The following is a 144,179-nucleotide window of genomic DNA, read 5'->3' as shown; positions in this document are numbered from 1 at the left end:
CACAGGGGCAGAGGGAAGAAAAGGTGCTGACGGCCGGGGCACAGGCCGGACACGGCCCTCACAGGAGGGGGCGGGGAAGGAGACGCCCTGCCCACAGAGCAAACATTCCGCTTCAGGTTCTTTCCCAGAGCTTTCTCCTGTTTCTGAATGACTGGGGGGGGGGGGGGGCGGGGGGGCACTCAGAGTCACACTTGGTTATAGCATTACTTTTTTAATTACCAAGGTGGCTTTATTACTGAAATCCAGTGAAATATAAAGAAAACTGTCATGATGTGTCAGTAAAGGGCCCCAATGAAGGAGAATGCGTTCTTAATGAAAGAGAAGTGATGTTTTAGATTAAGGTTTCTCAACACTAAATACTGCCGTTTCTTCATACGCAAGAGAGTTGAGAAGCAAAGGGGGGAATTTGGTATACTGCTTTTAGCTAAACTATGGTTTGAGCACGTGGATGAAAGAGGGGAGCTGAGGTTAATTAGAAATGAAATGCCTTTGGCAGTACCCACTTAAGAGCTGTCGAAAGGCCTGTTCCCTGAGGAGGACATGGAACTCATAGTTCCTAAAACCCTCCCTGCCTCCAAATGGTTAATCCTTAGGAAATACCCTTTGTAGGTATTTTACAGAGGTCATCACTGTCGCATGAGATGGTTATAAAAAAAAGAGTACGCCTGTTTCACAGGCAGTGTGTGCAGGGCAGCACAGCGGCCCTGAGTGCTCCCACCAAGACGTCTTTGAGGGAATTTACCCACCCCGAGCCTGTTTCATGGTTCTCACAGCAGAGGTACTTGGCATACTGTGATCCTCTTTCAGAGTTTCACTGATGTATACTGATGCGGAGAACTTGAGTAAACATGGAAGACTAGACAACAAAGGAAGTGTCTTATACCCTGGCTCTGTAATTATCTAATATTAATTATACTCTATAAAGTGATTCCATCCCTCATTCTACAACACTAGAACTTCTTAAAATTTTTTACAACCATTTCTCTTTTTCTTTTTCTTCACTAACATTGCTTTGCCCTGACTTGCTCCCTGTATTATAAAAAGTCTACTTTTAACACATAGAGCTTAGTTTGAATTGGAAATCCTGACTCATCCATTCTCACTTTTAATAACTACCTAGATTGAAAATTTACCTCTTGACAGGGCTCAGTCTTTGCTATGGGAAAGGAATTGTGACCACATTTTATTTCTAAGGCATTGTTAAAGGCCAAAAATTATTTTGAAAACAATAATATGCTTAGCTTGTAACTCCGAGAACTTTTCCACCACTTGGTATACATTCTCGAATGTAAAATGATAGTAATAACAACCTCTAGTGAGAACTTGCTATGCACCAGATAGTGTAAATTCTTTACATTTGCTGACACATTAATTTTCAGAACAACGCAGAGGGTAAGTCCTATTAGCATCTCTGCAAAGGAAGGGCTGAATGGTTAGCGATCAGGGTTTAATACATGGACCAAGAGTGCAAGGAGGGAAGATTACTTCTGAACACGATGGGATAGATGCCTTTTAGATTCAACTGCCATGGCACAAGGTTGTGTTCTGGGGACAATGGCTAAGCATGTGAGAATTGAAAAATAAGTTTGATTTGCAAGTGTGGGAAAGCACTGTGACCATGACTGATCTGGCCCAGCGTGGACGTCACCTTAGCAGTGGATAGTTGTCTTTTAGACAGTGCAGGAACTCTATAATGATGAACCGAGCTATGGCCCTACTGGACTGATGGACTTTCCTTTCTTTCCTTCTCTTAACAATTGGAAGAATAAAGGACCCTGAATTAATTGTGAAAGCCCCCAAAATTCTTGGACAATTCAGGGTTAGGATGGGATGCCATTTTTAGGAGAGAGATGCTAGACTTCCTGTGAGGGCAGATGCTTAGCAAGCTGGAAAGGAAAAGGAGGTATGATTGAATTGATGCTAGAAGCTGGAAGAATTTTTGATATTTGTTTGTTGGGGTCATGAATATTTGCTTCTAAGGGTCACTACATTGTTCAGAAATCTCCAATGGCTTCCCACTGTATATGGTATCAAGTTTAAATTCCTCACGCCAACTACCAATGTACTTCACTTCTAGTTCTTTCAGGATATAATACAGATGTTCTGTTGGATCCAAGTAGGCTCATTTCTGTTCCCTAAATATGCTGTGTTTCCCACCTTGAAGCTTTGCTCTTGAGTTATTTGGTGGTCTTTGAAAGGGACAACTCCTCCCCTTCCACCATCCAAACTGTACTCTTCTTCCACTAAAACCCCCATGCCCTTCATGAAACTTGTCTTTAGTGCAAACTCATCTCTTCTTCTCTAAATTCTTGTTGCATTTGGTATCTACATTGTCCCTTTGTTTCCATGAGAATAAAATGCCAGTTATTATTAATTACGTATTCTGTATATGTATATCTTTTCTCCTTAACAAAGCCTTAAGAGGATCTAAAGCTTATCCTATCTAAGAGGATAGGATTGCAGGATTTATCATTTCTTTTGTATTTTGCACAGGGCAACTTTGATCAAAGGAAGGAAAGCTGTGTATTGATCAGACCTGAATTTCAATCCTGGCTCTGTCATTTTCTAATTTGGCCCTTAGGTGACTTTATCAAGCCTCAGCTTCTTCATCCTTAAAATGGAATTAATGATAGCTGTCTCACAGATTTACTGTGAAAATAAACCACATTAAGGTATGTGAAAGTAAGTGCACAAGAGCCAAATACATGTAAATCATTAAGAATATTTGTTCATGCAATCTTTTCCCAGTAAATGACTGTCACCACAATCATACTTTCTTAACCACAGGAATTTATGCCATTTGGTTCCTTTATTAGGGATGCCAGACTATCAGAATACTTAAGACTGCATTTTTAACTTCTCTGTTAAAACCATGACCTTCCTTCTGAGCATCATTTGCTATCCTATTCATTGGCCCCTGGACCCTGTTAATTATTTCAGAGATGTACTGTCCGTCATATTCAAGCCTTTTCCCCTACTGATCTACATTTGCAAATTTGCTATGTTTGTTATCAATTGCTGGATAACAAATCACTCTAAAACTTAGTGATTTCAAGTAGTAATAATCATTGTTTATGGGTCAAGAATTTAGAAGCATCTCATGTTATTGTAGTCCTATACTAGCTGCGGCTCCTGACATCTGGAGGTTTAACAGGGGCTTGAAGATCCATTTCCGAAGTGGCTTGCTCTTATAGCTGTTGGCCCAGCACTACAGTCCTCTCCCCACTGGACCCTCCATGGAGCTGTTTGAGTTTCCTTGGGGTATTGTAGGGCAGGAAAAATCTTTTTTTCCTTCTACCCTTCCAGGTTCTATCTAGGGAGGAGCTCCTGTAACAAAAAAAAGGGTAACAAGAGAAAAACAGAAGTTTATTAATGTGTATGTCTCATCTACACATGGGAGAAATTCCGGGATGAGTACTTCAAGGAGGTGGCTAGAATTTGTGTTTAAATAACTTCTTCAGTTACAACAAAAGATTAAGGGTGTAAAAGGAGGTGAATTGAGGGAAGGTGATCAAGGGTAATGTTTGTTATGCAGATTTACATGTCTTCTCCACTGATAAGTCTTTTGTGATTTAGAGTGATCCTTCTCTTCCTGGCACAAATAGGGAGACATTTTAACAAATGGAGATTTCCTTTGTAAATTCCTAATGAAAGGGCAACTTTCATGCTGTTTTCAGAGCTTCTCCTGTCTCTGCTGTTTCTCAAAATAACCCTTATGCCAATAGGCATATTTTTTCGGGTGGCATATTCTGTCTCCCACAGTCATATTTTGGGGTGGCATACTCTAGTCTCCTACAGTTATGACAGCTGGCTTCTCCCAGAGTGAATGGGCAGAGAGACCAGGGCAGAAGTTGAAATGCTTTTTATGACCTAGTTTTAGAAGTCACACACTGTCACTTCTGCCCTATTGTACAAGTCTCACAGGGACAGACCTGGCTCATTATAAAGGGGATCATGCGAGGCAGGAACAGGTAGAGATGAGCATCGTTGGAGGCCATCTTTAAGACTGATCACCATCATCCACCTTCTGATCCTCACTGGTTTTATTGCTGGGCAGTGCCTAGGGAGGTCCGTCCCTGTGCGCAGGGGAAACCTCATCCTGGACATGGGAGGGTTCTTGACTCTGATGGAGAAAGAATTCTTGAACGGGCTGGACAAGTGTAGGTAAGGAAGGAATTCATTAAAGCGAGAGTAGCAGAGAATGGCAGCAGCCGTGCAGGCAGCAGAGAGCAAGAAGAACAGAGGGAGGAAAGGGAAGTTCATTGAACTTCTGGTTGGTACAAGGCAGATCTCTTGCTAGCTTCTGAAGCCAGGTTCATCTGGTGTCCAGTGTCTGTCTGAATCTGCATGGAATGTGAACTAAGCCCCTACCAGCCCAGGGGGAGCCTCAGAGCACTGGGTGGAGTGAGATTATGTTCTGAGAATTTACCAAAGCAAAGGAAGGAGATTTCAGGCTACCAAAGAGCATGATCCTACAGCTGCAGTCCTGTCCAGGTCACCCAGGCTGATGAGAAGGAGTTTGGTTCAGAGTCACAAGGAAGCCAGATAGAGTGAAACCAAAGTTAAGAAAGCAAGTGTAACTCCTGGGGAAAAATCCCTGGGCAAAATACCTTTGAAACCGAAATCACTGAAAGGGAGAAATAAAGTGGGAGAAACCCATTTATTTCTTACAAGCCATTATCTACTTCAGCTCTCCTGTGTCTCCCACAACCTGGCTGCAGAAGAAACAGCCCCACCCAACCTCTCCAGATATGCCCTCCCTTGCCCCTGTAATTACCTATTGATATGGAGATGAACTACTTATCTCCACCCCTTGGAAACACCTATTGTTATGGAGATGCACTAAGGCCAGGCAAGAGATTCCGGAAATACTGCAATTTTACCCACAGCAAGCAAGCAAATTTATTACACTTGTAACAGAGCAGGCCCTGCCCTAATATCTGAGGCTCTGAGTATCTATTGTGAGGCTGCTTTTATGACATTTTTGTCAGGGCAGAGAACTCTGATTGACAGTTCTTGGCCCTTGAGGTCTGATCTGATTGGTGAAATGAGCACATGGGCTGGGCTGCGCCTGTGCTCTGATGGTAGCTGCACCTGCGCTCTCATGTTTCTTTGTCTGAGGCTGTGTCTGCGCTCTGATATTTCTTATCCGGGGAGTCCCTGGACATTCCCTGAGTCACTCCTGGCCCTTGTGGTTTCATCTGATTAACTCTCTGAGTCATTTTTGGCTCTCTGGCTTTATCTGATTAAACTTCTGAGTCATTCTTGGTGGGCTCTACTCTCTTTCCATCCTGCTCATGTCTTTCTGTCTAACTAGGTGATAGGAGCTTGAAAGCTCAAAATCAGAGGTCTCAATAGCCCTTCCCTACTTGTCTGAAGAAGACCAGAGAGAGTGAAGACTTGTGCTTAAGTCTAGAAAGTTGAATGAAATAGCAAAATGACAAAGACATTTACCACCGTAGGTAGAGGTTGGAGAATTCTTGTCTTTATCATGGAAAAGAGTTCAGAGACAAGTGCAATCAGCTTACGCAACAAGAAAGTTTATTTGATATAAGACAGTACACACTCAGATGGGAGTGTGGGCAACCTCAGAGAGGAGGCATGCTTAAGGGCTTAAGATTTTGTCTTTTAAAGCTTTCAAGAATGGGCAAAGGTGGGGGGGGGCAGCAGTGCATAGGCTTGACATGTGTTCTCATGATATCTATCTCCAGTGAGAGACATTATGTCACCATCCATAGTTTGCTCCCTAGATATTCTGTAAGATAAACTTAACACAAGGAATTTCTTGATTCTGTTCTTCTCCAAGACAGTGATTATCCTCAGGCAGTAAAGACATATAATTTAGGACTGCTTGCCCTGCTTTAAGATAGGGTAGGTTATTTGCTGGTTACCATAAATTATGTTAGGAATCTCACCTCCTAACTCCCTGGATTTTAAAATGGAATCCTAGCCTTAAGTGGGAGTTCCTCCTGTATCTTGGCATTTTCATCATAGGCAGGAAAAATTAATCCTGATGCTTGTCCCATGTCCCTGCCCTACCTCAGTTTATTGGGGAGGAAAAATTTTCCTCCACCCTTCAAGGTTCTTGCTGGTCAAAAATCAAATTGATATGAGAAATATTAATAGGAGAAAATAAAATTTACTTTTGTATTATGGGAACCCCGCATACATGAGAGGTTCAAAGACAGAAAGGTAAAATGAGGTATATATGCTGTGAGAATTAATAAAGAGAAAACCTCACTGACATGGTATTGGGAGGCCAGCAAGGGAGGCCCTGGCATCCCATTATTCCTCCTCCTTTGCAGACCCTGCCAGAAGAGGGGCAACTTGCAAGTCCATACTGTTTTAGCTACTTTAACCCTCAGCAGGAGGAAGCAATAGCCAAGCCAATGATACCATCGCAACTTGGCCAATGAGGGGGCATGAGGCGTGGGACTCCCAGCTTCCTCCAGTTGGCTTTTTGTTTCGAACAGTCCTCCTGACTCAGCTCTTTCCTCTATAAAAGAACATCCTCTCTTTTGTTCTCTGGACATCTTATGGTTTTGACGTAGCTTGCTTATCTTGAATTGCAATTCTTTGCTATTCCTAAATAAATCCAGTGTTGCTGGTAAAATACCTATTTTATTTTTAAGGTTTACAATGTCATTTGGAGCTGAGGAATAGGTTAGGAGCCTGGGACTTCAAACAGGAGAAGGGTAATCCCCAGGGCAATAAGAAGAACAGATGTTTGGTAATTAAATGTTTGCCCTGTCATACAAATGAATCACTTGGATATAATTTCTCTGGTATAAACTTTCATTCTGGTAAAAAAAAAAAAAAATTTAGATTCTTATGGGTAGTTAAAGTGGGGGCAAAAGCTTCTCTTGAGCCCTCTGGATCTTGATTGCCTTCAGCTCAAAATAGTCTACATGACAAAATGGCACGTTCTGGGGAGGCTTGTATTGAACCTCTTTAGATTCTTGTCCCTCCCATTTAAATCTACTGATCCTTTCCACAAGACCCTTTAATCTCATGCCATTACAGTATTAGCTCGAAGTCCAAAACTGAATCATCTAAGATACGGGTATATATATATATATATATATATATGAATCAATTTTTAATCCACCCTGTTAGACAAATGCTACGTAAAACACACGTTTTCAAGATAGATTCCTCTTCACCTCGATTTTCCTACAAGGCTGCTGAGAGACAAGGCCCTTAAGAGTCTTAGGGGGATTTTATTTAAAGGTGCAAATTTGTGAGGTTTAGTCTTGGACCTCAGAGGGCCTTTTGTTTGAATAGTTTTCCCAGGTACTGCCTTAGATCTCTCTAAGGTCTTAAGAAAGGTTTTTATAGTTCTCCACTGGATTTGATCTCTTTTCTGAAGGCTTTCTTAATTTGAGAACCTTGGAAGGGCTGAGAATGTGAAAATTTCTCTTCAGAACTCAGCAAATCTTGGCATCTTTATATTTAAATGTTTTTCTTCAGCTTATTTCTCCGCTCACATTTTACAACAAGGAGAAAAAAGAAGCCAGGTGGCTCTTTTAGCAACCTGGTTGGAAATCTCCTTAGTTTGATCATCTAGTTCATTAGGTCCATTTTGTACTTTGCTTATTATTGCAAGCAACCATACAATTAATCCTCTGCCACTGCAAAACAAGGACACTCTTTCTTCCAGCTTTCAGTAACATTTTCCACATTTTCTTTTCATTTTTTTCCCCTAAAATAGAAAACCCTATTTTCTTGAGGTTTTAAGTTCACAGCAAAATTGTGTGGAAATACAGAGACTTCTGTACCCTCTCCCCGCACAGGCACAGCCTCCTCACTATCAACATCCCTCACCATGGTGCTACATTTGGTACAATTGATGAACCTACATTGACATATTATTGCCCAAAGTTTATTGTTCACACTAGGGTTCACTTTGGTGTTGTGTATTCTATAGGTCCTGACATATATATATATATATATATGCATGGGACATGTATCCACCATTTTTGTATCATACAGAAGAGTTTCACTGACCTGAAAATCCTGTGCTCTGTCTATTCTTCCCTTCTTTGTCAACCACTATTCTTTTTACTGTCTCCATAGTTTTGCTATTTCCAGAATGTCATACACTTGGAATCGCAGTGTGTTGCCTTTTCAGATTGACATCTTTCACTTAGTAATATGCATTTAAGTTTCCTTCCTGTCTTTTCACAGCTTGATAGCACATTTCTTTTTAGCATGGAAAAATATTTAATTGTCTAGATCTACCACAATTTATTTGTCCATTCACTCACTTTCTATGAAACCCTCACTGAAAGCCTCCTTGAAATACATCAGGCTTTCATTATCATTCTCTGAAGTCTTTTAGGCTCTCACTAATACTCTTCTCAAGGTCCTTCCCATTTCTGCCTGTCACCCCATCTCAACCCTCTCCTCATGTTTTAAGTTTTTGTTACAATAGCATCCCACTTCAGGTGCCTAAATTTGTATCAGTTAGGGTTTGATCAGAGAACCATTATCCATATCTATCTGTCTAATCTATCCTTATATCTAAATCATCTATCCATCATGTTAATCATCTCTATCTACCTCTGTATCCCTTAGTATATAAAAAAATCAGCACACACATGCACAGACACATGCTATAAAACAATTCATATTAGGGATTTGACCTTACACAGTTGTGGGAGCTGATTGCACAGTTTAAATGAGGCTTTTGTTTCTTTTTCTGATATGGAGCCCGAAGTTCACAGGACAGTGGGAAGGGAAGGAAATATGAAATGGTTTTGAAGACAGACTGGCCTGAATCAGTCTTCTTCTGACAATAACTTTTAACTTGGGTGATGGGGAAAAAGCATCTTTGTTATGAACTAAGCATGCACCTTTGTCACAGAACTAAATGTGCACCTGGCCCAGGATTTGCAGGAGTTAAAATAAGAGATTTAGCAGGAGCTGGAAAGTGCTTCATTGCTGTCCTGTATCAGCCAGGGAAGCAACACAGAAACACAATGTCCACGAGCTGCCACAGTGCCTTGAGACTGGCCCTTGTCTTCCCAGCAAGAAAAGGTGACTGCTCCTTCTCTTTCACATTCCAAATGTCTTGCAAACGTGTCTTGTGTGCCGAAGTCACCCAGTCCTGTGTAGGGAAAGGAAATCTGGGAAATTTAGCTAAGCTGACGTAATGCAAATCCATCACCCTTGCCTATGCCTTGTCTTTTCTCCACCCTGTACATTCCTTATTTCTTCTTGACTGCAAGGGTCACAAGATGAAATGCAACTTTTTCTTTTTTTGCAGATTGGATGAACTAAATTCAATGGAAACTTTATTATTATAGGACATTACCCCCCACCCCCCACTTGTTCAACTCCTATTTAATCCTCACTGAATTCTTTACAGCAGCTGTTTTAGACTTTCTCTACTCTCATCAAACCCTTATTGACTCATCCTTCTCTCTCTGATTACCAGGCTAGCATGGTGGTTCTCAAACCTTACTGTGATTGAGACTCAGCTAGAGGCCTTATAAGACAGAGATTGCTGAGTCCCACCCCCAGTGTTTCTGACTCAGTAAGCCTGTGTAGAACACAAAATGTACTTCTAGTAAGTTCTCATGTGATGCTAGATTGCAAAGGTCTTCAATGTTGAAGGAATGGGGCATAGAAACCAAACCAATATGAACTGAGCATGGTACTATGGTAGTAGTGGGGTTTGGGGAAGAGACCCTGTATTTTAGGCATTTGGATGGCTCCCCTGGCCCTGCTGTCACATACCCTGCTGCAGCTAGGGTTAGCTCTATGGGTTTCTAGAAAGATCTCAAAACTGTTCCATGTGTATTGGTTTTAGCAAAAAACCAAAACACGACATACTTGAATGAGTATACATCCAGACCCTGATGAGATGGTGAAGACATGAGGAAAAGAAGAACAAATCTTGCCAATTTGCTGTAGCCATCTGGAAATTACTTTGCTATTCAGCTGTTTCATGTTTGTGGCAAGTGATAGCACCCCCCTGGTTTTACATTCTCTTGAGGTTTAGACACGTGGTGTCCTATAAGTGCTGGAAATAAGTGGGGGAAATTTTCGTACTTTAAAGAAATATTGTTTTCCTAATATTTACTCAAATGTGGCCAAGAATATTTATTCTTATTGTATCTGAGATTCTCATCCATATTTGAGTCTCTTGCTTCACTGACATATTAAGTAATTCTGATACAATTGAGCAAAGGGCAGTTTTGAGCAAAGGACACAGACAGATGTAACAAGCTTAGAGTGGTTTCACTTTCTAATGCAAAGAACACTAGAGCCAGAGTCAGGAGACAAGTTCTAGCTCCAGAACAAATGCTTCAAGATTTGAGCAAGTCACTTATGATCTGGTCTCAGTTTTCTGCAGAATAAAGGGAATAGATGAGATAGTTCCAAAGGCATAAAGTCTAAAATTCAATGACAATTTTAATGAGAAAACAGGGTCATTAAATAACAGGATTGGTGTCTTCATTCCGGGAAGTAATACAGAAACATATTAAAATGAGGAAATTTGCAAAATACACTGAAATAACTGATAGTAGCTTCAGAACTTTGATCAGAGTCTTATAGAACAAACTAATCTTTTAACTGGCTTTAAGTAAATTAAACTTTTTCCAGAAGGTTAAGAGGGCCGGCTCTATGGCTGTGAACCTTAGCATACTGGCCTCTTATTTAACGTAATTTCTTCTCAAGGGCCAATGTCAACAATCAGGCTCACACAAAGAAAGCCATTGAGTCAAAGTTTCAATGTGTAAGTGACTATGGCAGGGTAAGATCTGGCGGTGGAATTTGATAAAGCATCTAAATTGTTTACTTATGACCATCAACTGAAACTCAATTATAAATAGCTCTGAACAAATTTGACATTGAATATCTTCTGTGAAGGCATCTTTCTGGAATTTAGTTACATCATTTGGTGATGATACCAGCATGAAACAATTTTTTAATCTTATTTTCTTTTCAGTTAAAAGACATTGAAAATTTTGATTTTAAATGGAATCAGCCATATTTGTGAGTGTTTTCAGAAATGATGATAAATTCAAAAATAGATAATTTTTTTCCCTAGAAGAAGTAAAATATTTCTAAGCAAAACAGATTAAAAAGCACTCTTCTTACTTCTACTGTCATAAGTAATGAGCAGAGGGAGAAACCCAGAGCCATCAGTCCAAGAGGTAGAGGTATAGGTTATAGGTTTAATGAGACAGTGAGGCCTCACTTAGCTGTTGACTATTGAAAAATTGTCAATAAAGGTTGTTTTTGATACACTTCCCCCATCTCCTTTTATTCATTTCTACACAATTTAATAGGGGTCTGCCAGGTGTAAGAACCTATGTGCTGGAACCTAGTCTCAATCTCTCTGTGTTTTACAGCTAGGATGTAAATACATGTGATGAATTTTTATGGCAACATGGCAAAGTAGAAAAGACCCCTTTAATGAGAAAGTCCGGGCAAGGAGCCTTAAGGAGTCTCTAAAGCCTTAATCACTCAAGGGTGTGTATTTTTATGGAGGGAAGAGTTCCAAAATAATATTGAGTATATAATATATTCTCGTGTATTTTCTTACGACTTTACAAAAATTTTTAGAGAAGTAGCATTATCTCTATTATTTAAATTAAAAAACAAAAACAAAAACAGCCTTGGTGTTTAAATAGTTTGTCCAAGATCAAAAACCTCATCAGAAGTGAAAATGGGATTTGCAACCAGATCTGCTAGTGCCAAATGTCTTCCATCATACCTTGATCGCTTTCAGTCTAGGTCCAGGAACAGGGTGGGATTACTAGATGCAGCCCCTTAAGTCAGAAGCTTCTTCATTAATCTGGCTTATTAGAAAGGTCCATTCTAAATATAAGAACTACAAAGAAGCTTTTTGACTAGAACACCCCTCCCCACTTTTCCCCTGTCCTGCCCTCATCCCTGACAAATAAGGAAAGAGGAATTTATAGAATTGTAGTCTGCAGAACAAGTGGGCTGATTCAGGAGGCTCTAAAAATAGATTCTGTTAGAAGGAAAAAGTATGTATAATTCTACAGAGTACCCTCACAGTGTCTTGATTAGTGATTAAAATATGATCTTGTTAGGCACTGGGTACATAATTTTCAAGGGTCAGTGCAAAATAAAAAGGAAGGCATTCTTGTTCACAAATTATTAAGCATTTCAAGACAGCAGAGCATTAGGCCAAATATGGGGTCTTTGAAAGTATGGAGCGGCTGCACATAGGTTGCACATCTGTGAAGTTGGTTCTGGATTCTGAACTCAGAAGAAATGACCTCTTCCAGTTCTTTTTATTGATCTATATTGAAGACAGCTTGATATAAAGATTGATAGGTTATCCCTATTAATAGGGTTACGGAGTGAAGAGCAAAGGTCACATTACATTAAAAAATTTTTAATCTGCATGATATTTACAGGCACAGACAGGCTCTAGAATGGTTAAGCCTATAATTTTGTCCTTTTGGAGGTGGACAAAGGTAAGAGTGGGAGAAATGTATTTTAATAAATGAAGGAGAATTAGAGTTGAAAAGTAGCTTCGCTGTTCAGAAACTGCATATGACTTCATGGACAGAAGGAGGTATTAGGAATGAGAAAGCACATTTTATTTATATTGATAATCTGCCATTTTTTTCCATCTTCTCTCTTTGAGGGAGAGGACCAAAGGTAGGTTGCACATAATTACATAGTTAAGTAGTTTAAAATGCCTACTTAACGATTTTCTGACTTTTCTGGAGCTATAGGAAAAAGTAAAGATATGAAAGAAACAGTCTTTCCTTTCAAAGAACTGACAATTTAGCTTACATTTCAGCAAACAGACTAAGAAAATACTTCAGAGAGTGTATGACTGAACTTGAAGGAGATTGAGAATGATGCAACAATAACTTCCAAGTATCCCAGGTATAACCTACCTAAATCTAGAGATCAAGGGAAAAGTGCCATCTATGTTATATTAAGCCAAAGAAGGGCTTCACTAATAATTCAAGAGACCATCATTTCATTTTTCTTAAAATTCATAGTCTAGTGCCCTCATATTTGAAAGGCATGATGCTTTAAAGTAGGACAAACAAGTTGTTCATAAATATTTGCAGAATTTTTAATGTGCATTGCAGAGAATTATCATGTTCTTCAGCTGAAATTAGTCTTTCTTTATGAATTAGCTACGTTGGCTACAAATATTCTCAAGACAAACACTACTCTAACATGGTGATTTTTCTATGTAAGTAATGTGACTCTATTCACAGATGATATTGGCTGTATGCTTGAGGTCCTCTAGTCATCAGTCGTGGTAGACATTTTTAGAGCAGCTTTTAACTAGAATAGTTTTTACAATTGTAATAAACTATTAATGTTACAATCTAATTTTATAGCTGAACTGGCTTAAGAATGGTTTTAATTCTGCAGCCTATATTATAACATTTTAAAAGGTCCCTAAAAGACAGTTTGGCAGTTTCGCACAAAGTTAAACGTAGATTTACAATATGACCCAGAAATCACACTCCTAGATATATCCCAACTGAATTGAAACTTATATTCAACACAAACTAAGTTTATAGAAACTTTATTCATCATCGCTAAAAACTGGAAGCAATCAAGATGTCTTTCAGCAAGAAAATGTATAAACGGTGGTATATCTATTCAGTGATACACATTTCAGCAAGAAAAAGGAATGAACAATTGATTTACTCAACAGTAAGTGAATCTTAATGCATTCTACTAAGTGAAAGAAACAAAATCCCAAAGGCTACCTATTGGTTCATTCCACTCTAGAAAAGGCAAAGCTACAGAGACAGAAAACAGATCAGGGTTTCCAGGGGGTAGCAGATGGAGGGTGACTACAAAGAGGATATACGGGAAAATTTTAGAGTAATAGGACTTCTCTGTATGGCACTGAGGTGGTAGATATATAACTATGCATTTGTCAAAATCTATCAAAATGCACATCAGATAGAATGAACTGTAATATATGCAAACTATAAAAAAGTCAATGAGGTTATCAGGCACTCCAAATGTAGACTTTGGATGATGATTCTAACTATGGTATAAATGTACAATATAGCTGCACTAAAGGGTGTGGGAGAAAAAGAGCTGATCTAAGTTGGAAAATGTTTTAGAGACTGTAAGGGTGAAGATAAAAAGAAGTATATACAAACACTGCATTCTAGTTTATAAATTTGTTTCTTGTGGAAGTATGAGTTAACAATTATGGAACAGCTTTACATTTACACTGGGATCGAACAAATAAGTAAATGCATGATGGGTGGTGGTTGCCATGTTTGGAGTGGGAGGTTACAAGAGGGGGAGGCTAGAATGAAATGTGTGGTACTGGATTAGAGTTGAAAACGTCAGTATGTAACCGTGTGTGGCTTAATATGTACACAGATGGCTTAATTCAGAAAATTTTCTTAGATATGTGTATTTATATATGTATATATGTGCATTCTAAGAGTCTAGAAACAGTAACATTCCAGGAAAGACAAACACTCCCAGTGCACAGATCTTGGTTTCTAAATATCTTTTTGCTATTAAATACATCTAGGGGTCTTTGGAGAAATAGTTGCTTCTAGGGCTGAGCAGGGAAAATACAAAATGAGCCTGCATCTTGTAGTGTGAAAAAGTAAGGATATGCTCAAAAAATTAAAAGATGTAACATGTCAAAAGTATAGGAACTAAGCTGAAGGTATGCCCATTGTCCAAAGTAGAATAATCTGAGTAGCAAAATAAATAGCATAATATAGGATTATAAGATGACATATAAAGTAAATATACATACATTTAGTAATACACATAAATGATAGAGTTAAAAAAAGTAGATGAGGGAGAAAAGACAATCTTAGTAACAAAAGAATTCCAAATAATTTATGTACATACTTCACCTCCCCTTTTTGAATGTGGTTGGACTTAATGACTCACTTCCCAAGGATAGAATAGGGAATGGGAAAAATAGTAACTTTATGGTGGAGAAACCCAGCAAACACAACCATAACCACTTGACCAAGGTTAATATCACCAACATTTTCATGTGCATTTCATGTACCCTTGATATGATGTAATGAGAAGAACAGCTCACTTCTATGATATTCCTTCCAAAAACCCAGAATCCCAGTCTAATCATGAGGAAAATATTGGACAAAACCAACTGAAAAGACAGTCTACAAAATACATATTCCTTAAAACTCAAGGTCATGAAAATAAGGACACACTGAGAAACTGTCATGTACCAGAGGACACTAAGGTGACATGACAACTTATATACAAGGCACTATTTGGGGTGGGCTTCTGGAAGAGAAGAGCACCAATGGGAAAACTGATTGAAATCTGAAAAACCTCTGGAATTCACTTCACAGTAATATACTGCAGTAATGTACTGATGTTGGCTTCTTAGTTTTGGGAAAATTACCATGGTAAGCTTATACTATTGGGAGAAACTGGGTAAGGGAGATACCAGGAACCTCTGTCCTATCTTCACAACTTTTGCATCAATCTAAAATTATTGTAAAATAAAGTTTATTTAAAAAACAGTCCTGATGTTAAAATCTTAATTGATCAGTTAGTTGTTTAGTTAATGTATTCAACAAACAGCTACTGCAATTTACAATCTCTAGTCAACTGATATAATAATGATGAACAAGCTGGATGCCATTCCTGTTCTCCCAGGTCTTACAGTTTAGTGGTGGATAAAAACAACAGGGTGGTTCAAAACAATTTGATAAGCATTTTGTTAAGTCCCAGAGATATAAAAAAATACTTTTTTCTCCTATAGTGAAGTTAATAAATATGGTATGTTAACTAGAATTTGGAACATAGATAACTCATTTGTCCAAAAATAATATTCCTATTGAATATTTTTCATATTAGGTATTTCCTAGACTTTGAATGATTTGTCAGGTAACTTTTTTAGATTTTTGTCACAGAAACTTGGGATATTCTTTAGGTTACTGTACTTTGTTCACCAAAGAATTATTCTCTTACCAAGTGGAGAGCTGTCTCCCTTTTTCAAATACAAAATGAAGATTTAGAGTTAATACTCTCTAAACTATCTTTCAATTTCAAAGCCAGTGAACTTTGCAAAACATATGGCATTTTTGACTGTTTATTAGACCAGTGAAGATTTACTTATGGACTACATAAAAATAAACATCATATTTTCCTTTCTTCATCAGGATTCCTCTTTCTTCAGTTTATTTCAAGTAGAAAAATGTGTCTCAAGGAAGGAAAATATTCTCACAGTGAAAAAGGAAAAAGCAACATCTATTCCCAAAGGCTGGAGGATACCTCAAAAGAATGAGAGAACTTGTTGCCTTTAGAAAAAGGCTGGGTCCTGAAATGCAGCCTACTAAATCACAAACTACACTTGCCAAGCCCAACAGCCTAGCTAGGTCTCATAAACCTCGAGAGTGGGTATTTTAAAAGGAAATACTTTTTGTGGATTTTCAATTTCTCACCACAAGCAAATTCATCTCAATTTGAAAGAGCTTATGGGGTTAAAAGTCAAGACTTATTTGAGAATGCTGGATGATAGACACTCTGTGCTCTCTTGCTAAGAAGTAATCTCACAAAGGATTTATAGTCTACGTTGCTCATGGAGGCTGCTTCTCTGAGGCAGCCCAAACTTGTCTGTACTTTGAGAGGAGGGGCTGGAGGGGTGAGCACAAAACGTTGTGGCTGGTCTTGACAAAGACAGAGAAGTTTCAGAAGAGGAGGCAGGCATCTGAAGCAACAATGGTTTATCACAAAGCAGGAGCTTCCCAGAGTGCATTGCAGAAGGAAGAGGGCAGGACAGTGTCTAGATTTCCTGTAAAGCAAAAGAGACAATAGAAAAGGTATTTCTAATGGGGTCGGGGAAACAAAAACCAAATCAAAACAAAACCCAAACCCAAACAAATTTTTGTGGGAGTAAACTTGTCATATAGCACTCCTTTAAAATTACCCCTTGGCTGGATTATTTCATTAGTCTTCTATTTTACCTCCTTGTCACCATTTATTCTACAAACTACTTCCCTGAGACATCTTAGTAGCAATATAAACTTCATAATCAAAAACTTCAATGACTCATCATTGTCCCAGGAGGAAAATTCAAACTCTTTAATTTTGTTTTTCAAGTTTTCAGATCATTAGGTAAATCACAAAATTTTTCTGGGTATTGTTTTCTTCATTTGTAAAATGACATTGACATATAGGAATTTATAGGTAATGTCAGTAGCCTAGGGCAGATATATGCCTAAATAAATTTTTAAATAGTTCAAAAGTGGCATTTTTCTATCATCTATCTATCTATCTATCTATCTATCTATCTATCTATCTATCTATCTATCTATCTACCTATCATCTATATACCTATCTCTATCTATCATCTATCAATCTCCTAGTAACAGTAGTAGTTCATACTTAGAGTGGATATAAATGTGGGGTATGAATTGTTCCAATTTCCAGTGTTACATTGATTTATCTATACCAGGTTTTGGTATTAGTTACTTTGATTAAAACATGCTAAATAAATAAATTAATATCCAAAATAAAAAAATCACACTTCTACTATTCGTTAGAATTTAGGCCAGTCCTGGCAATATTAAAAAATTAGAATGTTTTTTGGTGCCTGGTATATATTTTCAGGAGATTTAACAAATAATTGGCTTAACTTAATCTCCTAATCTTCAAACATCTCTCCAGCAAACCCTGATGGTATCTACTTCCAGTGTGGTTAATTATAAAACAATTAGGTTCTAATGAGGCTTTTGCTTCCTTACTCTGTTTACCAGAACAATTTCAACATCCTTCTATTGATATGAAACTGTGGAAATATCATTTTTTGCCCTCTTCTTTTTATCTTGATTCTGGAAGCCCTGGCGGGATAGTTAAGGAGATTTGTTAACAGTGAACAGGGGATGTCTTTTTCTCTTTTGGTTTTGATGGTACACAAATTAAACTCGTTTCCTCTTGTGAGCTGGAAATTCAGAAAAAAGAACCTGTTGGAAATGTGAACATTCCTGTTCTTTCTGACTGTGAAGTATCATCAGAAAACTTTTTATATTACACGACTTTTATTTACAGAGGAGAATGGAGGCAGGGTTCACCAAGAATGTTTGGTAATGTGGAACTGAGAACAGAATCATTAATCACTTATAGAATGAACAATGTAAACACCTCTGGTTACAGAAATGGTGAAAATCTGGTAGACTTTAAGTTTAACTTAGGTCACCATGAAAAGAAGTATATCAGTATTTGCTAAGCACCTAGTATGTGTCAGACATTATATATATAAGGCATTCCCTGTGCATATTTCATCTCATTCAATTCTGAGTGCCATCCTGAGGCTGAGTAGCTTTTTCAATACAAATTATTAGAGATAAGGAAATTGAGACTTGGGGATTTTAATAACATGTTCAGTGTCACACATCTACTAAGTTGCAGTGTTTAGATTTGAAATCACTTTTGTTTAATGCAAAACTGATGCAATTTCCACTACAGCACCCTGCCTTTATTGGTGTTTTTATACACTTCATAGTCCGGTTTTCTGGTTTATGGGACTAGCCTATAATCTTGATTCATTTTGCAAAAATGAATGGACTAATAAATTACTAATTGTAAAATATTCTGGTACCTGCAGAGGACATGTGATTATCAAAAAGAAAAATCATGACATTTTTTGTTACCCTCTCAGATTTTTTTTTGTTCAAACTCAGGATTAATATAGGACTCTTACCTGTACTCTCTCTTTAATAGCATGAATGAATGGAAAGCAAATGGCCATTGCAAGCATTTCCTAACATGATCCTTCCTTGCTGTTAACTTCTTTTAAACTTTTAGATTCATGGGAACATTGAAGCCAGACTGCTGTCTTATTAAATTCTTTTGATAAGAATATATAAGATGCCAATGAGAAAAATGCTACAGTTTTGTAAGGACCATCTCTGGGTTTCATAGCCTACTTAGGAAGAATGCATCTATGGGCTATAAATAAGGAAAAAGGAGCATGCGAAATTGTGTATGTATTAAAGGCTGCAATTTTGCAATGTATAATAAAAAAATATATGTACATAAAAGAAAGACCTAAAATATAACAAAATGTGAGCCATAGGTCATCTGTGGTTGAACGCCCATAGGGCAGTTCCATTTCATTTACAAAATATATTTCTGCATTTTCTAATTTTTTAAAAAGAAAAATGTGTTCTTTCTATAATCAGAAGAATGCAATGAATTTTGCCCGTATTTTAAAAAGAGTATTCTTTTGAAAGGGTTCTAATGGAGTGTGAGGGTGAAAATATCCTCAGATGGAAACAATTTTGTCTGTAAGGGAATTCAGCTTTAAAATGGAAGCCAGGTATTGTCTCTCTGATGCCATGGCAACCAGAAGAAAACTGCACAGTCCAACACTGGATAAAAATGTGCCTCAAGAGTGGGTAAGAAGGAGGCAACCTTGGACCTCTTTTTTGTTCCCACTTCCCCTAGAACAGAAGGCTGCATTGTGTTTTTCTAGCTGACTCCATCACTTTCCAGCTAGGCTGCTGTAATAGGAAAGTGTAAACAATAATAATAACCTTTTCCTTATTGAAGTTTTAGGCCTCTCCAAAAACTGCATGCTTTCTCTGTGGAGAAAAGCTTAGTTTCTTTTGAGAAAGGGGCTCCTCCGTTTTGTACTTCAAAACAATGCTTTTCAACTAACACAAAGCAAAGGAACTGGGGAGAGAGAGTCATCGAGCCAGCCAGAAAAGTTGAACCAGAAATAGGGAATTGCTGTTGCTTAGAGTGGCAGCCAGAAATGCAGTCTTGGGAGTGGAGGATCCTGTGTGGCAGAGCCTGGCCACGGCCTATTGAGACCCTCTGACATCAGAAATCATAGGAGAATGGTGCAGCTGCCTAGCATTTGATAGGGTTGGGCAGCTGATCATTCTAGGAAACTGATAGCAATGGTGTCATTCCTATGAGCGTGATCCAGCCAAGAAGGATGCAGATTTTGTAGCCAGAAGAAAGCTAGCTATGGAGGATAGAGGGCTTATGTCATTTATCTTCCTTTCTTGAGCACCCATCAGTAAATGTTACTGAAATGCAATGGACTGATTCTTGCTACTGCTCTGAAAAACTTACTGGCTGTGGGGGCTGTAGAAAATCTCTTCATTTCTATAACATTTTTTGGCACCTTTCATAAACTTTTATTTGTACTGAATTGGATTTGGTCAAAAAATTTTACTTTTTACAGTGTAGGCCATAATCATGAACTTTACCAGTCCCTCAACTTTCCATCACTTGGAGTCTAATAGAGAGACATAGAATAGTAACTGAGGTCAAAGCATCATTCAACTCAATAAAAGCTGAGGACCATTTTAGTCCTGAGCCATGATAACTTGGTAGGGGAGTGTCTTATAAGGTTGAACATTTGTATGGGATTGTTTAAAAAGCCTACTCATGTGGACTATCTCATTTGATCCTCATTGGGAGTGAACCAAGGTATCTACACCTAATGATCTGCAAGTGGGCTCAGTTCTTTCCCACTATTCTACTAGCAGCCTGGGACGGTGTAAGCATCTCAGTCCAAACCATATTCTGCAGTCTATGTAAAATGTTACCCACTGGTAAGACTGAGCATGCTGATAAGTGGTAGTTGAGTGTGGGTTTGGGAGGGACACACAATTCAGGTGTGACTGAATAAGTTATGATCCAGATGGAGTCTAGCCCCTTCAAATCTGATGACAATACTTGTGGACTTTCCCAGGTCAGGTGAGTTTGGGTTAATCCAAAGTTTTATCAGAATGGTTTCAGAGTTGATATATAGTAAGAGGAATCATCTAACAAGCCATGTTCTTTTTCTTGTTGCTAAGAGAGAAACAGAGAATGAAGCTATGTGAAGAAATACAGGAAGTGAGTGGTCAGAAGCTGAAATAATTTCATTTGCTGAAATTATCTGGGGATGGGTGTGTCTTTGCCTAATATATGTATGTACTTAGCACAGTGCTGGTACTTAGCAGGTTCTCAGTAAATGTTAATAAGATAAAGTAATAATAAATATTAATTATGCCTGGCCTGTTATTGTTTTTCTTTCCTTTCATTAGGCTTGAGTTCTGATTTCTATACTGCTTTTGGCCACCAGGTTACTTGCTTCTTGACATACTAGATACTCTTTAAAATTTGTTGAACAATGTAGTTCTAGAGGGAAGGGTGTTCCTGGCCCAGGGCAAGTCCCCACCCCCACCACCCCCAGCTATGAAACTGGTGAAACTGAAATAAGTCAAGAGAAAGGATAGATTGGGAGAAAGGCTTTTATTCCATACAGTTGCTAGCCAGGCCCAGCTCCGCCCACCCGGCTGCAGCTCACGCTCCCCTTCCTCTGTGTCCCCCTTCTGGCAGTAACTCCATGGGAGGGTCCTTGGTTACCGGCAAGTGCCATACCGATTACATACCAGGAGCCAAGGGGAGAAGATAATGGCTGTTTTCTCTCCACCCTTTGCCCCAGATCGTCAGGAGGCTCTGCAGTGGTAAGCGCCTACTGATATATAAATGAACTAAGGCTAGGTGGGAGATTCTGGAAATCCTGCCATTTACCCCACAAACGAATAGATGAAAGAAGGAAGAATTCAGTGGTCTATGTATTCACTTCTGAGGCAATGTTAGTATTTTCCATTCCAGAGGAATTAAAAAAGATTATACCCATTAGCATCAAAACTTCCATTTTAAATTTAGTGGTGTTGATGTTAGTCAATCAATTTAGTATTAAAATAAGCAGTATGGCTTTTCTTTTTCTCCTCCTTTTCCTTTTTTTTTTTCTTCCTTCATCATAGATTTTATTGCATAGTGCTTAAAAGGTAGGATACAATTCTGTTTCTTAAGTTGACCATTTCAAAAGTCATTTTATTTTAATATTTAAGTATTGTCAAAGATAAACAAAGCTGGATACCAGTGAAAGTGGTGAAGACAGATTTTAATCAATAATGTACTATTGCAACAGGGAGAAGAGTCCAGCATGAACTGAAGTGACTTTGATAAGTAAAGTGATGAGTGGGTGTTTTAAAGGGAGAAAAAGGGAATAAGAAGGGGGGATAAGAGGGGCTTTGGAAGAGATAGGGAGGTGAATAATTACAAAAAGTGGGAAGGTAGGGTGGTCTGGGTTTTCTAATTGGAACTTACTAAATTAGGTTCTGTGGTATTTAATTTTATGTGTCAAATTGGGCCATGGGATTCCCAGTATCTAATTAAATATTACATCTAGGAGTGTCTGTGAAGTTGTTTCTAGAACTGAGTAAAGCAGATGGCCTTCCCCAAATTAGGTGGGCATGATCCAATCTGTTGAGATCCTAAATAGAACAAAAAGGTGGAGGGAGGTTTGAGAATTTACTCTCTGCCTGATAGGTTGAGGTGTGACATCAACCTTCTGCCCTTGGTACTTCTGATTCTCAGGCCTTCAGATTCAGGCTGGAATCTACACCATCAGCTCTCTGGTTCTCAGATCTTCAAACTACACCACGGGCTTTCCTGTGTCTCCAACTTGCAGGTAGATTATGACTCTTCTCAGCTTCCACAACCATGTGAGCCTTATTCCCTAAAATCAATTATAATAGTAAATGAAAAACACTAAGCATAGCACATAGCACATACTGAAGATTCAATAAATAAATGTTGGCTACTCTAGCAGATTATATGTGTTGGCTGGATCAACGTCTCTTCCAATCTCCAAGCATGCCTCTCTCTAAAGCTGGAAGAACTGCATTACACAGACTTCCTTGCACTAGGGTACATATATGATTTAGAGTCTTTCTATCAGATGCATTTTTTTGAGGCTTGACTTTAAATTGAAGGTACAGGGCATCCATTTCATGGCAGAGTGTAGTGGATTTGTACTCTGTTAATTTAGCTAAACATGAACTGAGTTTTTCAGAATTCCCTTCCCTGTATAATTCTGGGTTAGCATGACTTATGTGATTTTGCATGAGATTTGGAATGTGAAAATGAAGCAGTGGCCATATTCTTCTTACATCTTCTATTCTCAGAAGGTCTGCGCAGGAGCCCAGGCATTGTTGCACTGGGGAAGTATATGTGGTTGCTATCTGCAGGTTTAGTTCTTTGGTGTGGGTCAGTAGCTGAGTCCACAGCTCTGCTAGCTCCTTCTAGATCCCCTTCATCAGCTTATCCAACTCCTGTGCCAGGCTTGTGTGCAAAAGGATGCCAGTTTCTCCTACAGAGCACCCCATTATTGAAGTTGGAGGCTTAGAAGTAGGAAGAGACCAATGTGGGTTTCAATTTTTCTTGTGGGCTCCAGATAATCCTTATAGGTTCCAGGTTACACTTGCTCTCTTCTACTTCACATCCCTCTCTCCTTCTCATCTGCCTGTCCTGCTGACCTGGAGAAGTCAGGCTTCAGCACCAGGTGCAGGAGCAACATACACAAATTGTTGAACCACTCACATAATTGTGTAAGGTCAAATCCCAATAGATCCCATATTCTGTATCATTCCTGGCAGCTCTGTTTCTGTGACCAAGACACCAAGGCAATGTGGTCCTGGGTCAGCAGCTTCCTACAGAGGACAAATGATTCTGAGGGTCTAGGTACTTCCTAGAAGTCTATATTTTGCTGACTTCCAATCACTTTATAAGCTTTTGATACCTGTTAATAAATTCATTTGTTCTTTTACCAGCCAGAGTGCTTTCTGTTGTTTGTAACAGAACTTTATTACCAGTTTACCATGGTTTCTGTCTTCATGGAGTTTATGGTCTAGCAAGAGAGAAAATAATACAAGTGTGATGTTTTTCATTTTCCTTCAATTGAAAAGATTGCCTTTGATTTTTATTGACACTTTTCCCAGTTCCTAGGAGGGAAATAGTCTTTTCCCCTTGTTGCAGCAAAAGGAAGCTGGGGCAGAGGGCATTTTGCTAAAATTCACATGTAAGTTCGGTGTGGGAGCCAAAGCTTCCCTGCGTGCTAGCTTTGGGATTTGGAAGAATGTTGGTTCAGAGTGGCTGGAAGAAGGTGCTGGAAAGTATTTTCTTGCTAAACATGATAGTGAAAGAAAACATCTGGTTTAGAAACTTTCACAAGATAAGAAAGAAAAACAAACAAACAAATAGAAAAAGCTATCAGAAAGCCTATACCTTCTATATCTAAGTAGATGTAGCTTTAAAATCATATAAAGTCAAAACCAAATTCTACCTTATACTTGTGGTTACTGTTTGCCTTTCCAAATGTAGCTAAATGTTATTATTATAGGAGCATTTTGCTGAAGATTTATAAACTGAAATACTTAGACTACATTGTAAATGACTGTTCAGAATTTAAAGTACTGCTGTTTGAAAATTCTAAAAGCTAAAATAACATTTTACATTTTACATGTTTTCATCTGGCAGGATTTTAGGATCTTACCCCATTTTCTAACTAATAGTACAATCAGACCTCTCCTTAGATCTTTCAGTCATGGAAGCTGTTTCTTCTAGTATATGCATCTCCAAGTAATGGTAAATACTGATGAGGATGGGACATAAAGAAGACATCTTTCTCTCTGGAATCTCAGGACTTATGGAATTCTGATTTTAGTCTCTGTATCTTCCTAATGCACCTATGAAATTCCCTGAATCCTTACCCTGGTAGGCATTAATACTTAATACAGACTCTTTACTGCTGAATCTAAGCTGCCAGTTTCTCACTATGGAAATAATGAAGTAATCAGGAAGCCAAGGTCACCAACTCAGGAAAGGGTGGGGCTGACTCACAGGAGAGGGTGTCTGTCTATATGGGGAGGAATAGTCTTTAGCTGATTTGGAGCCTTCAGCATACTGTTTAAGGATGAGAGAATAAGATCCACGGACACTGAGTATTTATTATGTATTATGCCTGTGCTACACATTTGAACACTAGGTCATTTAATCGTCACAATAATCTTGGGAGACTAGCATTGAGACAGGGACCGTGGGTATAGTCAGAGTAGGGTGAGGGCCTTCAGAAAAAGCAAGGCAAGATATTTACAGTCAAAGCAATGTAACAACATAAAGTCCCTATCAAAACTCTGTGTTCAGCATTATGCAAAGTCAAGGTCACACTAATTCTCTAAGGTAAAGTTACCAGACTAAGAATATAGACATCTTCATTGACATCAGTTAAAGGTCAAAAGGCCAGGAGCAACTTGGCCTGGAATGTTTGAGTGTCCTGCAAGGGTAACTCAGCATAACCCGTGACTTCACTGTAAACAGCCCTAGCAAACAGACAACAATCCAGCCCACCTTGAGGGCGGGCAGGTGGTATAAGTCCACACCCTAAGCCCTCAGTTCCCCAAAATCCCAATAAATCCCCTAGATAATGCACCACCCCGGGCTCTTGTCCCCTCCTGGTGTGAGCCAGGAGCTCTTTCCTCTCACTTTATTTCTAAATAAAAGCCTGTTTCTTGCTCTCTTACCTTGAGTGTTTGTGAAGCTCATTTTTCAGCTTCATGAACAAGAACCCCGGCATCAACATCATGATTCATTATTATCTCTATTTTACAGGGCAAGAAAGTAAAGCTCAGAGAGGTAAAAAACTCATTAGATGTTGCATACTGAAAAGAAATGGAGTCAGACTCATGTTAAAATTGCTCCTTTACATTGCCACTGCCTTTGAGAGATGGGAGCAGCTTACCTCTATTTTCCCCTGTCCTTCAGCCCCATGGACATTTTTGAGCAGACTCACAGTTTTGGGGATTTTGAGATGTGAAAAAGGATTTAAAAGAGTGTGTCCCCAATCTGCGTTATTGCAATTAAACAAAACACCAAAACACTCATGGTTATTAGCTGAATAGGCTGAATAAATCAACCAAACCTTTAATGAGGTTGGCCCTTACAAGTTTTCTGTACTTTAAAGTAACAATAACCAAACTGCACTTAAAAGCATGACATACCTATTTATCAGGAGATAACCCTTTAAAAGTGATCTCTTCTTCTTGTTTGGGGAAGGACGCTGAGAAGCATCTAGGAGAATGAATAGGGAATGGGGTGGGGTGGGTGGGGTGGTAGGGGACAAGTACTTTGGAAGGTTTTTCTTTTTTCTTTAACCAATTTGGAACATGGAACGTACCAGATGCTCAAGTATTTTTCTAATAAATAAACTTTAACATGTATTTTTTCACATCTGTCTTCCCCCTAACTACCTCTTCTCAAGAATTCTTCTTTCCAGATGGTGGTTGGACTATAACATTTTTAGCATGTATTTCTTTAGATTAATAAGACATTCTGTGGAATTTGTTCTGCAAATGCTCTGTGCACGCACAAAAAAGTTACCTATTTATGAGGTGCAGGAGTCTATTTATGTCTACTACATTATGTTTGTAAATTATGTTTTACTTTTGTATATCTCAATTTTTTTCCCTGCTTAATCTGTTTCTGATAGAGGTGTTTTAAAAGCTGCCACTATCATTGTTTTGTCTAGATTTCCTTATAATTTTGTTCGTTTTAGCTTTATAAACTTGAGGACAAAATTATTTTATGCATACATGTATATTGTTGTAGCAGGGATTAGTATTTGTTATGTATGTTTTATGTATTATATACATTATGTGTATATTACTGAATGTTCTTTATAATTTAGTACACATCTTTTTCCTTATTATTTTTCTCCCATTTTCTTGCTTGGAACATGAGCTTATTTTGATTAATATTTTCATGATATATCTCTCTCATAATTTCCAAACTTCATATGTACTTTTATTTTAATGTGCTTCTTGTAAGCTGAAAAAAAGTGTTTATAATGTCTGTCATTTAACAGGTGGTTTAATCTATTTACATTTATCATGATTATTGGTACATTTGGACTGTTTTCTGCCATCTTATTTGTATTTTCTAGTTATCATCTTTTCCCTTCATTCTTTCCCCTTCATTTTCCTTCTCTTTCTTTCTTTTGAAGTGATAGAGTCCCCTTCCCTCTTGTTCCTTTCTTGGTTTAGAAGCTAAAATAACAAATGTATATGAAAATTACATATGTATTTATATACACATGTACATGCATATATATGTGTTATACAGGCATACATAATTACATACAATTGTATGTGTAAGGAGATATATATATAAGTAGTATGTGTGTGTGTGTGTATATATATACATATTTGACACACATACTTGTCTCAGTATACTCACAGAGATTCTTGTCTATATAGAGTCTATGGGTATTCTTGTTTAGTCTGAAAATATTTTTATTTTGCTCAACTCTTTTTTTTCATTTAGTGTTTTTTGCTCATACTCTTGAAAGATATTTTTGCTGAATATAGAATTTTAGATTGTGCATTATTCTCCCTAAGGTTTTAGAAGATATCATTGCATTATGTTCTGGCACCTATTGCTACTGATGAGAAATCTACTGACAATGAAAATATTAAGAGAAATGTTGATAGTCATTGCTATTTAGATATTCCTTCTCTTCCTTTGCTAGTTCTTAAGAGTCTTCTTTTTACATGTTGATATTCTGCTGATTTGCTCCAATGTATTTAGATGCAAAATTTATCTTAATTTATCCTGCTTATCCTTAGAGTTTTCTTTCATTGAGTACTCACAGCCTTCTTCATATTTGAAACCATATTTATCCACTCTATCTTTGACTATTTCATGAGCACTATTCCCTGCAACATCCTTCCTGGAACTGCTGTTAGCTGTTGGAGAGTCTTCGTTTGTTCATCATTTCTTTTAACTACTCCTTCATATTTTAAAAAATCTTTTCATTATGCTATTCTGAATTTTGGTGAAATTTTCAGAATTGTACACTAATTTACTGATTTTTATGCTTTGTAGATTTTATCACGTTTGACTTTTTAGATATTGATCTTTTTCATTTCTAAGATCTTAATGCATTCATTTTTTCATTTCTACGAACTTGTTTCAAAATTTCCCATTTTTAAAGATGGATGTTTTTGCTTTGATTACCTCTTTGAGTTCTTCAGACATTTCCATTATGTATGTTTCTGCAATTGGCATTTTGGCCAGGTGGTTTTTGTTCTGGGGGGCTGTCCTGTGAGCTCTAACATTGTTCAGCAGCATCCCTGGCTCCTACCTGCTATGTGCCAGCAGCACACCTACCCCTATCAGGTGAGACAACCAAAAATGTCTCCAGTCATTGCCAAATGGCTCCTGGTTGCCAAAATCATCACCAGTTGAGAACTACTTATCTAGAGTGTATTTATGCTCTGTTGATTTATTTTTTAAAAGTTACTTTCTTAGTGTTGATTTTCTTCATGCATGTTGGAATTTGATGTGCAAAATTTACTCTCTCACGCTCTGTAGTCTAGGCTTCTTGCAGTCACTGTCAGTGACCCCTTTGCCACAAATTCAGAACCAGGTCTTACGTCGGTGGTTTGGGTTCCTGTCCTGTGGTAATTTTAAGGATATCATAGATTCCCAGATTCTGGTCAAAGTATGTTTCTTTTACCTCCCTGGCATCCAGCTTCTGGCAAGCCATTGCCTCAGAGAGCTGCATATAATAACTTTTCTCCTTTATTTTGATAACCTACTTTTATACAGTGACACCTGCTCCATTCCTCACCTTCTACAATGTGAACAGGGACCAAAGTCCTGGCTGTCACTGCTCACACATGTTCACAGAGTCTGGAAAGCTCTCCAATTTCACATTGCTGTCTGGTTCTGTTTCACAAAGATACTTATCTTGTTTGTAAGCATAGTTTTGTGTTTTCAATGTTCTCTTTCCACATATTATCTATCAATACTGTGGTTAGAACAAGGGCTTAGGGTGGATAGAGTTTGGTGTGGGGGAGTCTCAAGGTATGAACTTAAATGAGAATGGTCAAAGTATATTTTAAAATTTATGGTTACTGAAAAGAATATAAGTTAATTTTTGGTGGCTCTAGCCCAGGATTTGTCCAACTGAGAGCTACAGGCATTTGGGGCCATGTAATTGTTAGGGGACTGGGGCCCGTCTTATGCTCTGTAGGATGTTTAGCGGCATTCTCGGCTTCTATTACACAGATGCCAGTAGCAATCTCGTCAGCCCACTAGTTGCAATGACCAAAATTCCTTAAGATTTCTGCCAAAGCCACCCTGGGGACAAATTGTCCCCAGTTGAGAACTGCTGACATCAGTATTTGATTCTTTACATACATAAGGAAAATTTACACTGATTTTTCATTTATTTTTTTAGAGTATATGTTGTTACAGCACTGGATTTCCAATGCATTCAATTAACAAGGCTGTCTAGATGATATTGTCTGATTGGATGTTAGTTGCTTCAGAGCATATATAATGTGGAAGAATATTCTGGAGGGCATCAAAACACATAAACTGTAGGGGACTTGGGCCCTTGTGATTTGTCCTTGACCTTTTCTTGTTCTAATCCCTTTGACAGGACTTCCTCTAAGTTACAATATCACTTTCAAGAACAGTTTCATTTAATAAATGCCACCCAGCCCATTGTTGATAGGACAATGCTCTCAAGCTAGGGCTTTGGGGAAAAGGCATGGAGGCTGAGGTTGTTGTGTAGAAGGCTCCTAGCTTCTCCTGACAGCTCTGGTGGGGCTAGAAAAACAACTCAGTTGTCACTAATCTTGCCCTTTCCTGGGGGCTCTACTTGTTCCTTGAGGAGATCTAAGACTGAAGCTTGATTTTGACATGTTGAGAGTTTTCTTTGCCCAAAGAGCAGTTCTGTTCCTATGGGAATAGGACTATGGCACTGGGTCCCGGGGTCCTGGTCGGAGGTCTGAGGGAGTGGCAGGCACTTGCTGTGTCACCACAGAAGGGGACCAGAATACAGAGTGCTCAGGGGATGCCTGGAAAGTGGTGGCTCTTGCTGATGCCTGCTGGCAGGGATCAAAGAGGTTCAGCCAGAAGACGCAGAGCCAGATTGGAAAGGAAGGCAAACAAAGGTGAGCGTGTCCTCTCACTGCGGGGTCTGGCCTTGGAACAGAAGCCTCTCTGTTTCTGTTCTCTTGGTCTTACAGAGGAAGCTCTGACAGACACTCAGTGTTGCTCTTGTTTTGTTAGGCGAGTCCTTCCCTCAAGGCCTGTAGTGTGTTGTTCCTCTTGGGTATTAGTCGCTGTGTGAGCTAAGGTGTGGCTCTGTGACCTTCAGGGCTCACTGCTGATGAGTAGTGGTGTTGTAGAGGAGTCTGTTGCCAAGAAAGACTTCCTCTCCTCATGATCCTTTGTTTTTTTTTAGCTTTATAGGGTCTTAAGCCGGACATTGCAGGCATTTTAAACAGAAAGAGAGAGAGAGAGAGAGAGAGAGAGAGAGAATTACTTCTCTCCACCTGTGGCTGTCATGAAGCTTGGAGGGGTTGCACCTTAATGGCCTCTCAGGAGGATTATGTATTAGGCTCAATGTCACCCTGCTTTCACTTATTCAGTTTTCTAATATCTTTTCCTCAAAATAAAGGTCCTGATTTCCAAGTCACAGCTTCAGGTGTGGCACTATAATAGTGTTTATGCATTTATAGAAAATATAATTATGTATTGGTGTTAAAGGACTTTAAATAAAACATTCAAAAAGTAAAATTTGCTGAATGAATGAAATATTACCAAATTTCCATGGTTTCACTCAAATAGTAAGGAAAGCACTCCTTGATCCCAGTAAAATATCAGAAGCAATTTCTTCTGTTCTAATGCTTGTTTACTACATTTGAACTTCTCTCACAGCATTTAAAAAATTTTCCACCTTTCATCAGGGTTGTCTATATTTAAAAATCTTGTTTACCAGATTATGAAATCTTAAGAACAGGGTTCTATCCTGCATCCCACTTGCCCCACTGTGATAAGGTTTAGCCAGAGCTGGGCAAAGAGGCTCCTAGTAGATATTGGTTGAACTAATTTATTATTAAAAAGAAAAGGAGGAATCATGCATACAAGTTTCCTCAATCTCTCCATCATTTTCGCATTTTGTGATGTTAATATAAGTACTTAACTTAGGGGGGCAAAAACACATAAGAAACATAGTTTTAATACATCCTTATTTGCAACCTTTGTACTTAAATACTTTCCTCCTACGGCTTATCTTCAAGGCTAAGAAAAACAGCAGATACTTGCACAAACCTTTATATAATATAGACACACACAGTTGTACGAAAAAGCCCTTTCAGTGCCCCACTGTTCACATTGCCTTAACAGGCAGGAAATGTATCTGCCGTTATCACTGATCCACATGCTCCCAAGAATTTTCCGCATGGAACTCTAATAGTCAGGGTCTAGCCAGAGAAGCAGAGCCACTGTGAGTGTTAGAGAGTCAGGGATTTATATAGGAATCACTATATAAAACCGTGAGAGGAACTTAGAGAGTGCATTTCAAAAAGGAGGAGTTAGAAGATGAGAAAAGAGTAATTCTTCCTCTTAAGGCACTTGCACACGTTGTAGGGAAAAACTGAGAAGCTAGGCACACCCAGCCATGGAAACAGGCATGGGAACAGGAACTTGTCTAGTATCTGTGGAGTGCTGCTGATTTGTATCATGACTGACTCTGTAGGTCCACAGCCAAGCACCTGGTGGTGGGCATGAGGCCTCCATTGCTCAGCAGCGTCCTCAGAGGAAGAAGAGCTGGACACATGGTGGGGGAGAGCAAAGACCTGCTGGGCAACTGTTCCTCATCACATCTCACTACAATGACTTCCAGAGAGTAGTGCCTACCAAATCTCACACAAGCTTCTCTTTTGGCCAACTTTAGCCTGGGATCGTATATGGGGGAGGATTCTGGGGACCTTGGTTTATAGCTTAGTGATGCTGATAACAGAATGATCCAGCACAACAATGTATCCTATAGCATGTGGAAAGGCAAGTAGGCACACCCCACTCCCAAGGAGAGGAGAGGATGCCTCCCCTCCTCTTTCTCTCTCAGTGATGCTTATGGAAACCAGCTACCACGCAAGGAAGCCCAGGCCAGGTGTAGAAGCTACGTGGCTATGTTCCAGCCCCTGGCCTTTCAGCTTCCCAGCTGAATCCCAGACACAGTGAGCAGAGACAAGCTATTCCGCTCTGTGCCCTGTGGTTTCCTTATCCACAGAAACACTGAGAGATCATAAATGGCTATTGTTGGCTTAAGTCAAAAGTTTTGGGGATAATTTTTATGTAGCAATAGATAACTAAAACAGGTGATAACTAAAACAATGGATAACAAAAATAATAGCTAACTAGAGGCATCCTTTTAGACCCCTCTGACATCATTCCTGGCTCCTCCTGCCCCCACCAAGATATATCCAAGGTCAGTGGGATCATTTTTGGTTCTCTTCTAGGGAAACCAAGAATGGCCTTCTAGTCATTAGATTGCACTTTCCTCCAGCCAACAAACCTCTCTGAGTGATCCAGATCCCCTTTCCTAGCATGACTTTAATGTTATTAGGTTATGCAATGTATCCCACTCCCCAGTAGGGTTGGATATGGGAGAAACACAGGGGGAAGGAAGAATAAAGAATCTTTTCCTGATTCTACTTGTGTGGCAGTACTGGAACTAGTGCATAGTGGCACTCAGAAAGTATTTGTTGAATAAATGAATGAATCACTGACTGTGGCCAGAGCATTAAGCAAAGACACATGGATCCATGGTGGGCTTTGCCTAGGTTTCTGTCAAAGATGGACTAAGTGGTGGTGGTCCAGGAGCTCTTCCCACGGTAGAAGTGTGAGGGATCTAGACAGCCTGATTACAAGGAGGTGGGCCTGGAGTATCTGCATCTGTTCTAAGGCACACCGAGGCATTTGTAAGGTCTTGGTGGGGACTTAAGTAGGTTTTGTTCCTAACAACTGAAGGTATTTTCTTGATAGCCAATAACATAAACTCTAGGGCTACTCTGGACTATGCTGAGAAGCACTCTACCCTTGCAGGCCCCAGCATCATCCACATTCTTTGCCGACAGGGCACTACAGTCTATTTACCATGAAAATCACGTGACCAGATGGGTCTGTGCTTTCCTCAGACAGGCTTTGGCTCTCCAGCTGACATCATTACGGATGGAGTTGTAGGCATTTGTAGCAATATGAGTCCTCACTGGAATTTTGCGACCAACTAGTGGGCAAGCATTGCCCTTGTGTGAGTGATCACACAGCTTGGGGTCTGGATGAAGCTGGTCATGGTCTTGGTTCTGGGGTCCAATAGGCCTGTGTTTGAATCTTAGCCCTGCAGCTTACTGTGATGTTGAGCAAACCACTTAAGCATTCTAAACCTTATTTTCATTATCTTCCAAGTGAGGCTAATAATAGTATCAGGGTTTATTGTGTAGATTAAATGTCATTATACTATGTACCTGACACATGGTAAGCTCTTATTAAATGGTAACTCTTACTATTATTATAAATGTATTCTTAGGCAAAAGACACTTCCTGTTCAATTGTCCCTTAAAAATATCAAAGCCTTTCATTATGATGCATTCAGTTTTCCTACTTCCTGACTTTGTCTACAAAACAAAATATTATCAATTCATCATTTGAGTTCAACCTTTTTCATGAAGTGTTCTGTGACTTTTCCACCTCATCCATATCTTTTCTTTCTTGACATTCCTATCAACCATATTACTAAGACCTACACCACGCTATTTAATTTATCACTACTTGTTTTTCTCACATGGCTCTAGGTGTGGTTGTGTCTCATTAGAATTTTAACTACCTTGAGGACAAGGTTCATTCATACCACCTTGAATATTCTAGATGGTCCTGGGCAAGGAGATGGTGTTATTCCTCCCCTGGAATGGATTAAAAGGACAGCTCATGAGATGTCACTGATAGCTCTGGGCTGGGTCTACGGAGAAGATCCCTGGGCTTCATGAGGACCAAAGGGATTCTGGCTACGCATCACATGTGCACAGGATATGTGAAATCAGTGAACATTCAGTAGAAGAGTCTGCTTTAAACAAACCAAATTATCACATACTCTTTGCTCTGCTACTGCTTATTGCTGGTGCAAAGCCAGTGGCTGGAGAGGCAGGGTGGCTCAGATGCCTGACTGTATAATACACACTGTTAATGGATTCTCTCCTTTCCAACAGCTTCCAGGTTTCTCAGCAGGCCAAGGGCAGGGCCTGGTCTAGAATAGAAAGTTGACAGACAGCAGAACACCGTGCTTAAGCAGGGCTGAGAGAATGGAAAAACTGATCCACAGGAGGTCCACCCTGCCAATTCAGCGTCAGTTGCAGGAAGTGCTTTGAAAACATAATGTGTGGAGGCTGGCAGACCAGTGCAAGAAGACGTGCCAAAGCTTGTAAGCTCCCTATCTGAGAGATGGTGGATTCTACATGGCTAAAGCAGAGCTTTTCAAAAGGTGTAGTACCTCCTATCTTTTGCATCACTGCCAATCTTTCAGTGCAACCTGGACTGACACTGTTTAGGCAGAGACCAAAGTGGGAGAAACAGGTCAGGTGCACAGGGAGTAGTGGTTTGGCTTATAGCTGATACTTCAACAAACATATCATAAGGTATCCTACTTAGGCTAACTCTCCATCAGTGGATCCTAGTTCAAATGGTAATCTCCAAGAATGCAACTAGATTTCAAAGTTAAGCACTTAAATTTCCTAGTCTTAATATTTGCTTACATCACTGCACAAGTGAGCAGAAAGTGGTAACACCTCCAGTGCATCTGGGCCAGTTTCATAGGTCACATACTCATGAATGGATCTGTAAGTGACGACAGCTTACAGAGGCTATTCTATGGAAGGGGTTGGTCTGTCTTTCTTGATGGTGAAGATATAAACTTGTTTAACCAGATGACTTCATCCTTCTTCCAGGGACTGGGAGAAAAAATACAACAAAAGACTAACAAATGCAAGAATGATGCCTGTTTCCCTGAAGGACTTGGTGGGGAAGGGGTGGGATTGGTATTGTTGAAGGGACAGGTTATGACCTAGTTGGAAGATATGAAATAAAATTGTGATTAGCACTTGCAAAGCAATTTTTAACCTCAGGCCTCAAGGAGCTGGCTCAAAAGAAAACAAATTCCTTGATGTGAAACACTGAGATTATTGGCTTTCAGATGGGAGAGAAAATGGAGCTGTTGTGATTTGGAAATAACGAACACGTTTAGTCTGCCTGATTCACGAATATCTATTTTTCACAGTACTTTATTAACCATCTTGTGAAAAAAAAATGGAAAGGGCCATAACCTTTATTATTCTGTAGGAACAAAAATAAGCTTTCTCTCAACTTAGTTCTGCCGAACATACACAGAGACTCCAGACTCAGCCACTACTGAGTGATGAGGAAATCTCTATAGATAAACCTGAATGAAAAAGGGAGACCAGTTTTTGATAGTACAGTGGGACAGGCTCTTTTTCTTTACCATTGGCTTAGGTTGCCCTGTCTTTCTAATGTCAGGTCTCTGATCAGGGGACGCCTGAAAAGTCTTTTTAAGGAAAATGCTATGCCCTGACTTGTCACACGTGTAGATGAAGAGAAGCGATGGCGGCATGAGAGAAAATTTCTGTGAGCAGGAGACTTTGATAAACTCTCAGACTGCTAGACACGTTACCTTTTACTTAACTCACTTCTTAAATAAGCAGAGGCATCTAGCCCATTTCCTGCCAGTGGGGTGTCAGGAGAGCTGATACTTCAGAGGCACTTGGGTGGTTTTGAAATGATTTTTCAGAACTTCAGAAATGTGTATGAGTGTCCTGAAATATCACTGAATGAATATTTGTGTCAGGAGTACTTCTGAATTAAAATGCCCATATCAGCCAGCAATTCAGGACTAGAGAGTTAAGTCAGTTTGGGAGTAGAGAGCAAACTGAATTAGGATGTGGAATTAATCCTGCATGACATTTGGGAAAGACAGGGAACCATGAAAGAAAAAGACATATTCTACTGGGTCTGAAGAAAACCAGAACAAAACAAAAGTTCTGGCCATTTATGTTACATTCCAAATAGATGACAATTTTATTGTAAAAAAGAAAAGCATTAAGGATAGTGAAAGAAAATTAAAGATTTTCATAATCTAGGGAAAGAGAAGGACTTCCTAAAAATGACATCTAAAGCTAAAATCTAAAGAAAAATTCACATTAGTTGCATATTTCCATGGTAGAAAACGCTATCAGCAAATTTGAAAGACAAACAAAAATTACAAAGCCTTATTCTATGAGAGGTATTATAAAAGAGCTATACAAAATCAGTAAGAAAGAGTGGACACTCCAGGAGAGAAATAAAAGAAAAAATTTAATGGCCAATTAACGTATGAAATAAAGTTGGAACTCACCAATGATGAAATAGATTCAAATGAAAGGAAACTTACCTATGGAAAATATTTTAAAAATTGTTAATAACCAATGGTCAGCAAGGCTGTGAGAAATCGGGCGCTCATACACTGCAGGAGTGAATATGCAAGAGTACAAATTGTAGGAAAAATATCCCTGCAACCATTATTTCCAAATATACAATATGCGCACACTTTGATCCTGTTTTTCTACTTTTAGGGATTAAGGATATAATCACACACAAGCAAAGAAATGTATGTGAGATGCTCATTGCTGCTTTTTTGGTACAATTCAAATAGAAACTACCTAAATATCTCACACACTAACAAGAATTAGTTTTAAAAAGTTAAAGCAAAGTCATACAATGGACTATTTTTAATGCGATAAGGTAAGCATAAATTTATTCATATGGAGAAGTATCCCTGATGCATTTGGTGAAAAGGAGCACAAAACAATTTAATGTAATAATTTGACTGGGAATGCTCAGGTTATGTTATGCACATAATAAGTTTGCAGAGGTTTTTTTAATCGTCAACATTTTATTATAACATTTTGCAAACATACAGAAAAGATGAAAGAATAATAAACACCCATATATTTTTCCACCTAGGTCCAATAATGGTGAACTCTTTGCTATGCTTATTTCTCTTTTTGTACACACACACACACACACACACGCTTTCACTGAACTGTGTGATTCATGAATCACCTTTAATCATCGGGTAGGGTCCAGATTCTGCCTCAAGAAGTAGTGAAAACCTCCGTCTCACTAATGGCTATTCTATTTGATCTTGTTCTCTAAAGTTTTCCCCTAATTTAAATTAAAATCTGAATTTTTTTGGGGTGGTGGTGGTGGTTAATACCACTATAACTTAGCCATCATTTTTTTCCTCAGAGAGAAGGGTGCTAAAATATAAAAATTTAATCATTTAACTTGAACAGGGAATATCTGAGTTCTAGATTTTATGTTACAGTAAGTAGCAACAATAAAGTCTTTGGTAGATTTGTCTAAAAGAAAAGTCTGAGTCTACCTCCCTTAATCTAAGTCTGGGTGGGACGGGGCCAGCCCCTCAAGGAGATGTCTTCAGCCAGGGAACAGTTTTCCCTCCCACGCTCGCGGTGAGTCACTACTAAGCAAACACACTGTGCCCTGGGACCATTCTGATGTGTCAGGGAGGCAGACGCTAGGTAAGAAGACGCTGAAGGGCAGGCGTTCTGGTCTGTTTCCAGCTCCCTTCAGACTCAGCTCTTTGGTCCCGCTCTCCCCATCTTCACCAGCCCTCCCGCGTTACTGGGTAGTCCCAGGGCTGTTCTCTTGCCACTGTCTTTTGCTTACCTGAGCTTCTCAATGTAGGTTATTGGAATCTAACCTTAGAATGTGCGGTGTGTGTTTGTGTGCATGTGTGTGGGTGTGAGAGAGAGTTAGAGCGGGAGGTGGATTTCAGAAAGCAGAAGGACAGGATTACCTGGCCCCGTAATTCCTACGGACTTCTCAGATTTGGCTTGGTCTCCTCTCTTTTCTCTTCTCTAGTTCCTTTCCCTTTTCCACTTTCTTCCTGCTTCCCTTTCCCTGCTACCCTCCTCTCCTCAGTGGGACTTTCTCTTGGGATATTTTCTCTGTTACAGCTGTCACTTGTCTCAGTTCCTCCAGGGTTTGAGAGTTCAATTGTGAAATCAGATTTTCTTCTTCAGAATTGTCTGTGAAGTTCTATCACAAGTGATAAAGTTCTTTCCAGTTCTGGCATACCTCAGAATGTTCCAGTGGGGCAGAAGTTTCATAAGTTTCTCTCAGTAATGGCGTATGGACTCAAGATTAATGAATATTTTAGAGATTAGGGCACGGATTTGAGCACCAGGTTGAATGGCAGATTTCTTGTTTATAATTACAAGTCTGCCACGTTAGTGCTACAATTGGCTAATTAGGTTTTAGTTAACATAGGGTCAAGTCCCATGGATTAGATATAGTCTGAGTTTATAATGGACACAGGTATAGGAAGGCTTTCAGCTATTACTCAAAGTTTATTATAATCTTAGATTGTTAAATGTTGATACATGAAAAAATTTCAAAAGTTGTTTTTTTCACCAGTTCTTTTGTCATGGTTTTCTTGTACTGTTATGATATATATACTTCTCCTCTGCCTTCTGAAGAAAGTCAGAATTCATGGTAGAGCCCAGAGATTCTTGTCAATCTCATCATGTACTTGCCCTATGGGTTATTCAAGGTTAGAATTAAGTACATGCTGAATGTCAGTTGAATTTCTCTATCAAAATATCAAAATGAAGAATATAAAAGGCATTGGATCATTGAAAAGAAAATGTAACAATAAAATTAGAGAAAGTCTGTTAGATCTACCAAGACAGCAAATGAACCAATGCTCAGACTATTCAAGCTTTAGAAAGATTTATACTGTAGTGTTATCTGGCAACAATAAAGTAGTAAATATGTACTAAAACATTCCAGTTGAAGTAATATACTGGAATTATTAATGAATAACATATATAATACATCAAAATCATGGTAAAAAAGTAATTTCAGGCAATTTATAGCATTTATATTGTTTTTGAAACAAGCAGTTAAAGGATCATTGAATGCTGAGGCAGAATGATCACTTGACAGTCTCTCAAGGCCTGGTGTTTTACTTTTAGAATTCTTGTATATTATGTTTAGAGTTTGTGTAATATTCATTAGTGACTGTCCCAGCACCAGACATACATCCATTTCAGTTTCAATAAAGATATCTGTATTTGGACTAAAAAAAATTCTGATTTGACTCAACTTTCCACACAATTGGAATATTTTAGTGAAAATATTTCATGTTGATTGAATTTTTTTTTATTTTTAAAATTCAAAAAGCCAGTGCTAGGCAAATTATACACTACATATACAGCTTCATGTTACACATTGGGGACACTATAGAAATTGATAGTCAACTTCTGTTTCTAGGACTGTACAGTCTATTATAAGTGTACAAATTGCATACATATAAGAAATAAACAATCAGTTATGAAAAATAATAATACAACATAAGATGTAATAAGTGGAGGAGGAGATGGTATTTTGTGCCACAACAATGATAGAACATTTTCTAGACAAAGGGGACTTTGAGAAAATTGGGGAGTGTTTTTACTAAGAATGGGTATGATGATGTACCACAGACCTGCTCCCAACATAAGGAAAAGAGAGAAAATATTTTAAAAATTAAGTAAAAGTCATTTTATTTGCTATGGAACTCATTGTTTAAAAGGGGATTAACTCAAAGCAAGTGACATAAATTTTGCCCAAATCAAGACCTTAGCCACTTTTTCCTTTATATGCAAGATGCTATTATAGGATATTGTTACCAGATAATATGTTCTGCAAATTAGAATTTCAAAATTGTGTGGTTGCATTTGTACAGACCTCTGTGTTTTCTCTAGGTGGTGTTGACTCAATGATTTATATTCTTATATACACATTTCATTTTGTTCACAGATACTTAGCTAAGCTGACCTCATTAGTTAAGTATTCCTTTGTAGAATTCTTTAACAAAGCTGCCCACACAAATCAAAATCAGGAAAGTTTACATAGTGAAGTTAAAATACCTGGAATTCCAGACATGTTCTTTACAAATATTTGACTCTATGTAATTTTCACCCAATATGTCTGAATGGTATTTATCAATTTATGTTAACATTAATTTTCCACTTCATTGCAGCTTATCAACATGTTATAAGCCTTAAGGCTTATTTTTTTTCTCAATGAATTGTACCCAAACCATCTTATCAAGGACCTTTTCCAATTATCTGAAGAAAGAAACAATTAACCCTACCATACAGAAGCAAGGTCTTTTGAGATTGCAGATTTAAATCTACCTGCCTGATTTCATACCTCAATATTAGCTGTAATTTGGCTAAACATTCCCAAACAATTTTATCCAAAGGATTAATGACCAAGAGAGAGAAAGTATATTTATAGGCTAGGACTTTTTAAGAAAGTATGGATTAATTTTAAAACTGTGCACCTCTGCGTTACAAAAAATACACACGAGATGAAATAGTGGCGACATCTATATGGAGACAAGCAAAATATTCTTCTAACATGGTGAATACGGGAATATCCATGAAGAGGTATGTTGGGAAATGAATTGCTAGACTTAAAACCAGGGCCCTGCTTGGTGTGGTGAGAACTATCTCTGGGACTCTCTTTCTGACTGAAGGAAGGCTTTTGGTACATGGAAAGGGAATGAGACTTGGAGTTTGAGAGACCTGGGCTCAAACTCAGTTTCTGTGCCTTAACAGCTGTATGGCCTTGAGCATATTATTTCACCTCTTGGTTTCTCTGTTCTTCCATCTGTGAAATGAAGGCAATGCTATTCAGCCTTGCGGGAAGTTGTGAGGCTTTCACATCTGTGTAAAGAGCCCAGAATATTGTTCTCTAGTCAATGATCCCACTTCTCCTTTCCCCAAAATGTAGAGTGATCACACTGCATGATCAACCACTATCTGTATACTTTACAAAGAAGCCTTCTAAAGAAAGAATAGAAAGTAGCCTTAGTTGGCCTTAAAAATAAAATAAATCTGGAGGAAATATTTCACCAATCTGCACAGATAGAAAACAAAAGCTGTCAGGTGGGAAATGACTTTCATTTCAAAAAGAATGCTTGGATAGAAATGAAAGGAACTCGAGGTGGTACTGAAAAACAGTGGTTTGATTGTTTGAGTAATTAGTGGCAAAACTGAAATGTCAGGTTGTTTTTGGATCCTAAAATTACCACACTGAACTTATGTGAAGGTTCTCTCTGTGGGTGGCTGCTGGCCAGCCCCTGAGTATAGAGATTTAAGTGTCCTAAGAGAGGAAATGATACCTCCTGGGGTGCTTTGGTCTTAGCCCTTGGGGTTGTCTGATTGGCCTGTAATGCTCATCAAGAGCTATTCTGTGTGAGAGTTAGAAAGGCCTGGATTTTTTTTGAGGAGGCCACCTCTGTGATCCTGTTTAGAATATGATTTGTTAGAAAATCTCTAAAAATATTTCCTCACCCTCCTTGGAAGTTTTGTTCCTAGGCAATTATTTCTTTGGGTTAAGGTATTTCCATTTGCAAGTGTTCTCTTTTGACATGGAAGAATCTGCAAGAGGCTTTAATATAACTAATTTTTGTTATATTAAATTAGTGGGCCGAGGCACAGTGGGTATCTCTGGTGTGATGCTGAGGCAGCTCACAGGACTGTTTGTAGAGGCTGAGGCTTCTGGGTGGAAACTTCATCTGAGAAGCAAAAATAGCCAGATCCAATGCACTGCTGAGACATGAAACTTGATACATTGTGAGGAAAAATGATTTGGAACATGGCAGTATAGTGTTTATCTTTTGACCAGGAGAGAGAATAAATGAAAAGAGAAAAATCATTTCATTAAAAATATAAACAGTGAAGTTTGAGAAATACCTCTGAAGATTCCTAACTAGAGATTCACTCCAGTGGGAGAGAAGCCTTATCCCTGTCACTCCGCAGATCGCCTCAGAGGCCTTGGCTATCTATAGCTCACTGGCTTTGGCTGGGCGGGATTTTAGGAGTGTGGGATTTGTCTGAGGCCGGAAGTTCTATGTTAAAAGGTGGGAGACCTGTGAAGTCTGCTCAGATTATAATTGGAAAATGTGTTTATATGACTAGACTTGATATCACATATATAAAGAAAGAGAACACAAGGGCATAGATTTTTAAATTTTATTATATTTCTATTCCCTGAGTGGTGGAGAGATGAAGATTTACTGAATTAGGGGATTAATGTGAAACAGTAATTAAAAGTTAAAACCAGCCAAGGAAAGGATATCCTATCCTGTGTAGATCAGTTTGGTCAGGGAATAAATTAATAATGAAAAGGAACTGGCTCATTACATAGGTGGGAAAAGTTCTGATAGAAAAATCTATTTAGAAACATCTGTCAAACTCTTGTCAGAAAACTTTGTCACACAGAAAATTAATTAAAGTGTTTAGTAGATTCATGTACCTTGATAGTAGTATCTTTGCTTATGAATTATTTGATTCAATTATATAATACATGTAAACTTATTCTTTTTTAAAAGTAGATGTTTAAAAATTTCGAACAGTAAAGTTTATAAAGTTGGGTTCAGTGTTCCGTAAAGCCTATATCCTCATCATTGGCACTCTCTTTCTGGTGGCAGTAATTTGAAGGATGAAGTAAACTTCCCGGCTGGGATTTATGAAGCCCAACCAAGAATGACTCCAAACTGCTCAAGTGCTCAAGTGATGTGACAGGGATATGTACAGAAGGAAAACCGTTGGTTGTGTTAGTCATCAAGTACTATCATTTAAAGTGTATCATTTAAAGTAGATGCCGGGAACTGGAAGTTTTGATGGGAAGGAGAATGGAGGTTGCTGAAGGAGACGGAAGGGAAACAGTGGGAATGTGGACCCTGAGGCGTGCTCGGGAGCTTCGGGCAGCACGAGGCTGAGGCGGCTGGAAGGAGTGCCCGGGGGGCCTAGAATGAGGGAGAGGGGGCCAGAGTGGGAGGGCCTCCCTCAACACCCAGCTTAGATACACGCTTCAGAGACACACCCAGGGTTTCCTGGGAGATGCATGTGGCAACTTTTTATAACATCTTAAAAGTAAGTGTCCTACTTCTTAGAAACTCAAACACATCACCAATTATTGCATATGGCGCTCAAGTAGAATAACTGCAATTTGAAGAAACCAGTACAGGTTTCAGGAGTTTTGAAAACTGGTAGCTTTAGTAATTAACAAACATTAATGGTGGACACTGTGCTGGCCGCTGGGGATAAAAAGATAAATAATAAATGGAATGACTTGGATGAAGAGATGGATGGGTGGAGTGTGGGTTAAAAAGATAATAAATGAATGCTGAAGAATGGTTTAGATGGAGAGGTGGATAGTTGGGGAGAGATAGGGGATGGCATGGAGGCTTTATTAAAGAGACAATATTTGTCAGTGAAGAAGAGATGAACATTTCAGGTAGAGCCATTACTTCTTCAGGAAATAGTAAGTAATTTGGTGGGTTTGAACATAGGATATAGTAAAGGATTTAGTGAGAATGGCAGTAAATATAAATACAGTTATTATTTATTGAGCACTTTATACATAAAACTAGGCTAATGTCAGATTGCAATGCCTTAAATGTTATGCTTAGAGATTTATACTTTATCTTTTATTATTAGGGCAAGTGGTGAATGATTTCCTGTGATAAAACTGTGAAGGATTTCATAAGACTGTAGTAATCTAACCATAGCTATAATTGTTGAGTATTTATTTTGTGTTGGGTATTGGGCTAAGTATGTTAAACATTATCTCATTTATTAGGTCAGAGTTTACAGTGCTAGTATAACAAGATATGTGATAAGGGACTTGATTAGATTTATAGTTATAGGGTTGGAGAGCAGCAGCAGTTTAAACAGTTGTAGGGAAAATATTTCAGAACCTTAATTCATTCATTCACTCACTTATTCATTCATTCAACAAATACTTATTAGAGCACTTACTCTTTGCCAGGCTCTGGGCTCAGTGCCAGAATCCAGGTGCATGTGGTCTGAGCTTTCTATGTGCAAGGAACTGTTCCTAGTAGGTGCCTTATTATTATCATGATTATAGATGAAGAAATGAAAACACAGAGAAATCAACTTGTTGAAGTCCAGATGACTACCACACAGGGCCTGACCTATGCCTGATTCCAGAGTTGTCATCCTTTAACATTCCATACTACATCTTACAGGTAGATAAGACCTCTGACCTCAAACATGTCACTTTTCAGTTGAGGAGGGCACAGAAGCACATAACTAAAATGCTCCAAGTGTATACAGCATGCCCTGTGTTATTTCTAGTTTTAGGCTCTGATGAATAAAACTGCTATAAACATTCAAACACAAGTTTTTGCATGAACATGTCTTTGTTTCTCTGGGATAAATGCCTGAGTGCAACTGCTGTCTGGTTGTGTAGTAGTTGTGTTTAGTTTTTGAAAAAAATGGTAGAGCGTTTCCTAGTCATTGTATCGTTTTGCAGTCCTAGTTAGAAAGTGTGAGTCATCCCCCAGTGTCTCTGTATCCTCACCAGCATTTGGTGTTGTCACAATTTTTTGCTTTAGTCATCCTGATAGGTGTGTAGTCGTATGTCTTTGTGGTTTTAGTTTGCATTTCTCTAATGGCTGGTGATGTGCAGCATCTTTTCATGTGCTTATTTGCTATCTGTATATTCTCTTTGGTGAAAATATACATGTATATTCTCCATGTATTTTTCCTGTTGAATTTTGAGAATTCTTTTTATATACTAGTTTCTAGATAACAGTCCTTTGTTAGACATTTTGTTTGCAAATATTTTCTCCTATCTGCAGCTTGTCCTTAACAAGGTCTTTCACATAGCAAAAGTTTTAATTTTGATAAACTCTAATTTATCAATTTATCATTTGGTATCAAGTCTAAGAACTGTGCCTAGTCCTAGGTTCTGAAGGTTTTCTCATATGAACAAGAAAATATGTTTTATTTACGTTTTCCACTTAAGTCAGTGATCCATTTTATGTTAATTTTTATATAAAGTGAGGTTTAGGACTTTATCTTTTCTTTTTTTTGCTAATGCATGTTCAGTTGCTCCAGCATAATTTATTGAAAAGGTGATCTTTCCTCCATTGAATTGTTTTTGTACTTTTGTGGGAAATCTGTCAAATATTCTGTGAGTGTCTACTTTGGGTTCTCTATTCTGATGCACTGACCTATGTGCTTATTCCTCCAACAACTACACAATCTTGCTTCCTATAGATATTCTTTAAGCCTTGAATTCAGGTAGACTGATTCATTCCACTTTGTTATTTTATTTTTTCTAAGTTGTTTAACTATTGCAGTTTCCTTGCCTTTCCATTTAAATGTAGGTGGTGGTGGTGGTGGGGGTAGGGGTGCATTCAGTCTTTCATCATTGGCTGTAGGTTTGTTGTAGATGTTCTTTATCAAATTGAGGAAGTTCTCCTCCATTTCTAGTTTTCTGAGAGTTTTTATTATGAATGGATATTGATTTTTTCAAACATTTTTTCTGCATCAATTGATATGATCAAATGATGTCTTTACATTAGCTTGTTAATGTGGTAGGCTATATTGATTGCTTTTTTAATATTGCACCAACCCTGCATCCCTAGAATGAACCTCACTTGGTCATAGTGTATAATTCTTTTTATATATTATTGAATTCAATTGGGTAGTATTTTGCTAAGGATTTCTGTGTCTGTGTTCATGGGGGTTATTGATAGTTTTCTTTTTTTCTAATATCTTTGTCAGATAATATTAACTTTACAAAATATTAGCTTCCCTCCTATTTTTTGAATGAGATTGTGCAGAATTGGTGGTATTTTATTAAGTTGGTAGACATCTCCATTGACAGCATATGGACCTTGAGATTTCTTTTTTGGGGAGTTTTAAAATTGTGAATTCAATTTTCTTAATAGTTATAGAGATATTTAAACTATTTCATATTAATTTAGTTGTGGTATCTTGAGGAATTGGTCCATTTCATCTACTTTGCCAAATTTATGTATGTAGAATTGTTCATAGTATTCCCTTTTTTCCCTTTTGGTGTCTGCAGGGTCTGTAGTGTAGCCTCTGTTTCATTACCTGTATTGGTAATTTGTTTCTTTTCTCTTTTTATTTTGTTGGTCTTGCTAGGGGTTTGTCAATTTTATTGAACTTGGAAAAAATAGCTCTTTGTTTCATTGATTTTTTTCTATTGCTTTTCTGTTTTTAATTTCAATGATGTCCGCTATCTGTATTATTTCTTTCTTTTTGCTTGCTTTGGCTTCAGTTTGTTCTCTTTTTCTAGGTTCTTTTGATATAAAATTTTTCTTTTTTTCTAATGTATGCTTTTCATGCTATAAAGTTCCCCTCAGGACTGCTTTAGCTCTATCTCACACATTTTGATATGTTGTATTTTCATTTTCAGCTCAGTTCAATGTATTTTTTTAAAATTTCCCTTGATAATAATACCTACGTGACAGGACTCATATACATTTCATTTATGGATTATTGTGTAGTTTCCAAGTTTGGATATCTTCTTGTTATATTTCTCTTATTAATTTATAATCTGATGTGTTGGAGACTGTACTGTCTCTGATTTCAGTTCTTGTAAATGCGTTGAAATTTCCTTTGGCCCATCTGACACCAAATGTGTGGATTTTTTTACCCCCCACCACCAAATTTTCCAACTTTTTAGACCCCAGGTGGATGTCCTATAATTTAATTCCAGTCTCAGTGGTTCAAGGGCTCAGTCCCGCAGTGGGTCCTCACTTCAGACACCAGTTGCAACTAATAGGTCTCCGGGGTATCCACACTTCTGTCCAACTTGGATATGATTAGTGTTTCCCACAACTCCCCCTCATATTTGATAATTTGCTGGAATGGCTCACAAAACTCAGGGAAACATTTATTTATTTTACACAAATTAACAACCAGATGAAAAGGCATAAAGGGCACTGGGAGGGTCCTGAGCACAAGAGCTTCTGTCCTGTTGAGGGTGGGATGCGCCACCCACTCAGCATGTGGAAGGATTCACCAATCTGGATGCCCTCTGAATACTGTAGTTTAGGGATTTTTGTGGATGCTTCATTAAGTAGATGTGATCAATTATTAACTTAATCTACAAACCCTTTCTCCTTTCTGGAGGATGAGGGGAAGGGTCTGAAATTCTGACCTAATCATGACTTACCTTACCCCCTTCCTAAAACTGTCCAGAAGCCAGCTAAGAGTTGCCTCATTAGAACAAAAGAAATGAAGGGAATATCAAGACATTCTTAGATTAATGAAAACCAGGGGAAATTGTCATTAACAGACCTACTTTAAAACAGACCATTCTCTTATCACCCAGGAAATTTCAAACGATTTAGGAGCTTTGTGTCATGAACTGGAGCAAAAACCCAAATATTAGAAGAGAAGATGTTCCTAGAATCTGTATTTGTCAGGAAATTAAGGATTTTAGGAAGTCTGTGTCAGGAACGAGGGGCAGAGACCAAGTATACATTTCCTTTTATGTCACACTTGCTTATGTGATTTTATTTGAAGTTAGTATGCTGATAATGAGGGTGATAGACATGAAAGATGAGGAAAAAAAAGAAAATGACAATGGTTTGGATTAATCACTGTGGAATACATGAAAACAGGGACGAAATAAAAGAAAGCTGAAGGTGCACTTATGGCTGAGGGTCTTCAGTTCTTGGTCTGCAAACATCTCCAGCTTTTCTTCCCTTTTGTGCTCCCTCACACTCACATCTCTCCATTGCCAGTTTCTTACTTTCATAGAAGCAAGAAGAGAATCCAGGTTCACATAGTTAGTGATGGTGATGTTGATTCAAATCTCTCTGTGCCCAAAGTCTGTGCTAAAGTCTCCACTAGGTTAAAGGACTGTGAGGGCAGGTGTTGGACAGGTAGCCCACTTAAGGTGGTCATGGCAGAATTTAGAGGAAAAAGATGTGAGTGTAGGTGTGAACATCAGGGTGATGAAGAAGAAAAGACACCAGAGGATATTTTTGCTAACTTGTATTTTCTGATTTTTTTGTGTCAAGGGTTTATTACTTTTACAGTGATAATAATACTTACGTGACAGGACTTTTGTAAGGACAATGTAGCATAACATCTGTAGAGCATTTTGGGTAGTGTACAAACACTCATATACATTCAAGTTGAATACTATTTAATGTTTCTGGACATATACATGAGGTACATGATTGCTGTAACTTTCTGTTCAATAAAAGGAAACCAAATTAGAATCATAGGAACATTTTAAAAGTGGGAATGGAAAAAAATATATTTGTATTTACTTTTACATGTACAATATCCCTGGAAAAATAAACAGAAAATCTATAACAATGTTTTTTTTGTGTCATGGTACAGTGATGCTGATGGTGTGGCTGGAGAATTGGGTAGATGGGTTGTGGGGGCTTTTTACTAGCATCATTTTATAATTCTAAATATTTGATCCCTGTGAATTTATATTACTTAACCAAATTTTTTTAAAAGACAAAAAAAAAAAAGTAAAATTGTCAATCTTAAGGATTTATCTGTTTCCTTCCCTGGAAATGTTTGGGTCAAGGGCACACGCCCATTAATCATGGACATTGTAGAAAAATATTCCTTCCATGGGTGAGAGGTCGATTTGTTGGCCTTGAATGTCCCTGTGTTGTGATAACCTGAAATGTGAGTGGACTTTTTATTCTTCCAGCCTTTATTCAGGAAATATACATTAGGTACATGCTTAGTGAGTCTGTTTGTTTAGTGAAATCCAAGAAACACTGCTTCAAATGACATGTGTTTTCTGTTTTTTATGTTGACTAGATTACCTTTGTCAACTAAGAGGGCTTTGCAATTAAAGGAGAGATTCCTCTGTGCCTAGAATCAGAGATCTAACACTGAAACCTTGTCTTGCTGATGTGTAAGTGCCTGATATGGCCCCTTGATTGATGGGAGCAGAGTGACCTATTGACTCACATTGGCATCATCCAAAGGCCAAGGCCAGCGGTCAGTTCTCCTTTCGTAGGGGAAACAGATTGCCCAATATCCTTGTTCATCTAATAGTTTCATGCTTGTGTGTGGAAAGAATCTGAACTGGGCTGCTTACCTTTCTTAGCTTGACTTTTGTTCTGACTTGTGAACCCTGTTTTGGATTCTAGTTCTAATGTTATTGACCTCCTGTCTGCTGGCCCTGACATGGCCCATGCTCTGTCACTAGGTTTAATATTTGCTTTTTCTCTGTTCAGAAAGATATTTTCTTTCCTCTTTGATCTCTGACACACCTTTAAGAAACTTTTCAACTTCCCAAACAGAATACTTTTCGAAATCGCTGTTATCATGGAGTTGCCTCTATAATTATGTCAGCATTAAATTTCATCTTCTGTACAACAATGGCATTATCACATGATATAAAAGGACCCCCTCTTTATAGCCATCAGGTTAACTCCACAGAGCTGTGGAATCCCATGACCTTTTACACTGTGTTGGAATTGTGAAGAAATTTATTTGTGTATTATTTTGTTTAGCTTAATTCATCAAGCTTGTTAAAATAAATCACAAATATCCAGAAGTGTTGTAGATTTTCCTTCCTCAAGTCAGTTTTCCTTCCTCTTGATCTGGGGAATGAATGTTACTAAGACAAAACTGGAAAAGTTTTACCAATATTGACCTCACCTGACTAGTGAGTAGGTTATGAATGGCTCACCTTTTAGAAGGAAATAAATCCTTCCACGTAACTTTGACACCAAGTGGTATACCAGAGACATTCATTGTTAAGTGAGTTAAGCAATTTATGATCAGATTTCTCTCAACATGAAAAGCACATGCTGCTAGATACCAGCCAAGCTCACTTTATGCGATGTCAAATAGAATCCAAGTTAGCCTTAGGTTAATTGGTTTTTACAGGAGACTTCACTCTTTAGTGCCACAGAATTGCAAAATTTTTATCAGCAGCTTTAGAGAGAGAATCTTTGTGAAATCTGATCACATTTTAATATTGAAGTTCCACTTTTACAACTACAAATTTCCCCAGAGGATGGATGTCATTCCTAACTGATTACTCAGCACCACATCCCTGGGCAAAAACTCCCAAGTGTTCAGCTACCTCGTGGTCACATTTAGTTTGATAAGAATATTTAGCTGAGAAGTGTACCAAATATTTACTGTAGCTTGTTCCTTGAAACTTAACTTATATATGAAGGCTTATCTAAAGCAATTGTAGGATAGTTTTTGCTTTGGATTTTTCAGGGCTGACAAGCATCATGTTTATAAGCAATAAAGCAAAAAATAGAAAATACATTCAAACCTTTTTATCACTAAAAAAGTAAAATATTAATAGAAATATATTCACTTCTTTTAGTTGAAGTAGTATAGTAAGGAGAATAGTTTCCACAGTTAGCGTCTGAATTTAGACAAATGGTAATTCGGCTGGTTATAAAATTCTTGGGCCATGACTGAGAACTATCTCATTTCATTTTGCTCTAGCACTGCTTGCTGCAGAAGATACTGCTAAAGCTAGCTAATTTTAACTGTTTTGAAAGACTTGCTCAGCAACTTTGGAATTCCTTCTTTCTGCCCTGTTCACCCTGTTCTCCTTCTGGGACTTTGATTACAAGTAGTTAGACTTTGTCACTGTATCGTTTTATCTCTTACCCTCTTTTCTGTATTTTCCACACTTTTATCTCCCCATGCTTCATTTTGATGATTTTATTCCAGTTTTGCTTCTAGGTCACTAATTCTGTTTCAGCTGTGGATAATCTGATTTTAGACTCCACTGAGATTTTAATATCAGTTATATTTTCATGTCCAAAATTTCTCTTTGGTTTTATTTTAGAGTTTCCATTATTTTTTTGGCCAAAATTCTTAATGTTGTTTTTTGTCCTTTTGGATGTATTAATGAAGACTTAAAGTTTGTGTATAAAACCTTCATCATCTGGATCTCCTGCAGCTCTAAATCCATTTTCTCTTACTTCCCTTGGTTTTTAAGTACATTGTCTAGTTACTCTTGTTTGTGCTAACCAATGTAAAATGAAAAACTATCAACTTGAAGCATGTGATGGTGTTCCTCCAGGCCTTATTAATTGTATGTTTTCTTTTAGCAAGAGCCCAGGGACATTAGCAATCCCAGATTATCTCATTCTAATTATAGAAATTAATATGATATGAAACTGTGCTTCAGTTCCTGCAGAGGCTGAACTATTTCTAGCTTATCCTTATTCCGAGGGCTCAGCCCTTTAGGGTCATAGCTCAAAATATGGATATTTTACCAGAAAAGGTTTGTTTCTCTAGCCTGCAAGGCTTTCAAAACTTCTGCTCAGTATCTCAGTCTCTTTCTTAAAAAAGCAGACGTCTCAGAAAAAAAAGTGGCCCTGAATGCAGTACTACTTCTCTAGGGGTGTGTGAGTGTGTGAGTGTGTGTGTGTGTGTGTGTGTGAGTGTGTGTGTGTGTGTGTGTCCTTTCTTTCCATGATTAGTTTGTATTTATAGACAATGTTGATGAACTAGTCATATCATTTTCCCACCTGCCTCTTTAGGAGCTTACTCTTCAGAAATGTATTGATGAAACTTTGAAATGCATTCTGGATTTGGGTCATTCTTTGGTCATATAATTGCATTACCTTGACAGATGCACAACAGTCATATAACCTTTACAAGGGCTTTTCCTTGGTCTTATTGACATTTATCAGAATAAAGATTTGAAGGAAGATTCTGCCTAAGGATTTAAAAGGATTTAAAAAAAATTGTTAGAGAAGAAAGCTTAGTTTTATTGAATTTTATTTATTCAGTCTATGTGATTGGTGAAATTAATAGCTTGATAGTCAATTTACTCATTAGTATAAACTGATGTAGGTCATAGAGTGGACAAATTTGGTAAACTTTTTTTTTTTTTGTAACGTTCAGCTGATTTTATTTTATTTATTTATTTATTTATTTATTTATTCTGTCTCAAAGGTTATGCCCATTTTTAAAAATTCATTTTATTATCATTAATCTACAATTACATGAATAACATTATGGTTACTAGACTCCCCCCTTCACCAAGTCCCCCCCACAAACCCCATTACAGTCACTGTCCATCAGCATAGTAAGATGGGGTAGATTCACTACTTGTCTTCTCTGTGTTGCACATCCCTCCCTTTGTGCCCCACCACATTATACATGCTAATCGTAAGGCCCCCTTTCTTTTTCCCTGCCCTTATCCCTCCCTTCCCACCCTCCTGCCCAGTCCCTTTCCCTTTGGTAACCGTTAGTCCATTCTTGGGTTCTGTGATTCTGCTGCTGTTTTGTTCCTTCAGTTTTTCTTTGTTCTTATACTCCACATATGAGTGAAATCATTTGGTACTTGTCTTTCTCCACCTGGCTTATTTCACTGAGCATAATACCCTCTAGCTCCATCCATGTTGTTGCAAATGGTAGGATTTGCTTTCTTCTTATGGCTGAATAATATTCCATTGTGTATATGTACCACATCTTCTTTATCCATTCATCTATTGATGGACACTTAGGTTGCTTCCATTTCTTGGCTATTGTAAATAGTGCTGCGATAAACATAGGGGTGCATCTGTCTTTCAAACTGGGCTGCTGCATTCTTAGGGTAAATTCCTAGAAGTGGAATTCCTAGGTCAAATGGTATTTCTATTTTGAGCATTTTGAGGAACCTCCATACTGCTTTCCACAATGGTTGAACTAATTTACATCCCCACCAGCAGTGTAGGAGGGTTCCCCTTTCTCTGTAACCTTGCCAACATTTGTTGTTGTTTGTCTTTTGAATGGTGGCAATCCTTACTGGTATGAGGTGATATCTCATTGTGGTTTCAATTTGCATTTCTCTGATGACAAGCAATGGGGAGCATCTTTTCATGTGTCTGTTGGTCATCTGAATTTCTTCTTTGGAGAACTCTCTGTTCATCTCCTCTGCCCATTTTTTAATTGGATTATTTGCTTTTTGTTTGTTGAGGTGCATGAGTTCTTTATATATTTTGGATGTCAACCCTTTATCAGATCTGTCATTTATGAATATATTTGCCCATACTGTAGGGTACCTTTTTGTTCTATTGATGGTGTCCTTTTCTGTACAGAAGCTTTTCAGCTTGATGTAGTTCCACTTGTTCATTTATGCTTTTGTTTCCCTTGCTTGGGGAGATATGTTCATGAAGAAGTCGCTCCTGTTTATGTCCAAGAGATTTTTGCCTATGTTTTTTTCTAAGAGTTTTATGGTTTCATGACTTACATTCAGGTCTTTGATCCATTTGGAGTTTACTTTTGTGTATAGGGTTAGACAGTGATCCAGTTTCATTCTCTTACATGTAGCTGTCCAGTTTTCCAACACCATCTGTTGAAGAGACTGTCATTTCCTCATTGTATGTCCATGGCTCCTTTATCATATATTAATTGACTGTATATGTTTGGGTTAATATCTGGGGTCTCTATTCTGTTCCACTGGTCTGTGGCTCTGTTCTTGTGCCAGTACCAAACTGTCTTGATTATTGTGGCTTTGTAGTAGAGCTTGAAGTTTGGGAGTGAGATCCCCCACACTTTATTCTTCCTTCTCAGGATTGCTTTAGTTATTTGGGTCTTTGGTGTTTCCATATGAATTTTTGAACTATTTGTTCTAGTTCGTTGAAGAATGTTGCTAGTAATTTGATAGGGATTGCATCAAATCTGTATATTGCTTTGGGCAGGATGGCCATTTTGAGGATGTTAATTCTTCCTAGCCAAGAGCATGGGATGAGTTTCCATTTGTTAGTGTCCTCTTTAATTTCTTTTAAGAGTGTCTTATAGTTTTCAGGGTATAGGTCTTTCACTTCCTTGGTAAGGTTATTCCTAAGTATTTTATTCTTTTTGATACAATTGTGAATGGAATTGTTTTCCTGATTTCTCTTTCTATTGGTTCATTGTTAGTGTATAGGAAAGCCACAGATTTCTGTGTGTTAATTTTGTATCCTGCAACTTTGCTGTATTCCGACATCAGTTCTAGTAGTTTTGGAGTGGAGTCTTTAGGGTTTTTTATGTATAATATCATGTCATCTGCAAATAGTGACAGTTTGACTTCTTCTTTACCGATTCCTTCTATTTCTTTGTTTTGTCTGATTGCCATGGCTAGGACCTCCAGTACCACATTGAATAATAGTGGGGAGAGTGGGCATCCCTGTCTTGTTCCTGATCTCAGAGGAAAAGCTTTCAGCTTCTCGCTGTTCAGTATGATGTTGGCTGTGGGTTTATCATATATGGCCTTTATTATGTTGAGGTAGCTGCCCTCAATACCCATTTTGTTGAGAGTTTTAATCATGAATGGATGTTGAATTTTGTCAAATGCTTTTTCAGCATCTATGGAGATGATCATGTGGTTTTTGTCCTTCTTTTTATGTGGTGGATGATGTTGATGGATTTTCGGATGTTGTACCATCCTTGCATCCCTGGGATGAATCCCAGTTGGTCATGGTGTACAATCCTTTTGATGTATTTTTGAATTCGGTTTGCTAATATTTTGTTGAGTATTTTTGCATCTACGTTCATCAGGGATATTGGTCTGTAATTTTCTTGTTTGGTGGGGTCTTTGCCTGGTTTTGGTATTAGGGTGATGTTGGCTTCATAGAATGAGTTTGGGAGTATTCCTTCCTCTTCTATTTTTTGGAAAACTTTAAGGCGAATGGGTATTATATCTTCTCTGTATGTCTGATAAAATTCCGAGGTAAATCCATCTGGCCCAGGGGTTTTTTTCTTGGGTAGTTTTTTGATTACCGCTTCAATTTCTTTGCTGGTAATTTGTTTGTTTACATTTTGTGTTTCTTTGGTCAGTCTAGGAAGGTTGTATTTTTCTAGGAAGTTGTTCATTTCTTCTAGGTTTTCCAGCTACTTAGCATATAGGTTTTCATAGTAGTCTCTAAAATTCTTTGTATTTCTGGGGGGTAAGTTGTGATTTTTCCTTTCTCGTTTCTGATTCTGTTGATGTGTGTTGACTCTCTTTTTCTTTTAATAAGTCTGGCTAGAGGCTTATCTATTTTGTTTATTTTCTTGAAGAACCAGCTCTTGGTTTCATTGATTTTTGCTATTGTTTTATTCTTCTCAATTTTATTTATTTCTTCTCTGATCTTTATTATGTCCCTCCGTCTGCTGACCTGGGGCCCCATTTGTTCTTCTTTTTCCAATTTCGATAATTGTGACATTAGACCATTCATTTGGTATTGTTCTTCCTTCTTTAAATATGCCTGGATTGCTATATACTTTCCTCTTAAGACTGCTTTTTGCTGTATCCTACAGTAGTTGGGGCTTTGTGTTGTTGTCATTTGTTTCCATATATTGCTGGATCTCCATTTTAATTTGGTCGTTGATCCATTGACTATTTAGGAGCGTATTGTTAAGCCTCCATGTGTTTGTGAGCCTTTTTTGCTTTCTTTGTACAATCTATTTCTAGTTTTATACCTTTGTGGTCTGAAAAGTTGGTTGGTAGAATTTCAATCTTTTTGAATTTACTGAGGTTCTTTTTGTGGCCTAGTATGTGGTCAATTCTGGAGAATGTTCCATGTGCACTTGAGAAGAATGTGTATCCTGTTGCTTTTGGGGGTAGAGTTCTATAGATGTCTATTAGGTCCATCTGTTCTAGTGTGTTTTTCAGTACGTCTGTGTCCTTACTTATTTTCTGTCTGGTGGATCTGTCCTTTGGAGTGAATGGTGTGTTGAAGTCTCCTAAAATGAATGCACTGCATTGTATTTCCTCCTTTTGTTCTGTTAGTATTTGTTTCACATATGCCGGTGCTCCTGTATTGGGTACATATATATTTATAATGGTTATATCCTCTTGTTGGACTGACCCCTTTATCATTATGTAATGTCCTTCTTTATCTCTTGTTACTTTCTTTGTTTTGAAGTCTATTTTGTCTGATACTAGTACTGCAACACCTGATTTTTTCTCCCTATTGTTTGCGTGAAATATCTTTTTCCATCCCTTGACTTTTAATCTGTTCATGTCTTTGGGTTTGAGGTGAGTCTCTTGTAAGCAGCATATAGATGGGTCTTGTTTTCTTATCCATTCAGTGTCTCTATGTCTTTTGATTGGTGCATTCAGTCCATTTACATTTAGGGTGATTATCGATAGGTATGTACTTATTGCCATTGCAGGCTTTAGATTCATGGTTACCAAAGGTTCCAGGTTACTTTCATTACTATCTAAGAGTCTAACTTAACTCTCTTAGTATGTTGTTACAAACACAATCTAAAGGTTCTTTCCTATTTGTCCTCCTTTTTCTTCCTCCTTCATTCTTTATATATTAGGTATCAAATTCTATACTTTTTGTCTATCCCTTGATTGACTTTGGGGATAGTTAATTTAATTTTGCATTTGCTTCATAATTAGCTGTTCTACTTTCTTTACTGTGGTTTTATTACCTTTGGTGACAGCTATTCAACCTTAGAAACACTTCCATCTATAGCAGTCCCTCCAAAATACACTGTAGAGATGGTTTGTGGGAGGTAAATTCTCTCAGCTTTTGCTTATCTGGAAATTGTTTAATCCCTCCTTCAAATTTAAATGATAATCTTGCCAGATAAAGTAATCTTGGTTCCAGGCCCTTCTGCTTCATGGCATTAAATACATCATGCCACTCCCTTCTGGCCTGTAAGGTTTCTGCTGAGAAGTCTGATGTTAGCCTGATGGGCTTTCCTTTGTATGTGATCTTATTTCTGCCTCTGGCTGCTTGTAACAGTCTGTGCTTATCCTTGATCTTTCCCATTTTCATTTCTATGTGTCTTGCTGTTGTCTTCCTTGGGTCCCTTGTGTAGGGGGATCTGTGGATCTCCATGGCCTGACAGACTATGTCCTTCCCCAGATTGGGGATGTTTTCAGCAACTACCTCCTCAAAGACACTTTCTATTCCTTCCTCTCTCTCTCCTTCTTCTGGTATCCCTATAATGCGAATATTATTCTGCTTGGATTGATCATACAGTTCTCTCAACATTCTTTCATTTTTGGAGATCCTTTTTTCTCTGTGCCTCAGCTTCTTTGTATTCCTCTTCTCTAATTTATATTTCATTTATTGTCTCCTCCACCGTATCCAACCTGCTTTTAATACCCTCCATTGTGCTCTTCAACGATTGGATCTCTGACCTGAATTCATTCCTGAGTTCTTGGTTTTCTTTCCGTACCTCCATTAGAATGTTGTTGATTTTTATTTTGAACTCCCTTTCAGGAAGAGTGACGAGGGCCATATCGTTTAAATCTTTTTCGGGAGTTGTAGTAATAATTTTACTCTGGACAAGGTTCCTTTGGCGTTTCATGTTTGTATATGGCGCCCTCTAGTGTCCAGAAGCTCTATTCTGGAGCTGCTCAGCCCCTGAAGCAATGTCGGGGGTCGCAGGGGAGCTGTATTGGTGCCTGGGGAAAGGAAAGAGCTCTTCCCCGCCTCCTGTCTGCTGTGCCTGTCTCCACTGCCTGAGCCAGTGGGCCGGGCACACAGGTATAAGTTTTTGTCCCAGAGCAGCCGGATATGGATCCCTACTTTCTACAAGTGGCCAGAATCCCAGTCTCCCCAGGAAATCTGCCTGTATTAGCTTTCCAACCCAGTAGTCATGCGAATCTCATGAAAGCATCATGAAATGTAGGTCTGTGCTCACAGGGCAGATCTCTGGAGCTAGGTATTCAGCAGTCCCAAGCCTTTCACTCCCTGCCTGCTCCATTTCTCTTCCTCCCGCCAGTGAGCTGGGGTGGGGGAGGGGCTTGGGTCCCACGGAGCCACAGCTCTGGTACGTTACCGTTCAGTGAGGTCTGCTCTATTCTCCAGGTGTGTGCAGTCTGGCGCTGTTGTCTTCCCTGTTGCTCTCTCAGGATTAGTTGCGCCAACTATATTTTCAAATTGTATCCACTTTTAGGAGGAAGCCTCTGTCTCTCCTCTAATGCTGCCATCTTTAATCTCTCTCAAATTTGGTAAACTTTTGATGGGTTGGCATGAAGAAAAATAAAGAAGTACTAAAAAGAGGCTAATAGATTCAGAGGCCCTGAATTCAAGTCCTTGCTTGGTTACTTATTATTTTTGTGGCTTTGGAAAAATCTTTCAATCTCTTTAGACCTTAGTTTTCTGATTTATAAAATAGGGAGATTGAACTGGGAATGATATATTTTTCCTAACAGTGTAATCCTTTTTACAGGAGTTTTTGCATAGAAGTTCAAGTTTAAAATAAATACATACATACATACATACATACATGCATACATTGTTTGTAGGGGTGTGTGTGTGTGCATGTGATGTGTTACAGCAGGTGCCCTGCTTGATTTGCCCCACCTTTGCCTTTGTATGACACCAAGGCACCTCTGGGCAACCCCCAGGACTCTGTGGAGTCAATCATGAAAATGTTGGTCTTATGTCTGCAGAGCACTGTCCAGGAGTAATGCTATATGCTTCTCAGGACATTGGTAAGACTGAAGGGACTGAAGGTTATTCTTTTCAAAGCATTCCTTGGAAAGAAATATCTTTAAGTGTTCTTTTCATTAACCTTTTCATATTTTCAGTGCAACAGGAATGAGGATTCAATGAAGAATATTTTCTGAGATTCATTTCCCCCAAAATAATTTAAATATATGTCTTTCTTCTAATTCAGGACCAACTATCTTAATGACATGAGGCTCGTCATGCATTTCCAGAAGGCACATCATAAGAAAATCATTGCGGAGCAGACCCAACAGGCAGCACACAGTTGTGTTTGCCTGCTTGCCCTTGACCATCCTGATGCTAGCAATTATCCCATTTACTATTAAAGGATGAATGGGAGTCTAAAAGGAAACATACTTGCAGAAAGTCTTGTCTATTGTTTTCTGAACATTTAAGGAAGTCATGGAAGAAAAATAAAAGGTTGATAAATGTGAGCAGTAGAGACAAGTGGGAATATTAGATTTTTCTTGCATACAGGTTATTTAGACCTAAGTCTAAGTATTTGTTAGGCTGTGTTGAATTAGTGGGTGGACAAAAAGAAGTAAATGTTGTGATTGCAACTATAGGGGGTGGTAGTCATCATACCTGTGAGCTGCTGGTAGTAACAGTTTCCTTTAACTGGGTAGATTTCAGAAGATCCAAACAGAAGACGTTTGATGTCTTCCAAATAAGCTTTTTCTGGACTATCTGAAGGAGACAGATTGAGTATCATTGATATTTAATCACCTTGGAGAGGTCTGGAAATAGCAAATAAAACAATGATTATAAATTTATGTTGTTCAAATACTGGGGTAGAACTAGGTAGAGGTAGAAAAAGTGTATTCTGATACAATTACAAAAAAGTGTACACTTTTCTCTTATGTTAAGGAAGTAAACTCTATGTATGATGTGGGTACAGCTAGGGCTCTGTGCATGTACATGCAATTTTGTAGCTTTTCAGCAGGATAAAAGGGATTTGTTCATTACATCTATCTATCTATCTATCTATCTATCTATCTATCTATCTATCTATCTATCTATCATGTATCTATCTATCACCTATCATCTCTATCTATCTATTTACCTATTGTCATCCCACAAACCTATTAGCTCTGGAGCCTGGAAGAAGGCATGGTTTTTCTTTTTAGGTTTCCTAACAAGGTGATTCACTGATGCTAGTGCTACACAGTGTCTCCTTCCTGGCAGACAGTGACCTCAGCTTTGCCTGGCACTCAATTTATTTGAGGACCCTCAATTGTTAAAAGTCTTTTAAGGAAAGAAAAATGAGGTTTTAAAGCTGGCTGCATTATGAATAGTTTTTTCTTGCTTTTGTTTTGTAAGGAAGAAAAATACTTTTCTAACTTAATAGAGAAATTAGCTAATGTGCATTTAATTCTCTTTTGCAATAGAGGTTACCTACGTTGTCCCTATGGATGTAATTTTAATACTGGTGTTACAAGAATAGCAATTTATTGTATTGGCTGCATGGAGCTTGGAAAAGAGGCATGCTTAGGGGATTTCGACAAATTTAAAATTAGCTTTTGGTCCGTCTGTTGAAAGGATTCTCAAAGCAAGACATTACACCTTGAAAAGATTTAGGAAATAACTGTTCAAAGCATGTTTTTCTCCCAGTATATTTTTTACAAAGATTTACTTATAATTTCAGTGATAACCAGAGTTGAATGGCCTTTGTGTAGACTATGGAGTATTCAAATGGTCCAATCCCTCCATTTTATAGATTACCAGGCTCATTTTCCCATGCCAAGAAGTAATTTGGTCCTGAAATGATTTTGTAGTAAAGTTTAAATTAAAATTTAGCTACAACTTTCATGAAATCCTCTGGCTAATAGAGTAGTATCCATTTCATGGCACTGCTGAAGGCAACACGATATAAGATCATGACAAATACAATACTGAGGATCAATTCTGGTTCTATTTATTTACTTATTATCCAATGGTTTTCTAAAGGGACATAATATAAATGAACCTCATTTTATGCAATTGAAAAAATGCTTAGTAATATGCTTTCAAAACACATTAGATGCATTTTGAATGCACTTTGGGAAATATTCATTTACAAGACTTTGTGTTAATCTTTTGTAAATTAAAGAAATGTTTGAGACATGACTTGTGATTACAATATTTTTAAGTTCAATGGTTTTCTACTTCTTAAACTTTCTTAATTTTGGATGTATGTGTTTAATGATGTGAGTGTGAATGGGAAGGGGATAGTAGGTAAAAGAAAGGTGAGGAGGTAGGTAATAGGAGAAAAAGGGAAGACCATATCTGGAAGCAGAACTCTTCATTTCAGGCATTTGGAAAAAAAGGAAAAACGAAGCTGCAAGGCAGCTGATGCATGTGAGCGAATCTTTAAGGTGTGGCGTAGAAGAGAACAAACAATGCTGATAGGTAAAACCATTTCCTTTGGGTGTCAGAGAAATATACACTGGTGAATCAGGTTTATCAGTCGTTTTTCTTGTAGGTGTAAGCATATAAGTTTACTTATGATACACAGTTAACATCTCCCTTCTAGTACCACAACAGCCCCTGCTGATGGCACCTCAAAATAGCAGTGTTTACCTTTAAAGAGCTCAAAGCCCTTTCTAGACATATGATCTGTTTCTTTTGATTCCTTACCTTCCCATATAAGCCCACATCTTCATATTGCATCTGTACCCACCAGGCCACCAGTGGGAGTTCAATGAGTTGTTGACTGATAGACTCAGTATATGAAGCTGCCCAGCCTGCCTAATGCTGGGTTTGTAGCTAGTAAGAGATGCTTTTGGAAGTTCTGATTTGCCCCTCCTAAGCATTTCTTCATAGCCTCTCTGAACTTGCTCATGCCTTAGGCCAAGGTCTATGCTAAACCACATGCTTGCAAAAGCTGAAACCAGCTCTACTTTCGTTCACTATCAGCTACCATGTGATATGACTTCCCCATCCTCATCTGCTCCCTTCCCACTCTCACTACCTTCCCTGGAAGGTGGGTGAAAATGTCTCCTTCACTGGGAAACCAAGACCCAGATAGTATTTGTTGCATCTCCAGGTCATCCATGCACTGTAAAAGAAGAATCTGGGTTTCTTCTGTCCTCATGTCTTCTAAGTGTTGTGTCACCTGCTTCTTTATAGATGACCAACTTTCAGTAAAGAGCAGAAAGTATTTCCTTTGAAGAGGCTGAGAAAGCATGAAATACTGAAATGAACAAGGAGTTTGGGGTCAGAAGCCTAACAGTTGAGTTGTAACCCAGCACTTTCTAATAGCTGAGTTGCAACTCAACCCAGTTGAGTTGGTCTTGCACTTTAGTTTCCCAATCTATAGATTAGTAATAATAAAGCATAGCTCATGGGCGAGGGAGAGCATTGCAAAAGTGATGAATACTGGAAGTGTTCCATAGACCACACCAATTCATAAAATTTTAAATTATTATTTGGGTGTTTGTTTTTGTGGATATATGTTTTCATAAACTCCAGAAAGTTTAGAACTTTCTGGTAATATTGGGTGGCTGGAAAGTTGAACACTTGACAATTTGGCTTTGGAGCAGGGAAAGGCAAAAGGAAAATGGAAAAAATTTCTGCTTCACCCTACTGTGTCTTCCAGGTGATTGCAACTGGCACTCCCCAAAGTTTATACTATGGAAGGATACTGGTTTACCAGTTTGTGCTGATCTTGTGCTTTTTATTATTTCATGGTTCTGAGGAAGTTAAAAGCCATGATACCATTAAAGGTGAGATGAATTATTACTTTAAAGTTCAAGCCAAATTTATGATAGAGTTTTCCAAAAATGTATAAAGAATCATTCTTATAGGTTCCTGTTTCAATGAATTGCTCTTTATTTCCCATGCAGAACTCTGTAAATATTTGACTTTCTTCAGAGTTTGGAATGTGCAAGTGTGATTTATTATTTCTAATGACTGGAAAGAGGTTTGATATCTGCAAACAAAAGGTATGAGTTGAAAGAGAATGCATAACAATATGTTTCTTTGTAAGTAGTGGGCAGAACTCATCTAAGAAGAAAAAGAGTGATTCTCAAGATGATTTGTCCTTCAGTAATTCCCAAGAGGTAATGTTTAAAGTAATTGTACCTTTTATTCATTGAGCCCTCACTGTGTGTAAGGCTCTTTTTGGATTAAGTGCTTTATGTATGAGTTCTGCACTCTGCAGTGGAACACTGACTAACAGAGGGGTAAATTGGTTTCTGTTGAGAATGTTATTAACTATGTTGTTATGTTATAATATCAGTCCTTTTCAATTCCTCTAAATGATAATTCAAAAGATCTTTGAGAAAGAGATAGAGACAGATAGACACAGAGACCAGAGAGAGAGCCAGAGAGGGAGAGAGAGAGAGAAAAGACAGAGATTAAGACAGATTAGTTGTGAGATTCAGGACTTTGAGGAAAAACAACTCATGACAAATAATAAAAACATAACTATATTGTCTCTCTCAGCCCTATTTCAGACATTCAATGACAGTAATTACCTAATGCCGCTGAATGAGAACTTGGGTAGGTTCCATAACTTTCCTAATCACACTTAGGTATTGGCATATTCTACTATCTCTTTTAAGAAACAAACCTAGTTTCAGTGTATAAATTAGAGTTGCCACGTTTAAGATGTCAATACAAACTGAATTTGTTAATACAAATTGAATTTGATTCAATATAAGGTCTTTTCCCTGTTTCCAACTCAGGCCTTCTTCTAGTGGATGGACATGACAGGAGTGGCGCAGTTGGCTTCTGTCTTTCTATGCTTTGTGCATTCTCCCTCCTTAGCGATCTCCTCATCCAAGTTTTGAGCTTGTTCCTGGCCCTGTGGAGGTTTGGAAGGGCAGAAGTAAGGAGATAGGAAAGATCATAAATTGGTTTTTCTGGGCTGCATCTCTAAAGGAATTCTCTCGCTGGTGGCTTGTGGGTTCTTCTGAGATCTCACTCTTGGACACTCTCACTTTAAGGGTTGTGGAACCTGTCATATCCATTCTTAGTCTTCCTGGTCCCTTTGATTCCCTTTTGCAGTCTTCAGGAATGAAGTACCTTCTAGCTTCCTGTTTCTGGGATTCCTCTGCTCCTCCAGGCGGCCGTACCTCACAGGGCTCGCTCTGACTCCTTTTATTAAGGCACTAGCATCTCATCCACCCAAAACTTTCATAAAATCATTGTCCCAATAAACATTTGGGAAGGCAGCTCAAATGAACAGGGCCACCCCCCTGAAGAGCCTACCACAGATCACTGGCTAGCTCAGGCTTGAGTCAGGCTTGAGTCCTCTGTGTCCATCAACCACAAGGGAAAACCTAGTTCTTCAAATGGTGCCTTCAAAGTCTATTCATTATGCTGGGGAGAAATGAAGCAATACCAGCACTCATCTGTCCTGGGAAGTGGGAAGAAACTCAAGTGTAATTCTCTTCAAGGAAATATCTTCTCAAATCCTTCTCCCCTTTGATCTTTGTTTTCCTTTTCCATTTTTATATTTTTATATTTTTTTATATTTTCAAAGCGAGTGAGGTGGATCAATGACTTAGGAAACCATTTCTCTGAGTTTTTGGTGGGGACACATTTTGCATATGGCAATCTGTTTCCCACTCAATTTAGCATCTCATATAGATTATATTGGTGCCTTCATTGAAATCAAGGCAGGAGAAATTCCCCTCTAATACTTGAGTAGCAACTTTCTTTGCAGTTCAAATAAGTATGAAGCAAATTAAGAAATTCTAGTGGTTTTATTAATTATAATCTTAGAGCCTAGTACAATTCTAAATATATAGACAGTACCTAGGAAATGTTTGTTTACAAAAGGAAAGGAGGAAGAAAGGTTGACAAATCACCTTTCATAATCTGATGAGTAAATCCATATTCCAATGCCTGCTTCTCTTCCTTTGGCTTCTGTCAGCTTTAACCTTAACTTTGCTCTTAGATTCAGTGGTCATGTTTAGTCTTTTTACATCTGCTCTCTCTCCTTGAGTAATGAGTATCTGACTTAGGTCATCACTCTGACTTTATATTTGCTACAAAGTATGGTTTTAGGGTAGGCTTACATTCCTTTAATGATGAACCCTGGCCTACCTTACTTTTATTAATTTATCGAACAATTATTGAGAACCTGCCATAAGTCAAACATTAAGTAAGAAGTGAGAATACAAAGCTTAAATACAAAGATAAAGTCTTCATGTGTTAACACAAATAACTGATGTAAGTGACAGACACTAAATATTTTATGGGGATTATATGACTTAATACTTACAATAGTCTTGCAAGTAGATATCATCATCATTTACATGGTATGGAGGAGAAAACATAGCACAAGAAAGCTACATAAAAAAATTTCCCAGGATCCTATAGGAGTAGATGGAGCTGGCTGTCTAATTCTTAACCAATACTCTACACAACTTCATCTATTCGGTTCTGCCTTTTGTATTGAATAACTTCTGTCTGCTTCTAGGGTAGAGCTAGTGGGTTGTTGATGGGGCTAAAACTAGGGTTGGTGATGGTAATGAAGCTCCTAAAGAAAATTGTGGAATTGCAATATTGTGTAGTCATAAAGAGCATTGCTTAAAATCATGGCTTCAATATTAAGTAGCTTTGTGTCTTCTTTATGCTTTAATTTTCTAACCTGTAAAATAAGAATAATAGCAATATCCATTAATAGGGTCATAGGAAGGAGGAAACAGAATTTAAACAACTGTGTGAACTCAGCAAGTATTCAATAATTTATTGCTGTTACTTTTTGAAATAAAGATATATTTTAAGGTACAATATATTGAAAATAATCAAGTAGCTTGATCTTCTTTCTAAAAAAGTCCAAGGCTTTGCTCTTAGTAAAACATCTATGAATGAGAAACTTTCATTATTTCTATTTTAAGGAAGAGGAAATAATAAAAAAAACTTCCAAAGACTTGATAAAGTTTGCCTAAGAATTTAGATTTTAAAAATTATAACTTATAAACAAGATTTCTTTTCCCTTTGTTCTCTTTGCTGTGGTGCATACTCAACAGAAAGCAAATTTTCAGCATTTGTGTGTTTTTTTTTTCTCCCAGAAGTTTTTTTTTTTCTTTTACCTGGAATTCCGTAACACCAGAGACCTGTGAAATTCCATGTACTTGGCAGTTAGTTTGTGACTTAAAAATGGCAGGGTTGCTGCAAAGTGAAGCCTTTTCCTTGTGGGGAACCACAGGCATGTAGATGAAGGATAATTGCTTCCACAAAGATGTGCATGGTCTGCACAGGATGTGAGAGGGGGCCTCACAGGGGCAGACCTTAATTAAGCTCCTAGAAGATCCTAAGGTAGTGAATGAAGCAATCCTGTGTTAGCTATGAATAAAAGCCTGTTTTAGGGACTGAGGGTCTATTTGGAATTGTGTTTGTCTGCAGTCTTCTCATAGTTTAGCCTTTAATCTTTGGATAGAAATTGGCCAAGTAGAAGATTACATCATCAAAATGAATAGAATGATGCTTTGTGACATTGGAGGACACATAAAATATACAAAAGCATTCTCACAAAAGGAAATAAAGTGCAATTACATATGTTCAGAGTTATAGGAACTCTGTAAAGAAATCCACACATTTGAATTTAAAACTATTTCTGTAAATTAAAATCTTTTGTAGGGCACAGGTTTTAATTTTAGAAAGAGAAAAATTATACAAAACATGGGACAATGCTTAATTTCTTAGATCTCTACTATTTTACTTAGTTTTTTGAAAGGCTCCTGGGAGTAAATACTTAGACATAAAAATCTTCTTTAGCCTCATGTCATGGCTTCTTGCTGAGTGTTCCCAGAAGCCCACTGATTCTTAAGGTATTCTTGGTAAGGTACAGCGGAGAGTCGTCTCTTCAATTTCTTCTGTAGTTGAACAGGAAAAAGGGGTAGAACTCTCTTTCCATTTATCTACACATAAGAAGGTAATGGGGGAAAGAGAGGCAGAGTAAAAAAGAGACAGAAAGGCAGCGTTAGAGATGGAAATAAAAGAGGCATAAGGAGCAAGCCACTTGACAGCTTCTCTCTGTCCCCAATATGAAACTGCATGAAGATCTATTCTCAGAAAAATAAAGTGATTTTCCATGCTTATTTATAGAGAAGATCTGGATTCATCCATCAAACTAGATGGCAGGTTCCAGGAGGATAGGAACTGTCCAGTTTGACTATTGTAATCATAGCATTTAACTTATGGCTTGGCTTAAAATAAGTGAAAACTAGTATTTGTTAAATGCGTGAATATGAGTGGTCATATTTCTCCTTTTTAATATTATTTTTGGTATAAGAAGCTAAGGTATTTTGAATTAAAATATAAGCACTTTTCTCATAGCATTAGGGCAGACTATACATTCTATAGCCTTCAATGTTTGGATAGGACTATAAATGTATACATGCAATCTATACATTGTCTAATTGTTGAGCCTTGTAGACCACTTTAGCAAGAACATTCCTTGGAAAGGTATCTAAACAGTAATATTCTTGTTGTAACCAATTATTTTGAGAAGCATTTTAACAAATTTAAATAGAGATCATTTCATCCTAGCATGTGTGTGTGAAAGGATGTTGCCCAACTAGATCTGAATATTCCTGTGGGGATTCTTAGCTGCTGGGGTTGACTAATGAGGCCATCTGAAGGAGAATCTTGAATGTTATTACTCTGTTAAGGATGCCATAACAAGATATCATAGACTGGGTGACTTAAACAACAGAAATTAATTTTATCACAGTTCTGTAGGCTGGAAGGCCAAGATCAGGATACCAGCTGGGTGGATTCTGGTGAGAGCTCTCCTTCTAGTTTATAGATGATGTGTCTTTGCTTTATCCTCACACTGCGGAACAAGAGAGAGGCAGCAAGTTCACTGGGGTCTTTCATGAGGGTATTGACCCCGCCATGGGAGACCCATCTTCGTAACCTCATCAAAACCTAAATAGCCCCCAGGAATTCCAGGTTAAGGCTTCAACACATGCATTTTGGGGGAACAATTCAGTCCACGCAGTCATGTTGAGTTGGTTGGATTTATTCTGAAGTGTCTGCAGTTTCTTAAGCAGCTGAGCAACAGAATATCACAGTCTATGTTTCAAGAAGATAAACCTGAGTAAGAATGATTGAAGAATGGTTATGAACTAGTGATAAGAAAGACAAAGACATGAGCTACAGATGGAAGAGATGACTGTAGATGAGGTATTACAGAGTTAGATGAGGTATTACAGAGTTAGAAGAGGACATGCAAGTGGGATCACAAAGAAAAACAAAAATCAAAGATTCAAGAAAAATGAAGAATCAGTATGTATAAGCAACTACCAACTATTAGATATGGGACATGAAGGAGAGAGAGGCATGAAAGAGCCTCTAAAATGTTGAGTAAGTGCAATTTGGAGAATAGTCGTACTGTTGATGCAGGGAACTTTCCAAGAAGGAACCCCACTTTTGATGTGTGGAGGATGTAGGGCTGAAGGAATTCACCCCCACACTCCCAGCTATGTGGCACATGTGTATGTGTGTGTGTATGTCTATGTATTCATCTAAATGATAACATGTGCTCTTTGGCAGTTGAAGTCTATTTTTAATATGAAGGGCTAGCAGGAATAAATTGAGCCATAAATGAATAAATTCAATACAACAAATATTTATTGAGCATTCTCTCTGAACAGTGGGAGATCCAAAGATTAATATTCTTTGCCATCTAATAGTTTATAATCTATGGGGGGGGGTCTTGTACTTAAATGACTTTAGTCTAAAGTAGACTGAGATTTTATTATGGTGAAGAAAATGTCTTCTATTAAAGGTAAATGTTCTAAAGGGAAGAAGGTTGATTTAGTGTTTGGAAAATAATTCTACTTGTAGCAAGTAGGGTTTGAAAAGTGGTTGGACTCAACAAAATTAGAAAGGTTACCCCAGAAAAAAGGCATAGTGTGAGCAAAGATTCAGAGATGAAAAAATGTAAAAGAGCATGGTTGAAGAAAAAAAGCAGAAAATTATGGTGTCAGTGTAAAATAGGTAGATGCACATAGGAGAGGAAAATACCCATCCTAAAGATCATTTGTTCTCAATGGGGCAATATTACTCCCAAGGGAGCAAAAAATAGTTCTTACTTTTTAATGTATAAAGCACAGATATACATACCATAAATTATCAGATATATAGCATATCTGTGGTATTAAAAATGTGTGTGGGTAATTAGAAAAAATGATCTAAAAAGGCTCTTTAAGGGGATGACAATGAAAAATGGGTTGAGAAACACTATTATAGATGGATTCTGGCAAAATGATGGATTTTATGAAGCCCTCTGAAGAGAGTAAGTTCCCTTACCTCAGTTCTGGTTCTGGTCTATTTCATGGAGATAGGGTACTGAGTTGAAGTGAGTCTAGGTGATTTGGTTAACAAACCTCTACAAACTCAAATTAGTTAATGTAATTTTGGAAACTATATATGCAAGGTCAATTATGCAAAAGTTGTTTTTTCACCGACTCATGGAAAGAATGACTTCCAAAGTAACTTTTTCCTTCCCCATGATTTTGGTATCTTGGCATTATAAAGCCCATGGATTTTGTGCTTCTTTTAGATTCCATTACAGTCATTAAATAATGAACACTCTCCAATCTCACCAATTCCATTAACAGTGATATCATCTCTTTCTAAATCCAAAGGCGTGGACCTGCCCTTTTAATATTTCAGAACAGTTTGGTGGTACAACTAGGATGGAAAGCCATTATTTTTGTTCTAGGAGATGCTCTTGGTTTATTTTAGTCATTTTATTAGCAAGTATTTATGAAAACACAAGGTTTAACTATTATAAGTTCCAGGCCCAATGGGGCAAAACAAAAAAAAGACAAACCCCAAAACCCTTAGCCTTCTAATGTGTGTCTTCTTTGGGACAATAATACTATGTTCAGTACCCAACTTCACAAAATTAATCAGGATTCCCCCAGAAATAGGCAGGAAGATAAAGATTGTATACATTAAAATAGAATCTATTCTGGAAAAATAGAACCCATAATGGTTGCAGCAGGAATGTGTTATAGAGCCACCCATTCTCTCACCAAGCCATCCATTCATCAACCAGCTCATTCATCCATTCAATATTTATTGAATGCCCGTCACAGAGGTGAAGAGTAGAGTTCCCTTTCTGTTAGGAGCTCATAGATTGCGTGGGAGACAGATGTGCAAGGATGAAAGTACATGGGAGGCAGGTTGCAGGTTGGAACACAATTAGTTGATACAATGAACCACTTCAGGGAGGCTGAAGTAGTCAGGGAGGCTTCACATATGGGGCAGCACATCAAATGACACCCAAGGATGATAATTAGGGAAGTGTATGTAGATGTGGGTTGCGGGTGGATGGGGGATATTTCAGGTGAAGAAATAGAACATACAAAGATGTACATGTGAGAGAGTAAAGCATACTGGCAGACTTCCAAATAGGTCAATGCAAACTTGAGGGTGTTGAAGGCAGCAGCGGGGCCAACAGGTGGGGCAGCTGTGACGTCATGGGCTGCACACGGTGTTGAGGAGGTTGGGTTTTATCCAATAGGAGGGGTTGCTACAAAATTATTTTAAGGAGATGGATTTGACTAAATTTTCACACTAAAACTACCGGTTTAGCAGTGCTGTGGAGGATGGAGTGAGGAAACGAGAGGAGAGACAGAATCCATGATGGTGGGTGGCCTCTCCTAGTCACTGTGTGGGGCTTCAAGCAGTCTTCTGCCATGAGTCATCCTGAGATAGCAGCCATGAAAGACTCTGGGTGTGTGTGGGTGCCCCGGTGGGAAGAGAGGGATTAGAATCCGTCAGCTGTCACTCAGGATCGGGAAACTTGTGCTGTGACTGGGGATTCACCCAGACACACCCTGTACCATTCTCTCTCCTGATATAAACCGGTACCTGGGGAAGTACCAGTGATGATGGTTATATAAACTTGATCTTATTTTCATCATTCTATTCCACCTGGTTTCCCTTTTAAGCCAATCCCCAGCAGAACTAACATCAAACTATAGAAAAATCATCATGTTTGGGTATTTCCTTTGCTCTATTCCTTGGAGAACCACAGGAAAGTGGGAAAACCAGAGCCTAGATAATCCAAGAATTCTTTAATTTCTAATCCTCCCATAGTAAGTAAGAGTAGATATCCAAGGAAATAATATTAATATATCTTTCCCTATGTATAGATATATCTGCATACATATTTCTACATATACAAATTAAAATTAATATTTGTTCTCAAAACTTGCATTAATAAATACAGAACATCATAGAATACCATAAGGTGCCAACTCTAGAACCAGGCTGTTGGTTTTTCAGTCCTGGCTCCTATTCATGCTGGCTGTGTGACCTTGGAGAAGTCTTTTAACTTCTCTGTGCCTCAGTATCTTCAACTACAAAATGGAGAAAATTATATTCCTACCAGTTCAAAGTGTTTTGAAGAGTTCCATGAATATAAACAGCTTAAAACAGGGTTTGGATCATAGTAAGAGCCTAATTAATGTTGATTATGATTAATTTTATTAGCCATGATTAATATTTATGCTTCTGAGGAGGCAAGTGTGGCTCCTCAGGGGTCTTTCTAAAGACAGAAGTGTAGAATTTAATGAAGGCAAGCAAGAGGCTTGCCCTTACTCAGCACAAAGTCAAATAGAGAACAGTGCAACACCATCTTAGATGTGGGAGGTAAACTGAACACCTTTTAGAGTCACCTTTTTAATTATGGCTTTCTCATCTCAGGCACTCGCACACTATTCTTGTCTAGCAGAGCTGGTTCTGGCATTGTCTATTCCCTGATCCCATCCTCTCCCTGGTGTCCATAGCCCTGAGCCTGAACCTCTCCGACTTACAGCTGTACTAGAACTGACCTTCTGCTTTCCAAGTGTCAGAATTTCTGGATGTTCACTATTGGCTGAATGCCACTGCTCAGGAGGCATCTGAGTGGTCTATAAATAGAGCTGCATCTGGGTGGTTGCCAATTCCTCCTGCACCAGAAATACTTAATAATCTCCTTGCTGATATATTTCAAACTGGTTTCCTAGCAGAACAGTAATAATCACTATCATTACACCTTGACTTTATTGTAGATTGCTAAGTCTTTGAACACTGGGGCTGGTTTTAATTAAAAGAATGAATTGACATATAGATATAGTAGGGATTCTCCCTGCTGTATATAAAAAAGGAAAGCAATGGAAGAAACCAGCTAGTAAATGTGATTTTAACAAACTAAAAAGCTTCTCACCACAAAAAAAGAAATGATGATTACGTGAGAAGATGGAGGTGTTAGCTAATGCTATGGTGGCGGTCATTTTACAACATATAAGGTATATCAAATTAATATGTTGTATACCTTGAATTAAATTACACAATGTTACCTGTAATCCAGTTACATCAACAACAACAAAAACAACAACAACAACAAAACACAGGAAATGAGTATCCTTAATTAGTTAAAAATAAAGTTGGTCAAATAAATTATAGTTCACTCATATGGTAGAATTAATAGGCACCATATTTTTAATGAGCCATTATTAGCCATGTTTAGAAATAATTTTTAATAACACACAAATAATATGAGAATGCTTACATGTATGTATCATACTTCATTGTATATATTATATATGATAGACATTATATCAAGCTGTTATTAACCATGTTTTGGAAGAACATATTAACCCAGGGGTACATACATATGTATGTCATAATAGATGCAAGTATCATAATACAAGATGGTATCCTAACAAAATACCTACATTTAAAAAAGTAAATGTACCCATAGACGCAAACACAAATACACATACTCTAGAAAAACCTGGAAGAAAATAAATGAAAATCTTAACAGTATGTTATTGCTGGCTGGTTGGTAGGGATGACAGACATAACAAAACTCTTACAATCCTGCTGCAGAGATGTGATTTTCACATCATTCTTGCATATATTTCAATTTGAGCCTCACCACAATCCTGTGGGTCAGGGCAGGAAGGTATTATTTCCCCTTTTTATAAATGAAGGTGCTGAGGCTCAGAAAGATGCTGGTTTAATCAAGGTCATAAGGCTAACAAAAGGCAGAGCTGAAATTTGAATGGGTCATTTGATTCCATTTCTGGAGTTACTTTCATTAAACTAAGTTGCCTGTAAGATCATGTGGCAAGAAAATCTATAGCTGTAGTGAGGCCAGGAAATGGTGGGAACCTACAGTTTTAATTTTTCAATGTGTCACAGGTGTTAATAAATAGGAAAAGTGAACTGAGTTCTAGGTAGTATACACAGATAAAAGTTTTGTAGGTTTAAGGAAATTATTGTTCTAAACATTGTAACACACTGGCTAAATTGAAGAACTTTTTTCACAAGTCATCCCTGAGACTTGAGGGATATTATCTCAGTCTATACAAAGGGAAACAAACTCATAAATAAGGGAAGAAGACCCTTTACCCTCACACACATTGAGTGGACAAGGTGTGTTACTGAGGAGTTTCTCAGGGCTTCTTTGCAAATGTTAAGCAAGTAAATACACTGCTCACTGAGATTCGTTCTTCTCTACTTTATCTTATTTCTTTTCATATGCCATTTTGTGTTCCCAAATAAGCACTTGAGCATTCTTAGCCAAGGGTTTTGGAATTAGAAAAATGAGCATTGGAGAAATTTCATCCTCATCAGGAAGCCACAGCATGTAACCTTTACTTCTCTTGCATTTGAAAAAAAAAACTATACTGTGGTTGGTACAGGAAGTCCCTGTGGGGTCGCTATCTCCTGGGTGCCAGTTATTGTTATCTCTCCATATTAGGTTTTATTTCATCAGCAAGTACTCATTTATATAATTTGCTCTTTCCTCTTACAGGATTATCTACTCCATTCAATTGTTACAAGTTTCCCCTCAGTTTTCTAAGTTTGTTGCCTAGAGTGATTTTTCCTTCTGAATTTTCTAAATATTTTTCTTAACCCATCAAACCTCTTTGTATAGATAGAGCTAGTGTTTATTATTCCTGAAATACAAAATACTATGTTGGTTTATTCTGTGCTTAATTCCACCTTTCTGCTACGGCATATTGAAAAACAGTCTGTACAAAGAAGACACTAGTAACAATTTGCTGATTGGGAAATATGATGGCATGCATATTTAGAATATTCTATATGTTACAAAAAAGGAATGCTTTATTAACTTCTGATGGTAGCTCTTATCAACTTTAAATCATAACCCAATGCCCCAGAAGTAGGCATTCACCTTTGCTGGCCCTCTCAACCACATGCCTTGTCATTTAAATCCCCCACATTTAACACATGGGAACAATTTATTGGGTAAGTTAGACTGCAATGTCTGAAAATATGCTAAGTGACAAAAGGGTAACAAAAACATATACTCATGACTATAAAGTAAGACCAGTGTTTGTGTGTGTTTACAGAATGTAGGTGCATTAATTTAGGCATTTTAAACAGTTTTGTGGTTTTAACAGCTTTAATATACTTAGGGAAAAAACAAAATATAATCATCCAAAATTAAATAACAATAGGAAACAAACTGTAATCAAGACAGTATAAAGCAATATATTAGGGAGGGAAGCTTAGTTAAGATTGGGAGAAACTGCTGGAGTGTGGCATCATTAAGGAAGTTTCATGGAGCATTGGTAAGAGACACAGTACAATATAGTGATCAACTCTAGATGGAGGCATGCCTGGGTTTGAAGTCTGGTTCTGTGATCATGATCAAGTTGTTTTACCTCTTTGAACTTCGGTTATTTTCTATTAAACTGGCTTAAGAAAACTTCCTTTGTAGGTGCTTTGGAAGAATTAGATAAAATAACACATGTAAAGCAATCAGCTGGTACACAGTAAATGCTGAACAATGGGGGTTGCTGTTAATTAAATTGGAGCTTGAATGATGGATTGCATTTCCATGGTGGGAATTGGGAAATGGAGGGAGCAGGAGAGATAGGACAGAAAAACAAAGGCAGAAGAATAAAGGTAGAAGATCTTGCTGGTGGAGCAAAGACATGAACAAGGGTGAGAAGGCTTACATATGCAGACATGTTTCAGGCGAATGTAAATGGGTCACACTAAAGATTTTGGGGGAGCTGAGGATGTTATACCATTTGTCCTGAACAGAGGCAGTTTGCTCCAGATCACAAACTACTTGACCTTAGCAGGTGGCTGGGCATCTTCCTTTTGGATGCTTTTGAGATGCTGCCTTTTGGCAAGATAAACCTCCTTTATTCATTTAGTTTCTTGTTTCACAGTCCCTTGGAGTGTCTTACATATTGTATAGTTCTTTTATAACACATCTGTGAGGCAGGAAGAGCTGTGGATAAAAATGCCTGACATGGACTGAGTGGCTCAGAGCAGGTGACTGTGCTGTGGAGATGGGCTGGGCTCCAGGTTTCCTTCTCAGAGTGTTCCTGTAATAACCCATGTGGCAACTCATGGTGCTTCTCATTACACATCTGCTCTGGGAGAGAAGGGAAGAGAAGTGAGCAGTCAGGACTTAAGCAAGAGGCTTCAAAGTCTTCTGAAAACGAGTCATGCAAACTCATTTTGGTTTTGGTTTATATATATGGAATATGGATTGGTAATTATGAAAAGCTTTACACATAATTTCTGCAATAGCAAGGTGACCATGAACAGGTGTTCCCTGTGTTTACAAGAAGAGCTTTGAATCTTTCTATAGAGAAGAAAATCTACAATACCATAACGGTAGGAATGCCAATCTAGACTTCTTACCTTCTGCGAGGCTTTATGGAAGAAATGTGTATTATAAATGGTTTTCATGATTGCCTGTTTCCTTAAATGCTATCTTATGGAAAGACAGAACCAGGGAAGAGGTAAAGACAAATACTACAAACAGCAAATAGCAGAGGCACAAAGCAGATTTCTTAGGTTAAGTTACAGGTATGAGACTAATAGAATACATGTTGTTTTCCACATTTTCATATCCCGTAAAGAGGCACACTTTGGCCAGGCACAACCAGATGTTCCTCAATTTTGTTCTGGGAAAATACTCTGATTTCAGGTCCTCTTATTTACAGAAGGGTTAGGATTGTGGAGAAAAGATCCAAACTCAGTAGAAAGAATCCTAGTCTTTGCTTGTCTATCCACAGACAGTGAGTAACTGCAGGTGTGTTATTCTTTCACAGTTACCATGAAGGCCTTTTCTAGCAGGACCTTTGTTTCTGCTTAAAATACAAATACATCTAGGAGAGGTATCACAAATTAGCCAGCTACCTCTCAGAATGACATCTTTATTGACTCCTTTTCTGATAACTTGTTTTGCTAGTTTAGAGACAGGGGACTAAGTGCCATGGCCTTGAAAGGATTGCAAATAGGAAGATGAACAAAGACATATGCAGATAGAAGTTTGAAGGCTTGAAGAGAAAGCTTCAGATGTAGCAGTTTGGACAAACCTGGGTGTTGTATTGACCTATCTTATTAAGAGCAAATTAGTTTATTAGCACAAGTGGTATTGTACATCTCACTGACACAGTATTCAACTTGGACTGGAAGGATGCTCGGGGATCAGCAAACTGATGTTTTGTTTTTACAGAGAGAGAAGAAACTAAGAGAATTTAAGTCAGTTTTTTTCTCACACCCTAACAAAGACTAAAATCAAGCTGTGGCAGGATTGGGATAATCTTCTAGTAATTTAATCGCCTGCCAGATAAAAACTTAACACTCTTTAGAAGAAGGTAACATATTCCAGGACAATTTTTATGTAGCACTTATAACATCCAGCATATAATAAAAAAAAACATTAGGCATGCAAATAAATAGGAAAGTGACTAATAACAAAGAAATAAAACAGAAAAAGAGAAGGAACTGATGATAGAAATGTGGAATATTGTAAATAAGGAGTTCAAAACAGCCATTATTAATATGTTAAAGGAAATGACAGTCAAAATGAATAAAAAGATGGAGTATTTCAACAGAAAACTGGAATCCATTAAAATAATCCAATAGGGATTTGGGTCTGCAAAGTATATTTGAAGTTAAGGTCTTTATGCTGGACATATGACTAATTAGTCTAGATTGTCATGGGTGTTGTATTTATCTGCTGCAAAACTGTAATGTGAATAGAGAAACCAATAGGTTAGGCTGATGAATGACAATGCAATATAAGAAACTAGAGTTTTATATGCAACAGAGAAAAATTCTTTTTTTTTTTTTGGCAGTGTACTGGACTTTGGCAATCAGATGAGATAACTGTAAAACATGACATTCAAATGACCATAAATACATATTTAGTCACTGTATTAGTTTTCTAGGGCATCTGTAACCAAGTAATGTATGCTGGGTGGTTTAAGCAATAGAAATCACATGGCACTCTCCCTGTGGTGTCTGTGTCCAAAATGTTTGCCCAAATTGATTGGAATTAAGTTGCTGTTGCTTTCAACCCAAAGACCTAATAATTGAAATAATTGGAACAAGAAGTAAGCCCTCGAGACTTCAGCATATTTGGAAATGATCAGTATGAAGCAGATCTTGGAGTTCCAGATGGACAAACCACCTGTTAACTTGGCAGTCGAAAGGATGAAGAGCAAAGAGTCTGGAATGGGCTGGAGGAAAAGATGGTGAAATTAAAAGGAAGACTGATTTTTGGAAAGAACATGGAGGAGAGGCCTGACTTCAGAGTCTAGTTACTGGACTGGATCCTAAACTAAATACCCTCTAAAATCTACTTCCATATTTAGATTCTTTATTTGCTCATATAAAATAGCTAAAAGTTGTTCATTGTGGTTTGATGCTAATAAATTCTTACACTTGTAGTTCTTGGCTGCTTTCTAAGTCAGCCCTATTTTCTTCTTAAACCATACTTTCTGAAGTAACACCATGGCTGGAGGATGACGTTCACATTCCCATCCTGGCCCCATGGCTATAACTGGGCCTCTAGATCTCTCACACCAGAAAATAAATCAGAATGCAAGTGAAAATAGTATTCTTGAAAGAAAGCCTTGGATTTTCTTTAAAACCTTTGTGTAGTGAAGAATTAACCCCCAAGAGAGGTTTGCCCTCTGCCCTCAGCTTCTGGAAAATAATCTCTAAGCTCTTGCAATGTCATGCCTGATAGGAGTGTCTTTGTTTGGCAAGGGACTATGAGCCATGACATATAGTCTAACAACGTTATTTGTGATACAAATTAAAGTCACATGATTACTAGCTTGACCTCCAGAGTGTCTGGAAATTGAGGTTAGCCATGGTGGCTGTCAATATGGAGCCTGAATAAAGACTCTGGACATCAAGGCTTGGGCGAGCTTCCCTGGTAGGTGGTACTCCTTGTGTGCCGTCTCACACTGCTGCTGGGAAAATAATGCTGCCCGTGGCTCCACGGGGAGAGGGCAGATGGAAGCTCTGTGCTTGGAGCTCTTCTGGATGCTGCCCTATGTACCTCTTCTCTTGGCTTCTTTTAATCTGTATCTTGTAACCTAACTTGATCTATGTAGATGATCATGTGGTTTTTGTCCTTTTTGTTGATGTAGTGGATGATGTTGATGGATTTCTTTTTTTTTTTTTTTAGCTTTTAGTCCTTTTAATATTAAGATCTCATTTTCTTAAATACTCCAACAACTCACCGAGACTTTAAGCATGAGAAACTGCTTTGATAAAACAATTGGAGAACCCTTTGCAATCTTTCAATATTAAGAGCAGACTAACAGTTAAGAAAACTTTGTCTTTTTAACTTAAAACAAAATTCTAATTTTGCTGTGTACTTGATACCGAGACTCATTTGCTTTAATTTTATATAGCATGACCATACTAAATTCTTCCACAAACTTTCTACAACCTTCTTCTTACATTAGAGTTCTCCATCTAAATAAACAGCTGTACTTTAGAACAAAATTACTTTCTTTTATCAAAAGACACATTCTTTAGTAAGCAGAAATGTTTTCCTTATTACTTTAAGTAGTTTTAATTAGAACTTAAAACCATTAGGTACCTTAATTTTTAGTGAACACTGAGAAGCAGGCTATTGTAAACTGTTACACTAGCATTCTTTAGACTGACAGATGTATGAACATTTTATAATTTCTGTAACCATGAGCTTTACAGCACAATCTCTCACTAAGTAGAAAGTATATCTTCTTAACTTAGCAAAACTTTGAGGTTTTAGGTTACCACAAAGATTTCTCAGGCTGTAGGTAGGTATACACACTGTAACACACAATTATTATTAACAAAACCTGTATTGAATATTAGACAAAGTCAAGCCTCTAAGCATTTTATTCTTGAAAGATTTAGCAGATAACATCAACTTAAATGACTTTAGGTAAACTTAGGCAGCTGATAACCATAAGGACATGTCTGTTTCAGTTCAACTTAAATTAGCATTAATGCTTAATATTTTCTATTAGAATTTTCTGGAGTTTTAGAATGCCCAATTTTCACAAGCCTTGTCTTTAAATCAATTTTATTAATACCATCCGGAGGTAGAAAAATCTTTCATTTACACGCTTAGACACACAAACATACAGATTGAGACATAATGACTACAGTTGGCAACGTTTTTCATAAAAGAACATAAACACAGACAGATAAACTGATACAGAGATTTGAGTTACTGATATTCAATTGCCTTCCCTTTTAGCTTATTTGACTAAAAGTATCTCAGTTTTCAAGAATTCACTCTAAGAGCGAGCAGTTTATATAACTGGGTTAAGGTTTAGATGGACCCAGAATAACAGGGCCCATGAAGGCTCTGAACTGATAGGGACTGTGTGTCTCCAGGTAGCTGGAGATAAAATGCAAGTACAATTCTAGCTCCAGTCATTTAAAGCTAGGCTGTATTGCAGAAGATAAATTTCTTCTGTTTCAGAGAGTTTATTTTAAAAACTTCCCAATTTTTGAAGATAATGAACCCAATAAGTGGAATAGATTTCTACCAAAATAATTTACAAAACTAGTTCCATATTGTAGTAGTTCATGTGACTTTTGACTATATTCCTTCCTTGCATTAAAATAAATTTAGCTGCATAACCTTATTATATTGCATACTTCTTTCAGGGGCCAAGCCTCTCCATTAGAGAGTTTGTATTGAGGCTAGGCTTGTGTGCAGAAGATAGGACATTTCTTCTTTTCAGGATCTGGAGATCAAAATTGCTCCCAGTTCCTCAGAATGCATGCCAGAGGTGTGTCTGGCTTTAACCTTGAAGAGGATGCTCCCATCTCCGAAGTTATCCTGGACGAGCCCCCAAAGATGATGCCGGGATTCTTGTTCACGAAGCTGAAGAATGAGCTTCACAAACACTCAAGGTAGGAGAGCAAGGTACAGGCTTTTATTTAGAAATAAAGTGAGAGAATAGAGCTCCTGGCTCATGCCAGGAGGGGACAAGAGAGCCCTGATGGATTTCTTAATACTGTACCATCCTTGCATCCCTGGAATAAATCTTACTCAATCATGGTAGATGATCTTTTTGATATATTTTTGAATTCAGCTTACTAATATCTTGTTGAGGATTTTTGCATCTATGTTCTTCAGGAATATTGGTCTGTAATTTTATATTTTTGTGGTGTCTTTGCCTGGTTTTGGTATTAGAGTGATGCTGGCTTCAGAGAATGAGTTTGGAAGTATTCCCTCCTCTTCTATTTTGTGGAAAACTTTAAGGAGGATGGGTATTAGGCCTTCATTAAATGTTTGATAAAATTCAGTGGTGAAGCCATCTGGTGCAGGAGTTTTGTTCTCAGGTAGTTTTTTGATTACCAGTTCAATTTCCTTGCTGGTAATTGGTCTGTTCAGATTTTCTGTTTCTTTCTGGGTTAGCCTTGGAAGGTTATATTTTTCTAGAAAGTTGTCCATTTCTTCTAGGTTATCCAGTTTGTTAGCATATAATTTTTCATAGTATTCTCTAATAATTCTTTGTATTTCTGTACGGCCCATGGTGATTTTTCCTTTCTCGTGTCTGATTCTGTTTATGTGTGTAGACTCTCTTTTTTTCTTGGTAAGTCTAGCTAGGGGTTTATCTATTTTGTTTATTTTCTCAAAGAACTGGCTCCTGCTTTCACTGATTCTTTCTATTATTTTATTCTTCTTGATTTTATTTATTTCTGCTCTAATCTTTATTATGTCCCTCCTTCTACTGACTTTGGGCCTCATTTGTTCTTTTTCTAGTTTCATTAATTGTGAGTTTAGACTCTTCATATGGGATTATTCTTCTTGCCTGAGGTAGGCGTGTATCACAATATATTTTCCTCTTAGCATGGCCTTCACTGTGTCCCACAGATTTTGTGGTGTTGAATTATTATTCTCATTTGTCTCCATATATTGCTTGATCTCTGTTTTTATTTGGTCATTGATCCATTGGTTATTTAGGAGCATGTTATGAAGCCTCCATGTGTTTGTGGGATTTTTCATTTTCTTTGCGTAATTTATTTCTAGTTTCATACCTTTGTGGTCTGAGAAGTTGGTTGGTACAATTTCAGTGTTTTTGAATTTACTGAGGCTTTTTTTGTGGCCTAGTATATGATCTAATCTTAAAAATGTTCAATGTGAACTTAAGAAGAATGTGTATTCTGCTGCTTTTTTGGTGTGGAGTTCTGTAGGTGTCTTTTAGGTCCATCTGTTCTAATGTGTTGTTCAGTGCCTCTGTGTCCTTACTTATTTTATGTCTGGTTGATCTGTCTTTTGGGGTGAGTGGGGTGTTGAAGTCTCCTAGAGTGAATGCATTGCATTCTATTTCCCCTTTAAATTCTGTTAGTATTTGTTTCACATATGTAGGTGCTCCTGTGTTGGGTTCATAGATATTTATAATTGTTATATCCTCTTGTTGGATTGACCCCTTTATCATTATGTAATGTCCTCCTTTATCTCTTGTGACTTTCTTTGTTTTGAAGTCTATTTTGTCTTATACAAGTATTGCAATCCCTGCTTTTTTCTCCTTATTAGTTGCATGAAATATCTTTTTTCATCCCTTCACTTTTAGTCTGTGTATGTCTTTGGGTTTAAAGTGAGTCTCTTGTAGGTAGCATATAGTTGGGTCTTGTCTTTTTATCCATTCAGTGACTCTATGTCTTTTGATTGGTGCATTCAGTTCATTTACATTTAGGGTGATTATTGACAGGTATGTACTTATTGACATTGCAGGCTTTAGATTTGTGGTTACCAAACGTTCAAGGGTAACTTCTTTACTATCTAAGAGTCTAGTTTACCTCACTTAGTATGCTATTAGAACACAATCTAAAGGTTTTTTTTTCTCCTCCTTTTTTTCCCTCCTTCATTCTTTATATATTAGGTATCATATTCTGTACTCTTTGTCTATCCCTTGATTGACTTTGGGGCAGTTGATTTAATTTTGTATTTTCTTAGAGATTAACTGTTCTACTTTCTTTACTGTGCTTTTATTACCTCTGGTGACAGCTATTAAACCTTAGGAATACTTCCATCTATAGCAGTCCCTCCAAAATACACTGTAGAGATGGTTTATGGGGGGTAAATTATCTCAGCTTTTTCTTGTCTGGAAATTGTTCGATCCCTCCTTCAAATTTAAATGATAATCTTGCTGGTTAGAGTATTCTTGGTTTGAGGCCCTTCTGTTCATTGCATTAAATATATCATGCCACTCCCTTCTGGCCTGTAAGGTTTCTGCTGAGAAGTCTGATGGGCTTCCTTTGTACGTGATCTTATTTCTCACTCTGGCTGCTTTTAATAGTCTGTCTTTATCCTTGATCTTTGCCATTTTAATTACTATGTGTCTTGGTGTTGTCTTCCTTGGTTTCCTTGTGTTAGGAGATCTGTGCTCCTCCATGGCTTGAGATACTATCTCTTTCCCTAGATTGGGGAAGTTTCCAGCAATTACCTCCTCAATAACACTTTCTATCCCTTTTTCTATCTCTTCTTCTTCTGGTACCCCTATAGTACAATATTGTTCTGTTTGGATTGGTCACACAGTTCTCTCAATATTCTTTCATTCTTAGAGATCCATTTTTCTCTCTGTGCCTCAGCTTATTTGTATTCCTCTTCTCTAATTTCTATTTTATTTATTGTCTCCTCCACCATATCTAATCTGCTTTTAAAACCTTCCATTGTATGTTTCATTTTTGATACTGTCTTCTGTAATGATTGAATGTTCTACCAAAATTCATCCCTGAGTTCTTGAATATTTTTCTGTACCTCCATGAGCATATTTATGATTTTTATTTTGAAATGTCTTTCAGGAAGATTCATGAGATCAGTTTTATTTGACTCTTTCTCTGGTGTATGTATGATTTTGCTTTGAACCAGGTTCCTTTGACATTCCCTCTAGTGCCCAGAAGGTCTACTCTCTCGAGCTGCTCCACCCTGGAACAATGTCAGTGGTCTCAGAGGAGCAGTGTTGATGCCTGGGGGGAAGAAAGAGCTGTTTCTTGCTTTCTGGCTGCTATGCCTGCCTCCAATGCCAGAACCAGTGGGCCGAGCACACAGGTATAAGTCTCTATGCTTTGCGTTTGCAGCTACTGTAGGTGGGGCTTCCCTCTGGCTGGCCTCATGTCAGGGCAGGATTTGCTGGTTTGTGAGCCAGGTGCGGGCTGGCTAGGAAGAAGGCACAGCAGGCTGCATATCATGGAGGGGGCCCTTGGAGCTGTGTAGCCAGCCAGCGGGCTGGGGTGTCTGAAGATCATGAATGTTCCCAACCTGCTGGGCAGAGTGCACCTGGACAATTTTGTCTACCTGTTCTTTCTCCTGAGCAGTGAGCTCTGTGCAATCCTTGCCCCTTTTGCAGTCCTCTTGCTTTTAGGAATTCTCTCAGACTGCCCACCTTTCTTTTGTCCCAGAGTAGCTGGATATGGATCCCTGTTTTCCACAAGCGGCTGGAATCTCAGTCTCTCCAGATATTCTGCCTGTCTTAGCTTTCCAACCCCCTAACCATGAGAGTACCATGCAAGCACCATGAAATGTAGGTTTGTGCTCCCAGAGCAGATCTCTGAAGCTAGGTGTTCAGCAGTCCCAGGCCTCCACTTCCTCTCTGCTCTGTTTCTCTTCCTCCTGCTGGTGAGGTGGGGTGGGGGAAGGGCTTGGGTTCTGCTGGGTCATGGCTTTGGTACGTTACCCTGTTCCATGAGGTCTGTTCTTTTCTCCAAGTGTATGCAGTCTATCACAGCCTTCTTTCCTGTTGGTCTTTCAGGATTGGTTGTATTCATTATATTTTCATATTATATGCAGTTTTAGGAGGAGGCCTCTGTCTCACCTCACATGCTGCCATCTTTAACCCAAGGCTTTGGTGTTTTTAAAATGTCAGGCAAATCCTGAGGTACATTCATTCAACAAATATTTGCTGAGCACCTTACTATATGCCTTAAAGAGACAGTTTCTTAAATTGAGATACTTCTTAATTTTAAGGAAAATTGATAATAATGACTAGCAGAGAATTCCGATTCAATCCAAGCAAGAATTAATTTGCTAACAGAGATAGATACATCAGAGCCATCAGTTCTATCATGTTGTAATGGTTATAATCTTGATATTTGGAGCCAAGTAAACCTGGGCTGACTACCTCATGAGATTTTTCGTATACATACTGTGGTATTCATTGTAATTGTTATCTCTCTTTTCTTGTCTGTAAAATGGAGATAATATCTACTTCATCATAGACTTGTTGTGAAGATTAAAAGGGATGATGCATTGAAAGATCAGTCAATCTGATACAGTAATTAATATGTATTACTTATGATTGTTATTATTATTTTTATTTGGGTTCAGTTGTACCTTTTAATGAACCATTTTTAAAAAGCTGGGCATGAGGGATGTTACTTCCCAGCATACTTACATTAATTTTAGTGGTTACTTTGCCCTTTGGTACAAGGAGCTATTATGGCATCAAGAGGACAGTAGTTCAGGCTCAGTGTTCAACTGCATATTGTGGTAGAAAAGAGCCAAAGAACAGGTTTGGGATTTATTTAGTACCAATGACTTCAATTACAGCTGCTTTTGCTGCCTTTGTTTTGTCAGTAGAACACCAGAGAGATTTGGCCATTGTATATACAGGGGTACAAAGCTCCAGAGAAGGTGAAATTGGATTTTGTAATCTCATGGCTTTTAGGCAGGAGAAGGATTCTGAAGCAGCTGGTGGGAATAAAATATTCATTAGTTTAGTGTGTAACAACATTCAGATGTTTAAATGGTTTCTCATTTGGAGTTGCTCAAGCTCTGCCCCCAGACATTTAATTGTGCAGAATATAGTGAACAGGCAGGGCTACACGAATCTTTGCTAAATTGCTTATTTCTGAAATTTTCTTCACACTCATGAAAATACATTTTAGATAGTAGTCTACCCTATTCAATTTATGGGATAAAAAGAAGAGACAAAATATGAAAAGCTAAGTGAACCTCTTATCAAATTAGAATGCTTTCCCTTGAGTACACAAAAAATAAAAAGCCCTGTTGCCCAACATGGGACCTTCTGCACCTCCTGCCTTCAAGCGTTTTAGCCATTTTAGCTCAGTGTGCTAAGCTCTTCCAGGCAATTTATACCTGGCATGGGCATGGCACTGTGGGCTCTTCCCTCTCAGTTCTCAAAATTAATAAATCTTGTTGGCTGGCAGACTAGATTATATTATACTGATTTTAAGTAAATTGCTTAAAGTCACAGGCTAGACAGTGGCAGAGCTAAAAGATTTAGTGCTAGTTCCCTTAAACAGTGGTCCCCAAACTCTAATTTGCAGTAAAATCATGTGGGAATCTTGCTGAAAATGCACACATCTGGATGTGACACACAGATGTGCTGATCTACAATGTCAGGTATAGGGATCAGAAAACTGCGTTTTTAATAACTACACATGGTTAATTCCGAAGGAAGTGATTGTAGGGCAACCATAGGGATCATATATGAAGGCTTCCGGTAGCAAAAGGCACAGGTTAATTTTGCATCCCTTAAACATCATGTGCAATTTAGGGTTAATGCCACTTCCCTTGGCATAGAAAACAATAGAGTTGGTTTCCCTAGAAAATAAATGTTATTTCCTTTTCCTCTGCCTTCCTGATGCCACTGTTAGAAGAGGTGTGTATCTAACATTTGAAAGTTTTAGGTTGAAGATAAGCTTTACCATTGGGACCCCCAGGAGTGGCTCCTATCTGTGATACTCATACTGTGTTATGGAGTGAACATGAATATAATGGAAACAAATCAAAACTTAGAAGATGAAATGTGCTTTTTTTTCCCTGGACAGTCCACTGATACCCTCTGCATTCACTGATTAAATGCCAGGGCCCCACCCTATTCCTGCTTTGTATCTGGTCTCATTAACTCCTACTTACTTCTGCAAACAGTTACCAGGAAATAGACAACATCACGACCTTTCTGAACACCCACAGTTCCTTCCCAGAAATACCTAAGCAAGCCCTCTAGTGGGAATACAAAATTGCTTCTGGGGTCATTCTGGTCACCAGTCTCTGGAGGACCACAGTTTCTGCAGCAATTTGACTCTCCTACTTTGTGCTGAAGTTGGAAGCTGCCACCTTTCTTAAATAAAATTCAGTTTTTTGGCATGGGCTTATGCTGTCTTTTTTTTTAACCTCAGGTTTTTCCAGTCTAATGGGGATTTTTCTTTCCTTTTCACAGTGTAAGTGCTTGATAGATAGCATCACAATAAAATCCCTTGTTCTGTGGGGCTCCCAGGAACAATAATTGTGTCACAGAAACACAAAAGATGCTAATGAAGCAGGTTTTATTTCTACCAGCAAACAGTTTTCACACATAAAGGTGCCCTTTAAACTAACAAACATGATACATTAAGACATTCCTCAGCAATTTTGGAATTATTTGATTGCATTTAATTTTATTTTCTTTTCAGGAAAATAATGGGGGTTAGAACAGATTTGGGGGGTCAGCAAACCTTTTCTGTAAAGTATTTTAGGCTTTGTGGGCCCTACTCTCTTTCACAATTACTCAACGGTGCTGTTGAAGCCCCAAAGCAGCCATAGACAAAACATAAATGAATGAGCATGGCTTTGTTTCCTGTAGTGCTTGATTTCCAAGAACAGGTGGTGAGCTGTATTTGTCCTGTGGGCAATAGCTTGCTAAGTCCTGGACTCAGTGATCTTTTCTAGCTCTCTAATTTTATAAGTCTAGTCAAGCAAATTAAAATCCAACTGTTACTTACTTACCCTCTGATCAAGAATCTAGTGCCAATCCATTTCTGATTTGTCAGAAACTATTGAAATTAGGAAATACTGTTTATCGAAAAACTCATGTACTATGAATTTGACAAATATTTTTCAAACATTATTAAATTGAATCCTCTCAAGCCTACAAAATGGTACTATTATTATGATCTGCATTTACAGATGTGGGAAACCTAAGCTCAGAGAAAGAATTAGGAAATTATTGTATGTATCTACAGTAAGTGTTACAGTTGGGAATTAAATTTGGTGTGTCTGCCTGAGAATCTGATTCTTAAATACCATGCTGTCTACTGCTTTACATAAAAGTAGAATATTTTTGTATCCCAAATTGTTAGCATGTGTGCTAACACCTAGTTGGGGAATGAGAAGAGAGCAGGAATGAGGGAAAAGGAAAACAAACAAACAAACATGGAGATGGCAGCCATGGAAAAGAGAGGCTTTAAAAGGGGGGGTCTTCACTATCAGACATGTCAGAGGCTGAGGCAGATGAGAACTAGGAAGAAACCATTGGATTTGAAAATTAGAAAGTGTCTGATTACTCTCAGACCCTGGTTGTTGGGACCAGAAGCCAGATTACAAGAATAATAATAAAGAAAAGTAAATGTTGTTTTAGAAATTGGTAGTACAGTGGAGAGCAATGGGATGGTTACTTCATCTCTCCCAATCTTTTCATTTTCTCTACAGGGAGTGTTTAAAAGGAAAAACAGCTAAGATACACATGTTCTTTCATAAGTTGATTGTTCTGCTGCTAAGGATCTGTTCTCTCGGCAAGGTTGCCACAAGTTACTTATTCCTCTATAGGAGCAAATGCTTTGTGTGGCAGGAATTCATTAGGCCTGAAGTCAGTGAGTGAGTGACAGAACGGGTGCTGAAGTTTTCTTCTTGGTGGTTGGGACGATGGCTTCAGCATCACTGAGCTCATTTTTCTTTTACTTTCAGAGCAAGATGAAATTAAGAAGCCAGCTTGTTGGGAAGTCAGTTGACCGTGTCATTAGGATCTAAGAAATATTGGAGCAACTGCTACTCCTGAAAACCTACATAGTACTGGAGTAACAAGCAGAATTTTGTTGATTTTGCTTTTCTCATAAAGTAGGAGATATGTATTGATTTTATCAGGGTTTAAAGCTCTCTTTCTGCTGCTAAAGAGGAATATCTCTGTGGGCCAGAAAAATAAGACAGTGTATTCATGTCAATCCTTAAACTAGGAAAGTATCACTGACTGAAGTTGCAAACTGTTTTTCTATCTATAGCCATCTAATGGGGGCTAAGTGGGGACCTCGTGCTGACTTGAAAGAGAATTGGGATGCTTTTCTTTTGCAAAAAACTTTAAATTGAACCATGTTTTCACTACAGTTTGCTATGATGATTCATTCCACAGAACTTAACAACAACAAAAATCTCATTTAGTATTTTAAAAGCACTATAATGGAGTGGAACACTTTAAGATTAAATATATAAATGTCTTGCATGATCCAGTAAGGAAACTTGAGTGGAGGTCAAAGATCTCCTATGGCATTTGTAGATGTTTAAAAATAGTACTTCAAAAACAGAGGAAACTATGAATTCAATGTATTAATCTTAGTGATGTAATTAATAATGGGCATCCACTGATAATCAGCCTCAAGCCTTAGTCATTATACAAGATTCAGTTTCCAGTAAAAGCAAACATTTTATCAGCGTGGTTAGTAAATTGCAAACTGATTTCATTTCACATATTAAAAATTTATCTTGTAATTTTGCTAATGGTGGTTTGTGACCTGCTCAAAGAATTGTTAGTGGAAGCCAAGTTAGTGGGACAAAATATTTGAATAATTCATTCACTAAATGGTGTAAATGAGGCTTGGCTAAAATAATATGTAATGTAATTCTATGATTTAGTGAACACATTGGTGATACTGTACATTTTTGGTATTTGAGATACAATGCTTTTCACTCACCCTTAATTATAATTTTTCTTGTATTTATTTCTCTACAAATTGATCTTTAAAAGGAATTAAAAAACCTTTTTACAATTTTGTTGTAAGTCATACTTAGTTGATTATGGAAGAATTGGAGTATAATTATTGATTACTCTTCTCCTTCTGTTTATCTTCACAACATTTATTCAGTTCTGAATTCAAGAGACCTTTAACTAGTTCTAGTGTTAACTCTGAGCATTAATAGTTACTTTCTCTTAGAGATGCAGACTAAGTTATCTATCAGAGTGGATTCAAATGTTACCTGACTGAGTCTCCTGATTTCCCCCACAAGTCATTCTTAGCCTGATGGCGGCTTAAGACTTTTGGCTTTAGGACACATTGGCTTAGTATGCAGTGTCTGACACAGTGCCCACCACACACTTAGTAGGTATCTAGTAAATGTTTTTCAGTTTATATTCTTCATTTGCTTTCAAGTTAAACCTGGTTTGACATAATTTTGTTGACAACAATATTTCTTTGCTACGTATCAGTTGCACTTAAGTATTTAACTACTTTGCATAGTGATGTTGGGCTTGACTATACAAGCCAGCAAATCACCCAGCAGTTTTTTCAGGTGGTTATTATTTTTATGATTTCATGTAATGAAATGAAACAAACTCTAAAATTCACAACCAGCCCTGTGTACATCTCTGGAATAAGAAAATATTTATGTTGTTTTATTTCAATGCTTACAGTAAAATCTACTTTTTGAGGGTCTGTTTATTATTCTTTTAGTATTAGCCAAGCAAACTTAAAATTTAAGTAGAGTAGGCTTAAAATTACTACCTACTAGCAATTTCTCTCATATTGAGATAATTTCATTTGTACTAAATGTATAAAATTGATTATTATATACATAGATTTTTAATTAAAAAACAGACACTGAAGATTTCCTATTTATTTTGAAACATAGGAATTTATTCCAAGTATTTAAATATGCTGAAACATGAATCTCCTCAGTCTGTTGCTAGGATATTCCAGACATAATAATACTGTTTTTACTTGAAATATCTTGTTCTTACTATGGGACAATCAAACATGATTACCAGAAGAAATAAAATATTTAGAATCATCTTGTATTGTAATGTCTTCCACAATCGAACTAATATTAAATTGTAAGTCACTGAGTGCAAGTTTTTCATTGCAAAATTTAAACTCTAGGTATTAATTATGATGAGAATGATAATAGAAGGAAGCAGAACTTTATTTCTGTGCATATCAGATATTGTGCTTATTTTTCTGTAAGCCAGCTGAGAAAATGTTCTCAAAATTACTATTTAACTTCTCAATAAAAATTAATTTCTCATAATTAAAATTTAAGAATTTCTGTATCTTAGTTTGTTCAAGTATTACAGTTATTTATCTTTCATTTTATTATAGAGATAATAGATAAAGGGACAATTTTAAATAAGAGATGTAGCAATATTCACTTGACCTAGACACTTTACATTGACATCACCGAGGGTTAAGCATCTACCTCTGAACATAATAATTTCTGAACTGTTATAATGTTGTTCCTTATTTAGTATATGTTATGGGCTGACTTGTGTCTCTCCTTCCCACCGCAAATTCGTATGTTGAAGTCTTAACCCCCAGTACCTCAGAATGTGACTGTATTTGGAAATAGGGTCTTTAAAGATGTAATTAAATTAAAATGGGGTCTTTAGGGTGGGCCCTAATCCAGTATGACTGGTGTCCTTATAAGAAGAAGAAATGAGGACACAAATATGCACAGAGAAAAAACCATGTGAAGACAGAGGGAGAAGACAGACGCCTACAAGTCAAGGAGAGAGGCCTCAGAAGACACCAGAGGTCAGGAAAGCTGTGTCTAGCTTCCAGAACTGTGAGATCGTTATGTTTCTATTGTTTAACGCACCTGGCCTATGGTACTTTGTTAGGGCAGTTCTGGTAAATTACTATAATGAAGCTATTGCTATGGAAATTCTAAGACCCATCTTTACTTTTCTGAGAGGGTTTCATGAATTCCAGCCCTGGTGGTTGTTAACTTTACTGGTTAGCTTCTCTCTTTCTTCTAACTCCTTGTCAGGTAGATAGAGATGGGACATTACAATGAGTGGTGAGAGTTTGATGTGCTCCAGAGCATCTGAACACCGGATCTATTCTCTCTATAGCTCCATGTGTTTGTCAGAAAAAAGTCAGACTGTGTGTACATGTGTATGTGTATATGTACATGTATGTGAGGGCTGTGTGTATGTGCATATATGTACTGAAGAGGTATTATATTGTACCGGTGAAGAGCACAGACTCTGGAACCTGATGGTGTCTAACTCTGCTCCACATTTACTAACTGAGGTCTTGGGCAAGTTATCTAACTTCTCAAGTCTTCAGATCCCTTATCTGTTAAATGAGTTCAGTGACATGCCTACCTCAGAAAGTCTTTGTGATAATTAACTGGTTAGAGTATTTAGAATAGTGCCTGGCACACAGTAAGTGCTGGGTAAACATTAAATATTATTTTATGTATTTTTGCATTTGACTGACAAGTGGCTTCCAATGGAATAAAATTTTAGTCCCAGTGATTGCTGAGAAATGAAATATATAACAAGTTAAAATATCTATTTTGCTAAAAAAGAGAAGATGCACTCCTTTCTTGACTTCATTCATTTATTCATTCGTACATTTAAATAAATCTTGAACAGAATCCTCGTTCCTTCAGCCACCAGCTTGCAAGGTTTTGGACAGCTTATCTGACCTCTGAGCTCAGAAGCTTTAGTTTCCTCAACTGCAAAATGAGGGTAAGAACCTTCAGAGGGTTGTTGTGGCAGTAAATGACATAAAGCAATGGGACTGAGGAACCTCTGATAGTGCCTGGAAAGTGGTAGGCACTAACCATCCATTACCTTCTCTCCCACCCTCAATATTCCTGTAATTTCAACAATGGCATTCAGGTTATACACTGACAGAAGGAATCAAGTTCTGAAGAACTACGGAGGCACTTGGAGGCAGCCGACTGAACTGCTCAGTAACAGGTCGAGGATGGTGGGGCCAGATGGAAGGGAGGACTCTTTCCATATCAGCGTGTTGTCCTATCACACACCCTTCGTTTCTCTCCCCTCCCTCCCATTTGAGGGAGAACAGCATTTAATACAATCAATGTCTTGTACAGGTAGGGATTGGCAGAAGAAACCAGATAATTTTAAGGACTTGGCAATGGTTTTATTGTTTTTCCCACTTTATAAGTGTGAACATATTTTTTTTTTTATCAGAGGATCATGGCCATTGGCCTTTTATACATTAATGACTTAAGCACTAAATCTCTGCTGGTTCCTTCCCTGCCCTTTGAACCTCTTCTCACGGCCTTATTGATTTGCTGGCATTTGCCTACCTTCCCTCACTTACTGAGGGCTCCCAGTCAACCAACAGAAAAAGGCATCAAACACACTTTTCTCTTTGAATCCAAAACTGACGTTTCCCCTTAGCAGCATTTGGCACAGTGGCTGATTTGCTATGAATTCCTCTGCCAGTAGTATTTATTGGCCTATTAAAACCCATTTAAATCTCTTTATGACCCTAACATTGCAATGAAATAAGGGAGAGCTTATTGATAAGATTAGGAGTTTTTAAGTATTATAAATCCAGTTTACACAAATTTCAGCCCCTTTTCAAGGGAAGGCAAAACTGATAAGGTTGAAAATGAGAAGAAAAGCTTGACAGTTTTACAAGAGGCCAGATGGTGGCAGCAGAGAATGTGTGAGAAAAATTCTTTCGGAGCAACAGTGGTATAAACATATGATACGAATATATTGTAAATAGTTGCAAAACTGCTAATTATTGATGACAATTAAAATAATCCAATTAACCTCTCTAATCTTGTTTCTTCATTTGTAAAATAGGGGTAATAATTGTTACAAGGTTGTTTGGCAATTAAAAGAGATAATGTATGTAAAATTTGTAAGTACTTGCAGAGAAAAAGAAGGAGTGAGAGAGGGAGAATTATGTCAAATATAACAAGAAAGTGTCTGTACTTTACTGTAACCCAGTGGGCAACCACGGGACAACTGGAGCAATTTACTCCTAGACACAGGCAAAATGGAGATGCGTTGTCTGTCAAGAGTTTAAAAACAACACCAATACCAGGTAAAATCAGTCTGCTTTTAAACAATCATGATGCAGCAGCAATTCTTAATCGTGCCAGGGATAAAATACTCTTCCCTGTGCAAACTCCTTTGTCCCTAACAAATTGATGCTTTCATTATCAATAAAGCATTTTAAGACCCTTTACCCTCTGGCCTCAATCTGTCTGCCTTTCTTACTTCTATACTTCTCTCACCGAATCCTTCTTTCCAGTCCAATTGGCCTAATTGTTCAATGGAGAAACTCCTGCCTCCACATTTTGATGTCATAGTTCCCATCACCTGAAATGCCTTGTTCACTCCCTTTCATTTATCTCGATCTTACTTTTCCTTTAAGGGTTCAGGATAAGGGCTGCATTTTCTGGGAAACCTTCTCCAACTGCTGGATCTCATGAGGATCTCTCCCTTCTGGTGTATATTAGCTCTTTTGGCATGTAGCATCTGCTGTCTTATGGTGAAATATATTGCCCATCCCTCTCAGGGTAAAGGAGGAGCTCATTCATGGATCGGTAGTTATTTTCATAATCTATACTAGCTTTAGGTTTTCACATTATCTGTACATTTGGTGCTTACAATTGCACTTAGAATTCCAGCTATTCTACTTCACAGATTAAACAGAGCTGATGGATATCTTTTGTTTTGAACTTCCTCTGAGACTTGTACGTGTTACCTTAAACAGTGCATATAATGTAATATCAGTCAACATTGACATTAAGAAAGAAGAAATATGATTATACTGTGATGTGAAACCATGCCACCTGCAAGTGTTTGGGGCCTATTTCTTAGAACCTAGATTAGTTTGGAAATCCTGTGTATGAGCACTAAATTCCAGATCCCACTGAAGCTATTTTTCAGTCATTTTCTGTGAGATGAGGAATCCTCTCATCTTGTCTTTGCTGGTACAAAATCTAACTCAAGTTTTAACATGTAATGTCCACTCCCAGTGTGGATTGCATGAAAAAATACTGGGTCTTTGAACTTGAGCCTTAACCTTGCATCCATATCCTAATCAGCTTTTGTAAACAGTATACTGTCAATGTTTACCTTAACATTCCAATACAGGAATTTTTTTTACCAGGACCTACAGATAACAGCCTACTTAAAATGAATTGAGAAGATCATTAAAAAAAAAGTAAAATGTCAATATAAAATATTTCTCTTCACATCCCCATTTTCAGCAAGATAGCTGTATGTCGTGAGGTTCTTTGTGAAAAACTCAGCTGGATCATAGGATCATAGGCTCTGCCTCCAAAAGTGCAGGGATCTTAAAGACTGTGGGACTCCCAGAGGTGCTCTGGGAAAAAGGCAGCATTTCTGGGCTGAGGTGGCTCCTGCTCATGAGGAATTCTGGACAGGTGGCATGGTTTCACTTCTCTCAGACTCTACTTATGTTGGACCTGGGTGCTGGGTGTCTCATTGTTTGCGGCGGCAGGGTGAGAAGAACTTTGTCTTATTTCCTCATTGATCAGAACTATAATCTTAGTTGTTTCCGGAACCTTGTTCTGGAAGAAAACCAAAGTTCATCATTACCAAAGGTATAAAGAAAGTATGGTAAGGGAGAACTTGGCAGAAGTCTGTAGTTACTTGAAAGACTGTTGTGTGAAAAAGAACTGAAACTTTCTCTCTGTAAACCCAAATTATAAAAGTAGGAACAATGGTAATAGACTTCAGCTCAAAATAAATAGGAGGACTTTCTAACAATCAGTTTTCCATGTATAGAATGGACTGCCGTGTTGATAATGAGCCTCCCATGATCTGAGATATTCATATAAGTGGGAATTCCATGGGGTGTTCAATGTCAGTGAATGATTGTGAGTAAATTAATTTGAGTTCTTCTTCCTATCTGTAATCTACAGTTTTGTGATTCTGCCACTTCATTTCCTACATTTGTTGATTAGCTAGCCAGAATTTTCAAACATGTTAAATTCAAATAAATCAACATACAAAAAGCAAATTTTTTTTTTCTCTCTTTTCAACTCTCATTATTATTGTGGACTCTGGTCTTACCTTTTAACTTATGCTAGTTAAGGACATGGAAGTAATAAGCCTCCAAGTAGAAAAGTATATGGTATTTAAATATCAGGCATATAAAAATAACATGAAATTTTGGAAAACTATGCACAGAATTTAACTTTCTTTTTTTAAAGCTTAGATAGAGATGCAGTCTTGTAATGAATTCTTAGGTGGCATGTGAAATGAGGATTCAGATAATTGGCTCTCCTGTTGTGTCTTCCTATCAATGGGAAATTTATTCATATATCAAACAATTCTTTGCCCTAGTGTGGGTGGTACCAGCAGAGGGATTTAATGAAGAGCTTTGTGGGAGGCACAAGTGCTCTGTCTACTCTGTCTTCTATTCAAGGGGTAAAAAGAAAATTGCAAGCTTCTTTGGGTATCTGATTCATATATTATATGTCGGTGCCATGTCGGCAATTTCTGTTATGACAAGAAAATGGGAATAGTCTCCCCTCTCCATTTTTAGAGTGTGGTTGTGTGTAGGCTCTGCAGTGAGGTGGCTTGAAGATCCTGAGAGGAAAGGTACTACAAATCGTTCTGTACATTATTCAAACCACCGAGTCTGAGGTACAATGATATGAAATTGTATCAGCCTGTGTCCAACCAGGAAACAGAACCCACATAATATTATAAGCATACTTTGGAGTTATTGTGGGTTTGGTTCCAGACCACTGCAGTAAAGTGAATCAAATGAATTTTCTGTTTTCCTAGTGAATATAATAAATAAGTTACGTTTGTACTATATTGTAGTCTATTAAGCTTATGTATACTAGGATTATGCCTTTCAAAGTCAATGTACTTAATTAAAATATACTTTATTGCTAAGGTATGCTAACCATCAGCAGAGCTTTCAGTGAGTCGTAATTACTGATCACAGATCACCATAAAAAATATAACAATGAAGATTTTTGAAATATTGTGAGAACCACCAAAATGTGATAAGAGACATGAGCTGAGCAAATGCTGTTGGAAAAATAGTGCCAATATACCTGCCCAATGCAGGGTTGCCACAAACCTTCAATTTGTAAAAAACGTAGTATCTGCAAAGTGCAATAAAGCTAAGCACAATGAAACAGGGTTTGCTTGTGGTAATTTGAACAGGGTAAGTTAAATATAAAGAATTATTGACTGTAACAGGGAATTGGAGTAATACGAGATCAATTAATATAAAGTAAAGGGCACTGTAAAGAATATAAGAATAGCAGATGTGAGGAGAAGCACTACCTCTGGGGCTGAGACAGAGCACAAGGAGTTCCCTCCTTCTCTTCCTGCCCTTACCCCAATGCTGCGATTTTAGAGACAACACAGTTATGGGTCAATAGATGGCAAAGAACTTACTGGGGGGCTGCACAGGTGGAACTTCCTGGAAATCTGAACCTAGGGTTCAAGGGAGAGCTGTTCATGAGAAGGTGTCTCACTGCAGGTACTTTGCTACAAAACCACAGAAGAAGGCGTCAGGGAAAGCTGCTGGCTCTTGAATTCTGCTGACTGCTTTTGGTTTCATCTATTACTTTTGTTGCTGTTGATGATTCTTTGATTTCTCTTCTTTTCCTTTACTTGATTTGGGATTATTTTCCTTTTCTAGTTTTTTTATTTGGAAGTTTGGATCACTGATTGAAATTTCTCTTCTTTTCTAATATGAGTGCTTAGTGCTATGAATTTCCCTCAAGTACTACTTTAGGTTCATCCCACAAATTTTGATATGTACAGTTTTAATTTCCAGTCAATTTAAAATCTTCCTTAATTTCCTTTGTGACTTTCTCTTTTAATCATGGGTTTAGGAGGAGTGTGTTATTTCTTGATAAGTATATAAAGATTTTTTTCAGATATCTTTCATTGATTACCAGCTTAATTATGGTCAGAGAATATGTTTTGCAAGATTTTAATTGTTTTAGTCTTTTTGGGTTTGTTTCATAGCCCAGAATGTTGTCTATATTGGTGAATATGCTTTAATCCTTGAAAAGGATAAGAATTATGCTTTTGTTAGATTATGTATTATATATTGTCAGTTACATCAAGTTGGTTCATAGTTTTGTTTAGGTTTTCTGTACTTACTGACTTTCTGTGTATTTTAAAAATTTGTTACTGAGAGAGGAGTGTTCAATTCTCCAACTATAACTGTTGATCACTCCATTTCCATGAGTTTTTGCTTAATCTATTTTGAAGCTCTGTTGTTAGATGTATAAAAAATTGATATTTTTATATCTTCTAGGTGGATTAGCCATGATTTATTATATAATCTCCCTCTTTATTTCTGGTAAAATGTCTCCTAAATGAAATCAATCTTATCTATTATAGCCACTCCAGCTTTCCTTTGAATAGTGTTTTCAAGGTTTATCTTTTCCATTCTTTTACTTTCAACCTATCTATATTTATGTTATATGTAAAATGGGTCTTGCTTCCTTTATGCAATCAAACAATTTCTTTAATTTGTGTATTTAGATTGTTTGCAATTAATATAATTATTGGCATGCTTATATTTAAATTTGTCATCTTGCTAATTGTTTTCTATTTCTTTTATCTGTTCTTTCTTTTAACCAACTTTTTTTCTTTGGAGATATTTTGACTTCATTTTATCACCAATATTTGATTATTCATGCTCTTTAAACATTAAAAAAATGCTCATTATAGAGTTTACTATATATATTTAGTCAATTGTACAGTTTACTATATATATTTAGTTAAATATATTTAGTCAATATATACCTTCAAATTGTATTACGTAGCTTAACAGTGTAAGGACATAGCAACTATATATCCATGTCCTTTCTGTCATTGTTTTTGCTATTGTTGACATACATTTTACTTTACATATACAGTAAACACACAATTCACTGTGACTATTTTTGCTATAGGCACCCAATTATCTTTTAGAGCTAAAAAATTAAGAATAAAAAACCAATTTTATATTCACCATAATTTATCCCATTTCCAGTATTCTTCATTTCTTTGTGTAATTTCTTATTTTTGTGTGGCATCATACTCATTTTTCCTGAAGAACATTCTTTAACATTTCATTATAGCCTACTAGTCTGCTATCAATGATTTATGTCTTTTTTTTCTGAAAATGACTTTATTTCTTCTTCAGCTTTGAAACATATTTAATTAGGTATAGAGTCCCAGGTTGACAGGTATCTTTCTTTCCTCCTTTCAATACTGAGCATAACCATTCCATTGCTTTCTGTCTTGCATTGCTTTGGACATGAAGTCTGCCATAATTCTTATTTTTCTGTATATGGTATATCTTTCTTCTTTGTATTTTCTCAAAATTTTCTCTTTATAATTGGTTTTCAGTAGTTTTAATATAATATTATTTCTCTTTCTGTCTCTGTGTGGATATTTCATTTGTTTTAGAAAATTCACAAACTTTATCTTTTTAAATAGTCCTTTTCTCCTGTCCTCATTTTCTCTTCCTTCTGGGATTCTAATTACATGTATGCCAGATTAATTCTGTCCCACTGCTCTTGGATGTTCTGTTCACCTTTTTTTCATTCACCTTTTCTCCTCATTCAGTTTGGCAGATTTCTATTGACCTTAAACTTCGCTGCTTGTTGTCCCAGCCATGTTGAATCTATCAATGAACCTATTGAAGGAATGCCTCATCTGTTATTGTATTTTTCACTTACAGCATTTCCTTTACTTTTTTTGCATAATTTTCATCTCTGCTGAAATTACCATATGTTAATGTATGTTGTTGTCCTTTCCCTTTAGAGCCTTTAGCATTTTCAGTATATTTACTTTAAATTCCCTAATACTTAGATATATAGGGCATATCTGAATCTGATTTTGTTGCATGCTTGGACACTAGACAGTGTTTTTTTTTCTAAATTATTTTTTCATGTTTATAGGTTTTGTGTGTATGACATTAATTTTGTGTAGGAACACGGAGACAAAGGTAAATAAAATCTGGGAATAGATGCCTGGAAATGGTTGCATCTCTTACCTTGCTCAACTTTTCGCATGGGGATTGAGTCAATCTAGTCAGAGATTGAGTTGACTTTGGCTTTTGTTGTTATTATAGTTACCATCTATGCATATTCTTAAAAAATTTTTCTTATTTTGGTATCATTAATATATAATTACATGAGCCATCACCAAGTCCCCCCCCAAACCCCATTATAGTCACTGTCCATCAGCATAGTAAGATGCTGTAGAATCACTACTTACCTTCTTTGTGTTGCACAGCCCTCCCCGTGCCACCCCCCCCACATTATACATGCTAATCATAATGCCCCCTTTCTTTCCCCCCCACTTATCCCTGGCTTCCCACCCATCTTCCCCAGTCCCTTTCACTTTGGTAACTGTTAGTCCATTCTTGAGTTCTGTGATTCTGCTGCTTCTATGCATATTCTTTAGTGCATTTGAATTCTTCTATTATAGGGTCTTCCTAATAGCTGTCATCTTCTAGTAGCATAAGTATTCATTTTATTGCATTTGATAGTATTAAATAATAGATCATGTTTAATTGTATTCGGTCTGTACCAGAGGTAATCTATTGGACTCAGTATGTGTTTGTACATGTCTTTTCTAACTGATGGAAACAAAACCAAGTTCTTGTGATCTATGCCTGAAATTCATAAGCAGAAATTTGGTTACACTCCTTACCCTTCCTGCCCCTTGTCATTCCTGAAGAACCACAGGCACTTTTCCCTCATGCTCTTCCTCTTTTGTTCAGTCATATTAGTTTCTTTTTGGCTTCTTCATTTCAACCAGGTAGCAAGATGTCTTTGTTTCTTTCTTGTTTACCTGATTCTCTTCCTCATGAAGTCATTAAAAAATGTTTTTTATCATTCCTCTTTACCTTGTTTACCACTTCCATTTACATTAGACAAGGTGTATTCCCTCTTTTCAAGAATTTATTTAATCTAGTTTCCTTGTAAGGACAGATGGTAGTGTAATATTTTGAAGTCTTATGTATTTCTGAGAATAGAAGTTAGTGAGGTAGGTAGAGATATACATACCCTTTTCCAATATTGAGAGCTAAATGTCCTGATGGCCAGGTACTGTGAGGTATATTATATCCTTTGCAACTTTCAGTGTCAATGCCTACTAGAGTCAAATGTGAACAATTGTCCTGTTTTGTATTATGTTCTCATGTTCACACAGAGATGCCAGAATTAATACCATCTGCCCACAATGATGACTACCAAAAGAAGAATATTTTTACTTTTGAATAAATACTCAAAGAAAAAAGTTAAAAAATATTGGCTTTAGTAATTGTAAAAAAATCTTGATTTTGGTGTCCTTTTTTAATATACATTGTTCAAAGTGTATTGTATGAAAAGTGGTTTTTCTTGTTTGAACCTCATCATCAATTTCCTTCTTTGATCATATTTCCAATCCTTTGCCTCTTTCATCAAAGGCATTTATATTAGTAAAAACTATTATCTCCTTCTTTCTCCTTGGGTCAGTCTGATAGCATTCTCTAATATCCTTTTAATAAATTTCTTTCAACATAATTATCAGTGCAGGCAACTACCCCTTACTCAACCATAATTCATTGTTTTACTTTTTCTGGGACACCTAGATTCCATTATTAAGGAACAGTGTTGTAGGTACAAGGATATTCATAAAGCATTTTTTCTTATTTGTAGATGAAAAATAAGCCTTAAGATGACACAGATGTCTTTCTAATCATTGCTTTAGAAATATTTTAGATAAAACCAGAGACTTAGATAAAACCATGGAGACTCTTTCAGAAAATTAATTATCCTACATTTAGATATGTGTATTCACCATTTCCCTTTCTAATTCTTATAAACATTTTTTCCTGGGAGTTCTGACTTCTATTTTTTCTTTATACCATTCAAAGCTTTTACTTTCTGGGCCCTCATATAGTATCCCATGTAACAGGGTCAAGAGCGAAGCATCGACTAACAATGATTTAAACAATATAGACATTTTTTTCCCTCTCTTGCATTTGAGAAGTTTGGAGGAGACAACATAAAGCTGAAATGTTATTCCACAATGTCAGAGAAAAATCTAGGCTTTTATCTCCTTGCTACTTTTCTTGTGCATATTCCATTCCCAAGTTTACTAGAAGATCCAAAAAAGCTACATTCTAGTCAGAGAAAGCAGGCTCTCCTCAAGAATAGTTCCTGGAAAATTCCTTATACCACTTTCACATTCATAGGCCTGCTCTCAGTCACATGACCACACTTAGGGGCAAGAAGTTGTATCATCTACACTCCGAGCTGCTGTGTGCCCAGCTAAAATTTGGGTCTTCCAGCACTAAAAGGAAAAGGGAGGGTGATTTTAGCAAACAACCATTCTTGCTGTCACATACCACACTGATATGCACATTTATAAGAAACAATCACAGAAATCAGTCAAATTTGAAATTGGGAATCCCAGTTATTCTACTAAGGTAATTCACAAATGCAGCTGCACACCATTCATGTGCTGGGGCAGCCTGCATGCCACAGTGGTTTTGCATGCCGTTGTATTTTCACACCTCAATATATTTCTCAATATAATAAAAATGAACTCATAGTCACTTTAATACAAGCCCAGAATCATTCCTCATAAAAGTTAACATGAAAGACATTGAAGTTACTGAAAGCAATACATAAACAGGTCTTAGTAAATTCTGTAATGGTTTCCATGTATATGTTTATGCTGTTAGATGTAATTAACCTTCCGTTCTATGCTTGTCTTCCCAGTTTTAGTGATGGTGTTTACATCCACTCCAGTACTAAGAGTTTAAAAAAAAAATCCAGTAATTTGTAACAAAAGCATTGAGAAGAATGTTTTCACACTCAAAATATTGAAGGAACTATTGAATTGAGGATGGTATCCAACTAGAATCATATTGATATTATTCTGCATCAACAAAATGAATCATATGATTTTACAACTTTGGCTTCTTACTAACAAAGTATATGACAACTTTAAACATAGCTATTCAACAGGAATCACATAAAAATCAACTCAATTTTCAAGGAAAATTTTAATTTCTATATAAACTTAATACAATACCTTTCACTAATACACTTGCAGTTAACTCCTCAGATTAGAAAATGCTTTCTCCTGACCCCCTTTACTCTCAAACTACTGTCTCAGTCCTGTTTTCCCTTTATAGAAAAAGTTTAAAATAGTATTCTGTATATTATGTCTTCGATTACTCTCTTCCCATTCTTTCTTGAAACCACTCCAATTAGATTTTTGCCTCCATCATTCTGCTCAAAGTCTGTCAACGATTTCTGGATTTATAAATACAATAGTCACTTCTCATCTTATAAATATATCTGCAGCATTGGTTCCGTTGATCACTCCCTCTTTCCTGAAGCTCTATTTTCTCTAGGCCTGCAGGCCACTGTGCTCTTCTGGTTTCTTTCTTGTCTTAGTGACATTTCCGTCTCAGTTTCCTTCGCTGTTTCTTCCTCATCTTACTGAATCCTTAACATAGAAGGGCCCTGAACCTCACACTTGAACTTTCCTTTCTATCTGCCCTGGTGGTCTTAACACGTCTCATGGTTTTACAAACAATATCTATACAGTGATGACTATACAGTTTAGAGGTATAAACTGGGTATTTCCCCTAAATCCAGGCTAATATTTCTAACTGCCTACTTAAAGATCTAATAATGATTTTAAATGTAACATATCTGAAGCTGAGCACCTGATTTTTGAGCACCCAAGACTTCTTCCATAGTCTTCTTGATCTCAATTGATGCTAACTTCATATCTCCATCACTCCCGTTGCTACAGTCCAAAGCCTTGGAGTCATATTTGAAACTGCTTTCTGTTATATGCCATTCAACATTACCTCTTAGCATAAACTTCAAAAAATATCTAGAGTTTGACCATTTTTCTATGGCTCCTCTACCTCTCTCCTGTTATCATTATAAACCAAACCACACACAGCTGTTGCCTGGGGATTATTGCAATAGCTTCATAACTGTCCTCTATGACTGTTCTCTTGCCCACTCTTAGTTTTCTTCTTAGGAGTCATGTCATTTCTAGGCTTAAAGTCTGCCCAAAGCTTCTCAGTTTCACTCTGAATAATAGCTGACTTCTCTCCTGAGCTCCCGTTTGCCTGTTTTGCAGGGTCTTTTTAGCCCCCCAGTCAGAGTACTGCAGATGGGGTGTGAGAGAAATGAGCCCCTTTACTGCTTACTGCACAGCTTGGCAAGTTGGGTGCTCACTCACCACACACTCTGCTTCCCTTGAAGGATAAATCACAGACTGAGGAAAATTTTCTTTTTTTTATTTTTTATTTTGGTATCATTAATGTACAATTACATGAGCAACATCATGGTTACTAGACTCCCCCCATTATCAAGTCACTGTCCATCAGCGTAGTAAGATGCTATACAATCACTACTTGTCTTCTCTGTGTTATACTGCCTTCCCTATGCACCCCCTACATTATGTGTGCTAATCGTAATGCCTCCTTTTCACCCTTATCCCTCACTTCCCACCCATCCTCCCCAGTCCCTTTCCCTTTGGTAACTGTTAGTACATTCTTGGGTTCTATGAGTCTGCTGCTGTTTTGTTCCTTCAGTTTTTTCTTTGATTTTATACTCCACAGATGAATGAAATCATCTGATACTTGTCTTTCTCCGCCTGGCTTATTTCACTGAGCATAATACCCTCTAGCTCCATCCACATTGTTGCAAATGGTAGGATTTGTTTTCTTCTTATGGCTAAATAATATTCCATTGTGTTTATGTACCACATCTTCTTTATCCACTCATCTACTGATGGACACTTAGGTTGCTTCCATTTCTTGGGTACTGTAAATAGTACTGCAATAAACATGGGGGTGTATATGTCTTTTACAAACTGGGCTGCTGCATTCTTAGGGTAAATTCCTAGGAATGGAATTCCTGGGTCAAATGGTATTTCTATTTTGAGTTTTTTGAGGAACCTCCATACTGCCTCCCACAATGGTTGAACTGATTTACATTCCCACAAGCAGTGTAGGACAGTTCCCCTTTCTCCACATCCTTGCCAACATTTGTTGTTGTTTGTTTTTTGGATGTTGGCCATCCTAACTGGTGTGAGGTGATATCTCATTGTGGTTTTAATTTGCATTGCTCTAATGATTAGGGATGTGGGGCATCTTTTCATGTGCCTGTTGGCCATCTGAATTTCTTCTTTGGAGAAATCTCCATTCAGATCTTCTGCCCATTTTTTAATTGGTTTATTTGTTATTTGTTTGTTGAGGTGCATGAGCTCTTTATATAATTTGGATGTCAACCCCTTATCAGATATCTCATTTATGAATATATTCTCCCATACTGTAGGATGTCTTTTTGTTCTACTGATGGTGTCCTTTGCTGTACAGAAGCTTTTTAGTTTGATACGGTCCCACTTGTTCATTTTTGCTTTTGTTTCGTTTGACCAGGGAGATATGTTCATGAAGGAGTTGCTCATGTTTATGTCCAAGAGATTTTTGCCTATGTTTTTTTCTAAGAGTTTTATGGTTTCATGACTTACATTCAGGTCTTTGATCCATTTCGAGTTTACTTTTGTGTATGGGGTTAGACAATGATCCAGTTTCATTCTCTTGCATGTAGCTGTCTAGTTTTGCCAACACCAGTTGTTGAAGAGGCTGTCATTCCCCCATTGTATATCCATGGCTCCTTTATTGTATATTAATTGGCTACATATGTTTGGATTAATATCTGGACTCTCTATTCTGTTTCACTGGTCTGAGGGTCTGTTCTTGTGCCAGTACCAAATTGTCTTGATTACTGTGGCTTTGTAGTAGAGCTTGAAGTAGGGAAGCAAGATACCCCCTGCTTTATTCTTAGATACCCCCTGCTTTATTCTTCCTACTCAGGATTCCTTTGGCTATTTGGGGTCTTTTGTAGTTCCATATGAATTTTACAACTATTTGTTCCAGTTTGTTGAAGAATGCTGTCAGTATTTTGATAGAGATTGCATTGAATCTGTAGATTGCTTTAGGCAGGATGGCCATTTTGACAATCTTAATTCTTCCTTCCTACCCAAGAGCATGTGATGAATTTCCATTTATTAGTGTCCTCTTTAATTTCTCTTATGAGTGTCTTGTAGTTTTCAGGGTATAGGTATTTCACTTCCTTAGGTTTATTCCTAGGTGTTTTATTCTTTTTGATGTAATTGTGAATGGAATTGTTTGCCTGATTTCTCTTTCTGCTAGTTCATCATTAGTGTATAGGAATGCAACAGATTTCTGTGTATTAATTTTGTATCCTGCAACTTTGCTGAATTCAGATATTAGTTCTAGTCATTGTGGAGTGGAGTCTTTAGGGTTTTTTATGTACAATATCATGTCACCTGAAAACAGGGACAGTTTGACTTCTTCCTTACCAATCTGGATGCCTTTTATTTCTTTGTTTTGTCTGAATGCCATGGGTATGACCTCCAGTACTATGTTGAATAACAGTGGGGAGAGTGGGCATCCCTGTCTTGTTCACAATCTTAGGTGAAAAGCTATCAGCTTCTCGCTGTTATGTATGATGTCAGCTGTGGGTTTGTCATATATGGCCTTTATTATGTTGAGGTATTTGCCCTTTATATCCATTTTGTTGAGAGTTTTTATCATGAATGGATGTTGAATTTTGTCAAATGCTTTTTCAGCATCTATGTAGATGATCATGTGGTTTTTGTCCTTCTTTTTGTTGATGTGATGGGTGATGTTGATGGATTTTTGAGTGTTGTACCATCCTTGCATCCCTTAGATGAATCCCACTTGGTCATGGTGTATGATCCTCTTGATGTATTTTTTAGTTCAATTTGCTAATATTTTGTTGAGTATTTTTGCATCTATATTCATCAGGGATATTGGTCTGTAATTTTCTTTTATGTGGGGTCTTTGCCTGGTTTTGGTATTAGAGTGATGCTGACTTCATAGAATGAGTTTGGAAGTATTCCGTCCTCTTCTATTTTTTGGAAAACTTTAAGGAGAATGGGTATTATGTCCTCTCTAAATGTCTGATAAAATTCAGTGGTGAATCCATTTGGCCCAGGCATTTTGTTTGGTTAGTTTTTTGATTACTGTTTCAATTTTGTTTCTGGTAATTGGTCTGTTTAGATTTTCTGTTTCTTCCTTGTTTTGTCTTGGAAGGTTGTATTTTTCTAGAAAGTTGTCCATTTCTTCTGGGTTACCAGTTGGTCAGCATATAGATTTTCATAGTATTCTGTAATAATTCTTTGTATTTCTGTGGTGTCCATAGTGATTTTTCCTTTCTCATTTCTGATTCTATTTATGTGTATAGATTCTTATTTTTCTTAATAAGTCTGGCTAGGGGTTTATCTATTTTGTTTATTTCCTCAAAGAACCAGTCTTGATTTCATTGATTTTTCAATTGTTTTATTCTTCTCAATTTTATTTATTTCTTCTCTGATCTTTATTATGTCCCTCCTTCTGCTGACTTTGGGTCTCATCTGTTCTTCTTTCTCCAGGTTCAATCATTGTAACTTTAGATTATTCATTTGGGATTGTTCTTTCTTCTTTAAATAGGCCTGGATTGCTATATACTTTCCTCTGAGAACTGCCTTCTCTGGGTCCCACAGAAGTTGGGGCTTTGTGCTGTTGTTGTCATTTGTCTCCACATATTGCTTGATCTCTTAATTTGGGCATTGTCCCATTGATTACTTAGGAGCATTTCTTTAAGCCTCCATGTGTTTTTGAGCCTTTTTGTTTTCTTTGTACAATATATTTCTAGTTTTGCACCTTTGTGATCTGAGAAGTTGGTTGGTAGAATTTCAGTCTTTTTAAATTTACTGAGGCTCTTTTTGTGGCCTGGTATGTGGTCTATTCTTGAAGATGTTCCATGTGCACTTGAGAAGAATGTGTATCCTGCTGCTTTTGGGTGTAGAGTTCTGTAGATGTCTGTTAGGTCCATCTGTTCTAGTGTGTTGTTCAGTGCCTCTGTGTCCTTACTTATTTTCTGTCTGGTGGATCTGTCCTTTGGAGTGAGTGGTGTGTTGAAGTCTCCTAAAATGAATGCATTACATTTAATTCTGTTAATATTTGTTTCAGATATGTCAGTGCTCCTGTGTTGGGTGCATATATTCTTATAATGGTTATATCCCTTTATCATTATGTAATGTCCTTCTTTATCTCTTCTTACTGTCTTTGTTTTGAAGTCTATTTTATCTGATACAAGTACTGCAACTCCTGCTTTTTTTCTCCCTATTGTTTGCATGAAATATCTTTTTCCATCCCTTGACTTTTAGTCTGTGTATGTCTTTGGGTTTGAGGTGAGTCTCTTATAAGCAGCATATAGATGGTACTTGCTCTTTTATCTAATCTATTACTCTGTGTCTTTTGATTGGTGCATTCAGTCCATTTACATTTAGGATTATTATCGATAGATATGTGCTTATTGCCATTGCAGACTTTGAATTCATGGTTATCAAAGGTTCAAGGGTAGCTTTTTTGCTATCTAACCATCTATCTTTAACTCACTTATTATGCTATGATAAACACATTATGATGATTCTTTATTTCTCTCCCTTCTTCTTCTTCCTCCTCCACTCTTTATATGTTAGGTGTTTAATTCTGTGCTCTTTGGTGTTTCCCTTGACTGCTTTTGTGGATAGCTGATTTTATTTTTTGCCTTTAGTTAGTGTTTGGTTGGTCTGCTTTCTTTGCTGTGATTTTATTTTCTCTGGTGACATCTATTTAGCCTTAGGAGTACTTCCATCTTGAACATTCCCTTTAAAATACCCTGTAGAGGTGGTTTGTGGGAGGTAAATTCTCTCAGCTTTTGCTTATCTGGAAGTTGTTTAATCCCTCTTTCAAATTTAAATGATAATCTTGCTGGATACAGTATTCTTGGTTGAAGGCCCTTCTGTTTCATTGCATTAAATATATCATGCCATTCTCTTCTGGCCTTTAAGTTTTCTGCTGAGAAGTCTGATGATAGCCTGATGGGTTTTCCTTTGTAAGTGACCTTTTTTCTCTCTCTGGCTGCCTTTAATACTCTGTTCTTGTCCTTGATCTTTGCCATTTAAATTATTATGTGTCTTGGTGTTGTCCTCCTTGGGTCCCTTGTGTTGGGAAATCTTTGGGCTTCCATAGTCTAAGAGACTGTTTCCTTCCCTGGCTTGGGGAAGTTTTCAGCAATTATTTCTTCAAAGACACATCCTATCCCTTTTTCTCTCCCTTCTTCTTTTGGTACCCCATTATGCAAATATTGTTGCCTTTGGATTGGTCACACAGTTCTCTTAATAGTCTCTCATTCCTAGAGATTCTTTTATATCTCTCTGCTTCAGCTTCTCTGTATTCCTATTCTCTGATTTCTATTCCATTAACAGTGTCTTGCACCTCATCCAGTCTGCTCTTAAGTCCTTCTATTACTTGTTTCATTTCTTTTATCTCCCTCTGGACTTTGTCCCTTAGCTCTTGCATATTTCTCTGCAGATCTATCAGCATGGTTATGACTTTTATTTTTAATTCTTTTTCAGGAAGATTGGTTATATCTGTCTCATCAGGTCCTCTCTCTGGCATTTGAGTGATTTTGGACTCGACCAGGTTCTTCTGCCTTTTCATGGTGATCGAAGTGATTGTCAGTTGAGTGGTGCATGTGTCACCTGGGAGAACAAAGTCCCTTCCTGCTTGCTGGTCACCTTGCCCTTCTCTGCTGCCTGTGCTGGTTAACTGGACACAGGAGCAGTCTCTGGGTTAATCACTTGAGCTTCCATCAGCAGGTGGCCCTTGGGATAGGGTAGGGCACTGGCAGGGGTCACAGACCAGCGGCGTGTGTTTTCTTGTGAGAATGGTGCCCCTTCGTGCCTTCTGGACTTTGTGCCAGCTTCCTCTGCCTATGTTGCATAGCTGCATGCAGGGGGCAGCCTCTGGGTCTGGCCCAGTTAGCTGTGTGCTGGAAGAAGACTCTGTGTAGTTGCTGTGGGCAGGGCTGCTCCCCAGCTTGTCTGCAGCAATGGCGGGTCTGCTGGTTTGCTTGCTGTTCCAACGGGGGGAGGGGGGAATGAACAGCAGGCTGCTTATCACCGTGAGGGGATTCGGAGCTGTGTTGCCACCCAGGGTGTTACGGTGCCTGAAGTTCCTTAAATTCCAAGTCTGCTGGGCTGAGTGTCCCAGGACAATTTTGTCTACCTGTTAAACCCTTTTCCCTTTAAGTCTTTTGAAGCACCTGCTTTTCTTTTGTCCTAGGGGAGCTGGCTGTGGAGAGCTGTTCACAGTCTCAGTATCGGATTTTACTTTTGCGTTTCTCTAATATCCAGTACACAATGCAATGTGTGTCTGTGCTCCTGGTGCAGATTACTAGGGCTGGCTATTTAGCAGTCCTGTGCTTCCACTTCCTCCTCACTCTGATTCTTTTCCTCCTGCCAGTGAGCTGGGGTTGGGGGGAGTGTTTGGGTCCTGCCAGGTCATGGCTTTGTATCTTACCCTTTTTGTGAGATGCTGAGTTCTTGCAGATGTAGATGTAGCCTGGCTGTTGTAGTGTATCTCCTGGTCTCTCTTTCAGGAATAGTTGTATTTGCTTTATTTTCAAAATATATATGGTTTTGGGAGGAGATTTCTGCCACTGTACTCATGCCACCATCTTGAGAAATCCTGGGCCAGAAAATCTATCTTAATGCTAAGCTGTATCACCCTGGGAGATGAGTGACACAGGTAAAGTCAAACTATTGCTCTTAGCCCACTCCAGGGTACCATGTATTTTTTTTTTTTTTTTGCTCAGAGTTCTGAAATTTCTCCTCTGAAAGTCTGGGCTTTTGCAAATGTCTTTTCATCCATGAATGACTGTCTGAGTTAGTGTTCTCCAGGAGCTCCCTGATGTCAGTCCCCAAGTGACTGGAGCAGGTCCGCGGTTGGCATCAAGTTCTCTCTGATCGCATCATGCATGCGTGGGTGGTGAGTCTCTTCCTGGGACCCTTGGCATATAGTTCTGGATACCACAGCTCCCTCAAAAGAACTTTTGTCCATGGGTGAAGACTGAATATGTGTTGTTGGAGATGGAGGACAGAAAACAAGGGACATCTTGTGCTGCCATGATGTTGATGTCACTTCTGACTATAATCTTGTATTCCAGCACCCCTATTTCTGCGGGTTTCTTCCAGTCTCCAGCAGTTTCCTTCAGAACCAACTGGAGGGGAAATATTTTCATACAAGAAAGAAAAGGATAAAGTCTTACAACTGTAATAAAGAAAGGAAAGACTAGCCCCTCCAACTTGAGCTAAAAATAAAACAATGACTCACTAGAAATTATTGGTAAGAGACTTGTGCTTTGAAACATCCACTTTAATGAATCAGGGACAAATAAAGGCAACCAAGTAAATTATCTAACACAAAGTCATTTTTTTCACTTAACCCAATTTAAAGCAAATGGCCTTAATTGTCTCATTGAATGTGGAAGGTCCCATTGGCCACATAGTGGCTTCTAGTGGTAAATGGATAAACTTTCAATGAAGAAATTGCTTTAGTTAAGGAAGAGTCTGTGGGGAGAAAAGTTTGATCTCCAAGTTGGACTTGTTACAACAAAGGGGTAGCATGGGAAAGCATTCTGGATAGAAGTAGATGGCAAGTGTGAACATTGCAGTTGAGACCACAGTGGACATGTAAAGGATGTAAAGTTACAATAGCATGCATGAGTGGAAAATCTCTAATGCCATAATGCACAAGGATAGTGATTATCTCAAATGTTGAAACTAGAAGTTTTATTTTGATCCTCTAAGAATTTCTGAGAAGGAAAATATGTAGTAATATTGCTAGAGTGAGATAGATTGGGTGAGTCTTTAGTTTAGTTTTCCCAAGAACAGGCTGCATTCTTGGATCACCCAATTTTCTCATCCATAAATTATAAGGATAATTGCAGGAGTCCCTTTCACTTTAAAAATAATTTATAAATCATCAATCAAGAGAGTAAGAATTGCTCCAAAACCTGAGATGAAAAAATATCATGCAGCCTTTTTTCTAAATGAAATTAAATCTTGTTTTTTCATTCCATAAATAATCATTATATGACTATTACATGCTAGACAGGAACTCAATGCTGGGGATATTCTCAGGAAAGAAGGCAAATAAGATCTTACATTCTTAGAACATTTTTTAACTCTCATTTTCCAAAGATGAAATCCAACACCACTCATTTTTCACAGGTCTTGCCCTATCTTCTGGGTTATTCTAAACCTTGTGATTTACAGCGTTCAGGAAAAAGAAGAGCAATCCCTGGCTCTCTCTCTATGGCCATTATCATTGCCATTGCTTTTTGTCTGATTCTGTAAGATAGTTTTTGATTGTGTGGCTTTGCAGATAGTATCTCTTCTCAAGAACCAAATGTTACTCTAGGAACCTTTGCCAAGGCTCTATCTGCCTCCTTTTCCACAGAAGCTCAGTAGATGTCAATGTCTTAGATCCTGTCCCTTTTATGGTGCTATAAACAAATAGGCCAGTGTACGCCACTCCACAAAAGCCCGCCTTCATCCCCATTCCCAGCCTTTAGGAATTAAGCTACCATGAGGCTTTGAACAACTATCCAGCTCAGTTCTCAAGTCTAGAGATTCCACCTTGTCCTGCTTTGGACAACATAGTCCTTATCATCTTCTCCAGGTGTAAAGGGCAACCCAGTGATGCAAGGATTGAATATGAGTCACAGATGGGTTTGTTCTCCAGTTGCTACAGTCTCCACCACTACCTTTTGTTCCCAGCAATAAAACTGAGCGTCTGTGTCATTGTTCTTTCACAGGTACTTTTCTTACTTTTGCAGTTAAGAGCACAATCTCTAAAACAAGATGGTCTAAGTCTGAATCTAAGCTCCACTACTCCCTAGCTGTGCAGTGTGGTCAAGTTATGTAAACTTTTTGTAATTGTTTCCCCCTCTTTAAATTGCAATTAAACAAAAGACTTACCTATTTACTGAGTTAGTGTATGCATGGCACTTAGAATCATACCTAACTCATAATAAGTTCTTGTAGGGGTTATTATTTTCTGTTATTATTGTTTTATTATTAGTGACCTGGCTTTTATAGGCATTTGAATGACAACAATGGACTGGGTCCTTTAACATAAACGCCTTCATAGGAGCTCTCTTCATAGTAGGTCTACCCTCAACCATCCCCTACCAACATTTTCGGCCTTTAAGAATCAAAAAAACTGTTTAACTATCTCCTTAGCCATGAACAAAAAGGTCTAATAGGCTTTCTTTTAGGGGGAGGGGATGTGTGGAGAATTCTTTCATTCCTTGATATGAGATTGATAATCTTTTTCAAAATCACTGTATCATGGTTTAATAGGCCAAAGAATATTTACCCAACTTCTAACTCTATAGTCTACACAGATTTCCTCACTCTGCTCCTTATTTATGCATAACCAAGATGTTTCCAGTACATTGAGGAATTGGCTAAATGTTTTCCCCTATGTGCTTCTTAGGACTAAATTGTGGTTTTTCATTTCATGTCACTTATAACTCAAGGTAATTTTAGTTGCCTCTGAAAGTCTCAGGCTTAACCTGTTAGCTGGCTTGTCAGTCATCAAGAATGTGGTAAGTCAAGAATATTTTTCATTTAGTGAATAAAATATGGATATTTTATTTTATTGAATCATTTGAAGTTTCTAGAAATGAGCTGTTGATGTCTTGAGATTCTTTGCACCCGCTTAATTTTAATACCTGCCCTTTTCATTGCTTTGAAATTCAAACTTCTAATAGAGAAGATTTTATTTTAATGTAGATATTGGCATGTTTCATAGGTTCATAAACTTTTTTTTTTATGTGCAGAAAATGAAAATAAATGATCCTTTGACAACCTGTCAGCCAGAGTTTTATTACCTACATCTGACCATGTCCCTTATGTAGAAATGGCAGCCAGGAGCAGCTGAGCTTTTAATTATTGTTATGGCACTTTGTACACTTTTAAAAGGAATCGTGGTTGTGGATCTGGAAATAGAGTACATGTAGAGACCAGGACACCTAATCCAGAAATTGCATGAATGATCCTGTGATGAAATGGGCTGATTCTAATCTTGCTTCTTGTTGTCTTACTTGTTGGCTAAATAAATCCTTGCCACTATCTGGCGGAGGTAGGAAGGGCCTTCCCTTAAGACTGTACCTTTTACATTCATGCTTCCCCAGATGCTGGACCTGCAGTGCATGTTAGAAATGTGGAGACCTCGGTGTGAAATTGAAGAATTCAGGGAAAGATGGCCAATTTTTTTGTGCTTGAAAATGAAAACTCCAGTGAGATAAGTCAGTGAACCTTTGTCATGATGATGGTTGTAGTTGGTAAAGCAGTCAGGACTAGAGACTAAAAAGGACAAGAGAAGAAAAAACATATTAATTATGTCCTAAGAATTGTTTTCGGTGCTTAACAGGTATTATCTCTTTTCACTCCACAATAATCCTCTGAGATAAGAACCAATTTTATGCCTATTTTATGGGTGAAAGCATATCGGATCACACTGATGAAGGGGCTTGTCCAAGGGAACATGTCTAGTAAGAGCAGAACAAGAATTAAACTTAGATGTGTCTGTTTCAGACCACAGTGAGCGAAGTGAAAGCCCACTTGCTCTGAGGACTTTACAATATTATGGAAAAATTTAATTTATTAATCACTTATTGCAGACTTACAGATCATATAAAGTTGCTAAGCTATTTTTAGGAAATTTTATTTTAAAAAACTTCCTTTAATTTCATTTTTTTAATCAAAATATTCTAGAAATATATTTTTTGTTTTCCTCATTGAAGTATAGTTTTTTATTGTACAAATGATGTTATATTAGTTTAAGGTGTGCAACATAATGATTCAACATTTATATGTACTATGAAGTGATTACCTCAATAAGTCTAGTTACCCTCTGCTGCCACACAAAGTTATTAACAATATTATTGACCCTATGCTGTACTTTCATCCCTGTGACTTAGTTATTTTATAATTGGAAGTTTGTACTTCTTAATCCTCTTCACCTGTTTCAAATAGCCCCAAACCCCCTCCCCTCTGGCAACTGTCAGTTTGTTCTCTGAATTTACAAGTCTGTTTCTCTTTTGTTTTGTTTTTTAGGTTCCACAAATAAAATCATACAGATTTTGTCTTTCTGTCTGACTTATTTGACTTAGAGTAACACCCTCTATGCCTACCACCTTGTCACAAATGGTAAGATTTCATTATTTTCTATGGTTGGATAATATTCTATCTATTTATCTGTCTATCTATTTATCTATCTGTCTATCTATCATCTATCTATCATCTATCTATCTATCTATCTATCTATCTATCTATATCTATCTATCTATCATCTATCTATCTTTATCTTCTTATTCATTCATCTATCCAAGGACACTTAGGTTGCTTCCATATCTTCGCTATTATAAATAATGCTGTGATAAACATAAGGAAACGTATGTCTTTTGGATTAATGTTTTTGGTTTCATGGAATAGTCAGAAGTAGACTTGTTGGAATGTATTTTAATTCTATTTTTAGTTTTTTGAGGAAATTTACACCGTTTTTTGAGGCAATTTACACCGTTTTTCACAGTGGCTCTCCACTTTGTGTTCCCACCAACGGTGTAGGAGGACTGCCTTTTCTCCATATCCTTGTCAGCACTTGTTAAGTCTTGTCTTCTAGATAACAGCCATTCTGACAGGAGTGAGGTGGTATCTCGTTCTTATTCTCATTTCCTTAATGATTAGTGATGTTGAGCATCTTTTCATGTGTCTGCCATGGCTTTAAATTCAAATAAAAAGTTCTCCCTATTAGTGATTAAAAATTATGGTAATGTTGATGAATATATTGCTAGTTTGGCTCTGATGAATTGTGTCCTTCAGGACATAGGGATTTACTTGGAGTATTCATGGAGAAATGAGGAGGCAGAGAAAACTCTTTTCCAAATTTCACAATGAAGTCAGATCTATAGAAAACTGGAACATTTTCCAAAATCCAACAATGGTTCTAGGATACAAGAGCATTTCTTGTGACCTGGCTATTTTGCTGTCCACTCAGAAATGGGCACCTGTGAATTCTTGTTCTGGGAATTCTGGTTCAACTGGTTGTGACCCGTGTAGACAGGTCACATGTGTGTACTGTAATAGGTATGAAATGGATTTGCTGTACTTAGTGTAATAGGTATAAAATATAGAAATGACAAGTACAATTTAGCACTAAAATCATTAAAATTCAAGTTGTCAAGAAATGGTATCATTTCAACTTCCAGTTGAAAAAAGAGATCATGGTTGTTCAAAGGCTTAGAAATTTTCCATTTAGATTATTTCTAAGTATACCCATTACTTTATAAGAATCAAGTGGGTATTCACCTCTAGCTGTAATGTCAGGCATCTCATTTAATCTATAGATCTTGCCTGAAATGACTGAATGTTTATGGCCCTCAAAATCCCTTTGTTGAAATCCTCACCCTCCAAGGTGATGGCATTAGAAGGCGGGGACTTTAGGAGGTGATTAGGTTATGGGACCACAGCCCGAAGAATGGTATTAGTGCTGCTATAAAGGAAACTCCAGAGAGATCCCTTGCCCTTCCTCCTTGTGAAGTTATGGTTAAAAGGTGCTATAAACCAGAAATGAATCAGAAATTGCATTCAAGCTCTGAATCTGTTGGTCCCATGATCTTGCACTTCCCAACCTCCAGAACTTTGAGAAACAAATTTCCATTGCTTCTAAGCCACCCAGTCTGTGGCATTTTGTAATGGTTGCCCAGGTAGACTAAGACCTTGCCCTGGAACTAGTCTTTCCTGCAACATGGTATATTTACAGTAATAAAAATAATGGGCTCAGAATCATTTTATATTACTAGCTTCTTTATTGCATGTAATTTTACTTAAATTTTCTGAGCCTCAGATTTCTATGTTATTTCAAATGGGTTGATAATTTTCATTTTGTGGTAAAGCAACTACTAGTAAACTTTTATAAAAAAAGGCTTGGAATGTATATTGTATTTGCATCATCATCAAGCTGTGTCTTGAACAGAGAAGGGGTTAATTGAATTTAACCGCTTTAAATTTAATTTAGTTTGCAGTGATTGAAGAATGATTTTTTCTTAATCCTCAGATTATGAGCTCCTTAGCCTTCAGAGACTCCTGAAAACTAATTTCAGCTAAAGTCAGTTAGGCATGAGGGAGGAGGGAATTATCAAAAGTAGTTACATAAGCCATCCCCTTTTCTCACCCAATCTACAAAAGGTCTCTTGAGATTGGAACTGTGGCCCTCAATAGATTCTTTGGGCTGCCCAGTGTCAGCTGATGCCAGCAGTTGTGCACAAAGGGACTTGCCATTAGGGACAATGACATTAGATCATACCGGACAGCCATCTGTCTGTAAGGTGTGTGCTATGTTTTCTTTTTAAGCAGTCCCTTCCTGATTGAGAAAAATATACATGTACACTGGTTTCTTCTACAAAAAATTATACTTTAAAGATCAAAGATATTTCTACACACCAGGTGGAAATAGAGTGGCATACAACGCTCTTGGGGTGAGCACCACCTCTCACCTGTGATTATTACTTTGAATGAAATATGTAAAGGACACGGGATGTGTTTTAGTGTGGGTTTAGGGAGCTATAGTATTCAAACAGGGATGCATCAACAACCTGCTGCTAACATTCTATTTGAAAATAAATATTTCACAATGCATCAGTGGGAACATAAAGCCCAACTTTATAATAGGAGCATAGAGAAATTTTTTCATGCTCTCAATGATTTTATTCAGAGAAGGATTATCTTTGCTTTGTATTCAACAGTGGTGATTCGGCAAATGTGGAGGCTCCCTGAAGGAGGGGATTGAAACAGAGAGAGGTGGGAGGGAGAGGCACTTTGAGCTGGCATGTGGTATTATTGAACAGATTTAAAGGTATTTTAATCATAGGCCTTTAGTGCTATTTTAGAACATGTGTGTGGCTCCCTGGCTTATCTCCTCCTTTCTGCTCCAGCTGCTGAGAAATAGGTAAATTGCTCTAGGAAAGAAGAATACAGTGTATTTATGGACCTTGCATTTTTATCCTAAGTGCTCTGAACAAGCAAATTCACAAAGACATGAGCCTAGAACAGTGCCCCTTTGCTTAGAGAGCTCTGTCTGGAAAAAGGAGAAGCCCTCTGTCTTCACATGAACTTAGCTTTAGAAGCCCACGATAAGCAGCTACCTGCATGTTCAGGTCACTGATTTGCCACTGCCTTTATTCTCCTGAAATATGACTTTCTATTCATGCCATCCTGGTTTCTATTGTACCCTGTAATTTGTGCTTAATAGTCTCTATTGACATTTTGCAGAACAGACAGATCAGACTATTTTCTTTCTGCAATCAGTTTAAAGTGTTTGATCCTTCCTAACAGCTGCGAGACAATATTTATTCTTAATCAGCAACTGATTTCATGAGTCTAACGCCATGTTATGTATGAGACTGGGTATTAGGCCATGCAGAACTGTCTAAGTGATGAGGCAGAACTTCAACAGGAGGAGAACAAGGATGTTCTGAGAGGGATGCTTGAGGTCATAGAATGGCTCAGACTCTATTCTAGAAATATAACAATATGTGAACCAGGATTGGGAAGGAGACCAAAGATTTCCATTTCCAGGAGGGTCAGTCAAATTCACAGGCAGGAGGAATACATGTAGAGTTTTACCTGGCGATGGTTGTAGGGGAAGGGGGTTGTGGAGTCAGTGTAACAGGGAGCTGGGGGGAGGACTAAGAGGTAGCCATTTGTTTGTGAATTTCGCAGTATGTGAATTTATCAAATACATTTCCACAACTTCTTCTTGTTTTTATATTATTATTAAGAAGCCAGAGACAAAGGTTTGTGTTTTGTACATTTGGAATATGTGTATTGAATCACCTTGAGGTCTTATTAAAAATGCAGAATCCTGTTTGCATCCTCTAGACTTATCTGGCTCAGAAGGTCAAGGGTGGAGCTAAGGAATTTGCATTTTAAATAATCACCATAGGCAATTTTGATGCATGTAATTCAACAGCACTGTTTAAGATTTCAAAAGGAAAGTGAAGAATCTAGAGTTCTTATTGCCCATGATTAAAACTCATTACTAACCCACAAATATTCAAGAATAAAAAACAAGGGGCAAAACTTACTTTAATATATTATTGTGGAATTTGATTATAAGTGGTAGAGAATGTAATTAACATTTGTTTATTCCTTAATATGTGTCACATGATTGAAACAAAATAAATTTTATTTAATCTTTATTACAGCTCAGTAAGTCAAGTTAACATTACATAATTTTACAGGTAATAAAGCAGGTGCAGAGATGTTGAGTTTACCAAAATGACATATATAATAGTTATCAGGGCCTTTTAACCTCTCACTCTCCCCAGTATGCTTAGGGAAATTTATCTACCATGACTTCCATCGCCCTGCTGCATAAGCAAACCTCAGATGTGTGTCTGCAGCCTGGATCTCTCCTGGGTGCTCTCCAGCCATCTGCCCATTGGACTGTTTGATATCTTTGCCTAGATGTTTCCCAGCCACCTCAAGTTCTACGTATTCTCAATTGTTCTTGCCGTCTTCTTCCCTTATCCTTTTCTCTTCTACTATCCTCAAGCTCCATCAGTAGGCCCCCACCATCCACTTATTGGTCCAAGCCAAGAAGTCATGGAGTTCTTTTGATTGAAATACCTAAATATCTCCTGATTCTCTGCCCTTCTGCTACTCCTTCCTTCTAATCTGCTAGTTCACGCCAGCATCATCTCTTGCCAGCTGTATCAGTATTTGCTGCACAACACAGATTTCCCCATAACCTAGTGGCTTAACATAGAAATAATTTTACTTAACTCACAATTATGTGGGTCCCCTGGCAGTGCTTTGGGTCTTGACCAGTTTAGCTAATCTCTACTGGGCTTTCTCTTGTGTCTGTGATTTGCTGGTGAGTGGGCTGGTAGCTTAATGATCTACCATGGCCTAACTCACACGTCTAGTGGTGGGCAGGTTGTCAGCTGATGGCTGGATGGCTGTAGGCTAGGGTGTTGAGGTTGTTTTCCACATGTGGCCTTTTTCTTCAGCAGGCTAGCTTGGGCTCATCCACATGGTAGTTTCAGGATTCTAAGTGCAATAAAAGAGAACAAGCTCTGTCAAACAAGTATTTTACAGGCCTTTGTTTCCATTATATTCATTAATGTTATCCACAGCCATTGAGTAACTGTGATAAGACACTGCCACAACAAAGGTTGTGGGTAGAGGGAGAGGAATATTTTTTAGCCATTTCTGCAATCTATCACACTGGGACTTTACAGTAGGATCTTTTTTTAAAAAAAATTTTTTTATTAAGGCATTATTGATATACACTCTTATGAAGGTTTCACATGAAAAAACAATGTGGTTACTACATGTACCCATATTATCAAGTCCCTAGCCAAACCCCAATGCAGTCACTGACCAGCAGTGCAGCAAGATGCCACAGATCCTATAGTAAGTAGTGTCTTAATGGTTTCTTTACCACCACACTTGCTCTCTCCAATTCCATTTTTATATAACAGTGAATGAATCGTCTGTCGTGCCAATATTTCTCTTAAAACTTCACTGGCATACTATTGTGCTGAAGGTCTAAAGTCCTAACTCCTTAAAGTGACTTATAAGGTACTTCAGGATTTGTGTTCTACCTCTGGGGACTTGGACTCTCTAGTTATTATATTCTTGCTATTATATTTAGTCTCTCTTAGTTAAAGGGAACATGCTGCAGTGAGTTCTAACTTGTTTCCTTGTCTCTCTCTACTTGACAACTTTCTTAATTTTCCTGTCTTCCTTCCCCTCCTTTGTCTAACTAACATATTTATCCATTTGTCTGAGCTTATAAAAGACATATAACCTTCATCAGATCTCTCTTGACTCCTCTGAACATTAGCACTTATACTTTATTTTCTTTAAGTGTTCAAAGTTTGTCTTTCTTGTAAGGTTAGGGCCATTTTCTTTCACCTAGTCCTGAATACCTAACATACACCATAATGCCCAGTATGTAACAGGTGCTCAGTAAATACCAGTGGAGAGAACAAACACCCTGACTTGTCTGATTTTACAACTCTTCTCCTTATGGCACACTGCAAATTAGACTGAATTTGCTGATCTTGTTTCTTTTGCTTATACATTTAATTTATTTTGTGTTCATGGACTAGAAATGATTTTGGTAATATAGAGAGAAGGCAAATATATATATTTATTTATATATAATAATATAATTAATTTTATAAAATCAACATTGTATGATCATATACTTAATTATAATTATATATAATATTATATAATATACAATTATTTGTAATATATATGTCACATTTTACATATTATTATTATTATATATCTGGTAAATTTATTGAATGAAATTTAGTAAATTTAGTAAATTCACTTTGCTTCTTGTGGAGAGGTCAGGTGTAAATGACATTTTAAGTTAATGTGTCTTTCTTGTATCTTAACCTCCTTAGAAAAAAAAAGTAAGTGAGTACTTACACAGGGAGCTTGGACAAATTTCCAGCAGTCTGAGAGGAGTCTTACCCATGTTGCCTCAGCTGTGGTCTTGCGCTTCATGGACATTTTTCTGGGGTCTGGCATCATGAAGACTGGCCGAGGTCTGCCCTGGGGAGGCCTGTCAACTCTGGAGGCCATTCTAAAAGTAATGGAGAACCTTGGGAAGTACAGGTCTTCCTTATATAGGGCCTTCCCTATAGGCCTGTCTTCTTTGACTTGTGTCATTTTGGAAGTATGGTTGTGATGCACACTTTGTGTCAGGTGAAGTTATCATAGCACCTCTGATAACTCAGCTATTATAAAGAAAAAACAAAAGAAATTTCAGAAGACTTCTCTGGACATTAAAAAAAAAAGTCAAACAAATAAGTCTTCTTAAATCAAAATGATCTTTATTGCCCTGGAAAACTGTCATGTATAATTTGTATGCATTTAGTTGGAAACCTATAGAATGGCTTGTAGTCTCTCTCCATACCTTTTACCTTCCAGTATTTCTCAGTTATCTCATCTGTGAAGTGAAGACACTTCTAACTTATACTATATAAGACTGTTGTAGACCTAAGGTAAGACCATATATTTGAAATAACTTTGTATACTATAAAGTGCCATTTATGATTTATCAAAAAATTTTTAAGTACATATATTCCAGACCTTGTGCTAGGCCCAAGGGAGGGTATAAAAGTGAGTAAGATGTAGTAGTCCTTGCTCTGATCGAGCTGACGTCTGAGGGAGGTGACCGATGAGGGCACACTCATCATACAAGAGAAACAAAACTACAGTATCACAGATGGGGCAGCAATTAATTCTATCTAGAGGGTTCACAGAAGAGACAGTATTCTATGTGGGCTCGGGAGGATAGGTAGTATTTCACCAGAGGGAGAAGACAAGAAGGGCGTTCTAGTCAGGTATCTACTTCTAATCTGTAACAGGGGAGTCACTTCATTTTTAAAACAATGGTAAGTGGCAGGAAGATACCCAGTAGGACTATAAAAGACATATAATTGTGAGTTGTATTAATTTTTGGGTTAAGAGAAGACAAGTGAAATTCATAAAAGAAAACAGTATCAAGTATTCAGTCTAATTTGCAGTGTGCCATAAGGAGAAGAGTTGTAAGATCAGACAAGTCAGGGTGTTTGTTCTCTCCACTGGTATTTACTGAGCACCTGTTACATACTGGGCGTTATGGTGTATGTTAGGTATTCAGGACTAGGTGAAAGAAAAGTCATAAAAGAAAGCAGTATCAAGAAAGCAGTAACATATTAAGTTAAAAATCAGAACCAGGAGAAATGAAAGTTCGATGTGGGAAACAGGGATTTGTTACTTTACATATACCTGAAAAAATGCTTGAAAGCTTTAAGGCCACCCCAGAAACTTCATGAATCAGAAGAGGAAGCTCTTCTTTTACTTAATGATCAGGTAAGTGAATATGTCAACCTAGAGATTAAAAAACAAATTCAAACCGACTAAGAGTGTTTGGTCAGGGATACATTCAAATGCCTTTAACGAAACAACTTCAACAACAATTCATGGACTAGGCAAAAAAATAAGGGAAAAGAGCTGAGTTCTAATTGGAATTATTGTCAACACTTTGTGTCAGAGGTGTAAAGGCCCTTTACTCCTTCATACCCCTTAAGACCTTTAGCCGGGGGTGACTGACTCAGATGAATATTCTGATTTAGCTTTAAAGACAGAAATATGTACAAGACAAATTCAAGACAGAATCATTTCCAATTTTCAAACATATTAAGTTAAAGATCAGAAATATAATTTAAATTATCCTGAAAGGGAGTGCTATTTATAACTGTCACCAGGGCAACAGATGCAAATGTGGGTTTTCCTGGGCAAACTGTACTGTGACTTTAGTTATGGGAACTGCACAGTTAAACTTGTCAAACAGGACTAAACAAATGCTTTTTGTTCTCTAAGGAGCTCCTGGGGCTTCCGGTCTTGAAACACCAGTTTTGGCCTAGGTGGACTTTATTATCTAGGTGGGGATGCAGAGGGATAATGACCCGTATAGTATTGTAGTTAACAGCATCGACTAGTTTTAAATCTGGCTAATTAACTCTGTGCCCTTGGGAAAGTTGCTTAACCTCTCTGGGCCTCAATTTCCTCAGTAAATTGGAGATAATATTGTTGTTGTGAGAATTATATAAGTTAATATATGGAAAGTTCTTACAGCAGAGTCTGGCTCATAAGATTATATAGATGTTCATTATTTTTATAATTATCCCCATTTTACAACTGTAAAAAAAAAAAGGAACAAATAAACAAATTATATTCAGGGTTAACCTGATATTTATGTTCACTTTAGGACAGTCAAAAAGTGATCCAGGATAGACTGAGCTGGAAACTTGGGCCTCCTCCAGAAAGAAGTATTTGAGGGGAGAGAAGAAAGAGGTCAGATAAGATCTTATTTTATTGGTTTAGTTTAAAGTCTCTGAGGTGTCCAATACGGGGTCAGAACACTACTAGACTTACTCCTATAGTTATGTCCACAAGACAAATTAGGTTTAAGAAAACACTAGAAACAGCCAGAACCACCGTTGTGAAGTTGACATGTATGTGCCTACCTTTAAGTCTTGACTACTAGGCTGAATCCTTTTCATAACTGTAAATAAAAATAATTATAAGTATCATTCTTGAGCATTTCCTAGATGCCAGGCTCTGCCGTAAGCCCTTTGTATGTTCTAATTCATGTAATGACAATAAATACTTGTTTTAAGTACTATTATTGCTACCATTTTGCAGATGAAGATACTGAGGAATAGAGATAGTTAATTATTTATTCATTCTTATATTTCACCAATGCCAGATACACACCAGGCACCTAATAGGTATTTATTGAATTGATTTTCTTGTAGGTTTATTAATATTTTCTAGAGGAATCCACTTACATGGTTGAGTTTATTCAGTAAGAAGAAATTTTGAGAATCTATTTAGAAGAAAAAACATTTATAACTGCTTTGCTTCCCTTGCATATATTTGTTCTTGGTATTTTGATTTCTGCAATTCCATGAGAGTGTATACTTATGAACAGCATTTCCAATACCCTTTTAAGTACCACCATAGTAAGGAAAGAAATGTTATATGAGATTTTAAATTCTGGAAATCAGCCTGACAAATGAATATAGACAATTTTTAATAAATCATTTATATTTGGCTTTGGAAAGCATTATTGTGGATATTTTTTTCTCCAAATATTTGATTTCCTAATTATGTTTACCTCAGGACGATATTATAATTGCTTGCATTTTCTGAGCACACACCAGCTGATAAGGGAGGGGCACAACCGGGCAGTTCTTTAAATGTCAGTAGGCCAGTCTGGGGTTAATGGTGTGCTCTGAATCTTCCACACAGTGGAAAATCTGCACAGGAAGACCCTCCAGTGAATTACATGCCTGTGGTAAAAAGTGAGAAGTACAGAGAGGATGCCAAGCAGAGAAAGAGGCAGCAGGAAAGACATCAACAGCAGAGAACAGAGTGTCCATTAGAGGCAATTGATCAGGGAAACAAATAGAAGATGGCAGTAAATTTTTATTCTCCTCAAAGGGCTATTTTGCAATGGTACTTTGTACTCTAAATGATTGGTTACAAGAGCAGACACCACATTTTATGTTCTGGGTCAGCTATAGCAAACAATAATGGGGGAGAAATAGTATTCCCAAGGATATGATAGTAACAATGTGTGTTTATTTGCAGCATTTAAAATTTAAAGGGCTGAGCTGGTGAAATGACGTTTTTCTAAATTTCAGAGTGACCCAGTGGCTTGTCCCTATTTTTTTCCTCATCAGGCCTGTTTGATAACTGAAATCTGAGCACTGCTGTAATCTCATCAGCCTTATTTCTTTAATAAAAGGGGTCAGCCTCAGTGACCCATCCCTCCAATAAACATTCATTGAGCAGTAACCATGCAGGAAATAGTCTAGTGGGGGAGAGAAACCCTAAAACAGAATTAGGGATCATCCTGTAATTATAATTATGTTGAATGCCACAAAGAACAGTTATGCTGTTTTTCAGAACATTGTATAGAAGGACCTAGTCCAGATTGCTGTGTATGTTGGGAGGGAATGGAGGACTGAGGGAAAGTGCCCCTGCATAGCTTACACATGAAGAGACTTGAAGAACAGGTGGGAATTGGCCAGGTGAAGGTAAGGTGGGAAGAGTCGGGGTGTGTGTGACTGATCTTACTCTAGTCTTTATATTACAAGTGTTTTGCAGTTTCAGAGTTAGTCAGCAGCTATTTCTTCTGTGGCTGACTGGAGGGAATGTAATAGAAATTGGAAACATCACACAATAAAAATAGGGCACTGGATTGCCATATGACAAAGCCCATCAGCAGAGGTGTGAGGTAGAATTACAGATGTGTGGTTGGATAGGTTGCCTTTTTTTTGGCTATGAAGGTGCCAGAAGAGGGAAGGCCGAGTGCATGGATTCAGTGGAGGTAGAAGACAGCAACTGGGAACTTTTAGACTGCTCTCCTCACGGTGGCGCCATTATTATGGGCAAACGGGACCTCCCTCTGGACAGACCGGGAATGCCTGACGTGGCTTCTAAGGTTGCTAGATACAAAAGACCCAGATGGCAGATGTAAAAAAAATCCGTCTTCAAAGACATCCTAAGGGGAATTCAGTGCTGCTCTCAGAGCAAGGATTTTTTTTTTTTTTTTTTTTTTTTTTTTAATAATTATTTTTTATTGAAGGGTAGTTGACACACAGTATTACATTACATGAGTTTCAAGTGTACAACACAGTGGTAGAACATTTATATACATAATTCTAGGTTCCAGCTTTCACCCTACCAGGCTGTTACAATATCTTGACTATATTCCTTATGCTATACCTTACATCCCGGTTACTAATTTATTTTACCATTGGAAGAGCAAGGATTTTAAATCTACACAACCTAAGACTACAGTGCCGCTGATAATTTCAGGTATTTATTTTTATAGTAATATGGGGAGAGGTGACTTACCAACTTTTTTGTGCTTAAAGCTGGATTCTGTTAAATCACCTCTGAAAAAGTATGAAATTAAAAGTAAAAATTAGTTAAAATCCCATGTTAAAAAAAATATCTGTGTGGGAGGCAGCAGCTCAGTCCGGGAGATTTGAGAGGAAAGCTCTTACCGTGTTCACAACCCACACCATCAAAAGGTGTAAATTCTCAGGGAGGGAATTCTTTGGCAGCAGCGACCTATATAATCACATTTTCCTCAGAGCATAAGAATTTATGTTCAAGTTTTTAATTCACATTGAGATGTAAAGAATTGCTCTATAATTATGAAAATGGCTAAACATTTTCCTATACTATCCTTTCAGAAAACAGATTCTTTGAGCAATGATTGAATCCAATGGTTAAAGTCATGACAGGAAAGGAGGGACTCGCTATGCACGCAGATAGGAACATGTGTGTGTTTAAGTGTGACTGCCAGATACGAATATGCATTATTCGTATAATACGAATAATAAATTATTCTATTTTCATGCAATCAGGTAGATTAAATGAGAAAATCCCACAAGTATAGCTCTCTTGTAAGGATCATGGCTATATTGACAGTTCATTTTCAAGTACAGATTCCCCCACCTGAAATCGAAGAAATCAAACATAATAGTTCTTCTGTTGACTCTTGATTATTAGTCTAGAATTATGCTTTAATGCTAAATTGATTTTCCAGAGTTAATAATATCACTACATCCAGGAGCCCAGATTATCTGAGTTCTACTATATGCCAGCTTTATGTGGAAGGAGATAGGAAAAGTTTCATAATAATGTTAATAGCAGGATTAATATTTACTGAGCACTGTTTATGTGCCAGGCAATAGTCTAATATCCATGTGTTGTCTCACTGGCTCCTCAAAAAACCCTATGGAATAGGTATTATTTTTACTTCCACTTTACAGATCAGAGAAAGGAAAATTATGAAAATTGGCCAAAGTCACACATCTCATAATTGTGATCACCCTGGCAATCTGACTTCTCTACAGATTCGTTACATTAGAAGTGAAACATGTTTTATCTGTTCTTTTACTTTCAAAACACATTCAGTTACAAATTTATCCTAATTCTTCCCTAGTCAAGTGTTCTGTTTTGCTTAGTGACACAAAATTTAGTGACAGAAGAAGCTAAATGTTATTGGCTGACACTTACGGACCAGTCAGTCCAAGGATGTTATTTTTGCTTTCTTACTCCGGTACTGTCAGTTTGTAAGCAAATTTTACTCTCTTCCACCCCTTTTCTCATCTTTCAACCTGAGAAAATGACAAACAGATCTTTAGACAATTTCCTTGTAGGTACAGAGCATGCAGCATGTCTCAAATGTATTTGACCACAAACCTGTCCATCTTTTTGGAAAGTGTTTTGTGCAGTGTTTCCAAAAACTGTTGATAAATGCTGTTCTATATTTATTATAAACATTTTTTAAAAATCTCCTTTTCATCTCTCCAATGATTATAGTCTGGATTTTTTCTTTAAGACTTCTAGAATTTCAAATCCAATGGCTTCTTCTCAGATCATATCTCATGACTTCCCAGGAAGTGACTTTATTGACAATTTCTGAATTGCCTTGGAACATTCTCCTTTTTGGGTTTCTAGTTCACCACTCCCCTCTGGTTATCTTTCTTCTCCTCCATCTTCTCTTCTTGGTTTTCTTTATTAACTTGTCTTTAAGTCTTAAATGTTACTGTTCCCCACAGTCCCGTCCCTGATTGTCATCTCTTCTGTCTCAGTGTTGTATTTCCAGTTGTTTCTTTAGATTGCCACACTCATTCTTACTTTATGAATCTTCCCAGACTCCTTTAAAAGCAACTAATTCTCCCCTTTCTCTGCCCAGGGCAGTAAAATGCTTACCATGTTGCATTATGTCTACCTTCTAAATAGTCTTTTCTTGTGAGGAAATGAGGCTCTGTTAGTTTATCAGACAAAAGTTTACATCTCATTCGTACATGAATATATGGCAGATTTTGGCATCTCTCGAGGGCACCTGTCTGCTATTCCAGTCAGTGACTCAGAGATCCAGACAACTTTAAATTTGAGGCTCCACTTCCTCAATAGAAGAAATTTTCTCTGACTTGCATGGCAGAAGAGAAAGATTAGAAATTTAGTAGAGGCCTGCTAATCCAGGTCTGAGTTGTTCATCTTCCATTGGCCATAACCAACCATAGGGTTCTGTCTGTGGACAGTGGGACTAGGAAGCTTTGTCTTTCGTGAACCCAGGCAAGAAAGAGGAACACCTGGTGAATAGTTTAGCACAGCAACTGTACTGTAATCATTTTTATAGCCACAGTACTTGACATAGATTTTGACAATGAACACCAATAAATGTTTCTTAAACTGCATCTAATATAGTTCTAACGTGTCATTTTGCAGATGGAAAAGATGAGCCCCCTCCCCCCGCCACTGCAAATGAAAGTGACTTTTCCCACATTACTTAAGTAGATATTACTGAATAGAACAAGAATCCAAGTCTATTGCTCTTTTTCTGTACTTGCTGTTCATGGAGGAATTTGCTCTGGAAGTTATATGATTTTGCTAGGTTGAGCATTAATCCCATTAAAATTGTGAGTTTTTGTTTGTTTACTTGCTTGTTTAAATCTTGGCTTACACGGTTACCAGAGAAGTAGCATGAGATATATCAGGAAAACAAATCAAATACAGTAGAAAAAACTGAAAATAGATTATCAGCAAGTTGCCAGGCAGCAACAGTAACTATTTCTGGTTCCTAAATAGCCCACATATATTTGACCAGTATTATACCTTTGCTACATAATTTTTAACTGCATAGCAAATGTTTTATTGATAGAAAAAAGAGAAGGTTAAAAAGCGAACCACAGTATTATAAATTATCAACTAACATTATGTCTTTAGTTCTTTACTGTAGTTTCTGGACCAGTAATTCTATGTATCTATATTCTGGAATAGTGAATTGAATTCTTAGCAATTTGGGACCTGTTTTCTCATTTTATTTTGACTAACTTTTTAATTAGTAGGTAGGGATCTCTCAGTGCTATTTTATCTATGAAAATATTAAGATTCTATGGATACCATATTATCTTTTGGGGGGGGCAATCTTAATTGTTTCAAAGCTTGGTGGTTTCACTTACTTTACATCTCAAAGAGTCCTCCTCAAAACTCCATTGAGATTCCTCTTAAGCTCTACTTCTACATGTGAACTTCCATTTGAACACAAAAACTAATCTTAAATGCAGTGCTTCTAAAATAAACTCATGAGCTTTTCCCCTTCTCTCAAGCCTCCTCAAACAGCTGAAAGTGACAGAGGCTCCTGGTTGTGGCATGTGGCTGATTTCTAGTCGATGGAAGTGAGCAGAAGTTATACTTATCCTTCTCTCCCAAGTCTGGTCCATACCAGCTTCTTGGCCCCAACAAACTAACAAATCAACAACAGACAAAAACCCCTCCTTCCTAGTTTCCACTTGGCTGGAGATGACTGTGCAAAACTTAAAAGCCATATTGTCGAAAGCTTTTATCAGTCTGAATTCTTAAATGACTGAGGAAAGAGCACTTTCACCCTCCTGGACTGTTTTGAAAACAAGAAATGAATGTATTCCATGTTGAGTCATTGGTTGAGACTATTGTTATCACAGCATCCTCTATTACAGAAACCTCAGTTTACTCCCTTAGGAAATGCAAATAACCATAGTTGACCCTTGAACAATGTGGAGTTTAGGAGTGCAATCAACACTTGCACAGTTGAAAATCTGTGTCTAATTTTGACTCCCCCGAAACTTAACTGCTAATAGCTTACTGTTGGCCAAACCTTTACCAAAATACATACAGTGGATTGGCACACATTTTGCATATTATGTGTATTATATCCTGTATTCTTACAATAAAGTAAGCTAGAGAAAAGAAAAAGTTTTTCAAATTGTTGCAAATCTCCAAAAAGTTTTCCAAAGTATGTACTGAAAAAATTCACATATAAGTGGACCTGTGCAGTTCAAATCTGTGTTGTTCAGGGGTCAACTCTACTTTATTTTGAGAACTAAATGAGATAATATAAACAAAGCATTTATTTTAACACATGATTCATAGAAGACACCTGACATTTTTAGTTTCTTCTCTTCATTCCATCCTTCCATAAGTAGGAAGAATACAATCCTTTTTCTTGCTTCTAAAAACTTTGATTCCTTTACCATTTTTTCTACTTTCTACTGGGCAAAGAAAACAGTGATTACAAAACTGGAATGTGTTAATTTTCTGTGCCATATCTACGTGGTCATGGATATAAATACTCATTTCTCATCTTTCCTTCTGTCTCCATCCTATTCCTTCTGCTTTTTAATATTGGCTCATATTTATTAAGCGATTAGTATGTGCCAGACAATATATGAAGCTCTGCATGAATGATACAGTTAGATCTCATCAAGAAGCACTATTTTATACCTCCATCTTGCAAATGAAAGAATTGGGGAGAGAAAAATTGAGCAGCTTGTCCACAAAACAAGTGTGGTAGAACCACCATAAATCATTAAACTCTCTCACTCTATTTTCACTTTCTATTAAGCATGCTCATATCCCTAAGATCTTGAGAAAAACCACTTTCTGAATTCTTCTCCTTCATTATCTCTATTTGTTTCCTCTACTTCCTCACCTCTCATTCTCCAAGCACCTGGCTTGTGTCCTCACCACTCTCATGATTTGCCTATTTTCCAGTAACACATCCAGTAGAAACTGCCTAGTTCTTATATCATTCAACCTTCCTGAAATATTTAGTTCTGTTAACTACTCTCCCTTTGCTGAAACATACTCCTCTTTCTGTTGTATCTTTTTCACTCCACACTACTTTTGTAGGCACTCTTTCTCAGTCCAGCTTTGGGGATTCTTTTTTCTGTGACTATTCCTTAGATACTTGTGTTCCTCAGGGTTTACCCCAGAAAACTCTTTTTTTTTTCAAACTCTAAATATTCTGCTGAATATTGTTCACTCCTATGGCTCCAGTTACAAAATATATGCCTCTCATTTGTATCTTTTATCTAATACACACATTACTCTTGAATTCTCTAAACATTTCATCAGTTTCTATGTGACTTTGTCAATTCAGATACTGCACATTACTGAAACTAAAACTCAGCATTTCTAAAACTGAATTCACAATCCCTCTCTCTAAATATCTTTCCTTTTAATATTTCTCCCTCTAAACCTCCCTGTTTCAACCACTTGCTTATTTGTCCAAGTCGGAAATTGCCGATCATCTTTGGATCGGCTCCTCCAGTCATCCCCCATGCCCAATCAAGTTCTGAGTCTTATCAGTAAACAAGAAATTCTATTTCCTAAATATAAATCAACTTTACTGGTGTTTTTTCATTCATCATTTCCGATGATTTTCCATTATCCAGGCCTCCTGAGTAATGAATGCTGAAGCTACTTATTTGCCATTCTCAGAAGATAGCATGCCCTTCAGACTTTGTAAAGAGACATACCTTTTTCTCCCTTTTATACTTGGAAAAATCTTTCAGTCATCAGCTGTCTTGTCATTACTCTTGTGAGCCCTGTGAATTTTTTCCTGAGGCAAAGTTGGCTGCTTGTTTACCTACCCTCTCTCCTGTACGACCACAGAACTTTGCACCCCTCTCTTTCCTAAATATTTATTAGAAACTTCGTAACTAGTAGAGTATTTATCTCTCTGCTAAATTGTGAGAGCCTTGAGAAAAGGAAGCTTGTTTTCATTACATGAATTGGAAATTTTGTTACATTTCCTAATTTTAAAATACTTTGCTAAAGGACGAGTTCACTGAATGGCCATTTGCCAAGTGATTGGCTTCACCAAATTTATCAGTTAATTCCAAACAGTTTTAGTAATTGAAGCTATTTGGATGTTTAAGCTGGTTCCCAATGATGAAACAGGATCTCCTGGACATTAACATTTTAAGGTTGATATATTACCTGAGAACCGGGCAAAAAATCCATACATGCTAAAGGTTAGCAAAAAAGAATCAGTGTTAAGTTTTAAAAAATTCTCAAAGGAAAAGCTCTTTACTAACCTTCTTTTTTTCCCCCCATTTTATATGTTACAGGATCACTTACCTACCTCTGAAATATTTTCAGTTATCTTTGAATGTCATTCTCTATCTCAGTAAACTTAAACATTTAAATTTTTTTTGCCATTTCCTCAAATGGCATACCAGCTTTCCTTTTATATATCTAGCATTAAAGTTTAAATTAAACTTTGGTGAAGACTAAACTGTAAATTGAAGCTGACAGACACTAAAATAAGTCAGAATTTTAAGTTACATTAAAAATTAAATAAAAGGTTGAAATTAATTTAAATTTAGAATTAAAATGTAAATTCATCCCAAAGAATCAGAATTGGGTAAAAATATCACATCTCCATAAAACTCAAAATGCAATTTCTGCCAAGGAACAATTAGGGAATCTTGACTTGGTTGGTAGCAATTTGCAATATGACTCCTGAAACACAAAAAACAGTGAAAAGAAAGGGCTACAAGGTGTTAAAGAATGGCACAAAATAAACTGATTAAAAATAGTGTAAATTATAACAGGTGAATGCTAAGAGGGTGGCTCAGTACGAAATGATGTTTTAAAAGAAGAGTAAAATGCAGTATAAATTGAGAATTCCTCTAAGAAAACTAAAAGTTTACTTACTGCATATGAGCTATTTCATATTCAGTCATCAAATTGAATATTCCTTTTAAAACATAAAAACATATGTTAAAAAGTATATCTTTTGTCAAATCAGTCCATTTGATGGGTTGGGGGTCAGTGAGTCAGCCATTCAGTGAACCAATTGGTAGTGATTTTGTCCCTGGTTGGTTGCCGTGGAACTTGCCTACATTCACAACCCATTCTCCAATTTCCACACCTTTCTTGTGCTAATTCAGTGACTCTTCCTCCTGCAGTTTTCTGGCATCTTTTTTAAGTAAAGTCTGTTAATTCTTTTACAACTAAGATAACTTAAGCTCCTCTGGTCAGAGGTTTTGTCTTTGTTTTCCCCTCTTTTCCAGTCTCATCCTCTCCTATCTGGCCAATATATATTTGTCCTCCTCCAGGCTTAGCTCTGCACCCTTTCTTTTCTCTGTTCTTTCCCCAGGCAATTTCATCTTCCCCCTGACCATCAGCAAGATCTGTGAGGAGATAATTTGCCAGTCAGTGGCTCTGGACTCAACCCTGTCTCTGGGGTATACCCAACATGTGCACTTAGATGTCTCAGAAACGCCTCAGATTCAGTGTTGCCAAGATCACAGGTAAATATATATATATTCCTCTCCTCTCCTCCACCACACCAACTCCACAAATTTGATCTTTCTTGGAGTTCTCTGTTTTAGGCACCCATTTTCCCTCTGATGGAACAAGCCAAAAGCCAAGGAGTCACTCACCTCACTCCTTCTTCCTCAGTCTCTGAATTCGGCCTATCACTGGTTCTTCCATTTATTTTCCATATGTAGTCTCACCAGTCCTTCCTGTTGTCACCATTCTAGTTCAAACTTCCATCATCTCTTGTTGAAGCTACTATAATAGTTTATTACCTACCTTATGGGTTGTAAGGATTAAATTTTTACTCTTAAAGGCTTAGAACAGAGTCTGACATCTAGTAAACACTCACTATGTGATAATTCAATAAAAGCAGTGTGTTTTTTTGTGTTTCCCATCCCCCTTTCTTAAGATTAAAAAAAATTTAAATATATTGCTAACATAAAAATCAGATTATATTACTCTCCTGTTTAAAACTTTTTATTAGCTCCCTATTACTCTTAAAGACCAGAATTCCTAACATGGCCCACATGTCTATGCAAGTTTTGGACCCTGAACACCTTTCCAACGACCTCTCTCCTTCTTTGGGCTCCAGCCACTGCCCTGTCCAGACCCTAGAATGTTCCATGCCATTGTCCAGGCCAGAACCTTTGCCTACCCTCTTGTGCCTGCCTCCTAACACCTACCCCAGTGCCCTTTGCTATGAAACATTTCTTCCTTTTTTTTGTTTAGTAGACTTTATTTTTTAGATTTAGGTTCACAGTAAAACTGAGTGGAGGTACAGTGTTCTCATCAACTCCCTGTCCTTGCATCAAGGCACAGCCTCCGCTGCCTTTTTCAAACTCTTTTTAGCTTCCTTTCACTAGATACATTTCTTTATTTCTTGGCTCTCACAGAACCATATTCTGTTCTCCAAACACTCCTCTGAGATTGTAATGCTTTGGTATTATTATTATTTGTTGCTTGTTTTTTTCTTCACAAGGCATAAACTCCATGAGGGCAGACTGTGCTTATAATTGCTTCTCATTTACTTCCCAAGATAAGATCCTGCACCTGGTATGTAGCAGATCTTCAATCATTCTCCATTGTGGTTGAATGATATGTATCATATAATCCTATTTAGTTTCTGGGTAATATGCAGCTCTGTGTAATTACCATTAAAGGAATTTGAAAACATAAAATAAAAAGTAACTGTAATTTTGCTATTTGTTTCTGTCTCAAACTAATTTAGATTTTGCATTTAAAATTATTCTTGTACAGTAGCCCCTAAAAATTAAGCAGATATTACTCTAAGTATAGTTGTTGGAAATAAAATTATTCTATTATCTATTAAATATAATAATTCCTTTCTGCTTTTATTCCTCCCTGTTTTTAAAAACTGAGGGTTTCAAGACTGTAAAAATGTGCCAATCTTACCTGAGAGGTAATCACCACCACAAGGGGGCAGAGACAGACAAATATTCAGTTCTTTTGACTAAATTCTGTATCACGAGAATGTTATTCTTTGACAGAATAAATTTGGGCCATTATTTTTTGTATGAGTTTTTTTTCCATTTGCCATTCAGTTTAAATATCTATATGTACTATTACCCTTTCACACAATATATATGTTTTAAAAGATGAACAGACCTCCATTATACAAATTGCAGGCATGAAATAACTTGTTTCTTCAGTACATTAAGTAATTTTATAGAGTGGTAAGAATGAGATGCCAGACATCGCAGTAAATTGTTCATTGGTAATTTTATAGCTAGTTTCTATTCTTCTGTTTTATCTTTACCCCCAAACCCCACCCCCTATACACATATACCCACATATATACTGATTGGAGGAAGAGGAGATGTTATAAATTAAAAAAAAAAATCATTTAGGGAATATTTATGTATTAGTGGTACAGAAATAAGAAATTGAGCATTTTTTGCTAACAGAATTTCACAGTATACTTTGCTTTATTGTTCTACCTTTCATGCACTAAATACATATTCATCTTCACTTTGATTAACAAATACACATCATGAGCTCTATATGGCCAGCTTGACATAGTTCTCCTTAACAGTTGGGTAGGATTTTATGTTAATGATCTAATTACATGACTAACTTTTATTTGTTGTTCTGAAATTCGGTTTGCTGTAAATGAAAAACACATCAAATTTAGAGTTGAATTTTAAGAATGTTAACTTTAATGACAGTGAAAACAACATGACTTATATGTGAACAGATGCATTGGTTAGGGAGAAGTTTGGAAAAGAGAGAGAACTTTTTTAGAAAAACTAGTAACAGAGAATGAGACTTCAATTCAGACTGGGAGCCACCAGAGAACCTATGGGCAGTTGGGAGGCAAGTCATCTAGACTCAATGCTTTCCATGCCTCTAGATCTGCTCTCCTTGGCTTCTTGCTCTGGAATAGCACCTCCTCCAACCAGCACCTTCATTTTTTCCCCAGGTAGTGCAAGTAACTGGGCATATCTAATATTTTCTTATCTCTTGAACCCAAGGAAGATATTGCTAGTAGACCACAATATTTCCCTCAGTACCGCTAAATCTATCAGTATCCTTTTCAGATCAGTTCCTCAGAATAGATCAGATACCAATGCCCACTAATTACAGCTTGTTTATGAGGTGAAACATATTGACATCTTGGTGACTTAACCAAAATTGAGGGCTGGTTAAGTCAGACCAGGGCTGGGTGGCTTTGGAGAATATGATTTTGACTTGACTATGATATAAAGATGTTAGTGGAACAGAATGTCCTTCCTCTGTACAGATGGTGACAGAAAAATCAATCACTTAGTCTGAGGTGAGAAAATAAACCAACTAAAAATTCTTATAATTTTATTACTCCAAGTCAGGCTGAATTAGAATATTCATCTATAAGCACCATAAAAGAAGGGACATACTTATTTTGTTCATCACTGTATCTCCAACAGTGGATTTCATCAACAATCTGACACACACCAGGTACTCAATATTTACTGACTGAATGAATGAATAGTAAATAATAGCACATACTGTATTTTATGCTACATGATCTTCTCCATTAAATGAGGTAGTTTTTCACTCTAAGCTGGTGACTGCTTTGGGGTAGAGGTCCTAGAAAAATAAAAGGGAGATTTTTCTTGAAGGGTAATCTATGGCCTTTTAGAAAGTAGCAGCAGAAAGATACCAACAATAAAGCCTGGGAGTCCTTCTGTGAGTGCTTTGTTTAGTCTGTTTCATTTCAAATTGTCAAGGAATCAGATAATTTAAAGGATTTGAAATGGAGATTCCTCATGAGTCAATATGGATACTATTAAATTGGACATAAAATATTAGACATTAGTACTCCTCTGTGACTCAATTTTTGTGAATATCCAGCTCTTAAATTTTTGAGGAAAATCTTTCAAAATCTTTCAAGGATATTTAATGTGGTTTCCATTTCTAAAAGTTAATTAAATTCCAGGTTAATTTCTTCTGTACACTGGTATACTGAACTAGGAATAGAAGACTCAAAACTGAAAATTTTAGTATTCATGTGACCACAATTAAGCATGAATAATTTTCAAGTTTAATAACTGGTGTCATAGAAGCAGATGGCCTCTGGGCCATCTGTTATTTGTTGACACATAAAGGAAGAGGTTATGAAATGCTTCAGGCTAAGTAATGGAATAGATAAATAAGTCCTTCAGTTATTATCTATGCCAGTGCTGTCCAATAGAATTTTTTGCCATAATGGCGATGTTCTCTATTTCTGGGGACCAAAACAGTAGCCCCTAGCTATATTCGGCCATTGAGAACTTGAAATGTGGCTAGCACAGCTGAGGAACTGTATATTTAGTTTTATTTAAAATAAATAATTAAAATTTATATTTAAATAGCCACCTATGACTAGTGCTGCTTTATTTGGACAGTTTAGACCTGGAAGAATAAATGCCTAATTAGAGTACTGAAATTTTTGAGAGTAGATATTGAAAATTTCAACAAATGAGATATCAGACTAAAACTAGAGAAACACACAAGAAATGTAGTATAACAATTTTAAAAAGCAATTACTTAAGCATCTATCATGTGCTAGATTCTTTGCTAGGCAATGTTATATTTATCATCTCAGTGAAAGCTTTTAACAATTCCATAAATAAATGATTTATTGTCATTCTTTAGGTACGAAGTCAGATACTGAGATGTCCTCAGTGAAAATAGGATTAAAATTTATATCCATCTAGTTTCAAAAACCATGCTTTTGTAGAATTTGAGAGAGCAGGAGAAAACTACCTATACATGACTGTGCATGTGTGTTCCACGAAGCAACGTCAGGGTTGGAGTGAGTGTCATATTCAAACATTGGGTTAGCATTTCTTAAATTGTTAAGGCTTGGATTGGTTGCTTGTGATGTAACAGGGCTGAAGTTAAGAGTGGGTCAGATGGTCTGGGTTGGCTAGAAGGATGGTGAGGCTGAGGATCAGGCAGGTACCAACAGAAAGCATTTCTGGGTGAACATGAGTCTCATAGATTACTGGCCCTCAGGTACATGAGCAACAGTCGCTAGACTTGCTATTCCATTAGAGGCACTGACCTATGAGAGCATCCTGGGCTCTATTTTATGGTTGGATACTTTGATGTGATTTCTCTCCAGTAATGCTCTGTGACTTGATTTTATCCTCATCTGTCATATGACATATGTGATGTGATATTCACCTGGTAAATGTGAAATGGTACATTTCTCTTTCATAATTGTGTCAAGAAATAGCTTCTGAAACATCAGAAAGTGCGCTTTCTTACGTGAGGAGGATGGACATGTGCCTCTGCTTGTTGACTATCACTAGATCCAATGCTTCTGGGTTCATATGTTTTACGAAGTTCCTAACACCCTGTGGAGAAGTGTGTCCTGTGTCCTTAGATTAAAAGGGTAATAGCATTTTTCCTGTCTGGTCTTCAGAGTGTGTGCTGCAAAAGATTCTGCACTAGCTTGATTATTAAATGAAGGAGTCTGCTTAAAGAAGCTGAGTATCTTGGTTTCAAAAGTTGGCTTTCCCAATAATTGAAATGAATTGGAAATGAATGAAGGCCAGGGTATGCATATTTTGTATATCTGTATCTTGAAATCCTGGGATGCTTTTAAAACTAGAAATCAATATTAGAATTCTTTGATAAAGATTCAGACAGGGTAGTCTGACAGCCTGTTTAGGGTTGGAGCTGGGGCTCCTCAAGTGAGACTCTGACTGGTTGTGGCTATTTTTGAGATCCAAATAATGAAATCTGTTGCAAGATGGTTGAGTCTTAGTAAGATTATCAGTCTATGGAAGTAGTGGATGAGAAGGGCCGCTGAAATGCAAGCCAGAAACGGGAAATGAAACTAGATTCCTGATAGTGCAGAGGAAATGGTGCATCAAGCAGGAGGGGAGCTGGAGAAGGAACACAGACGCAGAATAAGATTGTCACGAGGTGGTTAGGCAGCAAATTACTTGAACTGCAGCCTACTTAACATTTGAGCAAATGTGCTTCTGGGAGCTAGGGGCTTGCTCTTAAAAGATTTAGTTCTGTAGGACAGGTGCCTTGCTAAAGTCCAGATCGGCTTCAGTACTGGAGGAACAAACACATTTTGCAAACTCCAAATGTTCATAGCTAGGGGAAAACTCAATTCCCAGGAAATGACTGTTCTTTATTTGATATTCTTAAGCATCAACCATGTATTAGACAATATGTAACCTTAGAAATTGAATGAAATTTCTGCTAGCATAGCCCAGTTGCCTAATGTCTTCTGGAAAAATAAGAAATCCTGCTGACCTATGTCAGAATCAATCTCTCTCTCATTCTGCCTGTGTATGTGTGTTTGTGTGTGTGTGGCCTTTATAAAGGAGGGTAATAAATCTCCTTTCAAATTTATCTCAGCTGTGGGAGAGAGAAGTGGAAATGTTTTGTCCATTTGAGAGGAAGGTTATCTAAGTACTGTAGTATGTGATTTGTTAGCGCTGCTTGATTTAATTCACTTTTCTCTTATTTTACCAAGATGACTGTGGTGGTGCCCGCAAGTACACAGCTGGCTATGGACCTGGAGTCAGATGTAAAGCTATGACAGGTAGTATGGGGGATAGAAAGGCTGCCTTACTTGCTGCTCGTAAAAATCAGCTCACATTTCCCTCCCTCTAAACATGGAAACATGTCTGTCAACACTCTTAAAACATTTAAAACATGGTGGGATTATGAATTAATAATTAAAATCCATTCATCTTTCAATCAATATGTATACTGAGCACATCCTATGGCAAGAAACACCCTCATCAATTGTCTCCACACATTGCTGTGTGTGTTCTTTCCTCCTCTGTTATTCTCTTCTTTCTTCTTTTAAGTAGATGGTTTTTGTTTCTTCAAGGTTTTTTCTTTACTCCGCAGGAGGTAAAGCAACCTCTTCTCAAAAGATTTTCTGAAAGATTATGCTCACAAATAGTGGACAGTGGGGGAGAGAGAAAGACTTGCAGTGTCACCAAGAAAGAATGGTCCCTGAGTAAAAACTCCCAGGAAAGATTCTCAGGCGTCAAGCATGGCACAGAGCAGACAGGGGCCATGTGAGACAATGTGAGAAGGGAAAATGGGGTTTTTCCCAGTAACCAGTGTGTACTAAAACCAGGATGGGCCTCTGAAATGTCCTGGGACAGAATAATACACCCCACTCAGATTTGTGTGTGATGTTAAGGAAAGGATGACAAGCCCTAGTAATAATTATTAGAATTTAAATTCTCTACAGATTGGTGAGATTTGGAATTCATTTGATTAAACAGGGTTGGATTTAAGTTGATTTAAATAAAACAAACCAATGCTCTATTTCTTGCACATTTGGATTCATAGATTAAGGCCTTTTTACCTACTATCATGCTAGGGAACACAAATTTAAGCAAGTGATTACTGTTGTGAATCAGCTGATCAGTGAAGGAAGAATGCAGGATACTTTGGAAACACAGAACTGAGGGCCCAGTTAGGAGTGTGCTGGGGAAGGTGGGTGGGGAAGGAAAACAATCTCTGCATGCACATTTTAGCTGTTATCTCTAGGATAAATGATACTTAGCTTGGTTAAGGCGATGCTGAAGGTTGTAGGGTGTGGCAGACAATGAACAATATACAGAAACATCCTGAGGTGGAACAGAGCTTGGATCCTCCAGTGTGGCCAATGCCTGAGAGCAAAGGACAGAATGGCCAATGCAGAGGACAAAGGAGGCATGTGCTTCAGGTTGTGTGGGGCCTGCCAGACCATATTAAACAATGATAATAAGAGAGTGGAGATCCACTGAAAGATTTTAAGTAGGGGAGTGAAAGAAAAGATTTGAAATTTTCTAAGATTAACTTTGACCACAGGTTGAAGAATAAATTAAAGTGACAAAGAGGATCTCGAGGACCAATATATGATTACCGTTGGTTGGACTAGCTTGGTGCAGGAAGAATGGTGAAAAGTTGATAAGAGATTTTTAGGAAATTGAGTCAATAGACCCTAACAATCTAATGTTGAGGTGAGGGGCATGAAGTACAGGAGTAAAGAGTGAGAAAATTTCCTACATTTTTGGTCTGAGCAACAAAACAAAGGATGTGAAATTATGGAATTAGGAAGCACCAGTTAAAGAGCACGTTTTAGGGTTCATTCTTAGCACATGTTTGACCTGATTTGGAGACACCTAAGCTTTTATATGCATGTTGTAGCAACTACATTATTGAACCTAATAAGAATAATTCAATATTAGATTAAAGGTGATTGTAATGAGTGATGATAAATTAAAAGTAGATGATTTCATTTTGTTGGACACATAAAATGTTAAATTTAAGAGGGAATTAAACTGCATGTGAGCAATTACTGACAAAGTTAACAACCTTGACTAAGAAACAGACTGAAGATAGATGGTGGCATGAATAAAATTTCCTCAGATTTTCAAATGACAACAAGAGGCTGGTGGAAGACACACTTCTGAACTGCCAAACACAACACCTTAAAACTAAAGGACATCAACTCATAAGATATGAAGTTCTCCCTTGATTTCAGATGTCTTGGGCTTGTAAATCATTAACAGTGGACATTTCATTACATATCATGAAGACAGCTCAGTCTGCACATCTCCACAAGTCTGACCGCTTCAAGTGTGTCACCTCCAGGAATGATGAACTGAATGAATGTGTGGTTTTTGATCAAAAAGGTTTTTGCATCTTTGAATTGTAATGAAAGTGGTGGTTGTTAAGTTTGTTCCCTCTGTGCCCTCTGCCTTTTAAGGCTAGCATTACAAAGCCAGCCATTTGACTTCTGGCGTAACTTTATCATAAAGCTTGCCACAGATGGAAGAATCCAGATCGTCTTTCCTTTCTGTTGTATGGGAGATCACGGTGGAGACTGCATGTTCACAGAACCATAGCTTTTTCATGAAGGAAAGGGAAATAGAATAGATTTTTCAGGAAGTAAAACAGTGGATAACTAATAAGAGATTATTGGCAGGCTATCAGGATCTCTTTGTCAAGTGGTCATGGAAAGACACTGTGAGAAGCCAGGCATGGGTGCCTTAAGATTCTGTGAGGTCTGTTGTCTTGAAACACCTTGTATGTTTCTTAATGACACTTATTGTGCTCTACCTTATAGTATAGTTAAAGGACAAGTTTTCTCCCTTCTAGATGATAAGTATAAACTGCAAATAGCAGACAGGAATGAGTTAAAAGGTTTCTGTGAGTTAATCCCAGCCTGCAGTACTTTGGCAAAATTTAATTACAAGGCTGGTTGCAATAGTTGGGAAGCACTTGGTTGGGGAACATATTGAAAATGAAACAGGAAAAGACTATGTAGAAGGAAGACCTTTATTCCCAGAAGTACAGTCTTCCCTGTGGCTTTCTGCTTAAAAACTTCCTTCCCATACAAGGTTCATAGAGCAAAAAGCTTCAAACTGGGGATAATGGGTAGTAAGGCACAGTCAGACAAGGCAGCGGTGGGTATGTCAGACGGCAAATATGCAACAGCTTGTTCAAGCTAGGGACTAACGGGGACACTAGGCTCTTCATAGGGAGGAATGGGGATGTCTGGGACCAAGAGTGTGCTACTCACCGCAGGAGCTAAGTTAGGTCACTTGGCTGGGCTGCACCTCCTCACTGAGCAGCGTGTGGATGAACTGAAATAATACACTGAGGAGCCTTGGTGCATTGTATATGCTCCATGCATGTTAGATGTTTGAGTTAGGCTCATTAACAAGAGATATGACCAATAAGGTCATTTAAACTGTGACTGTGAGGGTGAGGGTACTCACAGTTATTATGCTCAGGGGCTTTGCTAGCACCTTACATAAGTTATCACTCTTCACTCTCACACCAAATATATGCAGAAGTATTAACATCTCCATGTGACACAGGGATAAATTCAGACTCAGAGAAATTAAAATGATTTGTCCAAGGACACATAGCTTGTCAGTGGTGGAGCCAGATTAAAAAGTCTATCTGATTGTGTGCTTTTTCCAGGTGGCTGACTTTTAGAGATTAGGAGACTTGTGTTAGATTGAAGTGGGTTATCAAGGACCTAGGTGGAGAGAAACATAAAAATGTGAGCACAGAGGTCTCTATTCAGGCTCTCAGAACACCAGATGCATACCTCTATGGCCCCTTCCATATTATAGTATCCTTGTGCACTACCTGGCTGGCCTGGTCAACTGGATTGTGCATATCCCTTGAGTAGGGAGATAACTTTCTATCTCCTGTACCATGTACATTGCTTAGAACATAGTAGGTGCTCATGTATTTGTCAAATGAATTAATTCATTAAACCAAGCCCAGAATTTCATGTTATAGCACACAAATGTATGGAAATGGGTAGCAAAATACAAGTAGAATCAATGGCATCTGTAAGCATAGATCTTTTTTTATTGTAAAGTAATGTGTACTATATAATATGTTGGGGTCAAGCAGTTAAATAAGAGTCAGTTACATACACTGACCTGAGGGAAGACCCTTTTATACTTATCATTGTATCTCAGTCCAATGCCTTTCAAATTCCCAGATCAATGTCTTTCTCATAGTAGATATTTAATACATTTTCATTGAATTCTAAAAAGAAGTGAAAAGTTAAAAATCATCTATGACCCATGTATCTTTGAGCGGGAATTAATATTTCCATGGTCATTGAAATGTGCTGCATTAGCTTAGATCTTAATAGAAGAAATGTATATGCAATTTGTAGTTTTAAGACTTAGGGTCACATTTAAACCATATCAAGCATCTGGGTAAAAAGTGAAAAATGGAAAAATTCTAAGCCCAATGTTGGGATATTGGAAGAGTATTTTGTACTAATAGAAACAGCTGAATGTATATTTTAATTTTTAAACTCCAAGTCAAAACCTACTATCAATATTACATCGACTTTTATAAATGGGCAAAACTAGCCACCCAGAAGCATTCTTCTGATACCTCAATTAATTTAAATTTGAGATTATAAATTGAGACAAAGAAGTGCTCAAAGGGCTGGGAAATGGTATTGACATTACTGGTGCTTTAATTGTGCTAATAAAAATACTAAAAGGATCAAACAACTGAAAGCTCACTGAGATGAGAACAACGGGGAGCAAGAAGGGTAAGATGGGTGGGGAAGGCTGAAAGGTTAATACCAACTTCTATCTAATTTAGGATTTGGATTAAAGAACAGAGAAGCTCAAACCTGCTCAGATCATGCTGCCGTCTGTGACTCTGATGTGGCATTTGGAAGAGTAAAAACATATGCTGGAAAATTATCAAGACAAGGAAAAAAATTCTGGAATCTAGGCACAGGATTTTCCTTCTGTGGCTAAAAAGGCTGAGCTACTTTGGAAATATTTGTATTCCTTTTCTGTTTCCTCTGAGATGCAAAGCATCTCTTGTTAAACATAGATGATACATTCTATGTAAGGCAGAGCCTTTGTGGGTTAATCAAGCATTATTTTCCAGGCTTGTCCAAGACTTATATCATTAAGAAATATGTGTTAGTAGTTATTGATTATATAACAAAAGGGAGAAAAAGACAAATTAAAAATCTTCTCTAAGTGGCATAATACTTAATGAGATCTAAGATGTTCTCTTTAGCCCCAGTTCCCCTGGAAATAATTTAATACTGAGAAGGAGTTCAAAGTATGGAGGGAGACTGTATTTTCTGAGCACCTAAGCAGAGAAGCAAAGCAAGAAGGATATGTGCCTTTGAATAGAACAACATTTTGTGTTACACACTGAATGGCCAAATATGTATTTCTTATGACTCATTATATCACAGGCCACCCCCTTGGTCTTCAAACAGATTCCTCACAGTGAAAGGATCATACCTATCACAGCACTTACATCTGGTATGGCAGACAGAATAGTACCAATGTAAATAGGCCTAACATTTGGGGGAGCCAGTATGGGGTGGGGACTGATTCAAAGAGACAACTCATGTGTCCTATAAAGTCATCACAAACATTTTCATATTGGTCTAGTTCATCAGCATATCTTATGACCAAGGTTCCTCCCAGAGTGATGTAACTCTGGGTTGCAGGCTGTCGTTCAGCCTTGTCAGGTTTCAAAAACAGAGGTGGTCTTGGCAAACATATAGCTTCACCCTTCAGGGAAACTGGTATGCTTAATAAAATGTTGGATTTCACTCACTGCATACCCCACTTTTTCATCCCTTCATCCTCAACTATAATTTCTCCTTCTCTTCATTTGTCATTTATCTTTACCCAAACTTTTTCTCCTGTGGAAGGGACGTTAGGTTTGGCTTCTGTGGTGGTCCGGACTAGTCTAGTGAGTGCCTCCCCCACAGTCCACTCCCGCTCACGTAAGGTAGGGTTACACAGGTGCAGAGGCTACTAGGCAGCACAGCTGAGCTCACTGTCAGCTCCATCTTGGCCCAATCCACTCAATCAGGCCCTTGGGAGTTCTGACATTAAGGTTTAAGGGTAAGGTTAGAGTTTCTTGGTAATCTTCCCTGCTTCTGGCACCCACAGTTGTAACCCCAATCCTGGGACCACTCCATCAGGTAGGCAAAAAGTAAGTTGTGGTGATATGGGGAAGAACTGTATAGTTACATTATTATCTTCCCTCAGCACCTCTTCTCCAGATCCCCCAGAAAAGTGGAGGACTCTGCAGTGGGGACCTCGCTTAGCTCCCTTCATGTTAAGTGTGAGCACACACTCTTGAAGGTGTGTCAGCCAGCCAGCCCCTCATGCCTTTATCTCCTGTTTTATACAGCAAATGTTTCAACTGCCCATTCCATTTTTCTATTAACCCATTGCTCTGAGGATGATATGTAACATGGTATGTCTATCTGCTGGGATGTCGTCTCTTGGTGGTCCAAATTGGTAAAGTATCTTCTGTTCCAATCCTTTAATGGACTTTTTTGTGCATTTGCATCTACCACTGGGTATGCAAAGCATAATCCAGAATAAGTGTCTATTCCAGTAGGGACCCATTTATAACCCCCAGGGGCTACTGCACTGGTCCAATGTAATCCACTTGACAGCTATGTGTGGGGCCTTCCCCCAAGGGAATAGCCAGCTTCATTCTTTGTTTCACTGTTGACAGATGGAACAGTTCTTGTTGGTTTTCAGTGCCTC

At 37.6% G+C, this 144,179-nt stretch overlaps 2 long non-coding RNA genes across 3 annotated transcripts; one reads left to right on the top strand and one right to left on the bottom strand.

Annotated features, from left to right (window-relative positions):
- Window positions 1-61,452: 61,452 nt before the first annotated feature.
- Window positions 61,453-140,279, top strand: LOC118911626 (uncharacterized). 2 transcript variants are annotated; one of them, XR_008997071.1, is made up of 3 exons: window positions 61,453-62,025; window positions 113,005-113,097; window positions 137,621-140,279. It is a non-coding gene; the product is annotated as an uncharacterized LOC118911626 (long non-coding RNA). The 2 variants fall into 2 exon arrangements; XR_005024516.2 differs by lacking the exon at window positions 61,453-62,025 and adding an exon at window positions 111,355-111,491.
- On the bottom strand, window positions 120,201-129,938 carry LOC118911625 (uncharacterized). The gene is made up of 3 exons (XR_005024515.2): window positions 129,849-129,938; window positions 120,745-120,846; window positions 120,201-120,332 (listed from the first exon to the last, which is right to left on the bottom strand). It is a non-coding gene; the product is annotated as an uncharacterized LOC118911625 (long non-coding RNA).
- Window positions 140,280-144,179: the final 3,900 nt, after the last annotated feature.

The sequence above is a fragment of the Manis pentadactyla genome, chromosome 4, assembly GCF_030020395.1.
Source record: "Manis pentadactyla isolate mManPen7 chromosome 4, mManPen7.hap1, whole genome shotgun sequence".
NCBI classification, from domain to species: domain Eukaryota; kingdom Metazoa; phylum Chordata; class Mammalia; order Pholidota; family Manidae; genus Manis; species Manis pentadactyla.
The sequence above is the reverse complement of the archived record's forward strand: the minus strand, read 5'-3'. Positions and strand labels throughout refer to the sequence as shown.